This window comes from Crocodylus siamensis, chromosome 1 (genome assembly GCF_052110815.1).
Source record: "Crocodylus siamensis isolate JL-2025a chromosome 1, ASM5211081v1, whole genome shotgun sequence".
Lineage (NCBI taxonomy): Eukaryota > Metazoa > Chordata > Crocodylia > Crocodylidae > Crocodylus > Crocodylus siamensis.
In genome coordinates, this window is record NC_143395.1 from 3,792,869 (window position 1) to 3,918,125 (window position 125,257).

The 125,257-nt window shown below is 51.3% G+C and overlaps 2 protein-coding genes and 1 long non-coding RNA gene across 6 annotated transcripts; 2 read left to right on the forward strand and 1 right to left on the reverse strand.

Annotated features, from left to right (window-relative positions):
• The first annotated feature begins 36,237 nt into the window (after positions 1 to 36,237).
• GATA4 (GATA binding protein 4) lies at positions 36,238 to 77,511 on the forward strand. Of its 3 annotated transcripts, XM_090028726.1 has the most exons (7): positions 36,238 to 36,316; positions 38,688 to 39,319; positions 66,161 to 66,330; positions 70,441 to 70,566; positions 71,185 to 71,272; positions 71,365 to 71,507; positions 74,258 to 77,511. In XM_090028726.1, the coding sequence occupies exons 2-7, from the start codon at positions 38,797 to 38,799 to the stop codon at positions 74,438 to 74,440; spliced, it is 1,233 nt and encodes a 410-aa protein (XP_089884852.1). In that variant the 5' UTR covers positions 36,238 to 36,316; positions 38,688 to 38,796; the 3' UTR covers positions 74,441 to 77,511. The 3 variants fall into 3 exon arrangements, with proteins under 3 accessions (XP_089884852.1, XP_089884676.1, XP_089884765.1); XM_090028550.1 differs by lacking the exon at positions 36,238 to 36,316 and having other exon boundaries at positions 38,173 to 39,319; XM_090028639.1 differs by lacking the exon at positions 36,238 to 36,316 and having other exon boundaries at positions 38,173 to 39,319; positions 66,164 to 66,330.
• A 4,599-nt stretch (positions 77,512 to 82,110) lies between these two features.
• Positions 82,111 to 94,462, forward strand: NEIL2 (nei like DNA glycosylase 2). 2 transcript variants are annotated; one of them, XM_090028944.1, is made up of 5 exons: positions 82,111 to 82,245; positions 85,743 to 85,942; positions 87,472 to 87,833; positions 92,165 to 92,358; positions 93,522 to 94,462. In XM_090028944.1, the coding sequence occupies exons 2-5, from the start codon at positions 85,805 to 85,807 to the stop codon at positions 93,854 to 93,856; spliced, it is 1,029 nt and encodes a 342-aa protein (XP_089885070.1). In that variant the 5' UTR covers positions 82,111 to 82,245; positions 85,743 to 85,804; the 3' UTR covers positions 93,857 to 94,462. The 2 variants fall into 2 exon arrangements, with proteins under 2 accessions (XP_089885070.1, XP_089884979.1); XM_090028853.1 differs by having other exon boundaries at positions 82,164 to 82,293.
• Positions 86,601 to 99,012, reverse strand: LOC149872493 (uncharacterized). Its single transcript, XR_016439332.1, has 3 exons — positions 98,913 to 99,012; positions 93,769 to 93,954; positions 86,601 to 86,710 (listed from the first exon to the last, which is right to left on the reverse strand). It is a non-coding gene; the product is annotated as an uncharacterized LOC149872493 (long non-coding RNA).
• Positions 99,013 to 125,257: the final 26,245 nt, after the last annotated feature.

A 125,257-nucleotide genomic window follows, 5' to 3' on the forward strand; every position in this document is an offset into this window, starting at 1 on the left:
AGAGCCACTATAGATATATATTACTGGTGTTTCATTTTATCGTGGAAAAATGTGGATTTGGGGTTACCTTTTTTAAACCAAAAATCAGGGATTTTTTTTTTTTTAAATCAGAGAAAACCAGGATACCTGCACGTCACTCAGGGTCACCCACATCAACGTGTTTCCTTTTACGCTTGGATGGGTCCCAGCGGCTCTGACGGTCTGCACAAGAAAGATCCTACGACTGAGGCACTGGAATAAGGCTCAAGAACACAGCACCTAGCTTTCAGCTCTGCCACAGCCTTTTGCCTAGGGACTTGGGGAAGTCACTTATCTTCTCTGCTCCTGATTCAGGGGACCACTTCGGTGTATCCTGAAGTCCCTTCCTGAAGCAGGCCCTCTGACTCACGGTTCCCAGTCCCAAATGGCCGTAACAACATGCATTTTCTCCCACCCTTAGACTACCTGCTCTGCGTAAATTTGTAAATGTGACCTCTGCCATCTCAGCCGGTGCACGACAGATTGAACTGAGGGCTTCCAAAACTAAAAGTGCAAGCCTGATCCAAGTTTTCTAACTTGAGCTGCAACATGCCGACATCCTCTGCGGGCCAGCCGGAAGGCAGACGTGCAACACACTTAGACCAATGGATCTCACAAACCTGAACACACACGGCCTGTCTGTACCATGCATCTTTACAGCGCCTAGTACCATTTTGCCTGGAGGTGGATCTGAGCAACTGAAATGGAAATAAAACTAGCAAAGCAGGGGATAAAAAAGCATGGCGATATTCAGTAGGTCCAGTTCCTTACTTTTGCCATGCTAGGCTGGACAGAGAGCAAGCAAATACATTACTAATGCACTAATTCAGCTGCCACCCAGCAAAGCAACCCTAGAAAGAAGAAACCTCAGGACAAGTTTACACTTAGGCCTGTAAATAATTATTAATCACTACTGCAGAGATAACAGCAGCTGTACAGCGCTGAGCAGGCCAGATAACAAACCACCGGAGGAGAAAAATCTCTCTCTCGCCTTATTTATTATCGACGGCAGTGTTGTTCTCAAAGGGTTAACAGCGCACGCTGCCCACAATTAGCTGGAAATAATGAGGTGCGATTGGTGCCGTCCGGGAGCTGGGATTGATTTGCAGGCCCGCGGCTTGAGAAGCTGTCACGCTGCGTCCCACCCTTAATTCCCAGTAACTCGCGACCAGCAGGGTCAATAGAGCAGAAATCCTTCTAAAGGGCCAATCTGTATTTGAATTATTTAAACAATGTCATACAGCCAAGTTAAATGGAGCTTATCAAACGTTACACCTCTTAAAGTGCAGTCGGAGGCAGCAGGATATTAACTGCACAGCCATCCCGGGCTGGCTGGAGAGCGTGGAGCAGAAGCAGGGAAGGAAGAAAATGTGCAAGAAGAATGGCCTGGGGTGGGCTAATTTGTACAGAGGGGGGAGCTGGTGTCCAAAGCTGGGGGTTTCCACCTAACACACAATAACGTTGTCACGGCAGGCGTTGGGGACCAGGGTAGTTCGGGGATTTATCTGTGCGAGGGTGCCATTTTCTTTGTCTCGCGGGAAGCAAGGGATTTAAGGGCCTAAGCAGAGGATGAGGAGGCAGGAGCTTTAATCTCTGAGTTTTAATCTCACTCCCAACTCCCTGTGTGGTCTTTCTCTATGGAAAGACACCCCAGCCTGTCTCCGACTGGGAACTCCTGTCTCACCTACCTGGCTTGGAGTAAAACGATTATGGGTTAGTTTACAGGCCCCTGGTACCTGCTCAAACCTACGCTGGTGGCCACACATCTCCACCCAGAGGAGAATATTTGACCCATGTTTGAGTATCTCCAAGCAGTGCAATAAATGAAATGCCAATTATCTGTGACATATGGCTCTTCCTGGGGAGAGTTTTCGGAGGGAAGGGGTTTTTTCTTTTATTCATGCTGTGCCGTACAGTTATGCATAGATTCATAGACTGGAAGGGGCTGGAAGGGACCTTGGAAGATCATCAGGTCCAGCCCCTGCACCGAGCAGGAAAGACAACTGGGGTCAAGTGAGCCCAGCGAGGTGACCGTCCGGTCTCCTCTTGACGATTTCCAGGGTAGGTGATTGCATCACCCCTGGAGGGAGCTTATTCCAGTCTGGACAGCCTAATTGTGAAGTCGTTTTCTCTAAAGTTGAGCCTGAAGCGGTCTGCCAGGAGTATACCAGTGTGCAAGAACTCTTGAACTCTTGGTTCAGAGATGCTACCTTTTATTAGACCAACTAAGAAAGCTTGCAAAGAAAGATTTTTTTTATTTTTTTATTTTTTGCGATTTCTTAGTTGGTCTAATAAAAGGCATCGTCTCTGAACCAAGGGCATTAGAGTTTGGCATTTCTTTTTGTCTCAGACCAACATGGTGACCGAATACATCCCTGAAAGCAGCAAACAAGGGCAGTTGGTGGAGCAAGTGGTAGCTTATGCAGCAGCTCCTAGAGCAGCGGAAAGAGGAAGAAGCATGGAGGAAGCATATCATTCCCCTAGTATTGGGGCAAAACTCAAGTGTGCTGCGTCCCAGGGCTGTACGCATCCCAGTACCCTGCTTTGGATGGTTCAGACATTGAGACAGGATAAGAGTCAATGCTCCTTGCCGAGTACAAGAGATTTGCAAGTATGCAAATGAACAGAGAGGCCGTTCCATCATTATCCAAGAAGCAGCTTAGTTACAGCCGGCCAGTGGTAAAATGACTACCAGAAAGGCTCTGAATCCTGAAATCTTTTTTGCATGTGAAGACCAGCGAGTATCTACCTGACAATTCCTCCTGAACGTGCGGCAGCCGTTATTCTCATCAGTCTGTTTCACCGATCCCGTCGCAGAGCCACCCTAATGCCCGGTCGTTTAGGTGGCCGATCACCTAGTAATTAAGAAGACTCTTTGGTACATAATGGACGTGAAGATTTCACGAGCAGCCGACAGAAGGACACATTTCACATAAGCTCTTAGGCCAGCGCAGATAACGAATACGTTTGCGGTGGTCAAGTCCCGTTTGTGAGCAAATTGTGAACGGAGGCCTATCTAGGACTTCACGTTAGAAGAGCACAGTGCGTGAGCCAGGATCAATCTACCCACAGTCACCTAAGTTCACTTACATGCCTAGTAGGTGGAATAGTATCTGGCCCTGCCAGCATCTCTATTGAACTATTCATAATGCCTTTTTTAAATATATTTTCCTGGCTACTTCCATTCCAAACCCACTGCTGTGCACAACTACCCAGCCTGTTTCCCCTGCTTGCTTCACTCCACTGAAATGATATTTGCCATCTGCCCGTTTTGAATGGACCTTTCTGTTGTTCCTCACCATTTCTCATGAAGCCAAATAAGGCTTCAGGTCAAGATTTTACTCTCTACTTGACAAAATCTCGCTCCAGATTGCTCACCGAGATGCTGAACAGCACTGGGTCCGAAGCTTGGAAGCCAAAACTGGACGATCAAGTTTTTTCTCTTGTAAGGATAGAGGCATTATCCAAACCTGAATTAGGAATATTTGGATTATGGTAGCTGAGATCAGACCCCTGCTGTACCACGCGCTGTGCATACCCACAACGAGAGAGAGTTCGTGCCCTGAAGTTTATGCCCAATACTCAGAAAGAAATGTAGTGCAGCCACTTTCCATTGGACAATGCTGTGCCATTGAAACAGAAGTGCTACAAAATCATATTGATTTTTCCCAACTTCCATCTTTCTTTCTTTCTTTCTTGCCCTTGAGGCCCAGACCTTTGGGCCAACCTGTATATGGTCTTTATTGCCCCCATTCATCACCCTCCCCAGAATTTCTTAAAAGTCAAAAGTCTTTCTTTCTTTCTTGGAAACAAAACAGGGGATGGGAATTTCAACAATGTTGAATGCTCCCATACTGAAATTTTGAGGAAAAATAATGTCAGTTTTTAGAATGAAATTCCTCATTCTTTTCATTTTTAAAAAAATTAATATGACAGTATATAAAATAAAGAAGTCTACATTCTTCTGGTTGTCACACCAGATGACAAAGCTGACCTATTTAACAACTTCTTTGCCTCCATTTTCCTGAGCACGGACTGGGTCAGCTCCCCCTCAGGCCTAGGGCCAGGGAGGACCTAGTCGGGGAATTTCTGGAGGGACTGGATGTATTTAAATCAGCGGGTCCGGACGATCTCCACCCCCGAGCGCTGAGGGAACTGGCTGGGGTCATTGCAGGACCCCGGCATGGCTATACGAGCACTCGTGGGGCTCTGGTGTGGGGCCGGAGGACTGGAAGAGGGCCAGCGTGGTCCCCATCTTCAAAAAGGGGAGGAAGGAGGACCCGGGAAATTATAGGCCAGTTAGTCTTACCTCGATCCTGGGGAAGCTTTTTGAGAGAGTTATCCTGGCACCTGTCCACGAGGGGCCAGGGGGAGATTATGCTTAGGGGCAACCAACACGGGTTCATTCGAGGCAGGTCCTGTCAGACCAACCCGGCGGCCTTCTACGGCCAGGTCACCAAATCCTTAGACGCAGGGGGAGCAGTGGACGTCGTCTTCCTGGACTTACGGAGGCCTTCGACACTGTCTCTCACCCTGTTCTCATTAAGAAACTGGGGGCTGTGGTGTCGCCCCCACACAGTCAGATGTGTCGCCAACGGGCTGGAGGGCCGCACCCAGAGAGCGGTGGTGGATGGGTCGTGTTCGACCTGGAGGGCCGTGGGCAGTGGGGTCCCCCAGAGCTCAGTCCTCGGGCCCACACTGTTCAACATCTTCATCAGTGACTTGGACGAGGGGATAAATAGCACCTGTTCAAATCTGCTGATGACACTAAGATGTGGGGGGATGTGGGCACGCTAGAAGGGAGGAATAGGCTGCAATCGGACCTAGACAGGTTACAGGGGTGGGCGGATGAGAACAGGATGGGATTCAACACCGACAACTGCAAGGTGCTGCGCCAGGGGAGGACGATCCAGCACCATACCTACAGGCTGGGAACTCCCTTCTTGGCAGGGCAGAGGCAGAAAAGGATCTTGGAGTCGTCACTGATGCCAAGATGAACATGGGCCGGCAGTGTGGGGACGCGGTCAGGAAGGCCAACCGCACCTTGTTGTGCATCCACAGATGTGTCTCAACCAGGGCCAGGGAGGTGATCATCCCCCTCCATGCGGCACTGGTCAGGCCACGGCTGGAGTCCTGCGTCCAGGTCTGGGTGCCGCACGTCAGGAGGGATGTGGACAGCATGGAGAGGGTCCAGAGGAGGCCACTCGCATGGTCAGGGGCAGCAGGGCAGGCCCTACGAGGAGAGGCGACGGGACCTGAACCTGTTCAGCCTCCACAAGAGGAGGTTGAGGGGGGATCTAGCGGCCTGCTACAAACTAGTCAGGGGGGACCAGCAGGCATTGCGGGAGTCCCTGTTCCCCCGAGCACCGCCAGGAGTGACCAGGAATAACGGTCACAAGCTGGCAGAGGGCAGGTTTAGGTTAGATATCAGGAGGCGCGACTTCACGGTCAGGGCAGCTAGGGTCTGGGACCAACTTCCAAGAGAAGTGGTGCTGGCTTCTACCCTGGGGGGCTTTAAGAGGAGGCTGGATGAACACCTTGCTGGGGCCGTTTGACTCCAGTACTCTTTCCTGCCATGGCAGGGGGGCGGACTAGATGATGTGCTCAGGTCCCTTCTGACCCGACTAACTATGAAACTATGAAACTACATTAAAAAAAGAAAAAGGTTTTGATTTCATCCAAACAACTCGGTTTGATTTATCTAAATAAAAAAACCCTCAGAATTTCCTTTGGCAGGCCTGTGCGGTGAGTTGAGTTTTCATCCCAATTCCAAACAAAGCCAAATTGCAAAATCTGAAAAAACTCCCGAATCATAGAGAATTAGGGCTGGAAGGGACCTCCATAGATCATTTAGTCCAGAGGCAGGATGGCCCCTATCCAAACCATTCCTTACAAGTTCTCATCTAACCTGTTACTAAAACTACAGTCGACCTTGTCACACGGCTACAAGGCATATTGCTCAAAGACCCCAAACGTCCACGGCTTAACCCAACAGTATCCAAGCTGAATTTCTTAGGGTCCACTCAGCAAATCATCATGGGTGACATGAGGCCACATACCCTTTGCCTATTATTTCCCCATGTGCGCTGAAGGACGGGGGGCTAAGTGTTCTCCCTCTGGGTGCCTGATCTTCACGGACACTTCCCCCTTGAAAACAGCATGTCCCGCTACAGCGAGGAGAGGTCAGCGGCACCGGCAGCCCATGTTCTTACACGCTGGTTCCCACGCAGGGGGCCGGATGGCTGCCAAAGGGGACAGGACAATCGCAATACCGAGCCAGCTCAACCAAAGCAATGGGGAGGGTTTGCAAACCGCGGCTGCAAGGTTACCCGTTATCTGAGCTTGCAAAGGGCTCTGGCCCTGCTCCAAGCATGTTTGAGAGTTGCATCGTAACCCGGGTCTGCAGGACTCCCACATTTGACATTTCCAAGTTCTGCAAACCACCGGGCAGCCACCAGGAGCAACGAGTGATTATTACGACGGCTTTGATTGTGACAGAGGCTACTTCAGGCCCTCCAAGAACCCAAGCAAGTGTAAATGCCCAGACATCTGGCTGCCTTCCCTCCAGGAGCTGGCGCTTTACCGTATCTCGTTAGGGCTCAGAGGAGTGTGGGTGCAGCATGGGGGATGGCTCCGGTCTCACAGCCATTCGTCATGAGTTATAACTCCAGAAGGAGTGAGGGAAAGCATCTCTCCTTCCTCTGCAAACTGGATTTCAATGCAACCAAGAAACGCTGAAAGATTTGGGTGTCATGTGGGTGAAAGACAAGCCCCGCAATTAGGAGCTCTCTGTCCAAGTCTGTGTTGCTTCATGGCGTGACTTCCAGCAAGTGGTTTCACCTACCTGCTGCCCGTATGTGGCCCCGCACCCACTGCCTTTATCCTCACAAAGCTCCCTGGAGGGAAGACAGTGCTATTACCTCCATTTTATGGTAGGAAATAGAGGCACAGAAAAGCTAAGTGACTTGTCCAGGGTCACAGAGGAGTCTGTGGCAGAGGTGAGACTTGCACCTAGCTCCCCCAAGAGCTATCTGTGGGAGTACCATAACCAGTAGGTCTCCATCTCTGTGCCTTTGTCTGGCACTTGGTAAAAGGCACGGACAAAATGCTTAGCTGCATTAATTAGCAGCACCAGCAACTTCCAGGAACTTTTCTGTGAAAAAGAATTCGAATGAAATGAACCATTTTTGCTTTCTTTGACTTTTCCCGCCCCCCACCCCCCACCCCAGGCTTCTTTCCAGTTACTCGGGGAGAAAAGGGAGAGAAAGATTCAGTTTTCAGAAAGAGAAAACAATCCAATTGGTTTTGTTTTAAGGGGGAGTGAAAGCAAAGGGAAACAAGGACCAGAAGGAAAGAAAAAACAAAAAGTTTTTGATTTTTCCCTTTTTTTGGGTGGGGGTGAGGGGGTGAGGGGGAGGTTTGGGGAAAAAAAATGCCCAGAAGTTTTCATTTACAGTCAGAAAGTTGCTGCTGAAAAAAAATATTTCTGGTGGAAAAAAAGAAAGTCATGTCTAAGGAGAGGCAGGGAGCACGTGAAATGGAGCTCATGCTAGAGGCGCCGTGTTGCTGCCAGCAGGATGTGTTTATAACCTCAGAGGAATATTACTTCCCATCCAGGCCGTCCATACAACTGCATGTGTGACTGCACCTCAGCGAAACATGGGCTTAATCATTCGGCACAACGGCCTCTGGCCCAAGTCCAGGTTTTGTTGCACTTTGGATTCAAAGGAGAGGGGAAAAAAAATTAAGGGATTCTATAAATATCATTTTTCTGGCTTCGGTTCGAAACCTTGGGGTCATAGGAGAGCTCTGGTTTCAAACAACTGAATTTAGCCTGATCCTGTTTATCCCAAACGTCTGCAGAGGCTTTGACTATGTGCTATTAATATTAAATAAATAATTTTCGCACAAGCTATTTTGGCTTCTTTTGCCAAGAAAATAAAACGAGGCCAGCACAGAAGCTCCACGTGCACGGGGCGGAGAACCAGAGGCTGTTGCTGGTTATTTTTTTCGTGATTATTGCAGAACGAGACATAGAGCCCAGCTGGCAAACAGTGCAGAGACAGTCCAGCCTGTCTATCAAAGCAGTGACTGATGCTTTATTTAATGCTAACAAATACAAGATGGGAAGACACTCCTTGTTCACTTTGATGCCTTAGTAGCACCCAGGTAAAGCAGCTTTAGCGAGTGAAGGTGCACGGTCTGCATAAAGTTGGCGCAGGCAGCATGGGATCAGGGCATGGCTATGACTAAGGCTGGGTCTACAGGTGGCCTAGTTATGCCTGCCTGATATGCGAGATGGTGAGGTCCCTGCACCTGAAATAGATCCCAGTGCCCTTGCAGGATCCAGCCCTACCTTTGTCTCCTAGTTTGATGTCTCAGGATCCAGCCCTTCCTTCTAAGCAGAGGAAAGAGAGCCCATCGGTTTAAGGTATCGTCCCCTGTCCTGACCCAAGACGTTAGTCTGTATGCAGGGTCTGGTGGGTTGTGTCTCTTGGGAGGTATTTCTTTGTGCAGTCCTGCTTGGACAAAGAATTCACATGGCCGTGTCTCCCCGAACGCAGAAGAAACCAAGCCGTAAGAGTAGCTTTGCTCACAGGTTCACACCTTTTTTTTTTTGACATCACTTTGCCCAAAAACTCTCCTGATCTCTTACTCTTGGTTAGGGTCACAATTGCTCACTGGCTGGTCATCGGGCTTCCTTGGCATCTTCTCCATATGCTTCTGCGGTGTTTTCCTTCCTCTTTCCCACTCAGCTACATCACACAATCCCCAACATTTCATACACAATCCAGAGAAAACCCTTTAGACCTTGCATATAGCAAGTGTATTGGGTGGGGGTCCTATTGTTTCAGCCATCTGTTCCCTTGAGGAAGCTTAGGGGGTTTGGGGTTTTTTTTTACATGTATCCTAAAGAAAGAGTCCCTGTTGTGATGCCCACCTTCAGAAAGGTTTCACCCAATCCCCCAGCATGACAACAAGTCTCAGCTGAGATTGAACGTTGGACCAAACATCTTTGGTTAGATGCTCTCTCGAGGTCCCTTCCAGCCGGACGTTGCTATGAAGGTCAAGAGATAAACAGAGAGGATGCTTGCTCGCTGTGCTCCTAAGAGAGGCCACTGAAGTCCCTGAGCTTTCCAGAGCTTTGCTCTGTACTTACACACCTGCAGAACAACACCACACACACCAATGTTTTGCCTAGTTGGTCTCATAAAAGGTATCATTTGGGAGCCACGAGTTCTTGATTTTTGCACACACATGCCAGCTTTTTCCCTTGTTGCATTGTCAGCAGACTCCTTCATTATTCCCTTTGCTGGTATTTTAAGTTCAAAACTTCCCCGCATTTTAAGAAATGACTGGATGCTCATCTTGCTGGGGTGATCTGACCCCAGCTGACTTCCTGCCCCTGGGGCAGGGGCTGGACCGGACGATCTCCTGAGGTCCCTGCCAGCTCCGATATCTATGAAATCTATGAAATCTCAGTCGCCTGTCTCTGTTCTTGTTGTTAGTTCATAATTACATCATCATCATTTTCTTTTTATTTCACACTTTGGTCAGAAGTGGCAACCACAGAGGTGACATCTGAGAAACCTAACCTAGCCGATTGTTCCAGGTAGCCCACCACAGTGCTGCAGTAACGGCCGTGTTGAGCACCGAAGTGCACTGGCAGGGACTGTACTGGGAGAAAATATAGTTTGTGCTAAAGGATCTGCACTGGGTTGTGTTTGTGCTGCGTGCAACACCAGGATTTGGGGGGTAGGGACCTGATTTACCCGGCTTGTGTTGTAGAGGAGGACAGGAGAAGGCGAGACACAGTTACACTAAAAAGCCATGTAGACAAGCATGGACACTTGTGTATATGCATGGTTTAAGTTACACCTGAGGTTAAGAATGTAATTCTCTGTTTGGTGTCTGCATAATAGATACTGCTACTGTAACTGAAAGCATGTCTACACATGCAATTCATGCAGATGAATAAATTCTGGTGGAGCAGCCCTGGCTAGCAGGAGGCCCCAGGGGTCAGCCTGCCAGCCTGGGGTTGCTCCAGCCCAGCTCAACATGCTACTGAGGGGCTGGCTGGGGCATGTGGGTGCTTCAGAGCAGGGCTAGCGAGCAGGCAGCCCCCTCGCTGTAGCACCCTAATGCCCCAGCCAGCCCCATCAGCATCTACACGTACTTTGCAGCGGAGTAAATAACTCTGCTGTAGGATGGTACTTGTGTCTAGCAAGACTATCCTATGGTGGAGTTAATTAGTTGACTCCATCCTAATGGCACCGCCCGTGTAGATGGTGACGTTTTACTGCAGAGCTAACTAGTCAGCTCCGCAATAAATGTCTCATGTAGATGCACCCAGTATTATTCTTTATGCTGTTCTTGAAATAGTGCTGTTCATTCCACATTTGCTCTTCCCTTCTTTAGCTAGACTCGCTTCCCAGAATGCAGTGGAGTCTTGAGCCACTGGGAGTCATCCATCCATCCATCCATCCATCCTCCCAAAGTGGCATTTGCTTTTGTTTTCATTCCCACCTTCCAGTGATGACAAAATGTTCCTAAATGGGTGGTGCATGGAAACCAGGGAGTCTTGAGCCATTACCACTGCTCACAGTTTCTGACCTCTTTCCTCGAGTTAGTCTTTGAGGGTTGGTTTTTTAAGACAATATCTTCACTTGGAAATATGGTGGGAATGACTCCATTTCCAAACACTTGGGAATAAATTTAGACAGGAGTAAAAATTACAGATTGGATCCCATTAAGACAGCCCTGAACCAAAACCCAAGTTATGAATGCTGCTGGGACTAAAAAACCAGCTCAGGACCACCCTCGCTTTGAAGTGGGTTTGTTTTATTAATTATACAACTATAATTCCCAGTATAATTTCATAGACATTAGGGCTGGAAGGGACCTCGGGAGATCATCGAGTCCAGCCCCCTGCCCAAAGGGCAGGAAGTCAGCTGGGGTCATAGGATCCCAGCAAGATAAGCATCCAATTTACTCTTGAAGGTGTTCAATGTGGGTGCTTGAACCACCTCCGCTGGCAGGCTGTTCCAGACCGTGGGGCTCGGACAGTAAAGAAATTCTTCCTTATGTCCAGCCTGAAACTGTCTTGCAGGAGTTTGTGACCGTTCGACCTCGTCATCCCTTGGGGCGCTCTGGTGAACAGATGTTCCCCCAGATCCTCGTGGTCACCCCAAGAAACTTATAGGTGGCCATCAGATCACCCCGAGCCTGCGCTTTTCCAGGCTAAAGAGTCCCGTGGCTCTCAGCCTGTCATCGTAAGGTCTGTTTTCCTGACCTCTGATCATGCGCGTGGCTCTCCTCTGGACTCTCTCAAGTTTCTCCACATCCTTTTTGAATTGTGGAGCCCAAAACTGGACGCAGTACTCCAGCTGCGGCCTCACCAAGGCCGAGTACAAGGGGAGAATGACGTCCCGGGATTTGCTCGAGAAGTATCTATGGATGCACGCCAGCGTTTTGGTCACTTTACTAGCCGCGGTCTAAATGAACAGAGGTCTGCAATGACATTTAGAGCCATTGTCATGCGTTCTTTCTTGAAGTGCATTTGTAGGGCAGTGGCAAAGGATACTTTTGAACAGGAGGACTCCCTTTTTTGAAGCAGATGCACCCCTTCGTTCGCCAGATTGTGGTGACGTGCCGATCCAACCACTGCTTTCTTGGCTGATCCACCGGAAACCTGGAGACCTCAGACCTGCTCCCGCTTTGACCTTATGCCGCATAGCTCAGTTTGTGACAACACTTGTTCTCTGTGGGATGGCTATGAGAAGGACCCACACAATGTGGTCCCCAGAGGGTTACATTTGCTTTTGTTTTTCCTCCCACCCTCCAAATGCTGATGAAATGTCCCTGCACGGCAGCCCTAGAAACTGGCAGCCCTCCACATCCACAGAAGGAAGTCCAACATGGACACCCATCCAACCATGCACCCAACCCCGTACTGATGATCAGTCACGTTTAAGATTAAGAGGGTCATTCAGCCTCCAGCAGCCTAAATCAATCAATCAATCAATCAATCAATCAACCTATTTATCTTACCTACCTCTACCTCCCTGTCTATCTAGCAGCTTTATCTAGACTAGGAGCTCTTTGGGGCAGGGACGGTCTCTTACAATGTGTATGCACAGCACTGAGTGCAATGGGCCCCTGATCTCACTCTAGGTGCTCCCATAATAGAAATAAGGAATAATGACAAGCGCTGTATTTTGCCAGTCTCTGTTGATCCCATTCAAGGTCTTCCCAGGCACGCAGAAAGCTGGGATAAACCAGGTTTAAACAGAAAGCTCCAATCAAAGGTAATTTTCTAAACCAAGTCTCCAAACTGGTTGAAATGTGCCCCATGCCAGCTGGAACGGCCTTTCCTGCCAGGACCGTAGGCAGTGGCCATGCATGGGTATGAAAGGGTTGGGCAGTAGGGTCCCAGCAGGTCTCTTCTAGCTTAAGATGGTTGAAAACTGAGCTGTTCTACCCTCCCTAAGTGGTTCTCAGCCTGATTTTATTTTATTAGCACATCCCCCAGTGAGCATGATAAGAAAGTCTTATTAGCTCACGTGGTGAAGATCCGATGCAGAATTAGTCTCTGACGCTGCTGTCTACAGATAACTTCCAGCACAGGCTTTTTATGTCAGGCATCCGGCCCCACAAGAGCCTAATGAAGACTGGGTCTTCCCCATGTCATTCAGTTTTATGAAGGCTTCAGAATTAAGACCATTTTAGTAGCACTTATTTCTTCCCCGGGCCCAGTCTAAACAGGCGTCTCAAGCAGGAGACTTTTTATTGCCGAGACAACGCGTGATAAGGAAAGATCCTCTGCAAAAAAATCGCTCCGCTTAGGTTCAAAAAGTGGTCCCGGGGGTCTGATCCTAACACAGACTTGGCCCTTAATGAACATTTAGGAATTACAGCGGGCTGATAAGGCACTTTCCTTCAGAGTTTTCATTTCATGGCAATAGTCACAACTCCCAGATAAGAAGCACATACATTTTATTTAAGTGTGCTCACGCTTCTTGCTGGGAAGCTGGAACCAAACTGGCATCCATCAAACCCTTTTGTGATTTACACGAATACCTGATCCCTCTGATAAGGGAAAGTGTAAGTCAACACCGGTCTGTTGTAATTGGGTGTTACCTGTGTAGATACTGAGCTGCTATCTCGGCCCTGCTGGACTTTACCTTCCCTCCGGAAGTACACAAAAATTGTCTCCAGGTTCTGATTTGGCCCCAAACAGTTGCAACGAGATGTATACAATTTTGGAAGGGGCTTGTTTTCAGAGCTGGTGACGGAGACTCAGCACAGCTAGTTCAATAGATCTAACCCTGCCCAAACTATCTGTGACGTGGGGATTGGTTATGCTACCTCGGGCAGCCTGTATCCGTCTAACACTTGGGTTTGGGACAGTAGTTTCATAAACCAGTTGGACCTAAATCAGTTCTGTCTGATACTACACTCAACCAGGTTTATCTTAAACCAGTTTCAGCCATTTTGAAACTGGTTTATGTGCTCTGAACTTCTATTCTGTTACAGCTCTGATCACTTAAACTGGTTTATGTGTGACTTCTGTCCTTATGTATGATATACACAATGGCAGCACCCAGAAATGTTGTTAGGGCCTCCAGCTAGAGACACTTCCTGGCCTGAAGAGCTGCTGGTCTCAATAGAGGAGCCAAGAGCAGCCCAAAGAGGTGAAGTGAAGACACTTCTATAGCTGGGAATAGAGCCAGTACCGCCTTCACTGCAATCACAGGCAGCCCGTTCTCCTAGTACAGTGGCTCTCGACCATTGGAGAATCAAGACCCCCCCCATTCAACTCCAGGCCCACCTTGGGAAATGCCAGCTCCAAGTTTTCAGTCATTTGTTGACCACAGAAAAATAGGAGAGCAGTTGTTCCGTTGCAAAAAACTCAGAGAGACCATAGCACAGCAGAATGGTTTTAGCACCCTGGATTTCTGCTTGAAATCTCTGGGTTTAACTTGTGCATTGTATGTGCACATCTAATAGTGCTAATATCGCATTAAAAATATTGCATAATATTGCATAACAAGATTGCATAATATTGCATAAAAGGATTGCATAATATTGCATAAAAAGATGTGGTTTTTGTTGTTGTTGCAAAAATCTAGTTGGTCTAATAAAAGATGTCACCTCTCCCATGAGTCCCAGTTCCAATATTGCATAGCACTCACTGGCAACCTTGAAAGGATCTCACAGCAGGCACCCTGGCTGAGAACCACTGTCACCCCCTCTGGCTCCTCTCATACACCCCCAAGCCCTCCCTGTGGGACATACTGCCTTAGAGTCCTACTCTCACAGCTGAGGGTCAGACCGCACCACAACTTGGGGAAATACCGGCATTGTCTCTAGACACCAGATCAGCCAGAACAGTCTTTAAAAGAAGAGTCAGGGATGTATCCTGCGGCATCTCTAAACCAGCGATGGGGAGACCAGGGAGGGTATCGAAAGCATCCACTCGTGCCGCTGTCAGACACTGTCGGACCCAGGGCTAGGTGGGCCATTGGTCAGGAGCAGACTCCAGGGCCTGAGCAGTGCAAGATCGGGCTGTAACTTGCTGATCCCAAATGCTTATCCTGGATCAGATAATTGAGCGTGCTGCCAGTGCCTGCTTTGTCTCTCTGCATGTTATTACTGAGGAGCTGAGCTCAGAAACAGTCGGGAAAGAGCTCTGGGACAGTGTGGAAGCACATGTGATTCGTGGTCGCTTACCTTTCCCAGGGTGGATCTTATTTGCAGCATCTATGTTTTTGTTCCCCCACCCCACCCCCATGTGACGGCGGGGAGGTGGCATTGTAGCTCTGCTAGGGCAGAGGAACAGGAATGGCCTGGGACATCACCCACAAATGCAGCAACGGTTTCCAAGAATTGTCCATTTTGGGAAGGGGTGACAGGGATCTGGCTTGATCTGCTAGGTCACTCATTTGGGATTCAGAGGAGGCATTGAAATCCCATGCATCTTTGCTGAATCAGAGCCTCTATAAAAAAAAAAAAAATAGGATGATATTCCTCTAGGCTCTGATAGAGAAACCATCCATGTGGTACATGAGCTCAGACTGTATCACGAGACCTGACCAGCAAGGGCGCCGCATCTCTCTTTCCACTCCATTGGCCTTAAAGGGTTTTGGTCATAGGAGGCCATGGATATTTTCCTGCGGGATGTGCCCAGAATACACCCTGGACCTCAGGGGCTGAAAAGGCAGCGCTGGGTTGGCTTGGCGAATTTGAAACCCTCTCGTATACATATATATAGGATCTGGAGATGTATACATTAAGGCTATGTGGGCTGAGGTTTATGAGGATATTTCATGGCTTAGTCTAAGTCCCTTGCAAGACATTTTCTTCCATGCAAAGGAAACTCCTGATGAAATTAATGAGCCACTTTCCTCCTTATCTCTCTTCCCTGTTATCTAAGTCCAAGGGAAAGGCTGGGAGCTGTGAGAGAGCCAGGACATACTGCTTTCCAGGTCCTGCCCCCAGATCTCCCCAAGCGTGGACAAAACCCCCACGGAGGTTTGTTGGAAACGGGTGCTGCGAACTTTCAGGCTTTTGAGGCTGCTTCTCCGGGGAGACCAGCGAAGGGCTTCACAAGTGGCATTTGGAGACTTCGCGGGGCCAAGCCTTTACTGTTCATCTGGTGATTTGGAAATACAAAGCCCAAAAGTGCTGTTATGTTTAATGCTCATTCAGCCAGGCGATGGGTTTTTGTGTAGGCGAGCACCCTTCTCCTCCAGCTTGGGCCAAATGTCTCTCTTTTCTGGGAGCTCTCTGGTACAAATCTTTTACAGGAGCCTGCTCCCAAACCCCTTGCATGTGCAGTCTTTTGTGGAAGAAACAGCTATTTATTTGGGGGGTTAAAGGCAGCTGAGACAACAGCAGAGCGAGAGACATTTGTGCCAAGATGGAGAAGGGACTCATTGTACATGCAGGGTTTCTTTTTGGGCCTCTGCTGCAGCTTTGCAGGCTGGCCGAGGGCAGGGAGCACCAGGTCTGTTCCCGTAATAAAACCCACAGAAAGCTTTTCCTCCTTTCAACCGCCCCGGGGCCACGTTCCCAGCTGATGCCTGATTCTGAGCTGCTTTGATCTGGAGTGACACCCCGGGGTATCAGGACCCTGCCAGTGTGACTCAGGGCCAGATCCACAGGTTGGTGTGACAGCCTTGCTCCACTGCAGATGTGGATTCATGCTGGCTGAAGATCGGGCCACCAGCTGCACGGAGGGGTTTAGCCCCATCCCTCTGCTTGCCGAGAGCCGAGCTACCCCCAGCAGCTTGCGGGATGCTTTCGGAAGACATCACAGCTAGACCTGCGGTCGTCTCTCAGAGAAAGCTGCCAGCAAGCTCTTAATGGGACATTGAGACTGGGGACATGGGATTGAAAGGGCATAACCCTCTGAGCTTTCCCAGTCTTATCCTTCCACCTAAAAACCCTTTCTCCTTCCCTAATATCCATGCCATGAATGTACTTCCAAAGAGTGATCACATCCCCTCTAAAAGAGCATTAATGCAGAAATCATTGGTCATTATTAAGCCAGCCTGGTCTCAAAGGTCAGAGCACTGATTCTTTTCCTGGCTCTGCCGCTGTCTTTGGGCAAACAGCTTTGCCTTCTCTGTGCCTCAGTTTCCCTTTATTCCCTTCCCCCCCTTGTCTACTCGGTCTGTAATCTCTTTGTGGAAGGAACGGCCCCATGTGTGGCATCTATACATCACCTTGCACGATGGGACGTCAATCCCAGAAGGAGCTGCTGAGCACAACTCACAACACTAATAATTTGTGGTAACAGGCATTGCCCTGTCAGACCTTCCCGGGGCTTTCCACTCACTGCAGAGCACCAGCCTCTCATTCCTGATATGTCTTCAGTCCAATTTATGTCCTCAGTTCACTCCAGCCATCAGTCCTTTTCATGGCACATAAGCCTCCGGGTATTCATTCCCCAGCTTGTGATTAGGTGCTGCGCCAAGAATTGTGTAGGTGTGATCTCACACCCAGGCTGGGTGTATTTGTTTGGGATTTATATTATCTGCTGTTCTTATTGTATTGCCTGTTCGCTTCCCAAATTGAAGTGTGCTTTTCTTAAGCAAACACATGCCACAGCACCTACGATCCGCATTCCTCCCTGGACTCTTTCGCTTTGTGCTCTGTCCACTCAGTAACCTCAAGGACTTATCTTGCTGGCTGCAAAGGGCTTTTCTACTCTACAAAAAAAAACCCATTTGTGATTAAACCAGCAGTTATGCCTGTATGAGGATCGTTATATTGCTACAGCTTATTCTGATGACTGGTTCAAGGCACCTTTTTTCTAGTCTAAATGGTTCCTCAGTAGGGTTTATGGCAGTATCACAGTATCTGTATTGGTACAGAACCACCCCCTCGCTAACACATGCATAACTTTCAAACCTGGATCAAGAAAAGGAAAATAATGGCCCAGGAAAAAAAAAAGCATGCCCATGTGCTAGTTCAGATGTCTGGTACAAATCAGCACACTTTCATAGACATGGAGCATGAGGATGACGCTCTAGTTGGGACCAGAAGCTGCTGCAGTTCATGCCGGTGGTTAAACTGTTGTTCGGCGGGCCAGGTCTCAGTGCTGTGTTTTTAAACCCGGATCCTATGTTACAACTCACTGTTTTTGAATCAAAGGAGATTGTATTGAAATGTTTTACTGAAGGTGAGCTAGGGACTTGTGATCCATGAAGAGGTCATTAAAAAACAGCAAGTGCCTGTGTGTGAATGATACCGAGTGCACATCTGCGTTGAGTCCTAAAGCCCCCAGATTCCAACCTGAGCACTCGCTAGATCATACCCATGCTCTTCCTTTCCTGCAGGAGTCAGTCCTTGACTTCAGGCATGCAAGCACTGCCATTAGGAACAGGGAGGGTCTTTCCATTGTCTGCAGGGGCGGTTGAGTCAGGCCCAGAGTCTCTTCATTACACATCGGTTGCAACACCTCACCTTGCCCTGGGCAACACTCCCCTTCTCTCTAGACTTGCACTTCTCACTTTCTTGTCATGCTGTGTGGAGCCCCTCGCTTGAACTAGAAATGAATCTGGCCTAGACAGAGAGAGCTCCTCAGCTCTTTCCAATGGGTCATTTCTTTTTACTGGTTATTTGCATGCTCTTGCTGATCTAATCACAGCGGTTCCTTCTGATCCAATTACAGTAAAGTTTGTGGGCGCCTTGCTGAGAACATTTGCATGTGTGAAGGTTGCAGGAGAGAAGTTCAAAGGCTTGGGGTGGTTGGAGCACTTTGAATTTAGCATAGAATGGCCTGAGCCCGTGGGCCTGATTCTGCCATGCTGAGCCACTATAAAGCAGGAGTAACTCTGTTGACATGAAAGGAAGTACATTGGTAGAAAATGGGCATATGCCTGCCAGGGTGAGGAAGGGAAGAGCTTGTCTACAGAAAAACTGTGACTGTAAATATATAACCTTTATATAGATAGATATCTATATAGATATATCTATCAATATCTATGTAAATATTTATATAGATATCTATATAGATATCTATATAGATCTATATAGATATCTATATCATTATAAATATTTATATAGATGTATCTATATCTATGTATCTATTTATATCTCTATCTATCTATCTATATATATATATATTTATATCTATCTATATAGATATATAGGCATATATCTATATTATATATCTATCTATAGATAGATAGATAGATAAATAGATAGATAAAACATATATTTTTACAAAATAAAGACTATAAATAATGCCTGTTACTATTGTGACTACTACTATTACTGTTCCTGTTACAGTTATGTTATGCACTGGGCTCTCAGATCACTGCATTTTGTAAACTGGCTCCATGATAACATTATATGTCTTTCAGAAAGAAGGCGGCTGGGTAGATTTCCACCTTATAGACTGACTAAATCAGAGATACATACCATAAGTTTTTGTAAAGCAGTGGCTTGCTTTATCAGAAGCTGATGACTACCTCTTTTCTTCACAAAGCAACACTGATGGGCACCTCTGAAATACTGACAGAGATGATATCATTGCCAAATCACTGGTGTTTTGGTCACAAAGTTGGCTTCTGTTAGTTACTGTGTTCTTCCCAGGATGCTGGGGAGGATGGGGAGAGAAGCAAAGATAAAATACCCATACAGCTTTTTTCTAGCAAATGTCATTGGTAGATCTCAAAAAGTGCAATTAAGAGGCCAATATCACCATCCCCATTTTACAGAGCGGGAAACTGAGGCACAGTGGCATGAGGTGACTTGTCTTGCGGTCACCTCGTAAGCCAGAAAGGCAGCTTCAGAAATAGAAGCCAGGCCTTCCGTGGCCCTGTCCTGCAACTGAATTGGCCTCGTTTGAATTCACCCCTGCCACTATTTTGCTACAGCCGCCGCACTTGTTTTGGATTCAGAATCCCCTCTCCCTCCTTTGTGCAGTCGGCAGTCATCGCTCTTGCCCGCTTGGAGCCTTTGCTCTAGGAAGGGATTGAAGTTGCTGGATTATAACGGAGCGGAGTGACACTCCCTGTCCCTGTGTAGCTGCTGCTGAGCTCCCACCATGCAAGCCTGGCACTGTGAGCACCCAAAGCTGTTGCTTTGCAGTTTGGAGACAGAGGAAGAAGGCTGCCAAAGGATGGGGCAGCCGGCTACACAGATGCCCTTGGGAAGCTGGGCTTCCCTCCCAACCTGGGATCATAAAACGGGGCTGATCATGCAGTGGGATGGGCTCCCTTTATTTTCGATTCAGGGTCACTGACTTAATTATCTTCCCTCCACTTCAGAGGAAAGATCCTGCTAATTGAAACATTTTGGGTTTTTTATGTCGGGTCCTTTCCCCATCTCATGCCACTCGAACCTGATAGGAATTAAGCACCTGAAATGACAAGTAGTAAACCACCACGCAGCTTACAACCATTAAAAATGGGTTTGTTAGTTATCTTTCCCAAGGGAAACAGTATGAGACTGGTCATGCATACACGTGCGCGTGCAAACACACGAACAGTGCCCTGCTGTATTGGCAACCCACACCATCTTTTGCTGCGCTCATTCAAGAGAAGCTGCCAAAGCAGATGACCAGACACTGGCTATAAGCAAAAGCAAGACAGGATCTGTTGCCAGTGTCTAAGCTGGAGAACTGTTAACTAGGTCATAAGCAAGCAAAATTCATAGAAGGGCTGAGCAGGAAGCAAGTTTTCTATGTGTGGGGAAATGCCATGCTTTCCATCAGCTTTCTGTACCAAAAAAAGGAAAAGGGAAAAAAAAAAAGTTACAAACATGATTTTATTTTTTTTTTAAAAAGCTCATTTTAAATTGAGGCTAATTGATCAAGTAAAATTTGGGGGGGGTTGCTTTCCATTTTCTTGACCTAGGCTATTAACAAATTGGAAGGAAAAGCCATTTTCAAGAGCAAATTAAAAGATTCTGTTCTGAAATAAAATTGGAATAGTTTGACCTTGCTAGACTGCCCCTTTCCATTTCTTCAAAATGAATCGTCTCAAAACCAACATATTTCCATTAAACATTTCACTTTTGATAAATCATCATTTCCTGATGGAAAATGTTCCATTGGAAAATGTCCAGCGGGGTCTAATCAATCATGCACAGAGTTAAGATCAAAAGGACAGAACAAAGTGATAGACCGGACAAAAGAATTAAAAATGGCATCAATAATGCAGCATGTGCGCGTTTCTTATGAGTTTTCCATAATCTAAGTCAACACACAGTATTGCCGGTTCTCACAATTTGATCGTAAGTCTTGCAATATTTGGTACTTTAACGAAAGTCCCAACTTTTGGATTCAGCGAATTGCTTGAGACTCTCCACTTCCCTTCAAGGAGATCAACTTGCCGGCCCTTGGGGTTGCAGAGACAAGCATGAAAATATGAACCGGAAGCTTAGTGTTATGCCAGGGACAGTCCAGATCGTCCCCTATGTGATTCACGCAAGAATGTGGGCCCTGGTTTTTACCCTCAAATAGTCCATTCAAAATGTCTGTGTTTAGCTAGAACTGGGCCCAGCGTAAAAGGTTAGGATCTGTATCAAGATCTGCACCGTCCCATTCAAGGGGCTCTGGGATAGGCTTGAGGAAAGGTGCGTGGACTACCGGGCAGGCACTGGAAATTTGCTGAATGAGCCACATTTCATCCCTAACTGCTGAGTGCCCTCCAACTTGTCTCATGGGCGCTTCTGTTTCCCCTCCCAGCCTTTGCCCGCTTACACTTTATGCAGTTGCCTTCTCTTACAAAGTGTGTGCACAGCACCGGGCGCAGCAAGGCCCTGATTTCAATGGGCAGCATAATAGAAACACTAACTAAGGGATAGGGCAGGATCTGACCCGCAGTCTACGTACCAGCTGGGGTCGGTTCACATCTAGGTTTTCTCTTTAGACCTGTTTCATTCCTCAGAAAAACTGCTAGAAAATGTGTGACCCTCAGATACACCGCGGTGTACTGCCAGTGTGTTGCGTGTGACCTGGACTGAGCACAAGGCCCTGAAGGGGTCTAGGAAATATGCCTTGCAAAGGACTCAGGGAGGCTGCAATTGTTTTCCAGCTGACGGCGACTTCCTAGCAGTGCCCTGGGAGGAGAAGCCTATGCTGCTGGAGGAGGGAGAGACTAGGAAACCAGGGACTTAGCGTGGCACGAGACAGCCTTCGACCACCACCGACAATGCTTCAGCACGGTTACCTGGGAGGGGGAGACGGCTCCTGGCGTCTGCCTGGCATTGTCACAGCTATGATAGCATCCCTGCTCACTCACAAAGCCGGCATTGTCATGGTGCGGCTGTGATTTCAGCTGTGTCCCAGGGTTGTCCCCAACCCTGATAACCGCCCTCGTCGAGGTTACTATCTAATCTGCACAACAGCGCTAACAATCCATTAGGCCTCAGCCTCTCGCAGGGAGGGCACTGGGCGCTCAGCCCTGATAGACATATCTATAAGCTCTATTTATGATGGGTGGGGTTTGTTTTGATCCATTGTTTAATCTGCATGTGGACTGTCTGAAATGCTAACATCCCTCGCCCCTGCGAATGGTCCAGCCAACAAATGCAGCTGGGCTTCAGAAGAGTTTTGCAACCCTGCAATATCACACCGTGTAGAGGAGGCGAGGAGGAGTCGGGAGCCCTAGATAGACATTCTGGCCCTGTTTGAAATCAGCAGCAACATCCCTGCTGACGCACAGAGCCAGGGCTCCGGTCCCTGCTTTGTCACTGATTTGCATACAGGCAAAATCCTCTTTCTTTGTTGCCTCCATCTAACTAACTGGGAATGACGATATTCACCCAGCTAAGAACGGGCTTGTGAGGCTTCGGTCAGGCTTAAAACTCTTTGGAAGAAAGGTGCGATCGCAGGTCTCACGGAAACTAGGACAGAGCCAGCCAAGCCATGAAGTGAAAGCATCACAGCTCTTCTGTGCTCCCTCCTACATACACCCACTCATCCCACCCTCGCCTGGCAGGTACCAGGAGGTGGTTTTCCATTTCCACCCTACTGATTTTACTTACCTGGCAAGAGAGGTCCCCTTCTTCTTGGCCCTGAATGACTTAGTGTAGTTAGAGGGTGAAGGCCTGGCCCATGCCATGCAGGAAGGTTGATCCCTGCAAGAGTCTACAAATGCAAGGATCTCGGCTACTCCATTGATGGCAATGGGGCATTGCTCTCAGGCTTTCCCTCTTAGCTTCTTCCTTCAGCCTTTTGGTAGGGGCAAACAAGGGTAAGGGGCATCTGAACTCCAAGGCCACCGGGCTTGGGGCTTGCACGTGGATTTGGGTGTATCTGAAGAGCCTGGGAGGTAGGATGCTTGCTGGTGGCAGCGGCACACAGACTTGAGCAACTGAGCGCTGCTCCATCGATAGCATTTGCAACTGATTTGGCCGATTTGTCCCGAGACACAAAACTTCAACCAAAAAAACCCAACCACTTCCAAAACAGACACTGCCAGCTTGGAGCCAGATGGGAAGCCAGCGCAGAATAGATCTTGCAGACTCTTTCCCTCTGTAGACATGCCCCACTTACACCATGGCTAACACGTTCCCCGTTAGGATAGTGCCCCTCCATCTTCAATAGGTTTATCCGGGCACCAGCCCTATGGACAGACTGGAGCTTGATGGAAGAAAGGCTCGACTCCAGGGAGGCTGAGCGACCCCCCTAAAGTGACCCGGGAAGCTTGTGACCAAGCAGAGGATTGAATCGGGGGATATCAGGCCTGAGAGCAGAATCGGGCCCTTATTTTCGCAATCCTTGGGCGGTATTTGCACAACAGAGGAAAGGGGAGGCGAGCCGGCTTTGCGGCGCTATAAATAACCTCAGGATTTTGCCCGTAGCCTTGAATGTTTCAGAAACAAAATAATAGCAGTTTGGTTTCTTGTAGCCTTTTCACTCCTTTCCCAGCTCCCAAAACTTGGGGGTGGAAAGATGCCGGGGCTGTGCAGGGTCAGGGCCGAGCGTCACGCGTAGAGAAGTCAAGGTTGATTTACCTCCGCTGAGGATCCCGGCCACTATAAACCCCTCCAAATGTTGACCTCCCTTCTGGCAGTGGAAATCCAGAGTGGCCCGACCAAGATCCGACGGCTCGGACTGAGATCGCAATCTGGGCAAGGCGGCCAAAGAGAACAATACAGCATGATCAGCCCCTAGTGCTCAGGCTTCAGGAATCCTTTTCTTGGAACGGTTCAAGATACTGCAGGAAAAGAGTCTGATTTATTAGCGCACTCGATGAAGCCAAGCTTGTACATAGTGTATTACAATGTGCAAAACACACAGGACAGGGAACAAAGCCCCTGCCTCAAAGAGCTGACAGTCTAAGGGTTGAAGTCAGGTCCTCAGCGAGTGTAACTCGACGGCGATGGAGTTCAGACAATTCACGCCAGTCCAAAATAAATCAAGACATGCATTTGGATGAGTTGGGGTGGGGAGGGGGCGGGTCAAGGTCTTTGGACGGAGGGTCGAAAAGGGATTTAATTTCCCTTGCGAGCCTATAGAACAAAAGCAGGGAAACCATTTGCAAAAAAAGCAGCACTGCATGCTAGATAAGGCGGTTGTTGATCTGTTTGATTTTAATAGCACTTCCTCAGATGCTGAAAAGCTGGGAAAGAAACAAAGAAATTCAGCAAGGGCACTATTGCTTTCCTGCCCCCAGCAATATAAAATATATCAACTCCTACCTATTCCTGTATTCGTTCTGTAGCCCCCTGCCAAAAACCCTCAGCTTTATGAACTCTGACACACGCACAAGAAGACGAGTAAGAAGCTGTTTATCTCCCCGGAAAACCCTAAAAAGGGAGCGATCTCTTTAAAAAGGCTCTCTCCTTTTAACTAGAGCCAGGCAACGTTTTGCAGCAAAAATGAAGATTCAGCAATAGCCAAACATTGCACCAATTTGTGTGGGCTTCACCCAGTTGTTCTTTCCGGGGGGGGGTCAAAAAAAACAGAACAAGGGGGATGGGGGGAAACCTTGAAAAAGACGTGCTGAAAAAAATGAAAATTTGTATTTTGGCATCTTCAAAACCAACCTGACACTTTTCCAGCTGGAAAGGACCTTAAATTCTATTTGTATGAGGAAATGATAACAAATACCTGCATTTGAAACGACTTGTTTCACAACTCCCAAGAATTTTGTTCTGCCTGAAACCTATATATAGGATCAAAAGATACGTGATAAAACTGTGATAAAAAATGTCAAGCAAATTTGTTACAACTCCATTAAGCACCTATCTCACCCACCATTTTTGTGGCTTGTTAATGAACTGAGCAATCCATGATTTTTTTTCACCCCTGTTCAAACATCTGGGTTCCTCTTGCATGTGTGTCAGAGTTAAGGGCATATGGCAGTTTATACAAGATGTTAAAAATGTTTCTCTTCACTTCAAAAGGAACTGTATTTGAAAAGAAGGACATACTTGGAGCATGAATCCTTCTTGTTATGTATGTTGGGGTTAAGGCTACATGGTAGTTTATGAATTCTTGGGTGTTAACTATTGGAATACATTGGGATTGCTCTGACGTCCACCAGTCTTACACTACTGGCTTCGGGCTGAGCTTTTGCAGCTGTTATACAGAGAGAGCTGGTCTGGCGGTTCAGACGCATGCTAAGTGCTGTGAGACAGGGATTCCCTTCCTGGCTGTGCTGTAGACTCTCACTATAACTTTGTGCAGACCAACTCTGAGCCTCAGTTTCCTAGAGAATAAGGTAATAAGGACCTCCCCGCCCCAGCAGTGCTGTGGGGCTTCACTCAGTGATTGCCATCGAGTCCTGTAAAATAAAATGAAACTGGGCTTCTGCGGACTGGAAGGGCCAGATTTCTAGTCTACCTCGGTGGAAGTAGACTCAGGCACCGAGCTGCGACTCTGCCCTGCTCGAGTCCCTGAACTCCGTTATTGCATCTACTCTTGTAAGACGTCATGGCCGACCCGTAAGCTCGAGTCACAGCAAAGTGGCAAGGAGGAAGAGGGACCCGCACACTTTTAGCGTTAGCTGTTCCTCACGCTCTCAGCCAGGCTGGGTGAGAACCTTGCTTCAGCACCTAAACTTCCTGAGATGCCGACGAGGTGGCCTGAAATGGCTACTCCACACTGAACTACTCGTTCCTGCTCTCAAATTAAAGCACACGGTGGAAGGTTAGACCGAGGGCATTTCAAGTCGGGCCTCGCTGTGCAACTGGGAGGCAGGAGCTGGATGGAGACTTGGAAGAACTGCCTGGCGAGGAGGGCAGCCAGGGACTGGAAGAGGCCGCCCGGAGAAGCTGTGGCATCTCCATCCTTGGAAGTTATGTTGGACAGACACTTGGCTGGGCCAGTTGAGTTAAGGGTGACCCTGCCTTGAGCAGGGGGTTGGACTAGATGACCTGTGAGGTCCCTTCTAGCCCTGCTTTCCTATGATCCTTTTGACCTCCCAAGATTTGATCTCATTTGTGAGGTCATCTTCTTCTGCGAGCATGGAGGTAGTCATGGAGCTCCTCCACTCCAAACTTACTCCCTATGAAAGATGATCTTGATAAGGATTTTTTCCAAATATTTGAGTTGGTCTAATAAAAGATATCAGATTTACCCCACCTGCCAATGTCCTTAGACCCATACGGCTACAACCTACATCCCTATGAAATGGAGTTTCAAGACCTGCCCTGTCTCACCAAGGATTCATTAGCAAATGCTAAGTGTTGTTACTGCTTTCGCCTTCTCCTAACAATAATTAATTGTGCTCCCTGCTCCCCCCTGCACTTCCTATGCCATGGTTTTAAAGCACTTTGCAAGCCTCATTAGTTTTCACCACTGCCCTGCAGAGTAGGTAAGTATGGCTGTCTGCATTTGACAGACAGGGGAGCTGACGCACGGAGCAATGACAGGACCTGCCCAAGGACTCACGGGAAGAGCCAGGACTACAGCTGTAAGCTCCCAACTCCCGGCTGGTGCTGGCATCACCAAACCAGCCTCTCCTCTCTGAAAACTGGAGCAAGGCAAGCTCCAAGAAGCATGCTGCTCGGAGAAATCTATCCAGAGCCTGATTCAATCCTGTCCAAGTCAATGGAAAGTCTCCTTGACTTCAAGAGGCTGTGGATCAGACACCCATGGGCTCATCAGTGAGTTGGTAAGCACTTTGTGGTGCGGTCAGAGCCACTGTTCGGTGTACCAAGTAGCACTAAGGAGATGAGGCTGTTGTTCTTGTCTCACCTACTGCAAAGCAGCTGGGGCCCCCAGGGGCAGGGGACAGCCAGTTCTGTGGGGTCTCTGTGCATCCTTTCTCCCCAGTACCCTCCCAGTGCATCTCCATATAGGACAGGGCCCACCGTGACACAGGGATACTCACACCTCATGGTCCAGGGTTCGCGCTGATCATCCCTGTGGCTCAAAACTTAATTATAATCCCCTTTAATTAGCCTCCCCCCAGACTTTTAGAACTGCATGAGAGCACTATAGAAAAAGGCATGTGATGGTCCTCTTTCTCAGACTGACCTTTCTACTCCAGTATCCTGTATTCTGATTAAACGTAACAGTTATAATAGTCTTTTGTGTCCAGCATCAAGCACGTATAAATAGAGTGTACATTTACATAAGTGCATATTAAGGGCAATATGTAAAACCTTTCACTTAATGATGCATAAAGGCATCATGCCTGGCAATTCCTTTCAGTGGAGGGTGATGTTCTGCCATGATTTCTCTGTCTGTAAGTCTGAAGGTGGCTGATGAGGCTGATGCAGGACGGACAGACTCTGTTGTAACTCAGGCATGTGTTTCCATGCGGGGTGGGTGGCTCTGAGTGGATCTGATCCACGACACGCTGTTTCTGCCGCTCTGCTTTTCCATCCCCTGTTGTCGTTGTCAAGTGTCCAGGTACTGAGATCCTTGCGGCAGACTCTTCCTTCATTTGGGGTGGTCTATATATAGTAAGTTATACTTATAGTAACCTATAATACACAAAATATAGAATATGTATATACCATATAGTTATACAATTATATGCATGTATGTGTACCTGTATGAATATGAATATGCATAGGGATTGACATTCAAGTTCTAGCTGACCCCTCAAAATGCAGGAAATTCAAAGCAAAGACTAGTTTATCTTTTTAAAGGTCGATGTTAAGATGTATGAATTAGATTCGACTTTCCACTGCAGTGTTCGGCACTGGTAACTCTATTGTCTGGAGTCAGGTTATTCTGCATCAGCATCATTATACATGAGGAGAGGTTTGGGTGAAATCATTTCTGTCCTAGTTGAGGCACTCTGAGCTGTCAGGCATTCTCCCCCCTCCCTGCCCCCGTGCTTCCTGGTGCTTTTCCAAGGGGAGCTCTGTTAAAAACAAATGTCAGTCCTCGGACATTATGACAACATAAGTGAGGCACAAGCGCATGTGCATCTGGAGCATTGCACAACAGAAGAGATGCAGCTGGATTCATTTCCATGATGCGGCAACTAAACGCTCTCTGAATCTGCAGTTCTGTCTGGATGTGGAAACCAGTTAAACGAACACAGTCTTCAGCAGCACGATATATCACCCAAGTGCCAGCCGTGTGCTCAGAGCTATCAAACTCAGGCAGAGAGCTCCTTAGCTTGAAGAGCAGAGAGCTTTGAAGCACGATTGTTTTGAGGCTTTTAGCAAGGCCAGGATTTTACCCCGTATCTGGCCCTGCCTTTTCTCGGCAGCCTCATCATGTCTTAGAGGCTGCTTCCCTGAGAGTTTATAGCTTATCTACCACCCCCTGGTTTATTTGAGGGTGCAGATTTTACTCTGTAGTAGAAGCGGAGTGGACACGTTAAAGTACACCAGTGTAAGTCACTCTGTTTCAGAGTAATTGCTGCTCAGATGAGGAGTAACTCTTATCCCGGTGTAAATTAACACCGGTGTACTAGTCGGTCTGCTCCCTCAACTGATGCAAACCCGGTCTCCCACCTAGCGGCCAGGCCTGTAGCAGCATCTACGTCAGCGGGCTCTGGATAGCCGGTTGTGTCCCCACAGGGTAAATCTACTATGGGGTGAAATCGGAAGTCAATTATTTCATGATAACTATGTCATATGGCCGCACCCTGCACCTGACACTGCTGTGTTGGAACACGTGCAGTAAAACTGCTTTGAAAATAGCATAAGCAATTGGGACGTGTGGTAGAGGCCATAGCTTTTATTAGATTTCTGCCCCCCAAAATTGCAAAATATTTTGTCCCTTTTTTTGCAAAAATTGAGTTGGTCTAATAAAAGATACCACCTCTACCACAAGGCCTCATTGCTTTTGCCTCTAGACCAATACGGCTACAACCGGGATAGCTTGAAAATAGCACATCTCACACACAGAGCGTGCCAAAGACATAGTATGCATCGATATCCGATGACGAGTAGTCTGCTCTGCTGCTGTTGGCTTATGTTAATACCTCATAATCATAACGACAAAGATGTATGAGTTTACACTTGAGTTTACATTGGATTTCCATGAATCCAAACCAGGGGAATCAGAACATCCACCTGCCCTTAACAACTCCAGATCTGAAATGGAGGGCTGAGTCTTGTATAGCTCCAGGAATCTCTGCAGCATATTCTGAATTCCTGCAGAGATGAGCTCATCCGAAGAATTTCGCTGCACTACTCAGCCATGTCTTCGGAGCACCGGCGTCCGGCGTTGCAAGGCTTTACGGAGCTGGCATGCACAGTCACCTCGCAGTGTGGACAGGTCCTCTTTACTGCGCAGCGAGAGAGCAAAAAAAAAAAAAAAGTAGCCGTGCCATTACCTGCTCCCTGGAAACCCTTGCGTAGGTGATACGCAAAGGAGGCAGAGTCCAAAGGAGCGTGGAGGGTCAGCCAAGTAACAATTATTAAGTTTATTATTCCTGTCCTGCAGACCCTGCTCTCACGTGACCCGATTACTGGAATCGGGAATGTTAGAGCGTTTGCGGCTGGGCTGGCTCTCCCGCCCAGGTAAAAGGCAGAGTGACCTAGCCGAGTCCCCATCAGCTGAGTGCTAGTTCAGCACCCTGTGTCTTTAACCACCCTTCCTTACCCACGCCCTGGTTTTATTGTGTCTGCCTTTGAGGCTGTAAGCTCTTCAGGGCAGACACCACCTCACTGCATGCATAGGTCAACACCAGTCCAAGGTACTTCATAAATATGTAAGCCCTCCCTTGTGAGTGAAAATGGGCCCTTCCCTTTCAAAGCCAGCCAGAACCCGAACCCCTCCGTAGTGAGCTGCCGCAAGGGGTGGTGATCGCCTTGTGCACTTCTCTGAAGCCCAGGCCCTTTGCACCAAGGAGAGACCGTGCGCGGTGGGGGAGGAAGGCAGCTCTCCTGCGGCTCCCTGCGCCAGTGGATCCAAGGCCGGAGGAACGGCCCAGTCCACTTGCACGGGACACCAGGCTGGGGGACCTGCTGTTGCCTTCGGCCCTTAGCATCTTACAGAAATGAAGCCCAAATCCTGCCCTCAGCCACCCTCTGCTTAGCACCCTGGGAAACCTAGGAAGCCCCCAGGGTCTCTGGGGGAGAGTAAGGTGCCAGGCAGGGCTCCTCTGAGGCGGCTGGCACAGAGCAGGGCCAGCAGCCCCAGCCCTGCCACGGCTGGACAAGGCAGGAGATCAGGCCGAGGGGGGAGGACGGGCTGGATCCTTCCTGCCCTCTCGCCTTCCCCTCCCCCTTTCCATCTCCAGCCTCAGCTCCTTGCAAGCCTGGGCTCTGACCCCAGCGCCTGGGAGTCTGAGCCCGGGCAGCGAGCGGAGACGCGGCGGCGGCCCCGCCGCCTCCACCCGCTGCCCCGCCGGCCTCTGCTGCCGCGCTGCTGTCAGCGCACACCTCATTAATCTGGGCTGGCAGCCGCAGGGCCCCGATCGCCCCTGCGGATCCTGCCCCCGAGAGGACACGCGCACGCGCGGGGCTGGGAGCTCCCGTGGGATGCGCCCCGCTGCACCCAGCGCCTGCTGCGGCCCGATCCGGGCGCTCAAGCAGAACGAGCCGGGCACTGCTGGCAGCCAGCCCCAGGCATGCAGCAGGGTGCCCGTGCAACTGCGCGCGTGTGCACGCGTGTTGCAGGGCACGGCTTGCCAGGAGGATTTTAGGCTCATCGTATACTTTAGGCTAATCCAGCATGTTTTGCAGCTCACGTGGCTTCTTCTAAGTCACAGGGGTGCCATGATTTAAGGCTGGGACCTCCGACCTTGATATGCCAGAGGCAAGGGTTTCTTAGGGTGATCTCTTCCGTTGGGCCAGCTGCATACCTGGAATAGTCGATCCCATAAAAGAGATCTTCACCCTGAGAAATCCTTGCTTCTTGCATGATTTCGGGACCGTCACGTCTACAACATCACTCTTGCGCTACCATAATCATGTGTGCACGCATATACACATACGGACAGGCACACTCATGCATATGTGGATATTTGTGTGTGTACACGTACACATATGTGGGCATGAAATATTGTCGCAAAATCCTCTTTCTCTTCTTTAAAGTCTGGCTTACACGAGGCGCCTGTCTGATATCTCAGTACATACCCCCAGCACAGTGCATCTGAACACCGGACGATCCTGGTCGATGGCTTCTCTAGTAATAAGAAGCATTTTTCTTTTTGCAAGCAGATCTCAATGCCGACAAATAGTTGCAGCTATTACAAGATTTCCCCCCCTCCCTGCAAAGTTTAGAAAATGCACTTGATCAAACGCCTTCCTGGTTGCAAACGAACTGCAGTTTGGACAAAACCAGGCTGCTTTCAGTCGCCTTTGTTACTTGGACAATCGTTGCATGCCTTGTAAGGCATCATTTGCCTGGGACGGCTTTGTGCATCAGAAGGTCCCCAGGTCTGCCAATGCAGAGCCGTGGCTGCTCTTACTAAGTCCAAGAGCTGTTGTATCTCCCCGCATGCTGAACCCTGTACAGCTACAACGGGGAGTGTGCGTCTTCTGCTGGGGTGGCAGGGCAGGGGTAGATGCACCTTATAGACTAAGATGCATAGGGACCATGAGCTTTCCTGAACTCGCGTTCACGCCATCAGATGTGTGAGTGATGGCAGGAGCTTTTTTTTTCTCTCCACTTTGCCTCGTGAATGTTTTTGGGGGGTGTCTGGATGTAAAACTGTTTCCAAGCCCAAAAATCGAAGTCATCATTGACTTTCTTAAGTGTTTCTGGGGCAGTGCCCGAGGCCTGGGGGCACAGTTTGTTATGCTGCAAGTGGCGTTTGTCCTAATTCCCTCGCCCTTTACATGGCAAACACTGGGCGAGCCTTTTGCAGTTAGCATGCAGGGTGATTCCTCTTCGCGGGGGAAAGCCAAGGATCAGAATGAGAAAGCGGGCACGGGGTGCCCTCTATCAGCAAGCAATAATTTACTGGATCCCCCATAGCAGGAATGGGGATATTAAAGGCCCCTGCCTGCCCCTTCTTAAACCAAAATCCTTTGAGATCGCTGTGTGCGTGCCAACACCCAAACCTGCTCTCTTTTTTTCTGGCTGTCCCTAGACAAGTGCAAGTGCATATGTATGTGTACATATACATACGTGTGTTTGTATGGACACATATGTGTATGTGCATGTGTGTACGTATACATACATACACCCAAACATCATACTGCATATGTACATCATGCCACTCTCAAAGATAAAACCCAAGGATCAGAAACACTCTTCCAGGGACTCGTGTGTGTGCACCGAAACACAGAGTCATTCACATACACAAAGCTCGCTTTTCTTGCTTGCTTCCCTTTCATTCCCTCCCTCCCTTTCTCTTTTTCTTTCTTTCTTTCTCTCCTTTTGTCTTTGTTTCTTTCCCCCTCCCTTCCCTTTTCCTTCTTTCTTTCTCTCCCTTTGTTTCCTTTTCCCCCCTCTCCCTCCCTTCCTTCCTCTTTTCCTTTCTTTTCTCCCCTTTTGTCTGTTTCTTGCTTTTACTCTACACTTCTCTTCTCTTCCCTTCTCCACGCCCCCCCCCTTGGAAACCCGGGCAGATCCCAGTGCACAGACAGTCCCCGCACTCCTGTTTTCGTGCCTTGGTCTCTCCAGCTTGATTTTGCTCCCCCCCCGTCCACGTGCGGCTGCATCCGTGTGTGTGCCCGCGTGTCCCGGGCGATGGCAGCCTATTGCACACGCGTCTGATACGGCCCCGGTGGTCCCTGCCCGGGAGAGCTCGTGCATCACTTCGGGACAGCCGCCCGCGTGTGCCACACACCCGGGGCTCATGCATTGCACAGACACAGCACGGGCTGGACGTGTGTGAAACGGCTGGCTACATCGACGTGGCGGACGTCGCGCGTGGCAGGGCTGGAGTGCCATCGATGCGGAGAGCTCGGGCTCTGCCTCGGCGTGGCACGGGTTTGATCCAGACGCAGCGGGTCTTGCATTGCACGGGCAGAGCACGGCGTGGGTGCACACCAGCCCGCCCATTCGTTGCGCGCTGGGTCGTGATTAAATACCTCGTGCATTATCTAGGCATAGCGTGGGTTGGATAATACAGCAATCGCTCGTGTCTCATCTAGATGCAGCGTGCATCTGCCATCCAGCGGGTAGCTGGGGCAGCAGGTAGACCCCGCACGCGTTGGAGACACATCTCCTGTCTGCCCGCGGCGCTCCGCCCGCTGCGCGCCGGGGTGCGGGAGCCCCGGGGCCGCGGGGAGAAGGACTGGCTGCAGTGGGACGCCTGGGGACACACATGCACACCGGGTATGCGTGCATACTTGCAGGAGTCACAACTGGTGGGAGAGGTGATGGCTTTTACGAGACCAACTCGATTTTTGCAACAGCAACAAAAAACCACCCCAAAAACCTTCCGTTGCAAGCTGTCGGGCGCAAGCGCCTGCTCCAGGCGTAGGAGAAAATGCTGGCTTGCAAAGGTCGAGCTGGTCTCGTCCAAGCCAGCACCTCTCCCGCCGGTCCTGATCCTCGTTGCCTCCAGACTCGCAGGGCTACGACCTGGATGCCCGCAGATAACATGCAGGATGGGTGTGCGCGCGCGTGTGTAGCTACGTAGTCCTCATATACCCTCGCAAATATTTCATCGATGCATGTATTCTCTGTTTGTGCGTGTGTACACACATATTGCTCATATGTCCTGACACACATTTCCTATGTAAGTATGTATATGTGTATATATACACATTTCTCATACATATATCTACTCACAACTAGTTCCTATGCAGTTTATGCGTGTATGTGTGTGCGTGTGTATTCATACATAGATATTTCATCTATACATGTATTATATGTGTGAGCATGTGTATTCGTATATATACTCACAAATATTTCATCTATACATGTTTGCATTATATGTGTGCGCACGTGCATACATATTTCTCATATAGACTCACAGCTATTTCATCTGCTTACATGTATGTATATGTGTGTGCGAGTGTATATATATTATATACTTACAAATATTTCATATATCTAGTTATGTACGTGTATATATTTCCAATATATATATTCACACTTATTTACCTTACATATCCGAGCAAGTATATATACATATTTGCAAAGTGTGCGCATCCCCGCGTCGCAGATGCATTTCTGTGTCTCTAGGCACTTGATATAAATTTGTGTGCACGTTTATACGCAGCGTATGTGTGTCTACCCATCGACCAGCCATGGCAGAAATCATCCTCTAATCGCGGGACTGCCGACTACAATGTGTGTACGCTTGCTATAAACACACATATACTATGCACATATGCATTGAGTACGATGCAAGTATATGCGTGTATAAAATATAGCACAGGAGGAGCCACTTACCACAGAGAGTCGGCAAGGGTATTTTTGGACACTGCATATAAGTACAACATGTATTTTATTGTGAGCACACACGCTGCATAAATATGCATATCAAGTGTGCAGAAATACCCGAAGACATAAATGTGTACGATATGTATATATGCTGCATTTATAAATACACCGCCCCCAACACACACTGCATAAATATATGCACGAAATACGCACATCAAGTGTGTGAACACCCGAAGATCCATATCCCTACAGTACATACTTATGCTGCATTCATAAATACACGCGCACACTTACACTTATCCATACACACACCCCGCACGTACTGTACGTCTCTCTATAGACGCAGTACGGGCACCATTTGCCATTGCAAAGTCTTGTCTCTGTCGGATGTGCACGTATTACAATATGTCCACAGATGGGCGTCTGTTAGAGAGGTGTGCACACTGCTGCCACTGCAAGCCCGTGCCCATTGCCGAGCCGTCGGCATGCGCCGCTCGCCGGCGCGTGTGCGCGCGGTACGGCGCTGTAGGGCACTGCGGCGCGGGGCCGGCGGCTCCCGCTGTCGGCTGCCAGGCCCAGGGCGCAGGTCCCGCATCCCGGGGCCCGGGCCCCCGCACGCCCGTCCAAGCCCTGCCCCGAGTCCCCGCCTCGGCCCCCGGGCCCTGCCGGCTCCTTCCCCGCTCCGACGCGGCGCGGGGCCGGCGCGGCCGTCCTCAGCATCTCCTCCGCCTTCTCCCGGCTATCATCATCCTCTTGACCGCGGCTACCACGGTTCACCACTGAATCAAGCATCGCCGTCATCTGCTCGTAGGACCCCGGAGCCCCGCGTTACCGCCAGCGCCAGCTCCGTCGTGGCGTCTCTGCGGTCACGATCGCCTTCCCTGCCCCTCGCCCCCTCTCAACGCCGCTGCCGTCCTCGTCGCCCTCGCCAGGCCGGTTTTGCGGTCACCCTCCCGCCCCGGGGTCGGGCTCTCACTGCTCCTGTCCTCCTTATTCCCATTACCATCCGCTTCGTCACCGGCGCTGTCGCTATCGTCACCATGACTCGTGTTATCGTTATTCCTGCCACCCTTTCCCTCGTGTTCCCCGACATTGCTATCCTCGTCGTTTCCACGGGCATTATGTATCGTATCCCGTTCATTAGTGTCTGATCATCTGCGATCGCGATCGTCGCCGCCTGGTATCGCTAGCATCGTTATTTATAACGCATGGCCATGAGGGTCACCGCGTGGGCATCTTCACTACTGTCGTTGTAATCACTAGGATCCGTATGACCGTCCCCCGAGCCCGCGCTGTTATTACCATTAGGGTCTCCTCTTCGCTATCTGCATCGCCTTCGTCGCCGTCACTATTATCACGGCCGCCGCTATCACTATTATTCGTTTCACCCCCGCGATTGTCACTCCTACCCCTTGCACCTCCTGCACCGCTATGACACTTAGGACCGTGGGCTTCGCCCCCGTGGTGGCTGCCGCCGCGGCCCCGCGCTCCTGTCCCCGCCGCGCTGCTGCCGTCGGGGCTGCTCGCCCCTCTCCCTCCCGCACCCCACCGGCGGGCTGAGGGAAGCCCCGAAATGGCCCAACGCGTCGGTAAAAGACACGAAACGAGAGAGGGAGGGAGAGGGGCAGAAAGCCCGGCGGGCAGCAGCGCCGTGCGGGGCTCCGCTCCTTCCCCCCGGCCGAGCACAGCCCGGATCACGGGGGCAGGCGGCCCCGATCCCGCCCCGGCAGCCGCCTTCGGCTCTGGGAGCGGCTCTGCCGCGCACCCCCGGGGGCAGGGGGCATGGCGGGTGGGAGAAGGGGCCGCGGGGCGCCCCCAGCCCCGCTCCCCGCCTGGCACAGGAGTGCCGTCGCGCGGAGGCCCCGCCCGCAGCTGCCCCGGGGCGGTGGGGGGAGGGGGGAGCCGGGAGCCCCCTCCCCGGTGCTTAGCGCGGCTGGACTTTGCCTGGGTTTTGGGAGCAGGAATGAAGGCTGGCGCCGGGCGATGGTGCAACAGATACCGCCCCCCCGGCTCCCCTCCCCGCCGCCGCACGTGATGCGGGGAAACCAGTCAGGGCGGGCAGCGCGGCGGGGAGGAGAGGGCAGCCCCGGGCCGCGGGCAGCGCCGCGCCTGCTGCGCCCGGCCAAGGTGGGTCCGCGCCGCGCCGCGCTCCGCTCCGCTCCGCTCCGCTCCGCGCCGCCCGGCTCCCGCAGCGCCGGGGCCGGGCCGGGCCGGGCCGGGCCGGGCGTGCGCGCCTCGTCCCGCGCGGCCGCCCCCGGCTCGGCTGCGCGCACAGCCCGCGCCAGCTGCGCGCCCCGACGGCCCCGCGCGCAGGGGGGGACAGGAGCGCGGGGCCGCGGCGGGAGCCACCGCGGGATGCCCGGGGTCGTGCGGGGCGCGTCGGGAGCCTCGTGTGCGAGCGGGCCCGGGCTCCGCGCCGCCCGCCCGCCCGCAGTCCGCCGGCACCATAGCGAATAACAGCCGTCGGCAGGGCCGCGTGGGCAGGACGAGGGCCGGAGCCGGGCGGGCGCGGGGCTGGGAGCGACCTCCTGGTGGGCTTCTTCAGCGCCGCCCGGGGGCACGCATATAATATAATGCCATATAATGTAACGTAATGAAATATAGCCTTATGTAATGTAACATGATATAATGAAAGATAATATAATATAGAATGGAATGGAATGGACTATAATATAGTATAGTATAATGTAATGTCATATCATATAATGAAAGATAATATAATATAGAATGGAATGTAATATATAATACGGTGGTTTCTCTGCCGATTGCACACACCTTTCGCCTTTTAATACCATGTAATATATAGCACGAATATAATGACTCTAATTGGTAGAACGAAATCTCATTAATAAAATGAATAGGATGGAATACCTCACTGATATAATTCGTATAATATAACACCATACAACGAATATAGTCAAATGCCTATTACTAACAATACAGGATCCTAGAAAAGCGGGGTTGGAAAGGACCTCCAGGTCATCGCGTCCAGCCCGCTGCCTGAGGCAGGATCGATATAATATAATATAATATAATATAATATAATATAATATAATATAATGTAATGTAATATAATATAATATAATATAATGTAATGTAATGTAATGTAATGTAATATAATATAATATAATATAATATAATGTAATGTAATATAATGTAATCTAATCGAGGGACGCAGTGGGCGGCGATGTAGTGAGTGCCGGGCGGCCGGGGCCGGGGCCGGGCCGAGGACCGGGCAGCGCGGCTCCTTCCCCCGGGGCAGGTCGGCCCCCGGCCCCGCTCCCCCCGGCACAGCCCCCGCCGCCGAGGCGTGAAGGCGACCCAAGGAGCGCGGCAAACCGCGGCGGCTGCCCCGGTCCTGGCGAGCGCGGGAGGCTCGTGCGGAGCCTCTTCCCGGGATCGGGCCCTTTTGTTTTCCTGGCCTCGGGCTACTCTTTTTGCGTTTTCTGGTAAAGCTCCCGGTTTCCTCCCGCGCCTGGGACCCGCGGTGGACCTGGGGTCGGGCTGACCCGGCTCGCGTGTGTCCGTGCATGCAAGGGATGGGAGTGCGTGTCTGCATGTGTCTGCGAGTGTTTATGCGTGTGCATGTGTGTCTGTGCGCGCGCATCTAGTGCGTGCATATGTGTGTGCATCTGCGTGAGTGTGTCTATGTGTGTGTATCTGTGCATGTTCATGTGTATGTGTGTGCAGATGTGTGTATCTGCGTGCGTGTGTATGTGAGTGTGTGCATGTGTGAGTGTGTATCTGTGCATGCGTTTCTGCGTGTATCTGTGCGCAGGCATGTGTACATGAGTGTGTGCGTGTGTGTGTGTATTTGCATGTACATGTGTGCATGAGTGTGTGTGCACACGGGGAAATAAAAGGATCTGACGGTGGTGGTATGGGGGTGGAACTGTCCTTGTGTGCAAGGGGATGGGTGCATGTTCCTGGGGGGTGCCTGTCTGCACGCGAGGCTGCATCTGTGTAAATGTGGGGATGTGTGTTCTGGTCTGCCTGGGGGGAAGCATGTGTGTGAATTGAAGCATGCTCTGTGCGTGTGCGTGTGTGCCCGGGGGATGTGTGTCCATGCACTAGTGTGTGCATGCAGGCATGTGTGTCTGTGTGGGTCTGGTTGTGTGCATGAGGATCTGCATGGGTGTGTGACTAAGTGTATATCGGTGCAGGAGGGTGCATGGATGTGAATGCATGTGCGTGGAGGGGGGATATGCATGTGCCTGGGGATGTGTGTGCAAGCAAATGTGTGTGTTCATGCACGTGTGTATGCAGACAGGGATGTGTGTGCACATGTATGGACGGGGGGGTGTATACATGTATGCGTGCGTGTGTATGCCTGGGCCCGGGGACGTGCGCGCATCTGTGTGCGCACACATCAGGGTGTGTGTACGTATGTGTGTGTGTGCATGTGTGTGCACACGCATCTCCTGCCCCTTTCCATTGTGGGCTCAACCCCATTTCTCCCCGCTTTGCCCCGGGCTTACCCACTCTCCTCTCCCTGCAGGTGGGTGCGGACGGACGGACGGGCAGGACAGGACTGGCCAGGCCCCCCGGCCGCATGGGGCCACGCCACAGCCGCTGAGCCACGAGGAGCGCCACAGGGAGCTGCGGCCATGTACCAGAGCCTGGCCATGGCGGCCAACCACGGCCCCACGGGGGCTTACGACGGGGCGGCGGGCTTCATGCACAGCGCGGCCGCCGCCTCGCCCGTCTACGTGCCCAGCCCGCGGGTGCCGCCCGTGTTGCCCGCCCTGCCCTACCTGCAGGGCGGCAGTGCCTCGCAGCCGGGCAGCCCGGGCTCCGGCCCCTCTCTCTGGACTCAATCCGCGCCCGACGGCGCTGCCTACAACCCCGGCTCGTCGCACCTGCCGCCCGCCTCGCCCCGCTTCCCCTTCTCCAGCAGCGCCCCGCTGGCCTCCTCCGCCTCCGCTGCCGCCTACAGCAGCCCGCTGAGCCTCTCCGCCGGCGCCAGGGAGCAGTACAGCCGGGGCTTTGGCGGCTCCTACGCCGGCCCTTACCCGGCCTACGTGAGCCCCGAGATGGGCAGCACATGGACAACGACGTCCTTCGACGGCTCCGGGCTGCACAACCTCCAGAGTCGTGCTGCGCCGGGGGCCACAAGGCACGCCAACATAGGTAAGCCCCATCCTGTCCCCTCCTTGACTGCAAGGGCTCAGCCTCTTCCCTGCCATCGGGGCATCGGCTGCCTCCTGGGCGCTTGGGCATCCAAGGTATCGAAGCTAGCAGGGGCAGGCAGAGCTGCGTGGAGGAGTCGGGGCTGCGCCAGCTTGCCAGCATAAGACTGGCCGTGGGCCCGGTCAGACCGTGGGTCTGTCTTGCCTGGTCTCCTGTGTCACACAGTCCGCGGCGGGTCCGCGGTGCCCTCCTGGTCAGCCTCCTCCCGGCCCTAGCCAAGCTTGCCATTTATCTGACCGGGAAGGAGGGTCTGGCCACGGGGACCCCCTGGGACCATTGGATTGCTTTTATGTCCCTTGTCCACTCACATGTCCGGGCCGAGTTTCACTGGCCAGTGTCCACTGGCTCCTGGGACTCATTCAGGGGCCAGTGGGCGCTGGCCACTGTGGTCTGCTCCGTGCCCCCCCTTTGGTGCACTGATTTTGAACCTTGGACCTTCACCCATCCCTGTTTTCTCTTCTGTTGACCCCCAAACGCAGCAGATGCATACCCAATATCCCGCTCAAATAACCGGGGCGGCTGACAGTTGCTTTGTGGGTGTAAAGCCCGTGTTCCTCATATGCGTCCAACAGGCCTGTGGTGTCGCACAGCAGCAGAGAGCGGAGGCTGAAACGGAGAGCGAGCAGGGTACGAGCAGGATCAAAACTCCCTGTTCCTCTCTCGCTTGCAGCCTCCAGCATTTCAGGTCTAGCAAGTTCTGGTTCAGAAGTTGTCCCTGTAACTCCCGCGCTCAATGGCCACTGATGCCCCTTTCCTCCATGGATTGGTCCGTTCCCTTCTTTCGGCGGGGGGTCGGAGGTCCTTGGAGCGCCAAGGTCCTTGCGTGTCGAGGTCCTTGGAGCGCTGCAGTGGGGTCTGGAATATTTTCCTTACGGCGGGGGTTGTTCTTGGGAACTAGAAGAACGAGGTCTCGCTAGGCAGGGGGCTGCGTAGCAAAACGCAGAGCCCTGGCCTTGCAACCATGGCTGCGCTGGCGTGCCGTTGTTTCAAAGAAGAGCCGTCGGGCATCGATGGCAAGGCCGAGATGCACCAGGGTGCTCAGGCCGGTGATTCTTCACCAGGATGCCGCGGGTGCCGTGAGATCCTTTCGGGGGTGCCACGCAATGTTAGCACACCTAGGCGTGCTCATGTGATTCACAAGAGGAACCCCACGATTTCCAATTAGTGCAGAGGGGGAAAAAAAGAGCGTAAAAATAAAAAAAAACCCTCTGCCTGGTTAGGGTTTTTTGAATTCTTTGCAACAGAAAGATTGCCGTGTTATTTTTCCGTAGTCAGAAATGGAGTGAAAACTTAAGAGCTGGTGTTGTCTGAGGTGTGCCTTAAGTCTGGGGGGGGGTTGCGTCTAAGAAGGGGCCCTTGTGCCTAAAAAAGTTGCGATGCATTGATTTAGGTGCTTGCTGTCTCTGGAAAAAGCCAAATGCAAGGCATCTAAATGCTGTTGTGGCTCTACAAACAGCCCGGCTGGTTTGGCAGGAGCCTTTATTGGACTGGCTGGGTAGTTGGAAAAGGCATTTTCAGGCCCCAAATGCTCTTCCTTAGGTCTGGGGAAGAAGCAGGTTCAGCCTCGGTTTAAAACCGCAGCTGGGGATCTCTGCATGTAGGGTGAAGTGCTTGGGAAGCAAATCCAGGACAGGGCTCCGCTGAGTGAAATAGTGAACACGCTCAGTCCCTGAAGCCCCTCGAATTGCCATGAGGGTCTGGGCATGCAGCTTGCAAGCCGGGTGAAATGCATGCATTTCGTTTCCATAGCTGATAATGGAGGGACATCGTGGTTATTAGTAGGGCCAAGTTTGACCAGAGAGAAAAGTGAAGGCAGGGACAGAAAAGGACCTCTAAAGTCATGCAATTCTTTTAAATCTGTGCCCTAACTTTTCCGAGGCGCTGGGCTAGCCAGCTCGCTTTCGCTGAGCTGCCTGACCCAAAGGTTTTCAAAAAAATCAGGTCATTTATTTAGGAAATGTATTTGTAAGGATTTTAAAAAAAAGCCCAAGAGACTAAAAAAAAGTTGCACTTTTCTCTTGAGGCAAGATGGTGGAGAGGAAAGCCCGTCCTGTGGGAAAGGAAAAGAAGTGAGTCCCGTATATAATCCCCAGGTTATAATCTCTTGAATCCTGTTTGTTCTCCATGTTCCCTCTCTGGTGGTATTTGTTTAGCCTCGGAGGTGTAGTTAAAAATAAAATGCAGTGCAAAGAAAAATGACTCAAATTTGTCCACAATGTGTTTGAAGATGAGTGTTTAACCTCCACCAGGAGCTCAATTTCCCCACCCCGTTCCCAGTCGGATTTTCTGCAACTTTTTTCTTCCCCTTGACAAAGTTGCACAAATAAAAAGCTGGTCCTGTGGGAGAGATCCTGGCTTTCCAGCTCTTCCAAGCTTTTTTTGGTGGCCGATGCAGTCGGTTAATAAAATACCGGGCATTATTTTAAGGACGGAGTTTGCCCCAATGGTCAAGACAGGCGGTGTAACAAGCCCAGGAGCTGTTAAATGTTCCTCTGTGCATGAAAAGAGGATTATTTTGTAGCCCCTACATTAAAAAAAAAAAAAAAAAAAACCCTTTGCAGTGACCATAATTAGGGGTTCTTAATAATTTTAAATGTGAAAGCAAAATCCAAGTCTGTGATTTCCCCAACACCCTACTCATTTCTTCTTTCCTCTTCATTTCCCACCCAGCGGCCTTTTGTGTCTTTTCGGGCCTGATCCTTTCTCTGACTTTAATGCAGTGCCGAGTTTTTGCTATTAGGATTTCAATTACGCCCCCGAAGCTGTGTTTGAAAGTCCCTGGCTGTGATTTGAAGCTTGCAGAGCCGAGGTTGTGCTCCCGGTTGTGTTGTGTGCAATGCCAGGCAGATTATTTAGCCAACCGGGCAAATCGAAATAATAAATCGCTGGCATGCAGCGGTGGAGGGAAGAGCAGAGGTGGAGCGACTGGGTCTGAGATTTAGTTCTAGGTCTGAGATCAAACCCCTGAGGCCGCGACGCCGGGCCTCCCCGCGTATTTTGGAGTCAGTCTGTTTGGATCTGCTTGCAGAGTCTGGGTTCTCCAGTTTTTAAAATGCAGGGGGAAATAATGAAGCTGCAGACGTTGAAACTGTGCAGAGGAGCTGGGTGTGACAACTGTAAATGCGGTATTAAAGCCCAAGGATCCTTTTAAGTGCAACTGCGTGAGATCAGGTTATTTCGGGTGCAAATCTTCCTCTTTGCTCGTCATGCCCATTGTACTCCGAGGGAATTTTGCCTGCAGGACTCACCCATCAGTATTTAAATGGCAACAAAGATCACTTCCAGCCGGGGGCTTTTCTAACCTAGGGGGATACTTTGTAGTGACTGTACTTTTCCAAGTGTTGGTATGAACCACGCAAAAGTTGCAGGACAGCAGTTAACAAGCAAAGAAGAGGGGTCTTTGCCGGCTGGCTTCCTGGGGAGGAAGCCTGGATGAAAAAACTGAATGATTTCGGGAACAAAGGTGGGGTGGGGGGAGGCAAGAAATTACGCGCCGTGTAGTGTGAAACGGGATTAAATTGGCAAGAGTCATTTGCTGTTCGACGGAGAGCTGAACACGCCTTGGTTAAAATATATTTCAGTGGAAAGATCGGTGTCTGCTCTGGGCGTGAAGCAGTTTGTAGCGCAGTGGTGGCTTCAGATCTGGTATGACTTGAATTATGATCGGTAGTAGTAGTATCATCCTTATTATTAACTGCTACAGGCTGCCCTGAGCCACAAAACTCACGCCGGCACCAGGAGCTCTGTCCTGCCGTGCTTACTTGCTTGGCATTCCCACCGAAGTCCGTTTTCCGGAGCGATTGGCTCGGTAGGGCTGCTGTTGCATTATGTTTGCGCGTTAGGTTTAAAAACAAATGCAAAACTCTAGACCGCTTGGCTCAGAGATGATACCTTTTATTAGACTAAGGAATCGCAAAAAAAGATCTTTTTTTTTTAGGTTTATACAGCATGTTGCTCCTACGCTGGGTTAAGCACTAGGGAGTCTGGTGCAAAGAGCAATGGCCAGATTTTTCCAAAGTGCTGTTAGTGGTTTAGGATCCCAGCTGGATCAAGGCTCATCACTCACTTGGACCTACCTGCAAATTTTCCCCAGCATAATCCCAAAGTGCCTTGTTCACCCTTTCTTGGGATACAAATCTGAGCATTATTATCATACCCCGAATGGGAGGTTTGGGGCTGTCTGGGCATGAACTTGATCCAAGCATTTGTTTTGATGATGTTTTAATGAATTCCTGCCTTAACGATGCGTGAAAAGAACTGACTTTAAAGTCTGCCTTTCATGGTCACCGGCTGCTTTCCTCGCCTGCCACAGCCAAAGCCATCTCCTCTTCTTGAGCATCTTGAAAGCTCCTCCAAAATTAGCAGAGCCATGTAACCCGCCAGGCCAGGTGAATCCACATCCCCTAAGAGGGAGGGAGAAATGGGCTGAAGTCTGGCCCCCAGGATCCAGGCTGAGGGAGGGAGAGGCTTGCTCAGTCCACGCACCATAAAGACAGTGGCTTAGATCTAATCTTATTTTACCTCCCATGCAACCCCCTTGAGCTACTTGTTCTCCTTTCACGGGTGCCGGTTCAGTTCCTCGCAGCTGCTTATAGTAACCTAGAGGAGAATTGGGTTCCTTGATTGTGCTGGGGGCTTATCGCAGAAGGCTTTGTCGACCATTCATAGGATTATTTTCCCCCCACCGCAAACTGCAGAAGAAGGGAAGGCAGGAGGTTGTCTGCACGGTAGCTTTGCAGCACAGCAGCCGTATCTGGAAAGATCAAAGCCCGGAGCAGAAACCATCCGCTTTGTAGGAAACCATCTCCTCTGTTGCTGCTCGGAGATGTTGGGGCAGATCAGAAGCTTTCCAAGCAGGGATACGGGCAGATATTTGCCCTGTAGCATCCCCTGGTTGACGTCCGTGTGACCCTGCAGTCTTTTTTGCTACTGCAAGAAGCACCGAGGTTTCCCGCACGTCCAGAGAGGTGTGTGTGAACAGCTTGTGAAAACAAGAATGAACATTACCTTTAATTATATGGACAATGCAGAAACATATATTGAAAAAAAAAAAAGATTTCCTGGAGTGTATCAAAGTGCCTCTATGCGCATGGACGTTCACGGGCGTGCGCCTCTTTCTTTCCCGTCACACATTACATACGTGCAGTGCCCACCTTAAAAGTCAGCCCTGCAACATTTAACTTGCATCCCAGGGCACAGCGGTGGCTCGTTTTCTGAGTCAAGTCCAGTCCTGAGTTAGCGCAGGCAAACAGGCTGGGCCGGGCCCTTCGGAAGTGCATTCGACTCTATTTTATAGCCATCCAGGGCTCCCAAACTCCTGCCCCCAAACCTCTGCTGGTTAGTGACCTCTTTCTAATTCCCAGCCTAAATCGTCTTCACATCCTAAGCCTCACCAAAAGAAAAAAAAGAAGCTGCGAGACAGCCCCCGCTGGGATGGTTTATCTGAGTGGGAATTGCTAGCATCAGGGGGCCCCCCCTGGCCTGGTAGACACTGAAGAGGGCACTGCCGTTGGAACCAGCCGTGGTGCCAGCCTTGTGCCAGTGTGACTCCACCAACATCAGTGCAGTGACATCATGGTAAAACTGGCTCAACAGACACCTGAAACAAGACTCAGGCCTCCCGACAAAAGCCGTCTGTGGCTCAGATACACAAGCTTTCGTTTACCCCCCACCCAAATCCCCAAAGCCGGGGCATCTCGCCGGCTTTAAACGAGCTGACATTTTAAGCAAATGAAGGAAAGCAATGACATGCATAAATGCTGCTAATAACATGTCGGCTACAATACCGCCGCAGATAGTGCATTCACATTGTGCGTTTCATGAATTGCTTGGAGAAAACATTGCAATCTTAAGAAAAGGGGTCTGTATCTCATAGTTTCATAGTTTCATAGTAGCTAGAGTCGGAAGGGACCTAGGTAGATCATCTAGTCCGACCCCCTGCCTTAGCAGGAAAGAGCACCGGGGTCAGATGACCCCGGCAAGGTGCTCATCTAACTTCCTTTTAAAAATCCCCAGGCTCGGAGCCTGCACCACTTCCCCTGGAAGCTGGTTCCAGGCCCTAGCCACCCTGACTGTGAAGTAGCGCCTCCTAATATCTAATCTAAACTTACCCTCCGCCAGTTTAATTTACTACCGTAAAATTCACCTAATGCCTTAAAATTCTCTTTCCCCATCTACAGGCTTACTAATATAATAATAGTGAAAGACTTTAAAAAGCGTTGATCTCTGTGAAGTGACTATGGGTTTGGATGCTTGCCACCTTTGTGGAGCAAAGAAGATAAAGTTCTCTGAACACGTTACGTTTAATCGGGGGTTATTTTCCCGAGGGTATGTTCCCAATGCGCTCCTGGAGGCTGGGTAAATCCAGAGGGGATTTTCTCATTCACTGCATTAGGGCCAGGGTTTTCACACACACACACGCACACACACAGTGACCCAAGGAGTCTGCAACATTTTGCAAAATTGGCATGATGGGGGGGCACAGGCCTGCTTGTACACCTGGCACGAACGCTTGAGCCGGGCACATTTCTAAGCCCTTGGACACGTATTCACTAGGATGAAAAGTGCATGCGTGTGTTGGTGAATTCAGGGCTGGCCTGTGGGTAAGCATTTAACAATGCAAATACAACTCCAGAGGGTAAAGAGTGACGGGAAGGAAAGCTTTCGCGCTCTGGCCCTTGAAAGGGGGCACGCTCCATTCTCAAAGGGCAAAACATCCGGGGGTTTGATCATTGCAAAAGCAGGAGCCTTTTTAAATTGGCAGTGTTCAGCTGAAAATGCACCGATTAAAAAAAGAACCACGCTAAAAAGAAGAACTGCAAGACTGCAGTAGCATCCACAGACTCCAGTGGGGCCCCGTTGTGTTAGAAACAGGGCTTATTAAAAATGAAGAGACCAATAAAAAATTAAAAAATCAGACTGGCCAGCACAGAGCTGGCCGCCTCGGCCGGCTCTGGTGGCAGATTCAGGCCCTTGTGATTGCATCCTGCCGTCTGCATGCAAGAAGTCCAGTGGCCATGAGAGCAGCTCGGGCTGGACAAGAACGTGAAACTATAGCTCTCAAAGGCTCCTCATTTCACTGGGCGGCCTTTGCTTTCGCCCTGGAGTTTCCTGCATTCCACCTGGGTCTGGTATCGCTGCCGTCGCGCTGCTGAGAGTGAGTCATGTCAGCGAGGCAGCGGTGCTGCGGGGGGGTCCGAGCGGGGCAGCTGTGCCGGGGGAAGGAATCCCATCTCCCGCGGGAGTGCTTTGGTCGCACCCCTTATTTTGGGTTTCTGGATGTTTCCCTTCATACATGCAGGCACCGGGAGGCTGAGAGGTCTCTGCGGAGCGGGGCGGTTGGCATCTGGCGCTTAGGCTGATAGAAAATGAATTAGGGGTATAGCCATCTTCGGCCCCCGATGTCGTCGGTGCACTTAGTCCTCCAAGCTGACAGATACGGGCTTTAGGTTTGCTTGCGCTGCTCGCCAGGTTGGGGTCTGTACGGTAGATTGCTGTCGGTGCGTCTCCTCGGCCGACAGGGCTGTGCCTGCAACAGGGTCCGACTGGCCAGACGGGGCTTGTGCTGCTTTCCCTCGTGGGGCTGGGGCGCAAGATAGCAGCAGGCGTGCAACTTAGCTGGGAGATGCTGTGTCCCTGCCAAAAAGGCTTTGCTGTGGCAGCGCACCAGTATAGCCATGGAGGCACTAGCGGCCTTAGGGTTGCTGGGGCCTTGGACAAGACAGTCATTTGGGGCCCCTTAGAGGCTTAATTTTGATGATCTGCAAGCAAGTCAGGCATTTGCGATCTCAATTTCACTTTGCCCTCTCCATGAAACTGCAGTGAAACTATTTTAATACAATATTAAAAATACAAAGAGGGTTTGTTTTTTTTAACATTGAGCTATCTTCTAGTTTTATTCTAGGTTCAAAAATTTGGGGCCCTTAAAGTGTGGGGCCCTGGGCGGTCCCCCAGTTTGCCCTCCCCTAAGGCCACTACTGATCTAGGCAAAGGTCTCAAAGCAGACCCAATCTGAGGCGATTCACCCTGCGATTCCCCTGGAGGAAGGCCTCTGTGCTTCTCCGTGCGGTTGCTGGATCTCGCTTAAATACCAAAGAAAAAAAGGTTTGGACCAAAGTGATTTAAAAAAAAAAAAAAAGCACACAAAGAGTTCCTTCTCCATTTTTAAATATTAAAAAATGACAAGTAATTTGTCAGGGAAGGTTGCGTCTGGGCTTTTTTATGCGCAATGCGTCTGGTTTGGAAGCAAGCGACCTGGCAGCGAGCTGGTTGGGAGTCAGCGTTTTCTTCCAGGCGAAATTAAATCGATGCTGCGCTTTCTATGAATAGATCCTTATTGTGCGATAAGTCGGGCCGGCCATTTGTAACCCTGCGTTCGTCCGGCCGCAAGCGGCCCATTAAAAATATTTATCTGCCTGTGGATTTGACAAGGGCCTGTGATTTAAAAAAAAATAAATAAAAAAGTTTGCTGCAGAGGTGCAGGCGGTGCGATCACTTCTCCGAAATAGCAGCAATTAACATGAAGCATTGTCCGCCCCCCCCGGAAATTCCTCCCACTGCTGCGATTAGCGCTCGCCCTGCGACCTCCACTCGGTGGGGAGACGTTACGGACATTTTTGAGGGCCCTGCTCAGTGTAACAGCCGTGAATTGACACTTGCGTGTAGTAGAGCAGCATTGCAGGGACGCTGTCGCCCTGGCGAAGCCAGTGGGAATTACTTGTCTCCTCTCCTAGGCGGATTAGCCCCTTGGATTATAAATGACCACCGCAGAACAGATCTGCCGCAGCGCTGACATTTCCATCGCGCCGTGTTTTCCGAAACAGTCGGTTCCTTCCGTTATTATTATTTCGTTCTGCTCGGCCTGGCCACGTGGGCTTGCCCCGTGCAGAAAACACCTGGGTCCCGGAAGCGTTAATATGCCTTCCAGTCCAAGAGGTCCGGGTTTGAGATTTGCAGCGTCGATCCTCCCCGCCCAGCAGCCCCGCAAAATCGTAAAAACCTTACGATTTTTTTAAGTCTAATAAAAAATATCATATTCGCCCAAAGAACTTTGTCAACCTTATGATTTGAACGCTCTGCTCTTAAAGCAGGGTTTGCGGCAGTGGCGTCTCTCTGTAGTGAAACCATCCAACCCTCCAGACGTTGGAGGCGTTCGCGTAGTTGAACTCTGTGTTCGTTCACTTCTGGAGTCAGGTATTCGTCTCTGCTGCCGTCCCGGGCCCCGCACTGCCGCGGGAGTGTTAGTACACCGGGAGCAGGAGCGGGCGCTGGGACCGATGTGAAAAGACAGGACTCCACTTGCAAAAGATGGTGCCGTGATTTCTGAGAGCCGCACTTCAAAGGGCTCGTCCAAGTTTTCCAGGAAGTCCTGAGCAGCCCTTTCCACTGAAAACCGGGTCCTGGTTGGGGACTGCTATCAGGCCCTGGAACAACTGGTTATTTCTGTGTTGTCGAAACTTGGATAGTCCAGGAAGTGTAGGAGAGGCCAGGATTTTTTTGTGATGTATTTTACTGGACCAGCCTTATAGTTGGGAGAGCTGTTGGGCAAGCTGAGCATGGAGGGTCCTTCTTCAGGCCGTATGCAGGGAGGCTGAGGTTGGTGAGCTGTAAGGACAGCTAAAATGCTCGTCCTTTATAAGCAAGAGCGGAAGAGTGTAGGGACACAGTTTAGGTCTTTGTTATAAAGTGCGGCACGTTGAGCATGGGCTCCAGGTGTGTCACCTGATGGCTAGACTGGGAATCCCCGCACCTGGGTTCAAGTCTCACCTCCGTTGCTAGAAACTAATTTACCTTTCTGTGCCCCGGTTTCTTCACCTATAAAACGAGGTTGGACAATCATTATTTGCCTTTGTTAAGTGCTTTGCAACTGCCTGGTGCAAAGCAGCGTATCGGAGCCAGGGGCCAGCAGTGAAGAGGGATGAAAATGCGTGCAGCGTTGCCATGCAAAACTGGGTTCCTCTTACTGCTAGATACTCACCCTGCTCTTTTGCCTGGGTGAGGAGCACTGGATGGGGCCTGCATCGAAGCACTTGTTCAGAGGTGCAGGTGTTTCCGCTGACATCCAAGTGAGATCTGCTGTGGGCCAGAGGCGAAACAAGACTAGGCCCATTAGCAAAGGTGAGATGGGGAAAAAAGGTGAGATGCAGGGAATCATCCCCCCCTGCAAGATTTAACAGATTCCCTGAAGCAGCCGAATTGCAGCACATGAAGCCCCAGGCTAACGCCAGTGGGACTTTTCTTCCTGTCTGGCAAGGGGCCCCCAAATTTCTCAGTGTCAGCATAAAGGGATCTGGGGTTGTTTTCTTCAGTGCGGAGGGTCACGTAATCAACATGTGATCAGGATGTTCCAGCCCGCTATCGACACGCCGTGCACCTGGGCGGCTCCCACCCACACTTGGCAGGGTGGGGGAACGGGCCTGCGTTTGGCAAAAGTCTTTTCTGCAAAGGGAAAATGCAGGCTCTTCGGATGCGTCCCCACACACGGGAACGTGCGTTTCCCTGGGGACAAACAGCAGTGGCACATTTTTGTGCTGCTGCCACTTGTCCCCGAGCATGCCCCTGCACACGTGCTCTGGCATGTGGCAAGTTGCCCTGGGTGGGGTAAGGTAGGAGCAGCATTACCTGGGGTCTCGGGGGCCTCCCGGGGCTGCTGGAGCAGTGGTAACCGGAGCCTGGCCGACAGCCGGATCACGACTCTGCTCAGCCAGGCTCCAGTTTCGGGTGGCACGCACTGCAGCCACGTGTGCCACGCCACCTTTTCTTTTTTTTCTCCTTGCAGTTTTTTTAAAACACCAGCATTTCTCGGTACCTAATTTTGCTTGCAGTGCGATGAACAGAGCCACATGCACTGAGTGTTTCTGCACATTCCCGCTCGTGTGGACCCGGCCTCCATGTCCAAAGGAGGATTGGGGCAGCCAGACCAGGGGTCTTCACATGCTGCAGAGGCTGGCACAGCAGAATAATTTACCTGTAGGAAACACTTGCTCTTAATCCTCAAGGATTAGAGATTAGAGTACACCCTGAAGTGCAGCAGCAGAAATCATGACCTAAAATGCTGCTCTTTGACCTTGTGCCTGTTTTTCCCTCCCTGCCCTCTCTTTTCCAGCATGCCCCTTTTTCACAATCCCTTGGCACAATCTTATTAGTAGTAACGGTCCTGTTTATTTAATGGCCAGGAGCGCCAGTTGTGAGCCAGAAGGCCGTGCTTGGGGCTGTACAGCCACAGATCGGAGATGGGCTTTGCTTGCAAGGGCTAACAGTCTACACAGAAGACAAGAGACAGTGTATGGCTGCAACCAGGCAGAGCCCAGAACAAAAATCAGTCATTTGGTAAAACAATCTTTTCCGCAATGGGAAAATTAAGGCTCGCTGGGAGTTGATACACATGCTTTGAAGCTCGAATGAGCACCCCCGCTACTCTTTTTCAGTGCGGGGACCCTGACACGTGACATGGGGTCCGTGGTAATTGCCGCGCTCCACCAGACTCGATTAATCAAGGCCGCTCTGACGCACTGGAAGTCCAGTGTGTCGGAGCAGCGTCGCTGCACGTGTATAGGCGCCCTCCACGTCTAAAAGCAGACTGGAGCAGGGGTTTGCACTGGAGGCCGGCGCTTCGTGGCCAGGACCGCAGTTCTTCGCCCGAAAAATTCCAGCTCCTTCGCAGCGGGAGGCTCTCTGCTTTCCCCAGGAAAGGAACAGCTAGTGTTCAGCCCTTAAAGCCTGTGGAATAAAGCTGGAAAATATGATCCCTAAATGTACAAAACCTAGAAGGGAAGTAAAAAGGACCTGCTATGATGAAGAATCGGTCGGTCAGTCCATCCCCTGGCTGAATTTGGGGAGCTGGACTCGTGACTGCTGAAGGTTTGGGGCTGTAAATGCATGACCGTGCCTGTACAAAGAACATGTGCTCGGGTCTGCGGAGGGTCCTCGGCATCGGAGGTCGTCGGTGGCGAGCACGTGAAGCTCTGCATGTCGAGGTTTTATCACGCTGAGAGAGGAGCGTGGGAGGGCATGCTACACCTAGCAGTCTGCTGTTCTCCGTCTAGGAGGGAGTGCCGGGGATGTCTTGGGGACACACCTCTAAAGCAGAAAGGTGTCATAACCAGATATGGGTGCCACCACTCTCGATGCCCCACAGCGGCTCTCCAGGCTGATTTGGGCTGAGATTTTCCTCTCTGAACTCAGGAACCCCTGGCCCAGCACAAAGCCTTCGTCTGCAGGCCTGGCCGGTGCATACAGCGCTCAGCCCTTGCCTTGCCTTGAGTTGGACAAGATATGGGGAGCAAAATCTGGAGCCTCCCCCGTTTAGAGATACCCCCATTTATGCCACTTCAGGATCCCAGGGGGCTACAAAGAGTTATCCCGGCAGAAGATGCAGCCGTACACGTTTCTGTGCTTCCCGGTACATTCATGTGAAATTCTTCCACATCATTGACCGGGCAGAAGCCAGGGCAGGGCGGCACCTTGAAGACTAACGTGTAACGAGTGGGCCCTGTCTTTCCTCTGCCGCCTCCCACCGTCGTACTCCCGTCAGTGGGAATTTTTCCTGAGCAAAAACTCGCCAGAAATCTCTTCGCTCTCCTTCCTCCCCATCCGTTTAGGTTTCTGCAACACGCCATCAAACTTTGTCACATCCATTCAGGCGAAATCAATAGTGACCGGTGAGCAGGTTAATTATAATCGCAGAATAAACGCTCAAGTCTCAAAGTTCACTTAACTTTAGCAGCGTTTCAAACCCGGGGAGGACAATGCCAAAAAAAACTTTCATTGATCCATCTAGGGCAGGTGTGGGAGTTTGAACCTGTCCATAATCTGATCTGATTCAAGACTACTCAATTCTGTTCCTTATCTCGAGCTTTTTCCTATCTTATAATGCCTGTTATTTTAGATAAAAGTCCAATCAATTGAGTTAGAAAAACTGCAAGTTATATTTCCCCTTGATAAGTTTGGTACCTGTGATTTTATTGGCTTGGGCTGCGCTGTATGTGCTTGTCAAAGTCTGAATTGACCTTTTTAAATGCATTATCAGTCACTGTGGAAACCTCTGTCTGTCTCTTCCTCTCATCCCCGTGGAGTGAAGTGATTGAGCGTTCAGAGCAATGAATAAGGCAGGAAAGAGGCTTAATATCGCTATTCCGGGGTACCAAGACAGGGGAGCACAAACCTGGCCAATTTGACACGAGGAATAGCATTAGACCAAATGGTATATTTTGGCTAGTGTTTGATTTAAAATATCCAGACGTACATGCTCTGGATTCATCAAGAGAGCTTCCCCAGTGCAACCCAGACCAGGATCCGGCTCTGTAAGTGCACTGCTAGGTGGGATCATTACTCCCGTCAAAGTCGAAAGGACTTTTCACTTGAGCAGAGATCAGCTGTTTGACTGAAGGGTTGCAGAACGGGACCCTCAGTGCAGGATCTGGAGCCTCAGCAGCATGTGTCATGGAGCAATAAGGACGGCATTCATAGGTATATTTGTAAGCATTTTGCATAAGGTTTCCTTGTGAAATGTGTGCAGCCCAAGCCAACAGCCTGAGCTCCGGCCAGGCAAAACCACCTGAGAGAAAGGCCAGGCTCATGGCATTATCTAAGGTGAGCGGGACCCAAGTAAGGAAACACACTGTGCAAACAGTGGAAAGGCAAATCAGGCCTCAGCCCCCCTTTTCATCTCAACCATGGAAGGGGTGGTCAGTGACAGGGAAATCGCTTTACGTGCGAGGCCAGTACAATCTGCATCATGCCAGTGTCGTTTTGATAACAGGGGAAGATTAGTATCCTGGGTGTGCAAAAAAAAATGTATACAAGTATATGTACAAAGGTCAATCTTGCTGCTTATGACACCTGCTATGCGAGGATCTCGGGGGGCTGTCTGGCATATCGAGATCCCATTTTGGCAAAGATTTGCACACATTCTTAATGTTAGGCACTATCCCGTTGAAGTTAGCAGCTGGGTCACACAGTGCCCCTAAAAATGGGTGGAGAAACTCCCTCTGACTTCAGTGGGGCTGGGATCTCGCTACTGGGGCTAGTCACTGAGCGCGTTGCTAAGTGGGTGCCTTTGTCTTTGAAGGGCCGAGCCATCGCTGGAAAGCCATGTCATACAGTTGGGTATAAATGGTGCTTTGGCTGCTTCAATCCCAAGAACAGTCCCGGGGAAATCCTAGTAAGGATAATGGGCTTCAGGGGATGGGTGTGCAGTCACTGGAGGCTCAGACAGCTTTCCCTGAGAGATCCCAGGGACACTGGCAGGAGCTTTGGAGACCCAGGAGCAGGTATGGAAAGGGGGTAAAAGGGTGAATCACGTGGCGCTTGGTTTATGATGCCAAAGGATCTGTGTATGACCTGAGCTGGGTTCCAAAGGTGAGCACGGGAGGAATGAACGTCATAGCAGGAGCCGCGTATCCTGGGAAATGACGCCCTTGGCCCACATCTCCATTATACCAGGGTCACTTTATGCTGCTGGCAGTGCCCAGCAGTGTTACAGAGGCAGAGGCAGGCCCCGGAGAATATCCCCCCCTGCACAGAAAGGCTCCCCTTGCAGAGCTGGCATCCCGGCTGCGTGCCAGCCCCATCCCAACCCCCTGTGCATGGGGCGAGGGGAGGAAATAGCCCAAATGGGAGGCTGCTCTAACTCCTGGTGGGGACAGGCTGTATAAGGGCTATATATGCCTAAGAGTATTGGGAACTGCTTCCTCCACCCCTCCCTGCCTGCTCAACTGGAGGAACAGGGTAATTGAGACTGGGCCCCAAGGGACTTCAAACACCCAGCTATCAGCATGAATGGAGCCAACAATAATATTCTGGGAGGTTATTTTGGGCGTTTCCTACCCATCTCTTCCATCTCCTCCCTCCTTCCCTTCTTGTATTTACTCTCTCATCCTTTCTGAGCCCCGCATGGGTGGAGGAGAGTTAGCAGATCTTCCTGCTCCAGCCCGCCCTGCAGAGGAGCAGGAGCAGGAGCAGGTCCCACCTTAGTGCACCTAATCTAATCATAGGGTGATAATGTCCCTTGACATGATATCAGGATGCCTTCTGTGGGGGCTGAGAAGCTGTGGGGGGAGGGAGGCAGCCCACTGGTGGCTCTTCCTGTCCTTTCTGTTCCCCCCAGCCCATCCCTACAAGGCCTGACCTGTTCAAAGGTCTTTCTTTTCTTTTCTTCTGATTCTTTCCCCACTTTTCCTCCTGTGATGGTGCTGTGGACTGTGTCCTGTTCACAATACCCAGGGTCTTCTGGTGAACACAGGGCTTGCCATACACCCGCCAGGCGCGGAGACAGGCAGTGCTCAGCTGGCAGGGGTTTCGTGGTGGTCGAGGCACAGCAGTGGGTCTCAGAGGGTCCAAGACGCTTTCCTGACTCTGCTGCAGGTTCTCAGTGTGACCTTGAGCAAGTCCCTTAACCTCCCGGTCCCTCCATTCCCAGTTGGTAAGGGTCATATGCACTGGGATGGTCCCGCCGGGCTGTTGGCAACTGCGGACCTGGCTTGATGGTCAAGTCAAGTCAGTCCCAAGGGCGCTGTGACCACTGGGGTCCCTTGGATGCTGTAACACCGTAGATGCCCAATGGTCCCAGAGAGCTGTAAATCCTGCGCCTTGCACGCACATTGCCTCTGGGACTTAAGGCACGGTACAACTCGGGCAGGTAGTGGGGTGCGTCCCGGTGTGGAGGCCTCATTCTCTACCAGGCGGGTCTTGCAACCAGCATGGAGCGGCTTTGAAGGGGTGGGGCTTATGGTTGATTTTTTTTGTAGTGGGTGGGGTATGTTAATGAAGCCTGCCTTTTCTGTTTTATATGAAAGTACTCAGCTCTTCTTTACAACTTTCCAGGGCTCTTTTTGTGTGTGTGTGTGTGTGTGTGTGTGTGTGTGTGTTGAAATTCAGCATCTTGGGCCAAATCAGCAGAGCTCAGTCATTCACGTCTGTGTGGCACTACCGCCGGCAAGTATCCTCCCTCCCAGGCTCGTGATACAACCCAGATCCATGGCAGGCATCCCATGTGCAAGCCTCAAGCCTGAAAGCCTGATGCCCCTTAGCCTCACTTGCCTCTCACCACAAAAAAAAGGGGCAAGCTAGAGGGAAAGCCCAAGAGCAATCCCCCATCACCATAAACTGTGTAGCCGAGATCCTTGTGTTGGAGGCATTATAGACCCTGGCAGGGGTCGCCTGCCCGCAGTGCAAGGGACAGGTCAACATCAAATCATTCAAGGCTGAGAAGAAGGGGGTCTCCCGTGCCAGGTAAAACCACCTGGGCCGAAACCATCCCACTGGGGATTGCCCTGCTTTGAGCAGGGGGCTGGACTAGAGGTGACCTCCTGAGGTCCCTTCCACCCTCATTTTCTGTGATTCATCATGGTATCTGCCAGGCCAAGGTGTAGGCACCATGCACAGCCCTACCTACCTATGCCTTCCGAATAGGGCGTTGGTCATGTAGCGTGGACTTCATTCCTAGCACCTCTTAGTTTCTCTGGAAAGGAAAAAACAAGGCGGGGATGTTTCCCCTTCCACACCCACTGCTCCCAAAGTGTGTAGAAGGTGAGCTCAGGAAACTGCATCAGGTAAAAACCACCTACAGCCCTTGACCCTTGGTACCAGAAGCTACTGGACTGTAGGGGAGCTGCCTACATTTTCCTACAAGTCGTGACCGGCACAGCCGTCCTGAGTGGTTCTGGTGGGGAAAATCTTGCTGGGTAGAGGTGCCAAGGCACATTAGCTGGTGCTGTTTAAGACACAGCAGGGCCTGCCTGACCCTGGGCTAGTGTAGAAGGGGCAGGATGCTCCCTAGTACCATACATGGCACCCAAATCAGAGCACCTCAGTATCCCACAGATATTAGCTCATCCTCACCGCGTGGCTGCAGGGGATTGAGGCCCAGGCGGATTAAAAGCTCTGGGCCTTGGGCAGCCTGGTCTAGTGGAAGTAGTCTGAAGCACAGAGCTGCTCTCTCTTCCTTTGCCCCCTTTACATGCAGGATGCGGTGACGCCGCCCATCACTGGAGTGCTTCATCTTCTGCCTGGAGGATGTATATGGTAGCCATCTTGGTCTGAGGCGAAAAGAAAAGGAAAACTCTAGAACTTTTGGTTCGGAGATGATACCTTTTATTAGACCAACTAAGAATTTGCAAAAAAAAACCCCTGTCTTTTTCTGCAAGCTTTCAGGTTCACCTGTGCTTCATCCAGCTCGGGGAAAATTAAAGCTGGCAAAAAAAATCCCCATAGGTAGGAAATAAACTTCATTTTTGCACAGAGGGAGTTGAAGATGGAAGTCTGTCCCTCTGGGTCCATGCAAGTGTCTCGGCGAGTTGCTCTTGCTTGCACAGATCAGGCAGGATTACTTCCCTGTTGGTGTCTGATGGCACGCAGGGAGGTTTTGGAAATCTTTCTTGTCGTTCAGCAGTGAAGGCAAAGTCAGCAATGAAGTTTAAGATCCCAAACCAGCTGAAATTCGGCTTCTGCCATGTTTCATCCTCTGTCTTGCACTGGCAGTTAAAAAGAACAGAGGGCATGGGTGTCCATCATTGCCTGCTCCTGGGTGGAGCAGAATTGCTCAGCGGTCTGCCTTATGCCTGGACTATTGGTGGTGGGAAGGCCCAAGCGGGGAGGTGGTATGCAGCAGGGAGCTCTGCATTCGGACGTGTCCTAAAGCATAAGGGCTTAAGGCAGCTGCTGCTTTGCTGTAGCATTTTGGGGACTTGGAAGTAGTAAGGAGGACAGTGATTTACAGACGTGCCTGTAGAGTGATTTAATGTTTCACACCAGATCACGGAGCGACTGTTTTATAAGCAAGCAGGTTGGACCCTTTCCTCCTCACAGACCAAATAAACGGCTTGCCAGAGTCTGGATCTGACATATTTCCAGTGCACATGTGTCAAACGAGAAGGGAAAATAATCAGAGAGGTTTTATACAATTTTCCTAACAAAGCCTCTACCTGAGTGCTTGCTCCCAGTGATCAGGAGGGACTTTAACACTCTCGGAGGCTGAAAACTCACCAACTATGGCTCCCGTCCATTAGCTTAGAGACAGTTGCAGAACCGAGGACAATGTTCATATGGGCAATAAATGCACACGATGTAACTTCGTACAGGGTCATATTTCCCTCCCTGCACCAGGGAGAGAACCAGAACAAAGGTCTGTGCACCGTAATATGTTGCTTGCTACCACGATGCAGGAGTGGTGCCGTGGGGTGAACTCCATCCCACAAAGCACAAGGCCAGCACACGGAAGCAGGAGAGAAATCACTGACTCGCTTTCATTTCTAACCTGAAGTGTGGCTGCTTGGGAGAGGCAATCAGGACTTGTAGTAGAGGTGATATCTTTTTTTAGACCAACAAGATCTTTGCAAAAAAAAAAATATAAAAAAATCTTTTATTGCAAGCTCTTGGGCACAAACACCCTTCATCAGGCATCTTGTAAAAGTCCTCCTGGGACATTTGCAGGCCTAAGGGGGGATTTCAAGGTTGTGGAACGCCTCAAAAAGCCTGAGAAAAATTTCTTTTGGCAGCAGGTCTTTAGCAATTGCCATACTGGGTTGGAGCTTATTGGACAATAAATCCCTTCAAATGTTAAAGGGACTGCTGTCTGAATGAAAGAGAGAAATAGGGTCTCATCAGGCTCATTCTGCCATGCTTGTTCCTACAGGATGGAAGATGCCTAGCTTGCAGCTCAGAGCCATCGTGCAGCATTAAGTGCTGCGCTTTGCTGTCTAAATCTGGTCCTTTCGAAGCACCTGATGAAGTGAGCTTCTATCTATCTATCTATCTATCATATTAGAACTATCTGTCTTTTACTTTAATAGATATATATCAATCTATATGTAGAGCAATATATATACACATACATATTATATATAGATAGATGTTATCTCTCTCTCTCTCTCTCTCTCTCTCTCTCTCTACTGTGGTCATTCCCTAAGGTGTAAATCTACCCTGCCTTCTACTTAACTTCATACTAACCCGCCTAACTATGTCTCTCTAAATTTAGTCCGCTCAGGAACAATTCAAGCTTTCCCATCTCCCCTAGGCCATGACCCACCACTACAAGAGTTCCCCGCCCCTTCACCTCCCCCCAGCTTTGCTCCCCACCTCCTCCCTGCCTTGCATCATTATAGGAATAACCTAGGCTTCCAACCTCTCGTGATTTTCTTGTGACTCTTTATGGGATTTGGGTCTGCCCCTGTGCTCTGCTCTCCAAATTATATCTCCTTATGGAAACAGCTTCCTAGCTCACGTCTTATTCCCCCCTCGCCGAACATGCTGGATCCATATTGGAAAGCCAGCCTGCACTTTTGCCATCTGAGAATCCCCCCCTGAGTCCATTTGGGACTGGTATGTACACAAGAATATGGCACTCACCTCTTATCATAATAAATTGTTTTAGGAAACGGTTTCTCTGCAGGAAAAATGGCTCTCAAACTCTGTTTAAAGCCCGTAAGTGCCTGGCTGCATTTGAACGACAGCTTCTCCTTTGTGAAGGGGCTTCACTGAACTGACAAGACACTTTGGCATCGGGAAATGTTGATATTAAATTTCCCTCCATCTGTAAACAGCGTTCCAGTGCTGTATTAATGGAAATCCATTTCTGCTGGGCAAATAAAAGATGGGGGCAGAGATGAAAAGGGGCCCAAAGCCAGATGGGAGGAGAAGGGTGTGTCATAAACTAATGCACAGCATCGTCTGCGGGGAGCTCGAGCTAATGCAGTAAGGCTCTTGGTCACCTTCTAGTGGTTGGCGCATGGATAAAGGTTTCAGCCTCTGAGACTGTGGGCTTGGTCTCTCGGAGATCTACTTAGTGTATGAGCAGACCTGGTTCACATGTAACGTGCTTCATATTTCACCTTTTTAAAAAAAATCAAGTGCTTTTGTCGTGCTTCAGTAGTGTACAGACAGACATGCAGGTGCCTTCTGGCTGAAATGTGAAAACTGCAGGATCTTTTTTTGATCTGATCTAGGCCAATTTGTAGTGCTAGAGTGCTGTGCATCATCTGCTCACTCAGGGGTTTTTTTTAGCACTTTAGGGCATGTAAGTGTTACGTCTGCCCATGATCTTATATTTTTGAACTCCCGGAGCACCTCGTGGTCTGTGCTATATTCACCCTCACTACGCTCTAGAGATTGGAGAGGACTATTATTCAAGAGGCTAAATCCCATTGGCCTCAAGACACAGGATAAGGGTGCAGCAATGCAGGGATGGCAGCCCAAGCCCCAGGCAAGTCTATTAGCAGTGCTCCATTCTTCCTCTGTCCCCACCCTTTTCTTTCTCTGCTGGCTGTGAATGGCATGCTTTTAGACCCAAGTATCTCCAGTGCCTCCGAGGCTCAAATGACAGGCTTCTTGAAGAAGAAAAAAGGATGGATTGAGGAACGGTTGCAACCCTGGGAGGAATACCAAGGCTTCCTAGGACATAGGGATGGGACGAGGAAGACATCTCCAGGGTTGACCTGGAGTTCGGCTCCCGGTCGATGCCATTCAGCACCCTAGGGCAGCCCATCCGTGAATGGGTCCCTGGTCTTGCAGCCTGGGGAGTCTGGAAGCAGCTGGGCACAGCAACCCATCCACCTTGCCCCTTTTTGCTGGCTTTTGGTGACAGAGGCAAGCATGCTGCTCCAAGGGTTGGGGTGGACTTTGACCTTGATACAGGCCTTCTGGATAAGGACAAAGACTCTTTTTTTATTTAGCAAAGGCCCACCTTCACACAGACTTGTAATCCCAGAGTAACACATACACTTGTGTGTTGTGCTAGCACTTGTGTGCATCACCAAGCCTTCACACATGGGTTCCCAGGGCTTTGTGTTTCCCCTTTGCCCTATTGAGTAAATCCATTACCCTCTGCTTGATTTCAGTGGAGCTATTTGTGGTATATAATAGCTAACCAGGGCCCTTAAATATGTCTCTCTGAACACCCTTTTCCTTCTTGGACCTGGTTGCTCAGTAAGCAGGTTGTATCTGGATCTCGTGGGGCCATTAATCTTGTTCCCAAGACATGTCTGATATCACCCAGAAGCTGTGAGCAAGAAAGACTAGGGCCTGCTGCGTCCTGCATGGGGGGGAGAGACATTGCCTCCCCCGAGGAGCCTATTTAAACAACAGGCAGTATGGGAAGGTCTCTATCCAGAGTCCCCCCAGCATTAGCAGAAGGAGCATTGCCAACTCTCATGATTTCTCCTGTTGTTCTTAAAGTCCATGCCTCGGGAATTTGAAAAACTTAGGCTTTTTCTTTTTTATATATATATACACACACACACACGCACACACACACACAGTTATATATAGTTATATACAGTTATATATATATATATAGTTATATTTTTTTATATATATATATATAGTTATATTTATAGTTATATTTATATACATATATATAAGAAAGAGCTAAGGGTTTTCACATTCCTGAAGCACAGACTTTAAGAAGAACGCCCAAAATCAAGAGAGTTGATAATAGGGCGGCCATCATGGAGGACCTTCCGGTTTTCTGCTACTCTGTCCTCTGTTGATACGAAACCCGGCGACTTTATGTCCTCTATTTTTCTCTTTGTCCCCATATTTTATTTGCCCAGTGAAAGTGGATTTCCATTAACATGGCACTGGAACACTGTTTACAGAAGGCGGGAAATTTAATATCAATCCGACTGCCCTCTATGATGGCCCACCCTAGTTGGCAATACTGCCGAAGGTGGGTCATCCAGGTCATAGTCCACTTCTGTCAGTGCTAGATCATGCCACTGTCATAGATTCGTAGATTCACAGATCGCCAGGGGCTGGAAGGGACCTTGTAGACCATGGGGTCCAGCCCCCCTGCACGTGTAAAAACAATCTTCGGTCTTCAGGGCCCAGCCTTGTGACCAGACTCTCTTGGGAGGTGCTGCCTGTAGACTGGGATGGGAGTCAGTGGTGCTCAGCACCATCAGACACAATGCAGTATAGAGGTGGGGGAAGGGACACAGGTGCAACAGTAAGGTCCTGAGACTTCGGTCGTACCCAGTCGAAGTGCCAGAGATGGATGCACTGAGGGAAGAGGAGTGTTTTGCGAGCCACACAGCCCATGCGGCCAGGGAGGCCCTTCCAGTCTTTGGTGCACATAACCGGTTGCCTAAATGCTGCACTGGCAAGCGTATCCCTTCCCAAACCCCCTTGCCCCGACACTCCCCATTGCCTGGCTTCAGGAGCGCGCATAAATCTCCCCAGAAATCCCTCCCTGGCGTGAAGGCTTATGGCGAGGTCACATTATGGGTCCATAAATCGTAGCTATCGAGCGGTAGTTCCCACTCCGCAAAACGGAAATTGCTGCCCTGAGTGTGACAGGGGGAAGCCTTTCCCTCGCTCCCATTGTTCTGGCTCCCTTGGGGAGTTGTTCAGGCAATTTGCTGCCTGAATAAATGTTTCCTTTCCAGGCTGCTACTAAAAGGTGAGGGAAGGAGCAAGTGTCAGGAGGGCTCATAGTGCCTGGATTTAAAGCTCTGAAAACACTTATTTAGGCGCCTTCTGCAGGGAGTCTCCGGAGTCTGATGTGACTCATTCCCCATTATTAGCCAAAAAGGCAAAGTCTGACTAGCAGAACGTAGGAAAAAAGCCAAAGAAAGCAGCCAAACCAACTCTGCGCATTCATGCCCTGAGCAAACACTGCTTGTAGCTATGGCTGGCAAGTTCTTAGGACTAAGAATTGGCTTTTGTGGAGGGCTCGTCACATGATTATCTAAACGGGGCTCTCCCCCCACCTGTAGAGCTCGCCTTGCAAGCCCCGGTGTGCTGAAAAGCAGCATTATCCCCATTATACAGGTTGGAAGACTGAGGCAGACCAAGATCAAGGCCCAGACCTTCCAGTGAGGTGTCTCACACTGAGTGCTTCAGGTTTCATGGATTTTTAAGGCTGGGGGGTGGGCAACATGGCCATCTTGTCTGACCTCCTGAATAACACAGGCTGGAGAACTCCACCAAGTAATTTCTGCCTTCGGCCTGAAAAGCTTTGGGTGCCCGATCTGTGATACTGATGTGGAGCATCCAGAACTTCAAGCCACGTTTGTGCATTTGACGCACAGTGCCACAGAAGCAGGAGGCTTTCTTAAGCCTGCATCCAGAGCAAGAGGGGCAGTGGGAGGACATGGTACCAGCGGTGGGGGTGAGCACACGGTTACTGCACGTAGGACCCTGGAAGAAGCTTGGGTCGCTGTCGGAAGAGCCACGCAGCCCGTGAAGAGTTCCAAGGAGGGAAGGGCTGACCGGCTGGAGCAGTTAAGAAGCTGCTTTCTAATTTTTGCTGATGCTGAGATTTTGAAGGCTGCAGGCTATTGTGATCATGCAGCCTGACCTCAGCAGAGCACAGTCCAGAGCCTCCAAATCTCGTTTCCTACATCTGGCTCAGAAGCATGTAGCTGAGTGAGAGCATCTTTTTGAGAAACCCGTCTGGCTTCAGCCATCTCATTCACTGCTAGGATAAATGGACACGTCCAAACGCTAAACTCCATATATTAAACGGTCTCTTCTCTCCCAGTTTAATCCATGCTGTGTAAAGGCAGTGCATGCTTCTACATGAGACGCTTAATGCGCAGTAGATTAATGATTCTGCACATTAGCACGCATGGCAAAAGCCATGCTAACATGGTAATGTGCAGTAAAGCCGTGCTAGCATGCTAATGTGCAGTAATATTAGTCCACTGTGCATTAAGCGTTGCACCAAAAGCTTGCAACCACGCTCATGTGCAGTATGGCAGCCTACTGCGTATTGACTTCGTACTTAATTTTACAAGTGCCAAATTTAATGCACAGTAGGCCCTCCGCATTAATGAACGTGTAGACGTGCCCAGTTGTCCTTAAAAGGATTTCAGCACCGTAAAGCCTGCCTCAGAGAGGAAAGATGCAGCTCTCCTGCAATTGTGATCTCTTCCTGGTGACAGATCCGAAGTCACGTATTACGTTGTGACCAGGTGAGAACTTTGTAGGCTTCGTCTTCAGCATCTGGCTCAGCATTTGCTGCTTGGACGGTGCAATGATATAATCCTCCCATTAGGGTTACCTTTGATAGTGATAACATTTTTAGCAACCTACTTCCAGAAGCATCAGCACAGCAATAGACTATGAATGGTCTGATTTTCAGACCCTGAAGGCTCTTTGAAGTCACTAGGAGTTGTGGAAAATCAGCATGATTGAAAAAAGCAGACTATAGAATCGGAGGGATGGATGTATTTCAGTGCCTCCATATGCAGAGCTAAACAGGAACTGATTTCCCTAAGCTACATTTGAACGAACAATGAAAAAAACAAAAAAAATCATTTCCGCCAACACATTCTGCATAAAATTTTGACTATCGGTCAAACAACTACAAACCTGGAGAATGAAAATAATCCATTGAAGACTGCTTCTGCAAATGTTTCATTCAACCAGACACAAACAAACAAAAAAAGGCTGATCAAATATTTTCCATCAGAGGTAGCTTTAATTATGCAGTTTGGGAAATGTTGGCAATTTTCTTTTATGGAGGGACCAGCTCAAACACACTTGATCCAACGATTCTAAGACAGCTTTTTAGTTTTTTTTTAATTGAAAAAATTCATTTTTTTCCCATTATTTCATTTTCTGTTAGTATGGAGCTTTTCCACTGGGAAGAAATCATTTCCTGACCAGCTGCTCTAGCTCCTTTTCTTTTCAAAAGAAACTTTTTGGATCTAGGGCGGGGGTAGGCAAGGTTTTTTTGGCTGGAGTGCCGAAAAACCCACAATGCCTACCTTGGGAGGTGCTGGAGTGGTGGCAGGGGTCGGCCGCAGCAGAAGGCTGCTCCCCGGCAGCCACATGCTGCTCAATCTGGGCATGCCCCTTCCCACCTCTTGGGGCGGAAAGCAGCCGCGTGCCAGTAAAAGGCATGCCGCGTGCCACGTTGGGCATGCATGCCATAGGCTGCTGACCCCTGTATAGAAGAGCTTCTTTACAGTAGACCATGATCTGGACTAGACGTCCCACGGAGGTGGTGCAGTGCCCAACCTTGGAAGTCTTCAAGAGAAGACCGGACAGACACCTTGGTGGGATCATTTGATCTCAGCAGTATTCCTGCCTAGAGCAGGGGGGTTGGACTCAATGATCTTTTGAAGTCCCTTCCAGCCCTTCATTTCTATGTTTCTATTATCAGATCCTCTCCTTTTGCAAGTCTGGGCCAAATTTGTCCCTGGCATCTCTATGCAACGGATGAATTTGCCTCGTTTCCACGGATCAGTTAGCCTAAGCGAGTAGTTAGCATCTGCACTGAGTTCATCTCTGCACCTGCTTCACAAGCGACACCGGGCTGTAGCACCTTGAAGTTGTATCCTCCAGAGCAGCGGTTCTCAACCGGCGGCCTGTGGGATGCACGCAACCCAGTCGTCACACTGCGGTGGCCCACGTGACATCTTGTTCAAACATTTTGCAAATGGATGCGCAGGAAGTAAGTTGTGTGGGTGCATTTGACATAACACACCAAGAGCTGCAAGTGTGGCCCTCTGTGGCAAATCAGCTGAGAAGGTTGATCTTTTATTAGACCAACTGAGTAGATCAGAAGCTTGCAGGGAACTTTTTTCCAATGACTCAGTCGGTCTAATCAAAGATACCACGTCTACCCAAACAACCTTGCCTGCCTATGTCCTTAGATCAATACTGCTACAACCAAAAACCAAGGCAGAATAGATTCGCTTTTGGGGCTCTTTTAGGGTCATGATGCCAAAGTCTCTCTTCGGCATCTCTCCATTCCCAGGAACATGGTTTGCAAGCTGACATCTCTGGCCAGACTTACACACGTGGACACTTGATGCTAGCAAATGCCCACAGACAGTACACGGCCTAATCTGTAACAGTGATTCTCAATCAGGGTGTTGTGGGAATGCTAGTCGTGTTATGCGTACAACCGGGATGCACGAGGTAAGTCCAGAGATGTCAATTCATAGTGCGACCCAAATGGTAAAACCATTCTGCCCTGCTGTGCTGTTTCTGAGGTCTTTGCAAGAGAAGAATTGCTTTAGGATTTTTCTGTAGTCAAATAACATGAAAACGAAGAGCTGGCATTTTGAGGGGGGCGGGGGGCGGGGAGGAGCAGGAGCTTGGATCTAAAAAAGTTTGGGAACCGCTGATCTACAGGGTTGCACCTCCCTCTAGCGGCTCAGGGTGACTCTAGCATCCTGGTACGCGCTCATGTTTTCAGCCGCAGAGGCCTGTGCTGCATGTGATGAAAGCCACCTGTTGAAACACGTGCGGGTGAATTGTGTCAGCAAACACATACTTTGTTGCGTGCATGAAGCTGGACGCTGCCTGTGTCTTCCTGACTTGTGTGTGCAAGGAATTTTGCACCTTCAGTAGGCACACGTGGGGGTTTTTTTTTTTTAATGACTTTGGCTGTTTGTGTGAGTCTTTACATTGGCTTTGGCGGGGGGTGGATCGAGTCCTGTCTCGGTGGTTTTGGTCAGGAAAGAGGGCCTGAGCGTCTGCTCCTTGAGGCAGTGTCGTGGCTCGTGTTATCGCTGTAGTGTCTGAACCCCATGAACCCTTACTGGGGTGGGGAGGTTTTATCCTGGTTTTATGGGGCAGATTAAGTAGCTTGTCCAGGGTCACACAGAAAACACGTGGCAGAGCTGGGCACAGAATCCAAGTCTCCTCAATCCCAGCCCGTCAGCCCTCTTGTTCCCTTTCAGGACGAAGTGCTGCTTCTAAGGAAAACCCCTGCGAGCTCACGGGTCTCCCAGTGTGCAAATACTCAGGGACCAGAGTGGCATGCTTCAAAAAAAAAAAAAGAATTTAACTAATTCTTCCCACCCTCTTTCTCTTTCCCTGTCCCGGCAGCAGAGTTTTTTGATGATTACTCTGAGGGCCGCGAATGTGTGAACTGCGGAGCCATGTCCACCCCGCTCTGGAGGAGAGACGGCACGGGCCACTACCTCTGCAACGCGTGCGGGCTCTACCACAAGATGAACGGCATCAACCGGCCCCTGATCAAACCCCAGCGGAGGCTGGTAAGGAAAGGCTTTTGCTGCTCCCCGGCAGCCTGCCCAGATGCACAGCAGACTCCAGAGCAAGAAACCGGTGCATGTGGAGCTGCCCTGTGCAACAAGGCTGAGGGTCCTAGGGGAAGCTGGGCATTTCCCTTTTTACCACTTCCCTTTCCTCTTTTTTCACTCAGCCCGATCCACCCATCTGGGCCTCGGTCTCTGCCGCTAGCATACAGTCACTGCTTCAGTGTGATGGTCTGTAACCGGTGCATCCCAGGGTCCTTTGGACTGCCTACAAAGGAGCCGTAACATTTCTTGCAAAGGACTGGGGGATCTCTACAGATGCCCAGGCACCTACCTGCTGCACCCTGCTCTGTGACAGGCCAGGCCTTGGTTTTGTAGATCTGTGCCAGTGGACACACACCTTGCTGGGGGCGTCTGACCCCAGCGCTCTTTCCTGCCCAGGGCAGGGGCTTGGACTCAATGACCTACTGAGGTCCCTTCGAGCTATGAATCGAATTTTGACCTTGTTAAACATTCATCAACTGTAGCATATGAGTACCCACCAAGCCCTTATCGCCTCCGATGTGGTCCTTCTCACCCTTCCCTTAGTACACATGATGTCTACCCCTTGCTATGTGCTGTTCACCAGTGGCCTTCTTCAGTTTAGGGCAAACCTGACTCCCAGATACTCCAGCAGCTCCATGACTTCCAATGACCCTCTGTACCCGGAAGCCAGGAGGCAGGACAGAGGCACAAGGGGGTGGGGAAAAGGCAGTGGCATAATTTGGTGTCTCCCTGGGGCTTTAGGGGCCGGGCAAGACATATAGGTATGGGGAACTGGAGAAGGGGTTGTGGCTGGCAGGCTCGGGGCCTCTATCTGTGCGGGTGTCCACGCCATGCCCATCCACGTGGTATCTGTGCACCTGCCCTGTCCTTGGTAGAGCACTCCTGGAAAGGTGCCCTGCAGCATCACAAGTCACGCAGGCTGTAGCACCGATTTGTGCCATGGGGGAGGTGGTCATCTCCAGGGAAGAGTGATATACGCTGGGGTGAGGCCATAGGCTTTTGCTTCATGTCCTCCCAAAGCCACAGCCAAGGCAGTGGCTTCGCAGTCCTCTGGAGGCCCGAGGCTTCACCATGAGGAGCTGGTGAACTGTCTCTCTTTACATGACTTCAGGTTTCTTTGCAGGGGGGAGGAGACATTTCCCATGTGAAACCTCCAAACCTGACTCCTGCCTCTGCAAATGCCACATCTCTTAGCTTCACCCTTCCAGTCATTCCTCAGCATCTGCCATCATTTCTTCAGGGAGCTGCTTTGACTTTATCTTGCCCTGGGTACTGATTTGTAATCCCCTGATGCCCTCTGGCAGCCAAAGTATGTCACATTCCCGCCTCCTAGTACTGCTGAGCTCTAGATTCAGCCTTCACTTGGTGCTTAAGGTGATGGCTGGCCTGCCTACTTCATGTCAAATAAGTGAGCTCAGAAGAGCAACGGTTGGCATTAAAAGTCCAGAGACGCCCCAAACCCATTCCAGTGCCCCAGCCTGGGGTGTGCCAGACAGCACCGTGGAGTTAGGGCTTATATCCTCACGGTGGCTGTGATGCTGGATTTAGGGGATGGGTGGACAAGTACCATGGTGCTTGCCTCTGTTTCCTGTCTTCATTGCGGCTCTCATTACATTTAGAAATGTTAGCGAAGGAAGCCGGGGGTCCTAGTGTGTCAGGGAGGCAGAGGACCTACTGTGCTCACCTTCATGATGGGACCTTGGCTTTTGAAAGCTTAAGGAGGTAGTGAATTAAGACCCACATCACCTTTCTGGGATAGCTAGTCCTGCCCCCCACCCGATAGGGAGTGCAATGTTTCTGCTAAAATCTGGAGTAAAGAAACAAAAAAATCCCCATCCTTACAGACGTTTACTCCCAAACCTTGACCTCCCCTCTGAGGGCTGGAGGAAAGTCCAAGCTGGCTTTTATTTTACTCGCAGAGCGTAGTTCATTGCTATAACGACTTGCTCCTTAAAAACACTAAAGCACTTATATCCATGCCCAGCTTGCCAGCAGGTCACTCATCTTCACACAGACTCTGGGAGGTTGAAAGCAATTCAGGTCCTTTTTTTCCAAGGCCTTTTTTTTGTTTGTCACAGTTTCCACACTTGTCCGTTCTCGGATGGGTACCCCTCCCTCTCTCTTTCTCTCTCTCTTCTGGATCAAGGTTACCATTTTATACAGTTACACATTGATTGCATTTGTAAGCCTTTGTGCTGGGTCACACCAGTCTATTGCCTTTTTCTGCAGGGTTGAAACTCTATAAAAGTTTTGTTCCCTGCACTATTTCATTTCTGGACATTTGCATCAACGACTTCCCTTCCTGCAGGAACCACCCTTCATCTTACCCATTTAGCCAGGGTGACAATCCTTCCGACCCCGGAGGGGGCATATAACCCATATCATGTTTGTAGGGTGGTCTTGAGCCGTCCATATTGCCTGGATGGCTTTTAGCTAAGGTTTCCATGGAAAACACAAGTGGAAAAAACTGCCTGGATGGCTCCAGGCAATAGGCAGAGAAGGCCAGGAAGGAAAATGACAGCCAAAGGCAGAGCAAAGTCGGCTGGCATGCAAGGTTTTATGGATTTGGGAAGGAAAAGCTAAGGATGAGGGAGAAGCTGGAGCGGCTTCCTGGCTTCCCACTACTACGCGAGTTGCCACTGTGATGATGGCCGTCATCTTGTCTGACCCCCCAGGGTTCAACCTGGGATCTGCGGGTCTACAACAAAGCACAAATGGCTACACCTTGAGCTAAAGCACCGTTGTCAGGTCTTCAGCAGACTTACGCAACAGGCCCAAAGGGGGGCCAGCAGGTTACATGAGTTTGCTAAAGTTTCCTGGATTTTAACTAATGTTTCCAAGGAAAGCACAACTGCATGGAGACATCTGCTTCAATGGTGTTCATCGTGTATTGCTTATACGATGCCAAAAGTGGGCTGAGACCATAAGGTGAGGTCCCAGATCAGAAGAGCTTCCAGCGTACACAGTTGTCATCGAAGAGTTTTGCCATCGGCTTCTGTGCCAGCGGGATCGTGCTATTAGCTCCTGGTAGTTCCTGCTCCGTTTCCAAAATGCACAGAGAAAACACACCTAGCCAGGAAGGGGTCAATCCAACCGCCCACTCCCTGATTTGTGGAGAAAGGTTTGGGATCTTTATTTGGTAGCCAAGTTCCCAGGGCAGAAATGAGGCAGACCTGGATCAGAGCCCCTGCAGGCTGTGGCACTCACAACCCAAATTCAACCGGCTGGGCCAAGTTGTGGGTTCGGTGAGCATAGTTTGATTCTCACTCTAAGTGGGAAATAAACTGTTGTCTTTTGACCTTCTGCAGATCTACCTTCACCATACCGCAGTGGTTCCCAACATAGGGATGGCAAAGTCCAGCGCGGCCACAGTAATTAGGAGTAGGGTTGTGAGCCCCAGAGGACTTCAGTTATAGTTCTTGGGTTTGTGCTAGAAGTTGAGCCTGGATGTGGGGTTTTCCTCCCAAAGAAAAGGAGACTTATGGTTTTATTGAGATGGCCTGAATTGGGGTAGTTGGGGGATAGCCTCTGACTCAGGAGCCCATGGGTCTCGGTCCAGTGGTGCCAGGAACCACTGCTTGGCCCATTGCAAGCCAGCTGGGGTATGGGGTAGGGAGGTGCTCCTGGAGACAAGTAAGCAGGGTCAGCCCATCTCTGCAAGCTGGTTTCTCTCTCCCAAGTTCCAGTGCTACCTGCCTGCTCCGTGCTCACTGGAGCTACTACGAGCTGCCCCTTCCCACAGGTAGGACCTAGCCATATGTGTGTGGCCTATGTAGAAACATAAGAAGGGACATCACATCCCTGCATGGGAGCACCACTGGGCTCACAACCACTATCAAGGTAGCTTTAGCAAGTCACATTATCCCACACGGCCTCTGCTTGTGAGTCTGTAAAATGGGTACAAACCCACTTACATGTACACCCGCGTTTTTATGTGACAAAAGAACACCTGCAAACCCACAGGATAGCTGCTAGGCTACATGAGCTCTCATCAGGATTTGAAATGCTCATAGCCAGTGTCAAGACCAGGGAATTGTTCACGCTGTTCTTGCCTTTGCATTGCAGTCAGCCTCCCGCCGCGTCGGCCTCTCTTGTGCCAACTGCCACACGACGACCACCACGCTATGGCGCAGAAACGCGGAGGGCGAGCCCGTGTGTAACGCCTGCGGGCTATACATGAAGCTCCATGGGGTAAGGATGGATCAACGCTGTGGTTTCTATGCTAGAAAGTCCTTGCGGACACCAGGCAGTTGGGAGGCAGGGTTCTTGTACAATATAAACTTTGCCTCGACTGCAGTCCTGTCATGGCAGCAGGAGGTGGCTTTGTTGTGTAAAGGGCTAAACCAAAGAGGCATGTGACAAACCAGTGGCTGGAAGTTAAACCCGACTCACTCCTATTCGGTGCATGTTTCCTATGATGAATTCATCACTAGAACATGCTGCGGAGGGTAGGCTTCACAGTAAAACTGAATACCTTTTTTTGGGCTGATATGCTTAAATCTGGATCTGGCCTGCATAACACAGGAGGTAAAACTAGACAATCTGATGGTGCCTTTTAGCCATACACATCTGGGCGCCAGAGCCTTGAGTACCAACATCATTCAGTTCCAAAAAATTCAAATCCAGGCTGAAGCCAAATCTAAGAGCGTTAGGTGGTCTCCGGTCTTGCTTCCTGCAAAAGCAGTGAGTGACTTTGGGCTCTGTGGCTTTTTAGTTCAATCTACTGGACCTGTGAGGCAGAGATGGGATCTCAGTATGACCCATGGCTTTAAACACATCCTGAAAATACCTCTGCATCTGTGTTCCTAGGTCCCCAGGCCTTTAGCAATGAGAAAAGAGGGGATTCAAACAAGGAAGCGCAAGCCCAAGAACCTTAACAAATCCAAGGCACCAGCAGGTGAGTGTCAGGCAAGAAAGTCCTGTGTGCATGTGCGTGTGCATGTGTGCGTGCAGGATCAGGCCTCGCCAAACCATTTCATGTTCCCCTAGGTCCATCCAGCAACGAGAGTCTTACCCCCACCACAAGCTCCACCCCCAGCAGCAGCACCACCACCACCACCGAGGAAATGCGCCCCATCAAGACGGAACCGGGTCTTTCATCTCATTATGGGCACCCAAGCCCAATTTCTCAGGTGAGTGGAGAGAGGCTTCAAAGACAAACTGGAATCTGCTTTCCTCAGTGGGAAAGAAAGGAAGTTCCCAAAATGTTAGGTGCAGGGAAACAGTGGCCATTTTATCTCCATCTAAGGGTGTGGAGATTCCTACTGGGGGGAAATATACTTCGCAGGGTATTACCCCGTGGCTAGAGAAGGGCAAAGATCAGTGCCACTTGCCTTGGGCAAAGGGGTAAATGTCTTGCCTCAATGGGAAGCTTTGCCAGCACGAATGAACAGTGAACGATCTCCCCTCCCATGCCAACTACATGTGATGGCTCTGAGCCTAGATGTGGAGGCAGCAAGCTTGCTGAAAACCGAAATAGCACAAGGTGGCACTGTGCTGAGATACCTGAGCCAGGTCTGGCATCAGAAACAAAATAGCTGCATGGCACTGTGACCTGGCTAGCTAGTTCTGCTGGAAAGTAAAGCTTATTAGTCTGCAGCCTAACCCTAATCCTAGCTAATATGGCTGTACTGCTTCCTCTTCTGGAGCAAGTACATCCAGAGCTAGCTGGGGCGTCCCTGCATGATACTGCCATGCCCTTCATAAGGCATGTCTACACGTGCTGATTTAAGGCACATTAGCCATTTTTAAGGTACGGTAAGGGCACGGATCTACACGTGCATGCCCTTAATGCACCTTAAAATTGGCAATTTTAGGCTATTCACACCTAAATTTGGTACCTGCAAAAGTAGGTATCAAATGTAGGAGCGAATAGCTAAAGCACCTTCACAAACATATAGATGCTCTAAGGCGCATTAACGCTGTGTATGTCAACTGATTTGCAACTAACTTTTGTCCCAAGTCGGTCTGCACACCGTGTTAATGCGCCTTAGTGCATGCATGTGTAGATGTGTGCCTAATTCGCCTTCACACGCATAAGGCAAATGCGCGTTAAGTTTACGCGTGCGTAAAAGCATGTATAGATACGCCCATAGACTCTGACGTATATCGTGTTTCCACGGACAGCTCAGCAGAGCGAGATCTGCTTTACATAGCGCAGCGGTTCGCAGCTTTGTTAGACTCATGGGACCCCTTGGTAAATGCCAGCTCTGGTTTTCACTCATTTTTTGACTATGAAAAAATAACATGCTAGATTTTCTGTTGCAAAGAACTCAGAAAGACCATAGCAGGTCAGATTTTTTTTAACGCTATGGATTCCTGGTTGAAATGTCTTGGTTTACCTTGCGAACCACGGTTGCTCACCTAATAGTGCTAACATTGCGTGACACCCTGCAGCACCCTTGCAATGGTCTCAAGGCACCCCAGGGTGACACAGCACCCTGTTTGAGAACCACCGATGTAGTGTAAATGTACCCTTAAGTTTCTAGAGACCCTGGGGTTGTGACAGGGCAGCCATGTGGGCTACTTGGTGAGGAAGTGGAAAGTATGCAAAGCCAGAGTACCTGGTACCAATGCTACAGGTCTTGGTGAGGGATGTGGTGGCTCTTAGTCTGAGCTATGCAAATAGCTGCTCCCTGCCTGGAAATGTATGAGTGTGAGAAGAGCAAAACCAGAAAAAAAGACTCATATTTCCAGAATCAGCGTGTCCACACAGAGCCTTACACTGAAGTAGATATTCGGAATAATTATTCCAGCAGTTTCAGTACATTTCCAAGTGTAGACAAACTGGGTTTGACCAGAAATAAGGCAGCATTTAACATTTTTGACTTTGCTTTTGGGTTCAGAGAGTGCAAACCCACGTACACCAAAGCTAAAAAATAATTGCTGGGAGGTAGACCACCCGCCAATCAAAACTAAATGTTTGCACTATGTAAGAGACTTGTAATAGGTGGCTTATTTGTAATACATTATTCAGCCACCAGATAGCCCTGCAAGCTCTCTGCAGCTGGATGCTCTGGGTGATGAGACAGGCAAATCAGCAGTATAGAAGTCTCTGTGTTTCTGTCTGTTGTGTCCTTTACTAGAAGTCTCTTGCCTAAGGAGATATGCCATATGTGTCATAGCAAGGTTATATCATAGCAAGACAAACATTCAGGTCAGTTAACTTCCTAAGAAGAACTCTTGATGTTTAAACAAAACGTTCAGTGTAATATTTGCAGATTATGACATCAAATCAATGTTAAATAGGCACTCAGATAATAAATGAGACAAATCCCCACAATTAAGTGTGACTCTGGACTGATTTCAGAATGTAATTCTGCAGCTGGATGTAATACTGAGTACTCTGGTATGGTGACAGGCTAAGATGGTCAAAAGGTAATTGGTAACAAGGCCATAGGCCGCAGGACGGGCGGTGGGCCACCCTGGCCATGACCCGACCAACTTTTAGTACGTTAATTTAGCTAGCTATGCAGTTCAAAAAATAGCTATACGGTTTTAACTGGAATGACAAACGTGCGTTTGTGGGTTATATAAATGAATGTGATAAAAGTTGGTCGGGCCATGGCCTGGGTGGCCCACCCCATTCCACGGCCTGTGAACAAAGCTAATGAAAACCTGTGCCTGAGGATATAAAATGATCGCTTGTGGCGGTCAGGAAATAATTATGCTTCCATCTACAGTATTAAAAATAGTGTAGGACAAAGAACATGAGATGAAATGCACTGATGATCACGTGCAGCATTGCAGACCCCATGTTCTCACGTGTACACATCCCCCTTATACTGTTATAACAACGTGAGTCCTACATACAGGGAAATGCTGAGCCCTTGCTCAGGTTTCCTAAAAAACCTTCCTTTTCACTTTGTGCATTTTTTTGTAGGCGTTCTCAGTCACTGCTATGTCTGGCCACGGATCTTCGATTCACTCTGCCATCTCCGCCCTGAAGCTTTCCCCGCAGGGTTACCAATCAGCCATCACCCAGTCTCCCCAGTCCAACTCCAAACAGGACTCCTGGAACAGCCTGGTCTTAGCTGAAAGCCATGGAGACATCATAACCGCATAACCTGTTCCTCTTCCCATGGACTTCCCGACCACTTGAAATACAAAGAAGATGCCCTGCAATAATAAAGCAATATTGTGGTTTCCCTTTCCCCCCCCGACCCCCGGCTCCAGGAGGGTCATCTGTTATGATTGTGGAAGAACAATTCCTAATAAAATTATAAAGGGAACTTTTCTGAGGTGTGGGAGAGCGAAATCCCCAATGAACAGAGAAGACTCGGTCTCAGAACAACAGCGACCTTTTTCCTTTAAACAAACCTTCACGTATTAGATTGTAGCTATCGCCTCTGGACTGGCTAGAAGCAAAGAAAGGACTCAGGTTTTTATAAAACATCAGGCTTTCATGTTTTGGAAGTGATGGCACAGAGACACTTTCTTCTTCTCACCGCCCATTAGTTTCCTGACCAGGTCCATCTGGATGGAAATGCCATCCTCTTGTTATCACGCAAAGGCACAGACTCAATGACCTGCCTTGAAATGGAGCCGGCTCTGGGACTTGTTGCACGGACTTCATTAGCCACGCATTCAGTGCTCGAGTGGCTTTTCTCCGATGGTCCAGTTGAAAAATGAAAAACTCAGCTCGCACATCAAGCGGCACATCCAAAACTTTGGGGGTTTTTTTGTGTTACCGAAAGGGTCCGAGAACCTTGTGATTGTGCTTATTTAACGGTGGCTGTTTTTACTTTGTTTGTGTCTGAATCATGGGATCTCGTTTCCAAAAGGCTCTTGCTGGAGCGTGGAGAAGGCCTGTATGAAATTAAAACCCAATAACGGTGCAGCGTGAGTTTTCTGATGGGGAGATTGAGAGACGCGGAGTCTCTGAGACACCCAGAAGGAACTGCTGGACTCTGCCTGCGGAGGCAGCTGTGAGCCTGGCTTGATGCCTCTCCAGAGCTCAGAAGTGCTATGATGATATCCATAACTATGACGCTGTACTGTGATTGCGTACGACCCTGTGACCTGTCACAGTTAATTTAATTTCTTTTGACCATGTTTTCTGTCGCTGCCGACAAACCCGATTTTCTTTCTGCCAAGCTGCGGACAGTACCTGCCTCGTGCCCCAAAAGCAGACCCCCTGGCAGCCCTGCCAGGCCCCGCCTTATAAAAGCCCTTATTCTTGCAGGCAACAAATTGTCATCTTCTGTGTCCCCAGCAGCAGTTTAAGGGGTACAGGCAGGCACACTCCTGCAAGCATTTGAAAGCAGCTGTGATGTCCCCAGGGCAAAGTTAATTCTGTTTTCTTCTTAAAATATTAAACAAGAGGCTGGTGTTTCCCTTGCCCTGCAGAGCTGAATAATGCCTGCTCCAATGCTTCCCTATTAAAGGCCCATCTTATGCAGCTCGGCAAGGGGATTTCAGGGAGCCTGTCAGTCAGTGAAGCAAATTCCTCAGTCCCTTTTCCTCCCCATCAGTCCCTAGGTTCCCATCTTTTATCTTGTCTGCCCAGCTCTGCTACCTGTCCGGCACATTCAAAATTCACCTCCCTAAAACATTTAAATATATGTGTGGTGGAGGGGGGTTGTGCCACTTAGACCCCTGTACAGACAGGTCCAAAGTATATAGCTTCCTTCTTGCACCCAGGGGCTGTCCTGACCCCTAGCTCCCTATAACACCCCAAAAGGCCCCCTGTAAGTCGAAGGTGGCGGCTGGGTGGGTTGAGGGGGGCACGGACAGGGGCCAGGTCGAAGCCCTCTTTGCTAAAGCTTCCTTGTGGGATGGGGAGATTGCAATGGAGCTGCACTGACAGGCACTGGGGAGAGGGGTAGCAGCCATGGACCCTTCTTGATCCTCTGGGATCTGGGCTTAAGGATCCACAGGGCTTCAAGATGGGGCCACTCCATGGACAAGTGATGACAGTACCCTTGCTGGTCCGAGCTTGGCAGGAGACACTGTGATGTACTTCTTAGGAGGAAAGTCCTCCCATAGACTTCTTGTGGGAGAGGATGTGATTCTGGCAATGGCAAGGAGCAATCCTTCCTGGGCCCGTGGGGATGGAGAGCTTCCATGACCCAGTCGATGTTTCCATCGCTAACATTTGAGCTTCCCACAGACTTTCCATCTCCATCACCGCCCCGGTTCTGTCTTGCAAAGTTCAGCGCAGCGTCCTCATCCAGGGTTAGAGTGAGGGGCAGCAAATGGGACATTGAAAAGCTTTGCAGATGATATAGAATTGGCGATTGTGAGCCAGAGGGGGGCTGGAAAGGGACATCACACCAAGGAATCCAGAAGTTGGGAGATCTTGGGGCACTGCCCGAGATACAAAACTGGGGGACTAAGCTGCAGGAGCCTTTCCTTCAGTCCGTTAGAAGAATGCCACCCCTTCCTTCCATTCAGGGTGCTCAAGCAATGCTCAGAAAGACAAGATGAGGATTTATTATTTGCATTGCTCCATCGGGGCCCTGTTACGTTAAGTCCTGCATGGAGACAGAGCAAAACCATTCCCTCCTAACGAGTGTAATCCTGCAACCTCTCCTGTATAAATCGACTCCTGTGAGTACCCCTGAAAAGCAAAGGGGTTTACTCCCATGTGCAGTTTCAAGATCAGGTCCCAATAAAATCAGACCTCTGTTGTGGGCCGTACAGGGGCACGGAGGGAAGTCTGGTGGAGAATAGGGGGTTAGAAAGGTCATTAACCAATTCTGATTGTCTTTCCTCTTTGTGACAGTGCAATATCTTTAATAGCCGCTACATTTGTTTTCCTGCTGATCAGAAAAGATCTGTATTTAGACAGCAATCTCACTAGCTGATTCGAAACTCTGATCAGGAGGAGTTAAAGGCATTTTGATGGGAGCTTTAATGCTGATCAACAATCCTTAATAGAGCCCTGAAGCTGTGACTGCGCTGTGGGGTTTTTGTTCTGTTTTGCTTTTGTTTTTTGTCCTTCTATAAAATTTGCAGCTTCCCAAAGTCATTGGGAATGTCCCATGGAAAGAGAGGTGCATTTGTTTCGGGGAGGACCCAAACTGAACAAGCTGTAATTATTTAAAGATGTAAAAAAAACTATAGTATAATATGATGTAGTATGGCTACCAATCCACATAACTTCTACACCTTTAGGACTAATGGAAATACAACAATGGTAATAAAAATAATCAAGTTTCCTTCTTTCTTATTTTTTCTTGCACTGAAATAAGTATGTGGTGGATCTGCAGTGATTCTGGTTCATGCACGGTGCGCTGCCCAGCATGTCCTGCGGAGGGCTGAGTGGGCCATCGTGTCACGGACTCGGCATCAGAAGACCAAGCTGGGGTGGGGGATGCTTGCCGGTAGCAGGGCCATATATGTTCTTGAATGACTCACATGGATTTGGAATTGGCTTGGGACACAAAATATTTTCCTTCAATAAAAATATTCAGACCAAGAAGGAGGCTCTGGCCGAGGGAACCCAGGTGACTGGGGGTGTGGGTGGGTCTTAGGATCACTCCTTCACCCATGTCTCCTGGCAGAGTTTCACCGGGCAGCATCTGCTGGTTCCTTGGACTTGTTCAAGGGGCAGCGGTGGCTGGCCAGTGTGCTCTGCTCGGTACCCCAACTTCGAGTCAAGTCAGTCCTGAGGCTGCTGCTACTGCTGGGGCACCTTGGATGCTGTAACAACCCTCCTAGGTTAGTTGAGTTGCTATTCATCATCGGTGATTCTTCGGGCGGAGCGACCTGGTGGCACCCATCTCTCCAAGAATGAATGGCTGTTGGCTCGCAGGGAGCTCATCCACCCTTTGACAAGTCTTTCTTTTAGCCCTGATGGATGTCCCCACCCTCCTCACCTAGGCTAGCCTAGGTGGGGCTGCCAGCTTAGTCGCTGCCAAGCAGGCCATTGAACAGGCCATGCTGGTTTACATGGTACCAGGTACCCCCCTTTGAACCCTTGCTTTTATCCTTCCAGCCCTGTTTGAGCTGATCTTTTGCTGTCTCCAGAATCTCTTGTTCTGTGTCTGGAGGCTTCCCCAACTCAGGTAGGCATAAAGTTTTCTTGATGGGTCTAGGCCCACCAAAGCTAATGTAACGAATAGATGTGTCCCTCTCTGTGGCATGGAGCAGACGCTTAGGGGACCTGTATTTACCTAGGGCCTCTCCAGACTGATCTAGATCAGCCCCCTTCATCTCCCAGCATTCGGAGGCCTAGGAAATCCTCATTTGGAGGTTTCACCCTAACGACGGTGTTTTATACCCACGGATGGAGTATACCCCGGCTGCTTGTTTGTTTGCCTCTCTAAGCACTGCCCTCCCTCCCCCTTCTCCCTCTCCCCATCCCTTCCTTTTTATATTCAAATTTCTCTGGATACACTGCTTTTTGCACTTTGCATCTACATGAGAACATAAGGCCTGCCATTTATCGGGTCAGATCATAGATCCATTTTGCTCAGTCTCCAGTGCCGCACAGCCGCAGAGAGCGGAGGGTGAATGGGAGAGTGAATTGGGTATGACCAGGGTTTTTTCCCCTATTCTTCTCCCACTTGTAGCCTCCAGCATTTAAGGTCTGACTCAGAGGCTGTTCCCTTAACTGCTGTGTTCCCATCTGATAAAGAGAGCTTCAGCCCCAAAAGTTTGTGCCTTATATATATATGTATGTGTATGTGTGTGTGTGTGTATACCTGTCACATGTGTCTGTATGTGCATATATATATTTACACATACATATGTGTATATATAGATATATATATGTGTATGTGTGTGTATGTATATGTATGTGTGTGTGCATACACACACACATACATACTATATATATGTTTACACACACACCAACCAAAGTAGCAAGATATATATATCACTACTTTGGTTAGTCTACAAGGTTCAAAACTCCCTTGCCTTCTGAAGTGTCAGCCACGCTGTCCTGTGGCAGGGAGTTCCACCAAGAATTGCAAGTAAAATGCAAATCAAATAAATTAAATACACAAATCAAATAAAAGCCACCTGCGCGACCAGGGTTCTGGCATGCCCTGACTTTCAATGGCTAGACTTTGCACCCTTCACTGTTTTCTTGGTATGCTTTTCCTTAGCGTGCTGTTGTTTGAGCTTTGGCTGATTAATGTGAGATAAGTCTCTCTTGAACCCAAATAAGACTGTCCACAGGTGGGCTGATGTGCATGCAATGAGTCCCTGGTGCCAGGGTGAGTAGAGGAGGCTGCTTGCGCCCAGGGGTTGCCCTAGAGAGCACCGTGTACTGCTGCCAGGCCCAGAGCTCAACCCCTGGCAGGCCAAGTCTCTGCAGGACGGTGGCTTTCAAGGATGGTAAGGGCAGCAGATGTGCTGCAACTTCAGATCTTGGCTGCCAGCCTCCCTCCCCACCCACCTCTGCCCAGTATAAGGCTGAAGTTGGTTCCTTATTCCCAGTTCCTTATTCCCAGTTCCTGGTTCCCGGTTCCTTTTTCAAAGCTAATCTAGACCCAACAAAAAATCCTCCTTGGGCCACCCCAGACTGCACCTCTGTGGCAGTGATTATACCCAGAAATCCTCCTTAGGCCACCCCAGATCACAGCTACTTGGCACCGGGGGACTCTCCTGGACACCTCTGATGAGAGACTTGCCCAGCCCAAAACGTGGTTTGGCCATGCCAGGGTGCGGAAAGGCAGCACCCCAGCCACTGTGCTACATTAATGGACCTGAATAAGGAATTGGATTTTGGGCTGGGATTATACAGCCTGGACTTCAGGAGGGCAGACTTCAACAAGGTGAGGAGACTAGTGGGGGAGGCACTGGGGTCCCCAAGCAGGGGGGAGCCGGGTGTCCGTGGAGAGTGGTCGCTCCTTAAGGAGACGATCCTCCAAGCCCAAAGGGAGGTAATCCCAATGAGGATCAAAGGGGGCAGGAGGGCGCAAAAGCCCCCACGGCTCAACAAAAGCATCCGGGAATGTCTCCTAGCTAAAAGAGAGGCGCACACTCAATGGCAGGGAGGGGCCATCCCCAGGGGGGACTATACTGCAGTTGCTCGGATCACCTCTGCTTCCCGGATCAAGGACAAGAAGAAGTCCTTTTTTAAATACATAGGGGGCAAAAAGAAGACATCGGGTAACATGGGGCCCCTGCAAGACATGCTAGGAAATCTGGTCATCACACCAGACGACAAAGCTAACCTATTTAACGAAGTCTGTGCCTCCATTTTCCTGAGCAGGGATGGGGTCAGCCCCCACACCAGGTCCCCCTCAGGCCCCAGGGGAGGCGCACCCAGGCCAAGGGCCAGGGAGGACCTAGTCAGGAAACTTCTGGAGGGACAGGACGTATTTAAATCAGCGGGTCCGGATGATCTCCACCCCCGAGCGCTGAGGGAACTGGCTGAGGTCATTGCGGGACCCCTGGCACGGCTGTACGAGCGCTCGTGGGGCTCTGGTGTGGGGCCAGAGGACTGGAAGAGGGCCAGCGTGGTTCCCATCTTCAAAAAGGGGAGGAAGGAGGACCTGGGAAATTATAGGCCAGTTAGTCTTACCTCGGTCCTGGGCAAGCTGTTCGAGAGAATTATCCTGGCGCATGTCCACGAGGGGCCGGGGGGGAGATCATGCTTAGGGGCAACCAACACGGGTTCATCAGCGGCAGGTCCTGTCAGACCAACCTGGTGGCCTTTTACGATCAGATCACCAGACCATTAGACGCAGGGGGAGCAGTGGACATCGTCTTCCCGGACTTACGGAGGCCTTCGACACTGTCTCTCACCCCGTTCTCACTAAGAAACTGGGGGCTGTGGTGTCGCCCCCACACAGTCAGATGTGTCGCTGACTGGCCGGAGGGCTGCACCCGGAGAGCAGCAGTGGACGGGTCATGTTCAACCTGGAGGGACGTGGGCGGTGGGGTCCCGCAGGGCTCGGTCCTCGGGCCCGCACTGTTCAACATCTTCATCAGTGACTTGGACAAGGGGGGAAACAAGCACCCTGTTCAAATTTGCTGATGACACTAAGATGTGGGGGGACGTGGGCACGCTAGAAGGGAGGAATAGGCTGCAGAGGCGGAAAAGGATCTTGGAGTCATCACTGACGCCAAGATGAACATGGGCCGGCAGTGTGGGGGCGCGGTCAGGAAGGCTGACCGCACCTTGTCCTGCATCCACAGATGCATCTCGAGCAGGGCCAGGGAGGTGATCCTCCCCCTCTATGCGGCACTGGTCAGGCCGCAGCTGGAGGACTGCGTCCAGGTCTGGGCGCCGCACTGCAGGAGGGATGTGGACAGCATGGAGAGGGTCCAGAGGAGGCCACTCGCATGGTCAGGGGCAGCAGGGCAGGCCCTATGAGGAGAGGCGACGGGGCCTGAACCTGCTCAGCCTCCACAAGAGAAGGCTGAGGGGGGATCTAGTGGCCTGTTACAAACTAGTCAGGGGGGACCAGCAGGCATTGGGGGAGTCCCTGTTCCCCGAGCACCGCCAGGAGTGACCAGGAATAACGGTCACAAGCTGGCAGGGGAGATTCAGACTAGACATCAGGAGGCGCGACTTCACGGTCAGGGCGGCTACGATCTGGACCAACGTCCAAGAGAAGTGGTGCTGGCTCCTACCCTGGGGGACGTTAAGAGGAGGCTGGATGTACACCTTGCTGGGATCGTCTGCCCCCAGTACTCTTTCCTGCCATGGCAGGGGTGTCACAGGGTCACGCGGGTGCCCGGTTCCTATGAAGGAATGAGGGTAGCTGAAACTCCTGAAGACAGCACAGGTGTTAGTTGCCAGGGCAACTAGGCTGGTCACGTGAGCAGAAAGGGGCCGGGCCTGGCCTTTATAAACAGCCCAGGCCGGAGCCATGTTAGCAGTTCCTGTCCGGCAGCGTGAGGTGCGGGAGTTCTGCAGCAGAGCAGAGACGAGTGGTGCGGCCTGAGCACGCAAGGGGCTGCACCATGGTGAGGGTGGAGAGGACCCTGCCTGGGAGGCCGCTGCTAGAGAGCCACGTGAGCTTAGATCCTATGTTATAGCCAGGAGGCTTATTGCTGTGTTACAGCCGTTCGGCTTATGGTTGTGTTTTGTTACTGTTAGTAACGGAGGACCGGGTGAGGCTGTAAGGGGACGGAGGAGGCCTCATTTAGGAGTGCCCCAGTAGAGTGGGGGTGCTCCCAGTGCTGGAGTGTGGTGCTACATTGCGGGGTGTACTACCCCAGCTCTGGGGAGGGGCACGGTGCCGGTGAGGGCACCGTAGTTGGGGTGCAAGACCCCAGCCCTGAGAAGGGCAAAGAGGATTTTGGGGCCAGGCACGGCTGAGGCCACCTGAGCCCCACTGGCAAGGAGCACCAGTGAGAAGCCTGCAGGGGCTTGTGGCTCTCCCCTTGGAGCCTAACACAAGAAGAGAAGCCCAGGGTGGGTGCTACTAGAGAGACGAGCCCGGAGAGGGCGAGTCCATGATTACAGAGAGCCTGGAGAGGGCAGAGAGAAGCCCCAGGAGCGGGCGCGTACTTGAGGGAAGCCCCACGAGACAGCATGTACAGAGAGAAACCCCGGTGAGGGCGAGCATTGAGCGAAGCCCCAGGAGTGGGAGTATACTATTGATAGAAATCCCAGGAGGGGTGCAGGCTGAGAAGGATCCCAGAGGGGCTCCCCAGTAGTGGGGACCCTGAAGGGTCAAAGGGGCCAGGTAAGGCTCAGGCCGCCTGAGCCCAACTGGGAAGAGTACTGTTAGTAAGCCTGAGAGGGCTAACGAATAGAGGGGCGCCGGTTGTGTGACAAGCCTGAGGGCGCTAGGCAGGGCGCAGAAAGAAAAAGGACCTGATAATTTCCGGAAGAGCTGCGAGGCTTGGGGCATGCTAAAGGCCCCTAAAGGGAGGTAGGAGGCACGCATAGCCCATAAGGCTGGGGTGCACCGAGTTGCCCCATACGGCACTGGGGATGTTATCAGCATAACACCGTGTACCAGGGGATCAAAGGCAGCCTCCCATAGAAACTTGTATATACCAACAAGATGTGGCGGGCAAGAAAAGAGGGTGCTGGATCACCTACTTGACACGGTAGGGGCTGCTAGAGGGATCATGACCGCCCCTAGGCCCCACTCTGTGACAAGGAGGTTGGACTTGATGATCTGCTCAGGTCCCTTCCAACCCTAGGAACTATGAAACTATATCCAGAAATCCTTCTGAGGCAACCCAGACCACACATCTATGCTACCAGGGGACTTTCCAGGACATCTCTGACCAGAGATGTCCCAGAGAGTCCCCCAGTCTCGCTGCCCAAAATCCAGTTCCTTATTTGGGTCCGGATACTTAGCACATCAGCTTGGCTGCTGCCTCCTGGCATGGCCAAACCGTGCTTTGGGCTGGGCAAGCCTCTGCTCAGAGGTATCCAGGACAGTCCCCCGGTGGCACGGAGCTATTCTGATGGGTGGCTTACGCAGGATTTCTAGCCATAATCCCAGCCTGAAAGCTAGTTCCTTATTCAAAACATTATACTTAGTACAGTGGGCATGGGGGCTGGTAGTTGGCAGCCTGGCATGGCCAAGCCGTGCTTTGGGTTGGGAAGGACTGTGGTCAGGGGTCTTTGGAACAGTTCCCCGGTGGCATTGCCATGAAATTTGGGGTGGCCCAACAAGTATTTTGCCCCGTAATCCCATCCTAATTTGACCTTCATTTAGGACTCTGTACTTATGTGCTAATTAACATGTAAAATCATACTGCACATCATGTGTAGCTAATGAAATTCTCTTTCTTTGGGATGTGGAATTCATGAATAAGAAGCTTGTACTGGGTCTAGATGAGCTTTGAAAAAGGAACCAGGAATAAGGAACTGGGACCAGGGAGCCAACTTCAGCCTCATCGCCCAGTTCAGTCTCCAGGTCTGGGGGAACTGGTGGGGTGGGTGTGCCCAGTTCTGGAAGCCCCGCCCCTTGCCCACCTGCCAGCCAATTAGGTAGAGACCCAGCTTTTTCTAGGCAGGAGGCCTGGCTGGGGAAGCAGGTGGAGGGGGCAGTGGTGAGCAGGGGCAGCCTGGACCGCTGGCAGGGGAAAGACTGGAGGGGGGCAGAGCTGGGGGAAGGGGCTTAGCTGAGTGGGGAAGCGGGGCTGGGCAGGGGAGCAGAGGGCTCGGGACTCACAGGCTGGGCTAGGGGTGCAATTGGGCATGCAAGGAAGGGCAGGGAGTGGGGCTCCCTGTCCATTTTGCATATGCAAATATCTCCCCTCCCCTCCTTCCCCAGGGTGCAGCGCACCCACTGCCTGGAGCAATCAAGCACCGAGCAACTGATGGGTGGCTCAATGCTTGATTGCTCCAGGGAGCAGCTGTTCGGTGTTGGCCTGAGCAGGCCTGGCCAGGGATGCTCCCCGCCCTGGGGGTGCAGACCTGCCCCCCCCCCGCTTGACATGTTGCCTTCTCCTGACCCAGCACTTCTTGTTTCAAAGGCAGGTGATCAGCATAGGACAGCGTTGTGCTGGGCAGGTTACAAGGTCTCTGGTCCTTGGCCTCACCGAGCATGGAGGGGATTTAAAAATGGGCCCCAACCTTTCGTTCCCCTGCTTCCCCAGCTCGCACACTGTGAGGGGCTGGATTTCGGGCCTGCCCAGTCTATGCCCACTCTGCAGACACCTCTCATGCTAAGTGCTGTTGAAATACCATGGTCGGGGGGCGGGTTCTGTAACGGTGCCTGGTGAACGGCAGCAATTATTATTGCTATTAAAATGAATGAAAGTCTCCTGGCGCCTGGACCCAGCCTGCAGACCTTGCTGGGGTTGTCTAAATGAACATTCAGAATGACTTAAACACTCTCCTTTGGTTTTCAGTCAGATTTAGGCTCCTGAGTCACTTAGGCTCTGTGGAAAATGTGTCCTTCTGCTCCTCTGGAGCATGGCTAGTTACAGAGGGGTGACCCAGGAGTGAAGGTTTGTGTCTCCCTACCCATTGGAGACAGGCAACCTGTCCATTTAGCATCTGGGCCGCCAGAGCTCCAGTGTATCAGGGCTTGGACAAAAGTGTGTTCTCAGTGCCTGGAGATTTCAGCCGCCCCAGCACAGGATTGGTGATGCACAGTGGAATTTGCATTTTTTTTCAAAATCAGTAGAAGCCCCTAGGAGTCAGGGTAGGAAACCAGGCAGCCCGGAGGCCCCTTGCTCACCCACCTCCTCTGTGACTTGGTGGGCATGTCTGGTCCCCAGATTTGCACTGTTAATGCCAGTGGTTTGAAGCTGGTGGAACTAACGTAGTGTAGCAGTCACTGCCAGGAATGAGCACCTCTACTCTGAAATACTTGCGATCTGCTCTCATGCTGCTGCAGCTGAGTGGCACTGGCATCATGAAGCGGTTTGATCTGAAACGGGCATTGGTACAGTCTGCGTGGTTGGAGACTGCTGCAGCCAACAGACTGAACACGTGATTTAGGGGGTGCATGGAGGTGGGGAGAATCACTGTCTACGTTCCTCAGCAGTAGGGTGACCTGGCTCAAGGCATCTCAGCAGTGCCCCTGCTGCTCCTTTGACGGCGCCGGAGATGCCGGAAGGCCCGTCCGTGAGGAAGTTCCAGTTGCTGACCTCGCCTTTCGTGGGGCAGGTGGTGGCCAAGGCAGGAGGGAGCAGCCGACAGATTAGCCTGAATGAGCTGCAAGGACTGGAGCTCCAGGACTCCCAGGTGAGTCGCGCCGAAAGGCAGCCTTGTCTGTGCATGTCGGCTCAGCCACAGACACCCGCTCCTTTTTCACGCTGGAGCACTGGCCTGGCCATCATGGAGAGTGTTACCATAAGGCATGGCAGTGAGAGATTAACTTGGCTATAGACAGGCTGAAGGGCTACCTACCATGGCTACAAGGAGAAATAGAAATGCACCTCTGAGTGGTGACCCCTGGGCATTCACAGGTGGCTCTCTGTCTGGCTCCATCTGTACTTGTAAGACTGAGCTCCTGAAAAGGTTCAGATGGAGCAAGACTGTCCATGTGCAATTACCTAGAAAGCTTTTGCTTTCCAAATGGATGGCACTCCGGGCAAATTTAACTCCCCAGTGGAAGGTGAGCCTTTGGTCCATCATCTTCCAAGGCCAAAGCATCCTCAGAGGCTCTTGCAGAGAGCCGCCAGCATGCACGGTGACAAACAAAACACGAGCTGTGTTGGAAGCTGTTGGCGCAGCAGTGATGTGCATGAGGTCTCAGGAAGAAGGGGTGTCCTCTCCTCCTCACCTCCCTGCTACTGCACAAAAGGGAGGGGAAGTCCTACTGGCAGAAGGCAGAAGTTGGGATTAGACTCACCTTTCCTCCCTGGCCTTGCTCAGGGATGTTTCATATCGGGGCAGCAGGGTTCGTTGACTCGCCTCTTTGGCTCCTTCCGGAGATCCCTGATGTCTTCAGAGACCTGATGAAGAGCTCTCGAAGCCCAAGAGCGTGTTTCTCCTCTCCGTCAACTGTATCTGTTGGTTCAGAAAAAAGGTTTTGCCTCCCTTCATAAGCCTCTGATATCAGTATCTCTGACCTGAACATACAGTTGAGGAACATGCAAGCCTTTGGATAGTCTGAGGTTCATCTGGTTACCTTTATAAATGGCTGTAACCTCAGGATTTGACCTAAAGCAAGTCACTAGTTTAAAATTCATGCTGCCAGGATCATAGATATCATTTTGTGATGAACAGGCCCCATCACACCCAGCCTGCCGTGAACGGGGAGGAGAAAGATACTCTTCTAAAAGGTGCCCAATCCTGCCCAGGCCATATAGTAACCAAAAATAACTCCCATTGGAGAGCTGTTTGGTGGCTTGTGCCAATAACACTGAGTGAAAGTGAGGCAAATAAGAGAAGACCCTTTTCTTGCAGCCAGCGGAGAGGTGACTGGCTGAAGAGCCATAAAGTCATAGTCCGAGATGCACGGTTTCTTTGCTTCTTGTTGCCCGTGCCAGCAGGGCCAGCACCTGTGATTGCACGTGGCCTCTGAGCACAAGGGCTGTGTGCTGCACGCAGGCTCGGTGCCTTTTGGGCTTGCCAGGGGTCCCTGGCATGGGGGTGTGCTCTTGCCTATCCGAATGCCCCACCTTTTGGCCTGGCAAGCCAAGGTACGCTTGATGGGATGGCTCCAGCGCATGTAGTTTCTGTGTCTTGTTCCCACTGTTAACTACCTTCCCTCCCTCCAGGGAGTTGTTTACTTTGGGCATCCTTGATTTGTCCCCCACTTTTTTTAGGCCCACGGAAAGAACTTGTTCCTGGCATTTGGCACTGCTGTGCAAGCACAGGTCTTGCCCCGAGGGCTGTCTCAGGCGCCTGTGGACGAAGAGGCAGCTGTCCTGGGAGAGGCCGGCAGTGGGGCACATGCCCAGGAGGGACAGGCGTGGGCGGCTTCTGACCCACAGAGAAGTGCGGAGGAGCAGCATTTGCAAAGGGAGCAGGAGCCTGAGCGCTCGACGCCTGAGGACCAGGATGCGACCGTCGGCTCTCGTAACTGGCTGCGCTTCCATTTCGGCATGTTCGGCAGCATCCGAGCTAACGAGTTCTCAAGAGCTAATAAGGCAAACAAGCGAGGGGACTGGAAGGACCCTGTGCCCAGGTACTGGCTGATCCCTCAGTTGGGGAAAACTCAGATGCTGTTTTTCTGCCCAAGGCTGAGTTTCTATAAAGAGGTAGAAGCCAACAGTGCTTCCCTTCTAGTGGATGTATTGCCATTGCTGCCCAGGGTAGAGCTGTCACAGGAGGCTGGCATCCTCCCTGTGTCTCCGTGGCCCTCACTCCAGGAGCCGGCATCCACTTGCGTTACTTTTGTGCTGGGGAGCAGAAGCACAACCCAAACTTTCAAGCAGCAGGCATGCGGCTCCGCTTCAATAAAAGCACCCCTGTGCTGAAATGGGAGCTATTCCTGTGTCCCCAATCCATGCAGCCCAGAGCACCGCACCCCCGCAAAGCCTGCTCTGCTCTTGTCTTTCCAGGCTGCCCAGGTCATGAGCCCCAGGGCTTTCGAGTCCCCAGAGCTGCTCTGCTGCTCTCTGTCTCCTTCAGACAACACTCTGCTTGTCCATGGGCTCTCTCCCCTGGAGGTCCCCTAGGTATTATCTGCAACTCCCCGCTCTTGTTGAAGTGTCAGTAAAACTGTTCGGTTCTCTGCAGAGGCATGTGCCTTCTGTCCCGTAGGCCAGAAACTCTGCTTTTGCTGTCTCTACCTCTTCTTTCCCCATGCACCAGCTGCAGCATTATTGCAACAGGAACACAACACATAAATAATTGGGGTAGGGGAGTAGTGCAACCCAGAGGTCATTTTGCTGCTTCCGTATGCTCAGCAGGAGGATGCCAGAGTACAGCACCTCCTGTCTCCGCTGTCACTGTTCCTGTTGCAATCAGTGGGGCCGAGCTGGGATTTTCTCTTGCCTAATAGTGAAGAAATTGTCTGTTGGCACATTCTGCATCCCTCTGGGGGGAACTCTGCTGACTCTTAGGCTACCATTATTTCTGTTGTTCATTTTGCTTCCTTGATTTCCCCCTTTCTAATTCCTTCCCATCTGTGTTTCCTTCCACCTTTTATTTCCCACCTTTAGCAGGTCTCACCTCCCAGATCTCTTCTCTATTTTATCTCCCAACCCAATCAGCAATGCCCTAACTGGTTGCACAGAGCAGAGGCCCAGTGAGCTGGATGTGGGTGGGAAGTTCCCACTGTTCAGCCTGCTGGTAGCCTCTGTTCCTGGCCACGCTGGAAACTTTTGCTCCCCATCCTGAGAACTAAATAGGAATCTGAATAGGACAGTAGAGATCCTGTAACTGCCCACGCACGTGGGGTACATCGTGTCAGCTGAGTGTGCAGGCAGCCAGGCCCAGCTGCACCCTAGCACTGCCCTGCAAGGCAGCATCTTTCACTCTTGCCTGGAAAAACATTGGCTCATGCTCTGCAAAATCATCCTTCTCATTGTCCTCCAATGGGCCCTAAAAAGCCCATTGTACCTTCTGGCATCTCCCTCTTTGCACAGCCAGTCCAAACCTTTCCAGATCTTCCCTACACCGTCTCCAGAGTCTCTGTCCCTCTTTCTTCAGCCAAACAAAATTTTCTTCCCGGCCATCACCCGTTGCGCTGTTGACCACTGCAGCCATCTCCTCTCTGGCTTTCCCCGCGCACATTGCTTCGTCCCTCCCCTCCACCTTTTTGGCTCTCCATTGGTTTTCCAGTTTCACTGGACCAAATTCAAGCTTCTTGCACCAATCTTTGAGGCTCTTCCTGCCTCTCCTGCCCTCCCCCTTATTGGCTTTTTCCTCCTTGCCCTACAACTCACTTCTTTGCTGTGCTACCAAAGGCTCGCTCACAAATGCCTCCCTTTCTAGATGTAATGTTGTCTCGCTGAAGTAAGCTATACGGGGGCTGCACACTGCTGGTTTGTCTCTCCCGCTCAGAAAGGAATAAATCCAATGACCATAGATTTCATAGACATTAGGGCTGGAAGGGACCCTGGAAGATCATTGAGTCCAGCCCCCCGCCCAAAGGGCAGGAAGTCAGCTGGGGTCATAGGATCCCAGCAAGATAAGCATCCAATCTGCTCTTGAAGGTGTTCAATGTAGGCACTTGAACTACCTCTGCTGGCAGACTGTTCCAGACCTTGGGGGCTCGGACAGTAAAGAAATTCGTCCTTATGTCCAGCCTGAAACGGTCTTGCAGGAGTTTATGACTCTTCGACCTCGTCATCCCTTGGGGCGCTCTGGTGAACAGACGTTCCCCCAGATCCTGGCGGTCACCCCTGAGAAACTTATAGGTGGCCATCAGATCACCCCTGAGCCTACGCTCTTCCAGGCTAAAGAGTCCCATGGCTCTCAGCCTGTCATCGTAAGGTCTGTTTTCCTGACCTCTGATCATGCGCGTGGCTCTCCTCTGGACTCTCAAGCTTCTCCACATCCTTTTTGAATTGTGGAGCCCAAAACTGGACGCAATACTCCAGCTGCGGCCTCACCAAGGCCGAGTACAAGGGGAGAATGACGTCCCAGGATTTGCTCGAGAAGCATCTCTGGATGCAAGCCAGCGCTTTGCTCGCTTTACTGGCTGCAGCATCGCATTGATCAGTGGCAATTCAGCCCACATCTAATAGCTACTTTCTCCCCTGCTCTAGAGGCTTCCCTGCCAGAGCTGCTCTGCTCTTGCCACCTCACTGCCTGATGGTCTTCCTCCTGCCCCCAGGAATACCCTACTTTGTTTAATTGCATTGAGCTGTTTTATAAGATCAGGCAGTCAGTGGACCATTCCCAGCTGGGTGTGTGTAATGGGGCCTCTCCCCCATTATGAGAAGGTGCGGATGTTTGCAGTAGCCCTTTAGACTAGACTAAAACAAGACAGAGGGAAAGGAATAGGGGCAGGTTTGCCGCTGGCAGGGTCAGATGCTGACTGGCTGGACAAGAAAGACTGACAGCAATGCCGCGGCGAGATGGATACATTTCACGCCTCACTTGCTTTTTGGGATGTACGTTTGGACTTCAGTAAGAATGGTTCATGGACAAGGCCGGCCCATGGTAGGGAGAGTTTGTGTTAGGAGCTGGGTTGCCCAGCTTGATGTGGGGGTCAACTTTGTAGACCGGGACATGGCTGAAGGGGTGGAGGAGGCCATGAAAAGGGGGGGGCAAGGGCAGCAACCCAAAACCCTAGCACTTGCAAGGAGCAGTACATAGAGATGGAGGTTTACGCCCAGTGCTGCGGATGAGAAACCAGCCTTGTCCAACAGGAGTGAGGGTGATGGGAGACTGACAGCAAGCCAGACCCAGAAGGGCCAGTGGAGGAGTAAAGGGAACGACCTGACTCCAGGTCACCAGTTCTGCTTTGTGAGCACATCTGGCTGTGAAGGGAGGTTGTGGTCCTGAACACTGGGGTCCAGGTGAACCGGTGCAGCTAGACCAAACTTGGGTGGGGTGTAGGTGACCCCGACCATACACAGACCCAGTGCTCAACAACCTGGGAGTCCTAAAAAGTGGAGCTCTTGTCAGTTTAGCCACTCGAGGCATGATGGGCAAGTCACTAACAGGCAGCTCAGGAAAGAAAGGTGGCCTGGAGCAGCTCTGGGGAACAAGTTCATCCAACCCTCTTCTGGAGTGGCACAGCATGGTAATTTCATAAATCATAGAAAAGCAGGGCTGGAAGGAAACTTCAAAGGTCATCTAGTCCAATGCTCCGTTAGAGACGGGATCATTGCTTTCCAAAACGACCTATACAAATCCATTGTGTAATGAATGACTGAGACTACACTGTCACCCTGACACAGTCACAAGACATAACACCTAACCTGGCACAGGCAGAGCAGGGGAAGTTTAAAAAAATCCTGGCACATGTAGCAGGGGGAGGGGAAAAAGTTCCCTCCTGGCTCCATGCAGCAATCGGCAATGCCTGGAATCGTAGGCATTGATCATTGATCATCCCTGACCAGTGCTTGTGGCATCTCTTCTTGCACACTGCCAGTGATGGAGGCGAGTCCACATCTTCCCTAGCAGGCCAAATAGTTTCATAGTTTCTAGGGTCGGAAGGGACCTTGAACAGATCAAGTCTGACCCCCTGCCCTGGGCAGGAACGAGTGCTGGGATCATAATACCCCAGCCAGACAGGTTGTGTGGCTGGCAGAGATGTGTGATTCTGCGGGGAGGAGGGAGCTGGGAAACCCCAGCCTGTCAGATCATGGGGGGACCTTGGATGCCATGAAGTTTTGCCATAGCTAGTCCTGTACCCGAGGGATCTGGTTTTGTTTTGTTTCCTGTGCCTTACTCTATTGCCCCTTGTTTCTAGGCCACGGCTTTTCTGACTCCCCTCCCTTCCTCCTCTCTGCATGTTCAGTCAAGCCGCAGTGGGATGCAATGGCTCCTGTGCCATGTTTTGCCCAAATAGACACATTCAGGGTATTCTCCCTCTAATTTTCTTTCTTTCCCTTTAAGGCTGATCTTGCACTTTGCGAATGGGGGCTTCCTCGTTTTCTACAACTGCCGAATACACTGGAGCTCCTCTCCGGCCAAACCCACCATTGACATCTTGTCTGCTGACTTCCATCGGGGACAGGCTTTGGAAGCCCTTCGCCGGCCAGTGCCCATCTGCTACACCCTTCTGGACCAGAGATATTTCTCGGGTCTGGGTATGTTTCATCAGGGAGGGGGAATGGCCTCTGAAGAGGGAGACATCGGGGCTCAATCTGGCCTGGATCTCAGATTTATCATTAGGGGCTGACCCTGTGTGTTAGATGTCCCCTCTGGGACGTGAAGCTTGTCGTTGTCTTGCTTGTTCCTACAGCACCTTTCGTGCATGGATGGGCCCATGTCGTACAAACAGGAATGAAACGGGGCCTGGTGTCAAACATGCCCACTTAAGCAGGTGCTACAAATGCTCCGGTGCTCTGAAAACCGGGCTGGGAAGCTTTCTGTCCTGGTGGGATATGTATGGGTGTAGTCATCATTGTGCGGAGAGAGCAACTGGGGCATGGTGAGGTTACATGAGTTCACTAATAGCAGGGTGACCGTCCATCCTGTTTTCCCTGGGACACTCCCAGATTTTGGGCACTGGTTTCAGCCAGGTTAAAATGAGCATCCCAGGTGCGGGGTGCAGTCTGCCAGGAACGGGAAGCGGTGTGGTGCCCCAGCAAGATGACTGGGGAAGAACTGTAGCTGCTTTGCCTGCCTGTTGCGGATGCCAGTCTGCCTCCACCTCTCCCTGCGAAGCGCTGCTGACCTGGGAGTGGGGAGGAAAGGGGGGTGTCCTGGATGTTTTGTATTTCCCATTGGATGGATGGTCTCTCTAACCAGTGGCCACTGTGGGACTTGGTGTCAAAGCCATGTTTGACATCAGCAATCCCTTAATGTGTTTGGATGAAACTCTACTGTGGGACACCTGCCAGGTACATTTTGCAGTGGTGGGCCATCATTAGTAGAAAACGTTATGCTTCTGTAACATCCTCCCAACCATATCAGGATCATAGGCTGTCCCCCTCCCTGCCTGCCACAGTCCTCTCTCCTTTTGGGTTCCTCCCAGAGCCCCACAACCACTGGTCGCATGTGGTCCAACTGGTCTGCCCCTGTGACTTGCCTGTTGGTGCTATAACAGCTCCCAAGCCCACGTGTGTGTGTGTGTGTGTGGAGCCAGATTACGAGTGCTGCGTGATTGCCCCCTGCATTACCGTGGGGAGAAGGGGTTATCACTTCTTGTGCACCCCTGGCTTAGTTTGCCGGCCTGTGACTCACTGACGTGATCGGTTCTTGCTGTTGCGTCTCCATTTCTGAACTTCTGCTTTCCCCTCTGCTCCAGGGAACATCATTAAAAATGAGATCTTGTATTTGGCGAAGATCCACCCGTTATCACAAGGGTCCCTCTTGGCTCCGTCCAATCTCGACGCCTTGCTTGATCATGCCGTTCAGTTCAGCACCCACTGGCTGCATAAGAAACTGCACGGGGAAGGTTTACACCCTCAGATCTACCAGAAGGAGAAATGTCCTCTTGGACACATGGTGATGAAGGGAACTCTTGGTCCCCCACGTGGGCTTCAGAGACTTACCTGGTGGTGCCCTCAGTGCCAGCCTTGTGTAGCAGCAGAAACCAAAGGCTCTCCTCCTATGCATACCCCAAAATCTTCCAGCCTTTAAAGGGACTGAGAACATGCTGTCCTTTCTTGTAGTACATTGCATTAGGGTGAGGATGGCTTGCAACAAGCTCCCAGTTGCACTGAGCAGAAATTGCTTATCTGTGACAATAGAAAAGCAGAGAAAATTCAGTTTGTTAAAAAGAGATGAAAGGGTTTCTATGTTCAGGTTGCATTGCAGGGATCAGTGCAGCAAATAAGGGAGTTCTCCGCAATAGCTGAAAATACCTGGTACCAGTTTGTGGATAAGGGGTTTAATATGTAGCAGTTGAAAAGAAGTAAATTGTTAATGTGTTAAATTTGCCATGACCATAAAGTAGCACCAGTGTGATAGCTACTGATAGATATTCTCCTTATCACTTTCTTTGTGTTGATATTCTCCTGCTCATCTCATTTATTTTATCCGTATTAGAGAGAGGAAAAGAGGTCTTGTCATCATTATGGAGTTAAATGAGGTCATCTTAAGCACCTCATCAGAAGAACCTGTAACCAACTCCTGAGCATTTGTATTTGCTAAGTCTCTGTGTCTATGCACAACAATTTATCAGGTTTTAGTTATGACCCTCCCTGTAAATAACTGACTTGCAGTGAATGTTTTGCTCTTTCTATGTAGCCATCTTCAAGCAAAAGCTCAAATTCTGTCAAAACGAGCCAGTTTCATTCCTTGAGGAAATTCCACCTCAATTTGGGCTGGGGTGTGGTAACTGTAGATGTAATGTATCTGCTAAGATGCTTATGATGGGTTTATTTGGCAATCAGGAAAAAATGGCCAACAGGCTGTGGTGCTGCTGCCACAGGGAACAGTGTGCTAACTGCCCCTGTCAGGACTCCAAAGGACAAGGTGACTGGTCTTAATCTGGTGCTAACAGGGAGGTGTCTCTGAGTTGCACAGTATTCTTGGCTGCAATAGTAATCAGGCTTGTTCCATTTGAAGCAGTCCCTTTGTTACAGACATTATTTGGTGTGTGCAAGATCTGAATGGCGTCCCACAGAACCAGAGTCTATAAAGTGCAGGTGAAACAGGTCACAAGCTGTCTAACCAGCCAGGCTCAAAAAGTAGTGGTCCCCGGGGAATCCTTTCCAAGTGGAGTGTATTTAAACATGATGCACAGGGGGCCCTATCAGGCCTGTCAGGGTTTTTACCAGTGATCTGAAAGCAAGCACAAAAGCACTGCTGGTTCATGTGGTGGAAGCAGGCTGGCAGAGCCGAGGGCAGGGCAGTCATGCAGAGACCTGCAGCCCTGGAAAGGACGTGTGTTTTGAGGCAGCCAAATGCAAAGTGGAAAATGCAGGAACAGACACTTGCCCAGGACAAGGGTCCCCCCGAGACGGATCTGAGCGAGCTGTGAACAAGCAGGTCAGTGTGAACTCCCTGTGCAGGGCTGGGCCAAGGAGAACTACTAGGTCTGTGGGGTATTGCACCAAGGACCTGAGCACAGCAAGAGTGAGACTCAGATTGCACCAGCCTCTCATTTTCCTGTCCTTGGTCTAAGAATGATGTTGGCAAATTGGAGGGTGCAGGAAAAGCCGTGAAAAAATACCTTGCGGCTGAAGGAAAGGCCTTCAGTGGTGTCCATGGCACCTCTGGATGTGCTGCGTGGCCAGAGGTTTGGGCTTTGGCTGAGGGAGAGGGGTTGGTGCCAGTAGTGGGATCTCCAGAGAGTTGGTGCAGGCCGTGAGTCAAGAGGGCGGTGTGCTGTGGGTAGGGGCAGGGCCACCACAGCCAGGCCATCGGGCTCTTGGTGTGTGACCCTAGCTGTGGGGCTGTGCGAGGAGGCAGAAGAGGATGTTGGATAAGCAGGGCACCTCAGGCATGAGGGGGTGTCTGTTGGGGTGGGGGCATGAGGGGTACCTGGGAGAGAAGTAGGGGGGGGCAGGGACTCTGGGCTCATTGACTCCCTCAGCAGTCCCGCCTGGACCCTTTACAAAACCCAGCATTGCTCCCCGCTCCCGCCCCTGGCTCCTACCCATCACCACCCCGTTTTTTTTTTTTTGGTTTTTTTTGTGTGTGCTAAAGGTGTTTTGCTGCAGTGAAGATGGATTATAACTCTGCAAACTTCCTAAACTTTCCATGCTGGAGGCTGCAAGTGGGAGAGGAGCAGGGGAAATCTGATGGTGATACCCAGTTCCCTCTGCCTTTCAACATCCAACCCCCGCCACTGTGTGATACAGGCCTTTTGATGTGCCATTGGGACAAGGGGCCCACCAAGTAGAGCTATAAGCCCCCTTGGTGGGGGGCGGGGGGCCATTAAGGGCACAGCACTGGTTCCCTGGGACAAATAAAAACATAACAGGGCAGGAGTTGGGATCGTAGGTTCACAGCGAGGACTTTGAGCACAGCACACCGGACAGTGTCCCTTGAACGAGTCCAAGGAGCCAGAGGACACTGCCCAGTGAAACTCTGCCTAGAGACATGAAGGCATTAGGGACAGGAAAGGAGGCCCGCAGTCCCTGGAGTCCTCCCACCTGGAGCCTCCTTCCTGGTCAGAGATCCCGAGCTTAGCCAGGCCCAGGAGAGGGTTAACCAGGAGGACCCAGGTCTTGCTGGGGCTGTGGATAGGGAGTGCATAAATGAAATGGTGCAGGGAGCAGTGCATCCACAGCCTCAACAGGACGTCCTGGAGGAGGCAGTGAGGGACTAGGCATGTGCCAGGGTCTCCCTCTGCTCAAGGGGCAGATGTCGAGGGCAACTGTAAACTTTGCATGCCTGTGGAGATGGCTCTGTGGAGGAGCCGTCAGCTGAGGTCCCTGGTGGGATCAGGGTGGATTATATACTGGGGACCCTTGTCCTCGCTAAGCACGTCCCCACCACTGGTTTCTCCCCACTGCCAGCTAATCTGCAAAGCCCAAATGGCCATGCCACTAGGCCGTTGGCTGGCATCTTCCCTGGCCAGGGACGGTGCCCTGCAGCTGGACAGGCTGCGGCTAGTGGGATAAGTGGGGAAGCTCTGCTTAAGCTGATGCTCTGAGGGAGGCAGGATGTCTTGGGCCAAGCACTGGCACATCCACTGCACGGGCATCCACTGGCACAGGGGCCCAAGGCTGTAGAGCACATATGGGACTGGCTGAACCACCCAGCAGAGCTCTGCAACCCACTGCGGTTCCCAGTGAGAGGCTGCCCAGTGGGAGCTGCCGGTGGGGATGGGGGATGTGGCTTCAAGGCTCTTTCTGCACTGGGGGAGGCAGGTGTTCACTGCAGGAACTCAATCTGTTGCCTCGCAGCACCTGCCTTGGCTTGCATGCTCCAGGGTTTCCCCTGCATGGCTGCAGAAGGGGACAGGTGGGAACGACAAGAGGAGGCAGCACAGCCAGTTGCGGGGACAACTTTTGAAGGGCACGGTGCACTGTTAACGCTGCTCAGGGTGCTAACACCTGCATGGGGCTTGCAGGAGAAACCCAGGAGCTCAGAGAGGAGCCCGGAGTGTCTGTCAGGGACTTCCTGATCTGCTGCAGCCGGGAAACTTCTTGCTGAACTGCCTGGCCAAGTGTTTGTCTCACCTACACTCACCTACTATGTGGGATATTGTAGCCTTAAGGCAGCTTTGCACATGCCCCCTGCAGAGATTTTGGCAGGTTGCAGGGAAAAGCACCAGCTGAGCAATGTTTAAAGTAAATGGCAGCAGCACCCGGGCAGCAGAAAGGAGCCTAATTAAAAGAGCCTGGTCTAAGGTAGGCAGCTGGCACTGCTAGCTGCCATTTGCCTTCTATCGTCCTAGGATTCATGGGTTGGATCCAGCCTGCACATGGTCAACCCCTGGTTCAGAGAGGATGTGAAATGGTGCCTAAGCATGGGGAGAGCCAGAGAGGTGCTCCTTGTGAAGATCTGTACTTCAGGGGACAGACAGAAGCACTCTCTTTCATGCGACATTGAGAGGCCAAATCCAGGAGGGTGTGCCACTAGTGTGGTTACAAGGGATGCAAGTAGTCTTGCCCTGTGAGGTCAGACCAACTCTCAGGATCTCAATATTGCATTGTTAGACAGGAGGGTGTGACACAATTGCACATATACAAATCAATTAGGTGCATACACACACACACTACCAACACAGGCACATACACATCCATAGTTTCATAGTTTCTAGGGTCGGAAGGGACCTAAGTAGATCATCAAGTCCGACCCCCTGCCATGGCAGGAAAGAGCACTGGGGTCAAACGACCCCAGCAAGGTGTTCATCTAACCTCCTCTTAAACACCCCCAGGGTAGGGGCCAGCACCACTTCTCTTGGAAGTTGGTTCCAGATCCTAGCTGCCCGGACCGTGAAGTCACGCCTCCTGATATCTAACCTAAACCTACCTTCTGCCAGCTTGTGACCGTTATTCCTGGTCACTCCTGGTGGTGCTCGGGGGAACAGTGACTCCCCCAATGCCTGCTGGTCCCCCCTGACTAGTTTGTAACAGGCCGCTAGATCCCCCCTCAGCCTTCTCTTGTGGAGGCTGAACAGGTTCAGGTCCCGTTGCCTCTCCTCGTAGGGCCTGCCCTGCTGCCCCCTGACCATGCGAGTGGCCTCCTCTGGACCCTCTCCATGTTGTCCATGTGGCGGGCCAGTAGGGGGTGCTCCTGCATTGAGCCGCCCACCTCCCTGCGCCCAACCACCTTCCAGGCTCCAAATGCCTCCCTAGGGGCGCCTTATGCTTGGCCGACCCCTCTCCCGGAGCACACTCGCTAGTCTGGGGGTAATGTCGCCCCCACCACCCCGAGAAGGGACTGTCTCGGCCCTGTGTCCTCGGGGAAACACCGGCCTAATAGTCTGACAGGTACTCGACCCAGTACAGGCACTTGGGGCACTTCCCCAAGTCAAGGGGGCAAAAAGTAAAGTCTCCCTTAGTCCGCAGACCTAAGGGGTCTCTTAGGCATAATTTAGACCCACCCCTCAATAAGTCTCCCACACCAGTCAAAAAGGAGAACTTTATTGATTACGAGGGGTAGGGTAAACTAGGGTACAGGGTTGAGCAATATCTTAGAAATCCTAAAGAGCAAACAGTGTGGCTGAGGTAGCCTTTGATTACGCATCTGTGTTACTGCCAGCTAGATATCTAATCCGATTGAGTAGCTTACTCACAAGCATCTTCCAGAGTTCTCCACTATGGAGTCTGAGGGTGAGAGAGAGCTGGGTCCCGATGGCAAGGCTTCTCTGTCTCCCCTGCTTGGCTGCTGCCTCACCTCATGGCCGAAGAGCGCGAGCCTCCTCCCCGCCCCCAGCCTGTATAGCCCCTGTGACCTCATTCACCTGGTCCAGTGGAAGTCAGCCCCAATTGGCTGTCAGCCAACCAATTTGAAATACATCACCTGTTACTGGGCAGATTCCAGCTCCCCAGGTAGATGCCCCTCACCCAGGTGGCTGATGCCAGTCCTGTAGGCAGAGGGAGCAGGTTCCCCCTCCCTCAGGACTGCAGCCAGCTCAGGGTACCTAAAGAGACAGGCTGAGGTGTGACTCCTCTGTGCTGGCCCCTCTAATCACATAGTCACAGGGCAGAGATTTTGGGGAGAAACCAAGGTGGCTTTCTGCCACAGTCCACATCCCTCCTGAAGTGCGGCGCCCAGACCTGGACGCAGTACTCCAGCTGCAGCCTGACCAGTGTCACATAGAGGGGGAGGATCACCTCCCTGGACCTGCTCCAGATGCATCTGCGGATGCATGACAAGGTGCAGTTGGCCTTCCTGACCACATCCCCACACTGCCGGCCCATGTTCATTTTGGCATCAGTGATGACTCCAAGATCCTTTTCTGCCTCTGCACTGATGAGAAGGGAGTTCCCCAGCCTGTAGGTATGGTGCTGGCTCTTCCTCCCCAGGTGCAGCACCTTGCACTTGTCAGTGTTGAATCCCATCCTGTTCTCATCCGCCCACCCTTGTAACCTGTCTAGGTCCAATTGCAGCCTACTCCTCCCTTCTAGCATGCCCACATCCTCCTACATCTTAGTGTCATCAGCGAATTTGAACAGGGTGCTTGTTACCCCCTCGTCCAAGTCACTGATGAAGATGTTGAACAGTGCGGGCCCGAGGACCGAGCTCTGGGGAACCTCACTGCCCACATCCCTCCAGGCTGAAAATGACCCATCCACCACCACTCTCTGGGTGCGGCCCTCCAGCCACTTGGCAATCCAATTGACTGTATGGGTGTCAACATCACAGTCTCCCTTAATGAGAACGGGGTGAGAGACAGTGTCGAAGGCCTTCTGAAAGTCCAGGAAGATGATGTCTGCTGCTACCCCTGCATCTAAGGATTTGGTGACCTGGTCGTAGAAAGCCACCAGGTTGGTCTGACAGGACCTGCCTCGAATGAACCCATGTTGGTTGCCCCTAAGGAAATCAGTCTAGGCACATGCATACTTATCACCAATTCAAGCACAAACACTATACACCCCAAAAGTTAGACAAAAAGCAATTGTCCATACTGGCACACTCAGTACACATACACAGATCACTAATTCGTATATCATGCACCATGACATATATATATATATATATACACACGCACACTCACCAGTTCACACACATACAACCCACCTACACATACACACAGGTTAGTTCCTAACTTGGATGGTATAGTGTGTTTGTGTGTGCTTGGGGTACCTGGGATACTTGGGGGAAGGTTAAAGCGATAGAGAGAGTTAAAGTGTAGGGAATGAAAGTTGCCAGAACCAGGATTAGAGAGAAGTTGGCTGAAGAGCTGAGGCTTGGGGTTACTTAAGATCAAGTGGCCCCAGGGTTAGTCAAGGTCACTGGTGCAAGGGGGGAAAAAAAGCCTGATAGCCAGGAGGAGACAGCCAGGAAAGAGAGAGAGGCAGAAACCTGGGATCTTGGGGCTGAAAACTGAGGCATAGAGCTGAGATATTGGGGGGCGGGGCAGATAACTGGTGGCAAGGAGGAGACAGCCAGGAAAGAAACTGAAGCAGAAACCTGGTTGCTCAGGGGAAAAGGAAAAGGCAGTGGGGATAAGACAGTGGCAAGAAACAGGGTAGTTGAGCAGAAAGGAGCTCAGGACAGGTGTTGGAGGTGGCGGTGATCCAGAAGAAAGAGTGGGAGAAATGAGACAGAAGTTAGAGGGGCAAGGAGCAGAGATTGGAGCAGGACCAAACCATATTAAAGTAAAACCCAACTCAGGGGTCCAAATAACAGTTTTATTAAACAGACAACACACTACACAGCCCCATGAAGTTATTGGCTCACACACACACACACACACGCACACACACACGCGCGCACACGCACACACACACAATGGCAGCAGGAGAAAGAGACTCAGTGGAAGGACTGGAGTCCAGGTAGGGAAGAGAAGCAGAGTCCAAGTCCTTAGTTGAAGAGGGGGTGGGGGAGGTGATAGCTACCTACCCAGGCTGGAAAGGGGTCCTTGTCCAGTAGGGGTTGTCCAGAGGGGGGTCACTGGCAGGTCCTCTGTGTGGATAGGTGGTGTGGCATGTTGCTGGTCCAGATGGAGAGGGCATCCCAAGGAGTCAGTCTTCACTTCTGCTTTTATGGTGCAGACTACCTCTGCTATCCTATGGGGATGGCCTGTCCAGGCATTGACAGTCCTGTCCCAGAGGGCTCCAGGTGTTCTTACTGAGCATGTGCAGCTTGGCACAATGGTGGGTTGCCTTATCTTTTGTTTCTTGAATGCTGAGGGTGGTTCCCAAGGCTAGGACCTTGGTCAAGGTATTAGTGTTGATGGTTCAGTCATTCAGAGGGAGAGATCTTTAGACCTACTGCCATTGTCTCTCAAGCACCCTCATTCACCCCCATTCATTCAGGATCCAAGTTACATAGGAGGGGTAGTATGAATCACAGGTTACACAACGGGACATGGGGATAAGATGGAGGCCTCAAATGTCTCTACACAAGCGCTCGTAGTATGGGCAACAAGCAGGAGGAACTCACCCTCCTGCTGGCTGACACCAGCTCGGACATAGTGGGGATTACGGAAACGTGGTGGGACGAAAGGCATGATTGGGCGGTCAATGTCAAGGGCTATAGGCTGTACAGGAGGGACAGGATAGGAAAGAGGGGTGGGGGTGTGGCGCTCTATATTAAGGAGGAATACACATCCTCATCAATTAGCAAGGAGTCAGGGGAGGGGCACTCTGAAGTGCTTTGGGTTAGAGTACAAGGCAGTCGAGGGGAAAGGGACTTAACGGTGGGAGTCTACTACAGACCTCCCAACCAGGGAGAAGAGCTCGACCAGGAATTCTTGGGTCAGCTCACAGAGGTAGTGAAGGCTAAGGATGTGGTAGTCATGGGGGACCTGAACTTCCCGGACATCTGCTGGGAAGAGCAGTCAGCCAGGTCTGACCACTCATGTAGGTTCTTGGCCAGAGTGCAGGACCTCCATCTAACCCAGGAGGTGCGCAGCCCCACCGGGGGGACGCCTTGTTGGACCTAGTGCTGGCCACGGGTGATGACCTGGTGAGGGGGCTGCGGGTGCTCGACCACCTGGGCGACAGCGATCATCGCCTGCTGGAATTCACCATCCAGCGCAAGGTGGCAAAGGCATGCGTAAGGCAGCGGCCCTAGATTTTAGGAGGGCAGACTTCAACGAGCTAAGGAGGATAGTTGGAGAAGCGCTGAGGTCCTGGAGGGGAGGGGAGCCAGGTGTCCAAGGAGAGTGGTCACTCCTTAAGGAGACGATCCTCCAAGCCCAAAGGAAGGTAATCCCAACGAGGATCAAAGGAAGCAGGAGAGCACAGAAGCCTCCGTGGCTCACCAAAAGCACCCAGGAATGTCTCCTTGCTAAAAAGGAGGCTTACACGCAATGGAAAGAAGGGGTCATCACCAGGGAGGACTATTCTGTAGTTTCTCGGGGATGTAGGGGGGGTAGTTAGGAAGGCCAAGGCAGAGATGGAACTGGGACTAGCTTCCCAGATTAAGGACAATAAGAAGTCCTTTTTTAAATACGTAGGGGGTAAAGAGAAGGTCCCAGGTAATGTGGGGCCCTTGCAGGACGCCATGGGAAACTTGGTCGTCACACCAGACGGCAAAGCTAACATGTTTAACGATTTATTTGCCTCTGTCCTCCTAAGTAGGGACCAGAACAGCCACCTCCCTGCTGGGCCCCCCTCGGGCCCCGGGGGAGGCACACCTGGGCCATGGGTTAGCGAGGAATTAGTTAGGGAGCTTCTGGAGGGGTTGGACATATTCAAGTCAGCCGGTCCGGATGACGTCCACCCTAGAGTGCTAAAGGAACTGGCCGAGGTCATTGCAAGTCCCCTGGCACGGCTTTACGAGCACTCGTGGTTCTCTGGTAAGGTACCGGAGGACTAGAAGAGGGCCAACATGGTCCCCATCTTCAAAAAAGGCAGGAAGGAGGACCCTGGAAACTATAGGCCAGTTAGTCTTACCTCGATCCTAGGCAAGCTGTTCGAGAAAATTATGCTGGCACACATCCAGGAGGGGCCAGCAGGGGACTGCATGCTTAGGGGCAACCAACATGGGTTCATCAGTGGCAGGTCCTGTCAGACCAACCTGGTGGCCTTTTACGATCAGATCACCAGATCATTAGATGCAGGGGTAGCAGTGGATATAGTCTTCCTGTACTTCTGGAAGGCTTTTGAGACTGTCTCTCACCCCGTTCTCATTAAGAAGCTGGGGGCTGTGGTGTCGACCCCCACACAGTCAGATGTGTCGCTAACTGGCTGGAGGCCCACACCCAGAGGGTGGTAGTGGATGGGTCCTTCTCAACCTGGAAGGATGTGGGCAGTGGGGTCCCGCAGGTCTCGGTCCTCGGGCCCGCACTGTTCAACATCTTCATCAGTGATTTGGACGAGGGGGTAAAAAGCACCCTGTTCAAATTTGCTGGTGACACTAAGATGTGGGGGGACGTGGGCATACTGGAAGGATGCAACAGGCTACAATCAGACCTAGACAGGTTACAAGGGTGGGCAGATAAGAATAGGATGGGATTCAACACAGACAAGTGCAAGGTGATGCACCTCAGGAGGAACAACCGGCACCATAACTACAGGTTAGTGAACTCCCCTCTTGTCAGCACGGAGGCGGAAAAGGATCTGGGGGTCATCACTGACTCCAAGATGAACATGGGCCGGCAGTGTGGGGACGCGGTCAGGAAGGCCAACCGCACCCTGTCGTGCATCCACAGATGCATCTCGAGCAGGTCCAAGAAGGTGATTCTCCCCATCTATGCGGCACTGGTCAGGCCGCAGCTGGAGTATTGAGTCCAGTTCTGGGCGCCACACTTCAAGAGGGATGTGGACAGCATGGAGGGGGTCCAGAGGAGGCCACTCGCATGATCGGGGGCAGCAGGGCAGGCCCTACGAGGAGAGGCGACAGGACCTGAACCTGTTCAGCCTCCACAAGAGAAGGCTGAGGGGGGATCTAGTGGCCTGTTACAAACTAGTCAGGGGGGACCAGCAGGCATTGGGGGAGTCACTGTTCCCCCGAGCACCGCCAGGAGTGACCAGGAATAATGGTCACAAGCTGGCAGAGAGGAGGTTTAGGTTAGATATCAGGAGGTGTGACTTCACGGTCAGGGCGGCTAGGGTCTGGAACCAACTTCCAAGAGAAGTGGTGCAGGCTCCTACCCTGGTGGTGTTTAAGAGGAGGTTAGATGCTCATCTTGCTGGGGTCATTTGACCCCAGTGCTCTTTCCTGCCATGGCAGGGGGTCAGACTAGATGATCTGCTCAGGTCCCTTCCGACCCTAGAAACTATGAATCTATGTCTGGGTATTTTAAGTCACCCTATGAGATCAGCCAGCCTGGAAGAAAAACACACTTACCTTTTGGGGAGACATGAAGCCCATCCCACCTGAGCATGTTCTGTGTGAAACGTGGGGTCATAGTCCAAGAATCCAAGATTCACCTGGTAACACCAGCTCTGAAGCTGCCAGTTGACCTCACCGACGCATGTCTCGTGGTGCTGTCTTGTCTGCTTACCAGAAAAATAGAGGAGGAACCCACCTGTGCCTCCTCTCCTTGAGCTTGGCCCCTAGCCTTGTAGTCTCTCAAGGCGTGGTCCGGGTTGCCCCTAGCCACGTCATTTGTTCCTATGTGGATGAGGAACGTGGAGTATAGATCAGAGGGTCAGATGAGATCTGGGATCATCTCCACGAGGTCCTAAATCCAAGCTCCAGCAGGCAACAATGTAAGTGACAGGGGCCAGAGTAATGCTGAAAGTAGGGAGCCAGTACACACATCCAGAGGAGGCCTCAAGTGCCTCTACACAAACGCTCGTAGTATGGGCAACAAGCAGGAGGAACTCACCCTCCTGCTGGCTGACACCAGCCCGGACATAGTGGGGATTATGGAAACGTGGTGGGACGAAACGCATGATTGGGCGGTGAATGTCAAGGGCTATAGGCCGTACAGGAGGGACAGGATAGGAAGGAAAGGTTGGGGCATGGCGCTCTATATTAAGGAGGAATACACATCCTCGTTACTTAGCAAAGAATCGGAGGAGGGGTGCTCTGAAGTGCTTTGGGTTAGAATACAAGGCAGTCGTGGCGAAAGAGACTTAATGGTGGGGTCTACTCAGACCTCCCAACCAAGGAGAAGAGCTCGACCAGGAATTCTTAAGTCAGCTCACGGAGGTAGTTAGGTCAAAGGACGCGGTCATCATGGGGGACCTAAACTTTCCAGACATCTGTTGGGAAGAGCAGTCAGCCAGGTCTGACCACTCACATAGGTTCCTAGCCCAAATGCAGGACCTCCGTCTAAACCAGGAGGTGCACAGCCCCACCAGGGGAGATGCCTTGTTGGACCTAGTGCTGGTCACGGGTGACGACTTCGTGCAGGGGGTTGCAGGTGCTCAACCACCTGGACAACAGTGATCATCGCCTGCTGGGATTCACCATCCAGTACAAGGTGGCAAAGGCCTACAGCAAGGCAGCAGCCCTAGATGTCAGGAGGGTGGACTTCAATGAGCTAAGGAGAATAGCTGGGGAAGCACTGAGGTCCTGGAGGGGAGGGGAGCCGGGTGTCCAAGAAGAGTGGTCACTCCTTAAGGAGACGATCCTCCAAGCCCAAAGGGAGGTAATCCCAACACGGATCAAAGGGAGCAGGAGGGCACATAAGCCCCCATGGCTCACCAAAAACATCTGGGAATGTCTCCTTGCTAAAAGAGAGGCACACACTCAATGGCAGGGAGGGGCCATCCCCAGGGATGTGATTGCTCGGAGATGCAGGGGGGCAGTCAGGAAGGCCAAGGCGGAGATGGGACTGAGACTAGCTTCCCAGATCAAGGACAACAAGAAGTTCTTCTTTAAATACATTGGGGTTAAAAAGAAGGTTCCGGGTAATGTGGGGCCCCTGCAGGACACGTTAGGAAATATGGTTATCACACCAGACGACAAAGCCAACATATTTAAAGATTTCTTTGCCTCCATTTTCCTGAGCAGGGACCAGAACAGTCACCCTCCCCTCTGGGCCCCCCTCAGGCCCCAGGGGAGGCGCACCCAGGCCAAGGGTTAGTGAGGACCTAGTTAGGGAGCTTCTGGAGGGACCGGATGTATTCAAGTCACCTGGTCCAGACGATCTCCACCCCGAGCGGTGAGGGAACTGGCTGAGGTCATTGCGGGACCCCAGCACGGCTGTACGAGCACTCGTGGGGCTCTGGTGTGGGGCCGGAGGACTGGAAGAGGGCCAGTGTGGTTCCCATCTTCAAAAAGGGGAGGAAGGAGGACCCAGGGAACTATAGGCCAGTTAGTCTTACCTTGATCCTGGGTAAGCTTTTTGAGACAATTATTCTCGCGCATATCCACGAGGGTCCAGCGGGGGAGGTCATGCTTAGGGGCAATCAACATGGATTCATTAGCGGCAGGTCCTGTCAGACCAACCTGGTGGCCTTCTATGGCCAGGTCACCAAATCCTTAGACGCAGGGGTAGCAGTGGACATCGTCTTCCTGGACTTTCGGAAGGCCTTCGACACTGTCTCTCACCCCGTTCTCACTAAGAAACTGGTGTCGACCCCACACAGTCAGATGTGTCGCCAACTGGCCGGAGGGCCGAACCCAGAGAGCGGTGGTGGACGGGTCATGTTCGACCTGGAGGGACGTGGGCAGGGGGGTCCCCCAGGGCTCGGTCCTCAGGCCCACACTGTTCAACATCTTCATCAGCGACTTGGATGAGGGGTAAAAAGCACCTGTTCAAATCTGCTGATGACACTAAGATGTGGGGGGATGTGGGCACGCTAGAAGGGAGGAATAGGCTGCAATCAGATCTAGACAGGTTACAGGGGTGGGTGGACAAGAATAGGATGGGATTCAACACCGACAAGTGCAGGGTGCTGCACCTGGGGAGGAACAACCGGCACCATACCTACAGGCTGGGGAACTCCCCTCCTGTCAGCACAGAGGTGGAAAAGGATCTTGGAGTCATCATTGACTCCAAGGTGAACATGGGCCGGCAGTGTGGGGACGCAGTCAGGAAGGCCGACCGCACCTTGTCGTGCATCCACAGATGCATCATGAGCAGGTCCAAGGAGGTGATCCTCCCCCTCCACGCGGCACTGGTCAGGCCGCAGCTGGAGTACTGCGTCCAGGTCTGGGCACCGCACTGCAGGAGGGATGTGGCCAATGTGGAGAGGGTCCAGAGGAGGCCACTCGCATGGTCAGGGGCAGCAGGGCAGGCCCTACGAGGAGAGGCGACGGGACCTGAACCTGTTCAGCCTCCACAAGAGAAGGCTGAGGGGGATCTAGTGGCCTGTTACAAACTAGTCAGGGGGGACCAGCAGGCGTTGGGGGAGTCCCTGTTCCCCGAGCACCGCCAGGAGTGACCAGAAATAACAGTCACAAGCTGGCACAGGATAGATTTAAGCTAAATATCAGCAGGTGCGACTTCACGGTTGAGGTGGCTAGGATCTGGAACCAACTTGCAAGAGAAGTGGTGCTGGCTCCTACCCCAGGGGTCTTTAAGAGGAGGTTAGATGAACACCTTGCTGGGATCGTTTGACTCCAGTACTCTTTCCTGCCATGGCAGGGGGTCAGACTCGATGATCTGCTCAGGTCCCTTCTGACCACAGAAACTATGAAACTTTAAAAAAGCCTTCGATCTCGTGATCACCTCTTGGCTAAACTGGCTAACTGCAGCCTCGACCTCACCACTGTCTGCTGTCTGGGGAGCTGTCTCCATGGTAGGATGCAGAAGGTGGTGGCTGATGGGAGACAATCGTCTTGGTGCCCTGTGATCAGTGGGGTCCCCCAAGGCTCTGTCCTAGGGCCTATACTATTTAACAACTTCATCAGTGTTGTGGACATAGGTGTCAGAAACGAACTGGCCAAGTTAGCCGATGACACTAAACTCTGGGGTAAAGCAACCACACCTGAGGATAGGAGGGTGATCCATGTGTATCTTGACAGGCTCAGGAAATGGGTGGATGAGAACCTGATGGTGTTTGACACCAAAAAATGCAAGGTTCCCCACCTTGGGAGGAAAAACCTGCAGCATGCTTATAGGCCCGGCAGTGCTACAGCTAGTGAAGTGAGCAAAACGCTAGCTTGCATTCAGAGATGCTTCTCAAGCAAATCCGGGGATGTCATTCTCCCCTTGTACTCAGCCTTGGTGAGGCCACAGCTGGAGTGCTGTGTCCAGTTTTGGGCTCCACAATTCAAAAAAGGGTGTGGAGATACTTGAGAGGGTGCAGACAGGAGCCACACACATGATCAGAGGTCAGGAAAGCAGACCTTATGACAACAGGCTGAGAGGCATGGGGCTCTTTAGCCTGGAAAAGCGCAGGCTCAGGGGTGATCTGATGGCCACCTATAAGTTTATCAGGGGTGACCACCAGGATCTGGGGGAACGTTTGTTCACCACAGCGCCCTAAGGGATGATGAGATCGGAGAGTGACAAACTCCACCATGACTGGTTCAGGCTGGACATAAGGAAGAACTTCTTTACTGTCCAAGCACCCAAGGTTTGGAACAGACTGCTGCCGGAGGCGGCTCAAGCACCCACTTTGAATGCCTTCAAGACACATTTGGATGCTTATCTTGCTGGGATCCTATGACCCCTGCTGACTTCCTGCCCCAGGGGCAGGGGGCCAGACTCGATGATCCTCCGGGGTCCCTTCCAGCCCAAATGCCTATGACTATAAAGAAGAGTGTGTAAATGTGGAAAAATACTACTCTTTGTTGCAGATCCCCTGGTTTACAGAGTGGGTGTCTGTGAGGGACCCTTGTCCGCAGCCGTCACCTCTCTAAATAAAGCTGTTGTGAGCAATGTGTGCAAGTAGCATGTGCTCCCTGTCTGCTATGGCTAATGAGTAACAGGACCCGTGAGCAATTGGATCATTGTCCCCCTAGTCGTTGGGCGCCGCATGGAGTCGGGGTCTAACAATAACTCTGCCCATGCTTCAGGGCTTTGCTGGTTGCTTCATGAGGCTAGAAGGGAATTTTCTCCCTTCCTGCTGCTATACATGCCGGGGGCTTCTTTCACCTTCCTCAGCAGCACCTGGTGTTGGCTGCAACAAATGCTAGGGATTATGCCTGGGGTGTGCCAGTGCTCATGATGGGACTTAAACCTGGAGGTTTCTGGCTAGCAGACACATCTCCAGTCAGGAACAGGCTGATCGCCACATTTGGGTGCCAAAGGGATTTTACTCCACCAGCTGGTATGGGTGCATCGGGGGGATAATTTGGGTTTTACTATGGATTTCAGCGGTGTTGCATTGGGAAAGCTGTCTCGAGTACATGGTGTGAGTGTTGGTACTAAGGAACAGTTCACACCCGTATAGGCATGCATAACTTGTGGGGTCTGCTCCCTTTTGGGGTCTCTGGCACGCCAGCTGGAGGAGCTCCAGGGCACAGTCCAGAGACTGCGTGCCTTCAGAGACTGTGAGCAGGAGATTGACTCCTACTGCCAGGCCCTTCTCCCCCGGGAGCCAGAGGGTAGAGCACCGTCTCCCTCCGGGACCTCCCACTCTGTCCAGTCAGGGGCATAGACTAAGGTGGTCAAGGGCCGTAAGGCCCGCCGCACCAAGGCCCCTACATCGCCGGAGCTTAGCAACAGGTACGCACCTCTTGCAGCCCCGGCAGAGCCTGCTGAGTTGCCAGCTCCTGCAAGCAACACAGGCTGAACTGCAGCTACTGCCCCCGCTCTCCCCAAGACAAAACGTAAGGTGTTTGTTGTGGGAGACTCCATCCTGCGGGGGACTGAAGGGCAATCTGCCGCCCCGACCCCTTAGTCCGGGAAGTCTGATGCTTCTTGGGGGCCCACATCCGGGACATTGCGGCGAGGATCTCTAAGCTCCTCCAACCCACAGACCACTATCCCATGCTCCTTATTCATGTGGGCACCAATGACACGGCTCCGAGAGCTCCCAGCTGGGTCATGAGGCACTACAGGGATTTGGGAGCGGGGCTAAAGGGTCTGGGGACACAGCTGGTGTTCTCGTCGATCCTCCCAGTCTCGGGCTATGGGCTGAGGAGAGAGAGGAGGATCCACATAGTGAACCAAAGACTGCGGTGCTGGTGTCATAGAGAAGGTTTTGGCTTCCCTGACCACAGCCTGCTCTTTGGCGAGAGAGACAACAAGCTGCTGGGAAGAGATGGCCTCCACCTCTCCCCCCTGGGGAGGAGGCTCTTCTCAGCCAGGCTGGCTGACCTGCTCCACCGGGCTTTAAACTAAGCCTGCCGGTGGACAGGGAGACTACCCCCACTTTTGGCCCGCTGAGCAACCCTTGCAAAGCCAACAGGCCAAGGCACTTAAGGGAGCCCACCCTTACCCCAGCCCTGGTACAATCTGTGGGCAAGGCAAGAGCCCCCAAGGGGACACTCGCCTGCCTGTACACAATGCCAGGAGCCTGGGGAACAAGCAGGAGGAGCTCGTCCTCCTGCTCGATGCAAATAATTATGATGTCATAGGGATAACGGAGACCTGGTGGGACTCCACCCACAGCTGGACCCTGGGTATAGAGGGCTATACCCTGTACAGGAGGGATTGTGTAGATAAAAGGGGCGGGTTTGTAGCTCTCTATGTTAAGGAAAGCTACATGTCCCTGCAAGCTGATCTTGGTGACCAGGGTGGACTGGAGACCCTCTGGGTTAAAATGCATGAGGAACATGGCACAGAGGACACAACAGTGGGAGTCTACTACAGACCTCCCACTCAAAGTCCTGAGCTTGACCAGGAGTTCTCCTGGGAACTGGTTGAGGCCGCATGCTCCAGGACCATGGTTGTCATGGGTGACTTCAATTACCCGGGCATCTCGTGGGAAGATCACTCAGCAAAATCTGAGCAGTCGCAAAGCTTCCTCTTGTGCGTGGATGACCTCTACCTGACTCAAGAAGTCTATGGGCCAATGACAGGCAAAACGCTGCTCGACCTGGTACTGGCTACGGGGGACGACCTAATCAGTGACCTAGTGATCGATGGGAAGCTGGGTGACAGCGACCACGAGCTGATCACCTTCACCATCTGCCATAAAGCTGGCAAGTCAGTCAGCAACACGGAAGTCCTTGACTTCAGGAAAGCCGACTTTGACAAGCTCAAGAGGCTTGTCAGTGAGGCCCTCAGGGACCGTGACCCCAGGGAGAGGGGAGTTCAAGAAGAGTGGTTACTCCTCAAGGGAGTGATCTTCAATGCACAAGCTAAGTCAAGTCCATCTCGGAGGAAAGGCAGCAAGAAGGCACAGCGGCCCCGCTGGCTCTCCAGGGACATAGCAGACCTCTTGAGGCTAAAAAGAAAAGCCTACAAAGGATGGAGGACGGGATTCACCTCCAAGGAGGATTATTCTGCACTGGCTCGGTCCTGCAGGGAGCAAACCAGGAAAGCCAAGGCTGCAACTGAGCTCCAACTACCTTCAGGCATCAAGGACAACAAAGAGTCCTTTTTCAGATATGTGGGGAGCCGGAGGAAAAGCAAGGGCAATGTTGGACCCCTGCTAAACCAGATGGGGCAACTGACAAGTGACACCCAGGAAAAAGCCAACCTATTAAATGGGTACTTTGCGTTGGTCTTTCCCATGGGATGCCCATGCTCGCTACAGGACAGGGTGGTCCGGGTAAAGGGAGATCCCCTGCCCTCCATTAATGCTGACCTTGTGAAGGAACACCTTGAGAGGCTGGACACCTTCAAGTCAGCTGGCCCTGACAATCTGCACCCCAGGGTACTCAAGGAGCTGGCGAGCATCATAGCCCAGCCCCTGGCACCGATCTTTGAAAACTCCTGGTGGTCTGGTGAAGTCCCCGAAGACTGGAAGAAGGCCAATGTGGTGCCTATGTTCACGAAAGGGAGGAAAGTGGATCCGGCTAACTATAGGCTCACCAGCCTGACTTCTATCCTGGAGAAGAGCTTAGAAAAGTTTATTAAAGAGGCCATCCTTAATGGACTGGCCGACGCCAACATCCTAAGGGATAGCCAGCATGGGCCTCTTGTGGGTAGGTCTTGCTTTACCCACAATTTAATTTCTTTCTACGACCAGGTGACCTATCATCTGGACAAGGGAGAAGAGATTGATGTCCTATATCTTGACTTCAAAAAAGCCTTCAATCTGGTATCCCATGATAACCTCTTGGTGAAACTGGGCTATTGTGGCCTTGGGTCCACCATGATCCACTGACTGGAAAATTGGCTCCGTGGTCAAACCCAGAGGGTAGTAATTGATGGCAGTCACTCATCGTGGTGCCCTGTGACCAGTGGGGTCCCTCAAGGCTCTGTCCTGGGACCCATCCTGTTCAACATCTTCATTAATGATGTGGACATTGGAGTCAGGAGTGGACTGGCCAAGTTCGCCGATGACACCAAACTTTGGGGCAAAGCATCCACACCAGAAGACAGGCAGGTGATCCAGGCTGACCTGGACAGGCTCAGCAAATGGGCAGATGAGAACCTGATGGTGTTTAACACCGTGTGACCTCTGGGCGTCGACTAGCCACTCCCGGGCGGCTTTGATCTACTGGCAGATGTCATGCCACTTTCCGGGCCAGTTTGTCATCAAGGTAGTTATATCCTCCTGCGTCACCACCCCCGTTCTCACCTGTCACGTCTTGGTGTTCCTCAGTAGGCAGGGTCAGTTAACGGGACCCTCGGTAGCCCGGGCTGTGCCCGACGCTTGCTCACAGGGCTCCACCACCCCTACACTCCAGCCTCACACCACCTTCGGTGGACCGCCTAGCCATTATCCGCGGTCTTCCCCGCAGGTCACGTTCCCCGCTCCACGTCCTGGAGCCAATGGCTAGAGGCTCTGCTTGCCCCTGCAGGCCAGTCCCTACACCCCTTCACTCCTCAATCCCTTCCTACAGGGTACCTTCCCCACTACGGCACCCTACTGAGACCACGGGAACATTTATCCCTATTGCCTCTGCCCCATTGCTCGGGGTAGCCAAAACAAAACGAATACACCTAAACCAACCCGTGACCTGTTCCCCATTCCTGGACCATTAAGGGGAGGGATGGCTGTCCTCTCTGTTCGTCACTCCCCTGACTAGCTCCAGTCCATCAATTAACATCCTGGGCCCCAGCGGCGATCCCCGCCCTGATTGCAACCCCCTTCATGGCTATCCCCGGGTCTTCGCCCCTTGGCGTATCATCCTCCACGTCCCATCGTCCCAAGCACTCCCACCTGGGTCCTGCTGCACTCTCAGGAGTCACTTCCGCTCTCCCTCCGCTCAGCCAGCCGGTCACTCCTCCATTGTTTGGCAGGCGTCCTCGACGGGGCACTCCTCTCTCCCCAGCCAGCATGACAACCTGCTTGTCAGGCTCCCCGGGGTCTGCTCGTGGAACCCGCTCTGCTGCTGGCGTCGGCTGCAGGTACCTGAAAATTGTAGCAACACCTGATGGACAAAGGGACTCAGTACACGTGATTCAGTGAATTACCACGTATACATGACAGATTTTTCTCTGCAATGGTGCAATTCCTTATGAGCTAAACTCTACTACATCAGGATGTGGTTTAGTTTGTCAGAATCTGGAATAATTTGAGACACTCAGACCTTGCTGTAGGAGACCAGTGAGAGGTGAATATGATCCCCACTCACTCCTTTCCCCTCAGCGTCTGGGAGGCGACCTGCCTCACTACTGATGAGATGAGCCTGTGCAAGTACACAGGGATACGATCCAGCTTTGGATCCAGCTGCTTCAGATGGCCACGATCCAATCCAGAGCTCTGGATCAGTTTGCTGCTTCAATCCAGCCGAAACTGCTCCAAAGCTTTGGAGCTGCCTTGGAGATCTGGCTATAGGCTATAATTGGGGATCAATGAAATATCTATAACTTTGTTTTTTTATCACCATTTGGGTGAAGCTTACTGGGGTGGTAGCCTCTGCTGAGAGCATGAAGTCTACTAAGCTTCAAGAAGATAGGTGCAGGGGTTTGGGGGGAACTTCACCCTAAATTCTTGAAAGCCAAACTCCTGTCACATCTATGTGTTACACCACAGGAGGGCAAAAACTGCAGCAGTGGTTGCCCCTGGTGAGGCCACAAAGTCTGCCATGTTTCAAGATCAGTGCCGGGGTTGCTTCAAGTTGCTGACAGGCAAAACTCATGATGTAGGTGTGTGCTTAGGTGACTGCACCTGTCTTGGGGGACAGGGGGTGTGAAATCTAGTGCAGGTCTGGGTGCTGGGCTTACCAGGCCACGAAAACTGCCAGCTGTGTGTGTCTCGCTGGGGGAGTCTGTCGTTTCGGGCCCTGCACCCCAAGCTGCTGAAAGGCAAAACTCATGATGTGGGTGGGTGACACTGCGTGTGTATTCAGGTGTGCCCTTCCTGGCACTGGGGTCTCTGCACAACATGGCAGTGTTTCCCAGTGAGGCCTCCTCCTCCCCTACAGCCTCATGCCCAGTCCTCCACTTTATGTGACAACAGGTACAATAACTCAGCTGGCTCAACACCAGTAGCAGCAGCAGCAGCCTCAAAGGTCCCCAAACTGAACTGTCACAGAGCCTGTCATTTTATAAAGGAATTGACAGCAAGAAGTAAAGCTGTTGCGTTGTGTTGGACATATGATGTTACTCATGGTGTGTGATGGCTTATCTTGTGTTTTTATGTCTATAAGTGTATTATGAAAAAAAAAGGAGTACTTCAAAAAATGTATCTTTGGAAGCTTTAGGGTTGAAAACCCCTTTGTCAGGCTGTGGAAGTACCTGTAGTTGGTGCTGGATGGAAGAAATAGTAAAGACGCCAGAGGCTGGCCTGGCCTGCAATTCAGGCAAGAAAGCCAGTCAGTGAAAATGGAAATGGAGGCGTCGGGGAGGAGGGATGGGCTGAGGTTGGGGGTAGAGGGGAAAGGGGGATGTAGCAGCACAGTTAAAAGTGCAGAGGTGCCTGGGGAGTCAGATGGGTGGCCGGTCACAGTGTGCCAGAACTCCACTGTGTATACCGAGTCCATGTACCTACTACCTAGGAGGCTGAGGAAATGTAGTTCATAGGCCCGGCTCTGAAAAGTGGTTTGCTTGCAGCTCTAGCTCTCCCTCTCCCCCCTCTCCCTCCCCTGCCAGAAGACCTGGCACCTGCCTTTCCAGCATGCTTCATATTGATCTTTCCTGTGCTGCAAAAGGTCTCTGTGTGTGAATCCTTTTGTATTGTGCGTTTTATTCCCTCTGTTGTGTGCATTCATTGGCCTCTTCTTTGAGTGTTTGCTTCAGCGCTAAGAGTTATGTAAAAATTGTGTGCTGTCTGTCTTCTTCTCCTATGAATATCTGATTTTTCTTGATAGTGTGTCTGTCTGTGTCTGTGTGTGTGCATGTGTGCAAGCAATCTGTGCGCTTCCCTGCACAGTGATGGATCACACTGGCAGGGAAAACACAGCTGTCTTTTTTTCAAAGTTTCCAAAAAAAAGAAAAAGAGAAAATATAAATTCAAAGAAATGAATTGAATAGTAATACTAATAGTAATTGAATAGACTAGCTAAGCTAAGATAAACTAAATCCTACCCAATCCTTTGTAAAAAGAAAAAGGAGCAGGCAAGTTCAACTACAGAGTACAGCCAGCAAGCTGCAGTGCCTCAGTCCGAGCGTTCCTCTTTCACTCGGTTCCTGACAAGGAACAAGTTGGAAAAGGCACAGCACGCCTCCAAACAGGTTTTTATGCTGTTTCTAGTCCCACCCCACAGACGCGGTCATTGGAAAGGCAGCCAGGGAGAAATCCTTCTTACTGGCCACCTACACATGTCAGTCTTGCCCCCTGCTCCTCCTCTCCCCTCCTCCCACGCTCCCTCCCTTCCCCCCTCCCCCTCCCTCTTCTAACTTTCAGTTAAGCTGTCCGAAGCATCCGAAGCATTTCCGAAGCCCTTCGGACGCTCCGAACTGCTTCAGACAGCTTAACTGAGCCCACGCTTCAATCCGGATCTGAAGCGTGATCCAAAGATCAAACAGCCCTAGGGTGTAATGTGTTTCTTTGGATGCCAGATGTTTTGCATGGCAGATGCTGTGGTGCATCCAACCCAACATATGCTTATTGTACCTATGTTCATCTATGTACCTGTAGGGACACACACACCCCCTGCCACTCACATCCCTGGCCATACTCTAGCCAGGGTGACAACTTGGCTGTGGCTGCTGCACCACTTCCAGTCAGACCCATGGTAGCAGGCTTGCAGTATTGCAGGAGGCTTGCATTAGGCTTGCAGCAGGCTTGCACCAGCAGGCTTCCACTATCAGGCTTGCACCAGCCTTGCAGCAGCTTTGCACCACTTGCAGTCAGACCCATGGCAGCACACAGATTCACAGGCTCACAGAAGTTTAGGGCTTGGAGGAACCTCGTGAGATCATGGGGTCCAGCCCCCCTGCTCTGGGCAGGAAAGACTGCTGGGGTCAAAAAACCCCAGCACGGTGTGCATCCACTCTCCTTTTGAAGATCTCCAGGGTAGGTGCGTGCACCACCCCGCTGGGAGTCGATTCCAGAGTCTGGTCACACGAACTGTGAAGTTTTTCCTTCTATCCAGTCTGAAACCTTGTAGGAGTTTATGAGACAGTTGCTCCTGGCTTTCCTCTGGGGTGCTTTGGTGAATAGATTTAATAGATTTCATAGACATTAGGGCCGGAAGGGACCCTGCAAAATCATTGGGTCCCATGCCCTGTCCCAGGGGTAGGAAGTCAGCTGGGATCAAATGATCCCAGCAAGGTAGGCATCCAAGTGTTTCTTAAGTGTTCAGAGTAGGTGCTTGCACCACTTCTGGGGGGAGTCTATTCCAGACTGGACCCCTGCCTGACCTTTTCACCCCATCCCCCATGATCAACCATGATCATGCCTGCCCCATACCTGGCATTTGCATGGGCAGAAACCTCGAGCTTGGCCTCTGTTGTATGACCCGGTCAAAGTACTGAGGGAAAGTGGTGGCTAACATGGGGCAAAGTAACTCCCTGATGAGTGGTAAGTAGTTCCCCAGTGGAACTGGAGAACTGCATGATAGTTTAAAGGGCAAATGAAAGCACTCATAGCTGAGAAGCGGTTATTGAGTTTGTGCCACTGTGGGAGTAAGGGATGGGCACAAGGGGTGGTGGGAGCCAGCCAGCACAGACCTTGCATGCATGCTGGATGCTGCCATCCATGGTGGCACACTGTCGTGCGTGGCAGACAGTGTGTCACCAAGCCCACTTTACAGTGTTCAGCTGACACGCTTGATGAATAGCGGGCTAGGAATCCTGTAGATTCATGGGAAGTAAGGGCTGGAAGGGACCTGGAAATATCATCCAAGTAAAAACACCCTACTCAGGACTCTTTGAACACTGATAAGATCAAATGATCACAGGAAGGTGTCTGTTCAGTCTCCAAAGGCTTCCAAGGTTGAGGGCTGATGGCACATGCACCTTGGGTTTGGGGCATTGCAGTTAACTGATATCAGATGTGGGGATGTGGGGGTGACAGGTGGGAATGGGGGGTGGATTGTTGTGAGTGAAGGTGAAGGACAATGAAGAGCATGGAGGATCTGCAGGTGACTTGTTTGCACCCAAGTGGCAACAACTTGGACACAAAGGCAGCCAGGAAGGCAGGCAGGAAAGCCCTTCTTGGATGATTTTCCAGAACGCTTCTTATCCACTCCTCTGATTCTCAGAGCACACAATAATCCCCCACATTTCTTCCTTCCTTAGTTTTCAGTTCTGCGAGGTATGTTGCCGCCACTGCCATTGCGGAAAAATGCAGACTACATAGGAAACCTGAAAATGATGCCTGGACAGATAGGACTGTCAATGGCATCAGTACCTGTGTGGTGTGGATGTGGGAAACAGCAAGGCAGGCAAATCCAATCTATTGCTGAGTGTCGGCCAGCGATGTGACAGAAGGCATTCATGAGAAAGGGAAAAAGAAGGACTGTCCAGCTCAGAAACCTATAAAAGCAGTGATGTTAATGTGCAGTGCAGTGATAGTAGCTGAGTATTGCTAATTAGTGGTCATCACCTGTTTGTTGATTTAACCATTGTTTGTTGATGTAAGCATAAACAATGCCTATGGTTCCTGCTTGTAACATGAAACAAGTTGCATATTGCCTGCTTCTTGCTACCAAGGGTAGGTTGGTGATTGCTTTAAGTTATGCTTAATGCTGTAAATCAGGAAAGGCTAATTATGTAAATAAACTTTCCTGCCTTCTTTTCTTTCAATGTGGGTGGCCATCAGGAAATCATCAGGCCCCAGGGCCAGGCTTTGTGCCAAATGAACAGTTGTTTGCAACATTAGGGAGGGTTGCCTAACTTGCCAAACCAGAAAAACCAGTAAATACCCACAACGAAAAAGCATAGCACATGGGGGAAAAGGTACTGTGGGTTGGGCGTAGGGGCCACTGCCAGGGCCAGGCGTGCCCTTGTCACAAGTTAGGAGCAGCCGGTGGCTCAGGGTCCCGTGCCCTAGAATGAGGGACACTGGATTGGTCTGGCCCAGGGCACCGCTGTGTGGGGGGTCTTTGTGGGTCTGACTGTGGGGTTAGACTGTGCAGTTGTGACCGGCATGGGCTCCGGCACAAGGGAGTGTGGCACTATGGGCTACCTGCACTTGGGCACCAGTTTTTCTAAGAGCATCTCACCTGATGCCATGGGTCTGACTGTGGGGTGACATTCCCTGTGCAATCATGAATGGTGTGGCAGCCAGCACAAGAAAAAAATCAGCATTCAGTCCGGGGCAGGGGCAGCTTATGAGGTGATAGCTCTGTTGTCACCCTGGCCAGGGTATGGCCATGGGAGTGAGGGGTGGCAGGGTGTGGATGTAGGTCTGACTGTGGGGTGAGACTGCAAATGTAACTGGTGTGGGTGGCAGCACAAGGGAGCATGGCAGCTACAGGCTACCTGCACTCAGTGTGCTATGAGAAGGCAGCTGCTATTTGCTCTGTCTGACTGGAAGGCAAATGAAAGCAGTTCGTGGCACCCCCTTTAGGCACCCAAGAGGTTTTTTTCATTCCTAGATTGAACCAGGGGCAGATTAAGTAGTAACTGTCCCATTCTCATTAAGGGCTGGCCATTCAGAGGCAGAGGCAGATTATGGCCAGGGCATCCCTAGGAGAGTGTGTCGGTGTGTGGGGGGGTGGGGATTGCAGGTGTCTGTACTTGAGAATGAACATCCATTCATGTTGGGCTGGGTGGACTGCAACATCTGGCGTGCAACACCTGGAGTATGAAAAAACACATTACACCTGGTTACTAAAACAGGGCAGCTAACCTCAGCCCCTCCTATCTGCAAGTCCAAGCAACATCTGGTAGACAAAGGGGTGAACTACAAAAAAGTTTCAGTACCATCTGATGGACAAAGGGGCTCATTACATGTCTTTGAGTGCACCCCTGCTTGCACGTGACAAATCCATGGATGCGACGTTTTAATTTGCAGTGACCCAAACTGAACTACATCCAGATGAGTTTTCCTTTAGTGCACCAGGAAGACTTTTAAAGCACCAGGAAAACCTGCACATGCAAACGGTAACGTGGTTGGAATGCAAGAAAAGATAAAAATCGTGACATGTACAAGCGCCCTACTTCTGTCATTAAAGTAAATAAATCCTGGATTTGGCATCTCCTGAGGTAGTTAGTCCAACAATTTTCTTCAGGAACAGGGATTGTGAAGGCTTCTCAGATGTCAGGAAAGCTGCCTGCTCCGCGTCACACAAAACGGAGGGGAAGCCGTCCCTTCAGTGCCTCTGGACTCCTGCTACAGTATCTCACTACCTCAGTACCTCAAAATTACTAAACTAATAAAATTTTTCTTAAAGAAATCACCGTTCTCTCTCTCAATATTAGATCTGAATGAGATGTTTCCAGTTCCTTCCATTCCTCTGAGGGACATGAAACATTTCCTTTTTCCCTCCAACTTCATGGAAACAATTGCAGGGTATGTCATATAATATTTGACATCTGATCCATGAAGCACTTGCTTAATTGATTGAAGGTTGCTCTTTTCTTGCTCAGCTCTTTTGAGAAATCAGGAAATAGTGAGAAGTTACATCCTTTAAACAGAAGATTTCCAATCCTCTAAGCTGACAACAAAACGTGAGCCTTGTCAGGGAGTCTCAAGAGCTTAAACATAACTGGCCTAGGCTTGAGCCCATTCTGGTTAGGATTTGATCTCCTAACCAGTGGCAAGATCTTTTGCTCTCAGGTGGAGGCAATGTTAGATCTTGTTTCAGGATTTCTGGTAGGGTATATTGTAAGAAACCAATCATATTTGCTTCCTCACAGCCCTCAGGAATCCCAGTTAATCTTACATTATTTCTAGGGGAATGATTCCCTTGTTCAGCAGTTCCCAACCGTCAGTAGTACGTAGACAACTGTCAGTGGTACGCATTAACAGATGTATTATAATTACTTTATATGACAAAAATTTGTTGGTGGTACTTAAGGTTGAACTGAAAAAATTGCTGGTGGTACTTAACAGTTGTAAAATTTTAAATTGGTGGTGCGCAATCTGTCAGGGTTTGGGAACCTCTGCTCCAGTTCATCTTGTTCTTTTAATCTGTTGCTCTTCAATTTAAGAACAGCATTCCTTTTTTTAATCTCCACAATATCAACGCTGTTCTTATTCACATCACTTTCCCAGATTCCAGTGCGTGCTTTAATCTCACCGATGCCTGCAGAAAGCCCAGGTATATCCCAAGAAACTCCCTCTAGTTTCTCTGACAAAATCTGCCTCTGGGAGATGCTCTCCTGGCACAGCAAGGCCTGAGGCATCTCTCTCTCATCACTGACCTGTTTGGGAGAGCCAGGCCGTGTCCTCTTCATATGCTGGGATTTCTTTCCAGAGCTTGCTGATGCCATTTATACATACCTAAAGAGTCCACGTATTTTACTCATGAAAATTAAACAAAAAGAAAGAAAACAAAATCATCTTGATGCTATTAGGATGTGAAATATGGAGACCTGAGGACCTGAGTGCTTAAGCAGCCATCTGGTGCCATGCTCAGGGAAACGATTTTGGAAAGAGCAGTCCTAACACCAGATGAATGAAACAGGTCAAGGATATTACAGAGACCTAAGGACGACGGTTAACCTCACCCTCAAAGTATACAGAATGTTCCTGGTTTGACAGAAAAATAGTGGGGGGCCCAAAACTGGACACAATACTCCAGATGTGGCCTCACCAACCCTGAATAGAGGGGAAGAATTACTTCCCTCAATCTGCTGCCAATGCTTCTACTAATGCAGCCCAGGATGCTGCTAGCCTTCTTCACAACAAGGGCACACGTTGGCTCATATTCAGCTTATTATCCACTGCAGCACATGGGTCCTTTTCTGCAGAGCTGCTCCTTAGCCAGTCAGTCCCCAGCCTTGCTGGAGGAGGTTGCCCTAATGCCGGAGACCTGGACTTGGGCAGTGTTTAGCACGGAGATGTAGATTCAGTCCAACCAAGAGTGACATGACCACTACTCCTCCACCCTGACAAAAGTAAAGGTGGTAGTAGTGTTGTCAGTGATGACCCTGCTGAGGAAATCCATGGCAGCCTAACTCCACGCCCTGCCAGTGTGGCTCGGCACCTCCACGATGCTGTCAAGTCCCCACCAAAGACCAAGCACTCCCGGGGGCTCAAGGTCCTGCGGTTGGTGGCCACCTCCTGATAAAAATGGGCCACCTCCAGGTCGTGCACACGGGCATAGATGTTTATTAGGTTGAGGACAAGCCCCTGCATTTGGATCCGGAGATGAAGCAGGAGGTCTGGCATCACCTCAGTAGCAAGAAGCACCTCTTGATGCAGGCTCGAGGAGAACAGGCTGCCCACCCCACAAGATGTCTTCATGGGGTGGCTGTAGTAGACCCTGTCTCCCTGCACCAATTAGATTTGGCATCAGAGTTGTTTGGGTCTCCACCTCCAGATGAAAGAGAGTACCTGGCTCCTGCAGAGACCCGTCCTGCAGCTGCACACTTTAAAAGTCACCACGGTGAGGGACCTCATTAGTAGGGGATGTTGCCAGGTTTGGCAGGACTTTCATAGGAGGCAATGCCAGCTGCAGGGCTCATCAGAGGTCCTGCACCTTCCCCTAGCAAAGTGTTGTGAAAACCGAGGGCCCACTTGTAGTTCTTGGCACCACTCTGTATATGCTACTTATATCCCCCATCAGAGCCTTCACCGAGTTGAGAACTTGGTGGAAGTCCCCCCAGTGGTCCAGGCCCAGGTGCACCTTCTTCCTGAGCGCAGCTTGCTCTCCAGGAATTGGAGCAGCTCCTCTTTGGGCATGGCCAGCACAGAGGTCTGCGGGCTCTGTTGCACCCACAGATTCCCAGTCGTCCCTCCTCCTGGTCCTGTGCTTTGGGGGGCTTGTCTTGGCTGCTGGATGGAGTGGGTCTTTCTCCCTCCTCTGCCCCTGTGGGGGCAAAGCCAGGCAGAGCACTGCCTGAACCACGAGCTACCTTCCCCAGGACTGGAGGAGGAAGAGGAGCAGCCCCTTGGGGTCAGGCAGCATAGGGAGTGCCAGGGCAAATAGCAGTGGAGGCTGTACAGGGTCCTTCTCAGGGTTGGCAAGGTTTCTGATGGAGGACCTGCTTCTCCCCGGTCTATACAAGGGCCACAGGACATGTTGGGGTATATGACAGGGGTAGCTTTGATGGGGCACCCAAGAGATGGTTTGGGCACCTTGGTGGTGATGGTGCCCATTCTGGACCCTGGAGAAGGGAGTCTTCTCCATTGGGACCCACTAGCCAAAGCCCCAGGGCTACCACCTCCCCAAGAGAGTTGGAAGGAGAGGGCTCTGCTGCTAGATGCGTCCCAGGGGTGGCTGAGGCCAGGTCCTCAGCATCTGTGGTAGGGGCAGGTGATGGCTGGCAGAGTTGAAGGTCTCCTGAATGAGCTGTCCTGGATCTTCCTCCATGGCAGTACTGGATGACTTCATTTTCTCTGGGGGTGGGATTCATGGTGCAGCTCTTGTTCCTAAGGGAAGTCTAGTGCCAACATTGTGCTGGGCAAACTCTGTGAAGCCAAGGGCTCTAGTCCTTGGCCTGAGCATGAAGGGGATTAAAACCTTGGAGGTTTATTACCTGTAGGTTCCAGCAGGGACCTTCTTTAAACTTTCCCACTGATAGAGAAATAGAGTAGCTAATGAGCCTAAAGTTACATACCACTTTTAATACATTAATGCAATAGTTAATTAAGCACTTGCAGCATCTCATGTATCAGCTTCCCTGTGCTTTAAAATGGTGGCGTGGGCGCTTTAACTAAAGCTTATTCAATGAGCAGGCTGTACTTACAGGGTGCTGTACTGAGAGGGTGTTGGAGCAGCCTCCCAGCACATCTGCCGCCACCCTTCAGCTCTTGCCTGGAAGAACACGAGTTCGTCATCCTTCTTTCACCCCCACAGCCGGTTGTACGTTCTGGCTTCTCCATCCAGTCCGAACCTCACAGCATCTTCCCTACATTATCTCCAGAGTCTCTGTTCTTCTTTGTAGAGCAGGCCTTGTGGGTGGTTGCCTGCCCATTGAGGGAAGACTGAGGGAGGGGGAAACTTCTGCAGTGCCCAGGCTTGCTTCTCTCTGAACTACAGAGGGTGCCTCCTGGAAATGTGGGAGTGATGCCTGCCTGCACAAGCTACAGCAGAGTCTGTACTCCCTGTAGGCTATGGGTGGGCAAAATCCAGCCCGTGGGCCACGTCCAGCCTGCCAGGCACTTTCATCCAGCTTGCAGCACCCTGCAATGAATTGTGTCCCACCCAGCGAGGCACCCACATGTACAACCCCACCAATATACCCTGTTATGCCTTGCTCCCACCCTCTTGGGCAGAACGGCCCTGGCCAGCCAGCAGCAGCTTCCAGGTGGGGCTCCTGCTGCAGCCACCCCATGGGAACCTGCTTGGCTGCCTGGAAGTCCAACCCGCTTGGGGCAGCAGGTAGGGAAGTGGAAGAGCTGGTGGGGGAAGGTGGCATTGTAGGAGTGCAAAGCGCAGTGTGGAGCCTGCTCCCAGGGGAGCAGCGGGAGCATGGGCCTCAGCTGGAAAGATGTGGGTGGAGGGTGGGCGGTGTAGAGACCCCATGCACGCTCCTCCTGTGGTGTACAGCCCCCGCTGCTGGCACCAGTGGTAGATGAAGTCAAGACACTTGTGCCCAGTGCAGGCAGCTGGTGTGGTGTGGCTCCAGCCAGTGTTGTCGCAGGACAGAGGTCAAAGCCTGCCCGGCTGCCGCTATCACTGGGCCTTTGTGCCGTGTGCCTGCACCTCCCACACTTGCAGCGAGGGAAGCTCCACGTCAGAGCCTTCCCCATCCCCAGCTGCGCAGGTCCCAGCACTTTGCTAAGAGTGGAGGGAGCCTCACCTCCTCCTGCTGCTGCTGCTGGCAGCGGGGTTGTGCACCATTGGGGGAGTGTGTGAGGTGTCCCTACGCCCCCCCACACTCTTCCACACACCCATACCCTTCATCAACATATACACCCCAACATACCCTATGCCCCCATACACAACCACAATGTCTCACAACCCCCCACACCCCTCCACACCCCACCATATACACACACAGAGCCACACTCCACCAGATACACACAATATAAAAGAGTGACACTATTTTTGAGTTATTCTGCAACCCCGTCTATATACAGTACATAATCACAAGTCACGACAAATATTTTTTTGTAATAAAATTAAAATATAGAAGATGTTTGACTTTTAGTGTATGATTCGGTTTTTTTCTGGTTTTAAGATGATTTTTCTGGTTCAAGAAATGTTTGGATGGTTATCTTGCTGGGGTCATCGAATGATCTTGCGAGGTCCCTTCCAGCCCTAATGTCTATGAACGCTATGGCAACCCCCCTCCCAAAAGAGCATTGTGGAGGAGAGGGGCAGCAAGGGACTTTTGGGGGCAAAGATCAGGGGTTAGGCGGCAGAACTTCTGGTCCCAATGTGGCAACCAGGGGGTAGGGCAACTGTCAAGGGGCGGAGCTACCTATGTGGCCCCCAGCACCTCACCAAAACTTGTTCAGCAGCCCTCCACCCAAAATAATTGCCCGCTCCTGCTGTAGGCTCTACTTCGATCCCTTGAAACCATAGCAGTGGGGCACCCTACTGGACTTGTCCTCTCAATGCCCCACAGGTTGGGAGTGCTTCTATCTGCTTCTTGAAGCCCAAACAGATGAT

Bases quoted from the DNA above. Each gene is read 5' to 3' on its own strand.
- NEIL2 (XM_090028944.1), top strand. From the start codon at position 85,805: ATGCCGGAAGGCCCGTCCGTGAGGAAGTTCCAGTTGCTGACCTCGCCT. The intron at 87,834-92,164 runs GTACTGGCTGAT...TTTCCCTTTAAG, and splicing joins TGGAAGGACCCTGTGCCCAG to GCTGATCTTGCACTTTGCGA. The intron at 92,359-93,521 runs GTATGTTTCATC...CCTCTGCTCCAG, and splicing joins GAGATATTTCTCGGGTCTGG to GGAACATCATTAAAAATGAG.
- GATA4 (XM_090028550.1), top strand. From the start codon at position 38,371: ATGCATGTGCGTGGAGGGGGGATATGCATGTGCCTGGGGATGTGTGTG. The intron at 70,567-71,184 runs GTAAGGATGGAT...CTGTGTTCCTAG, and splicing joins TATACATGAAGCTCCATGGG to GTCCCCAGGCCTTTAGCAAT. The intron at 71,273-71,364 runs GTGAGTGTCAGG...ATGTTCCCCTAG, and splicing joins CAAATCCAAGGCACCAGCAG to GTCCATCCAGCAACGAGAGT.